Consider the following 120,368-nt stretch of genomic DNA (forward strand, 5'->3'; position numbering starts at 1 on the left):
GAGCATGAGCTTGCTCCACGGCTTCGAGGGTGTGGATGCGACCGATGAGAAACGCCTTGAGCTCCGCAAACGAGGGGGGCTCGAGTTTCTCGCTAACACTTTTCTCCCACTCTTCGAGAGATGCTGGGTCGAGCTTGCGAATCGTCATGTGCACGATGATGTGATCCCCTAATTTCTCGGGACCATCGAGAAGTTCGAGCGCGCCAAGAGCTTCGCAAGTGTTGCTGTGCAAGCTCTTTAGTTCCGATGATGATTTTTTAGTGACACGAGGAATCGCGAAAAGTGTCGCGAGATGAGAATCAGTCAGAAGCCGCTTGTTTTCGTATCGTGAGACGAGAGTTTCCCAAGCTCGAGGGAAGTTTTCTGCGGTGAGGGAAATGTTTTTGATAAGTTGTAACGGTTCATCGGTCACACTGGTTTTGAGGTAGTGCAGCTTTTCCACTTCCGAAAGTTGCGAATTTTCGCGAACCATCGACGAGAAGAGGTCGTGAAACGGCTTCCATTCTGAGTAGCTGCCCGCGAAAGTGGGCAGTTCGATACGCGGTAACCGTTTTGATGATCCTCCTGCTGGTGCGTCTTGAGGAGCTGCAGCGGCTTGCGCGGTTGCTGCAGACGCAGGCTTTAGCGATTCGAGAAGGTCAAGCATCACCCCTTCGCCGCTCAAGAAGTGCTCTTCACACAGCCCGTAATAATCTTTCGCGAAGTACGAAAGCTTTTTGATCGCGTCGAGTTGATCACCTTTTGCTGCGAACTTGATCTCGCTGATCTTTTCGTGATTCTCTTGGAACTTATTCCAACTTGAATTTAAAGCATTAAGCCGCGACTTCACCTGCCCGTAAGTGATTTTTGCCTCGCCGAGCTTGCGCAGGTTGTCGACGGCACGAGAGATGCGCCAAATGTAGTCGTTTTGACGTTCGATATGTTCTTCGATCGACATGTTGATGTACTAGAGGATTTAAACTCACGCGACGAACTGAGTTTTCACGAACGAGACACAAACACACTGATAGTAGCGCGACGCGATTCACACTTCGAGAGATCGGTGTTGTTGACGCTCAGATCTTAGTCACGGTCACTACAGAGGACACCGCACGTTTGAATTTAACGGACGCGACTGATTTTTGTTGATGGTTTTCACCGATAACGAGATTGTTCACTTTGATAACGTGAACCTTCGCAACTTGATGCACACGCGATAGTTCCGTTTCACTCACTAGCTAATTCGTTTTCCCGTAAGTCGCAACGATTTCAAAGATTCGACTCGATTCGCGACTGATCCGGCTCGAAGGACCAAAAAATGTTTGGAGAGATGGCAAAAAGATATGGATCATCGACGTGGGATCCGCGAATTAATGATGAGAACGAGTGTGAATGAAACGAAAGTGATGTTGAGATGGAGAGAGATGATGATTAATAGTAACCGAGAATTTTATTGATTCTGATGCGGCGATACAGACCGTATCGCAAGAGAACGTTACAGAGAGTGAGGATTTTACAGAGCGAGAGAACACATAGATTATACACATACATGATTTCGAGATAGTAGACAATACATGAGATACAGCTGATGGGTTTTGAGTCGCGACACGGGCAAGCGGCGAGATTTGACGCAGAGACGGCAAGTAAACATTGCACGCGAGTGTGCGTACATGTGCGAGGACGATTTTGAGTGTCGCGAGACACACATTTAACTATTCGATATCTTGCCGAAACACAGGGGCAGTGGAATAAATACATTGTAGGTATGATAGAGAACAGTAGAAGTATATTCTTTCTATAAAGGTTATAGTGTTGTTACATAGATGGACGTTGGCAAGCGTGCCGGAGGAGAGATGCTCGAGAACTGGCGCTCGGTGCGCAACACGAATGATAAAGCGAAGAGGGGAGAATCAGTGCTCCTCTCACATTCACACATACACACCTCACACACATTTACGTACAATGAGTGCTACTGAACATATTTCAATATTCCCTCCGTTCAGGAACACTCTTTTACACCAATAGCACTTCTCATTCTATGAAAGTCGTCCCTTGGCAAAACTTGGTGAAAATATCAGCGCGCTGCAATTTGCTTTTAACGTACGAAACTGTGATATTTTTCCAAATATAAAAATGATCTCTAGTAATATGAAAGTGAAGTTCAATGTGCTCGGTTTCACGATTCTGAGATGGATATTTTGCAAGCTGAATTGCTCCTTTATCATCAACTATTATTTCAGTGGGTCCAACACATCCAACTCCAATTTCCTTCAAAAATCTTTTTGCCCATATGGTTTCTCTCGTCGCGGTGCTAGCGGCAATGTATTCCGCCTCGGTCGTACTCATTGCAACGACTGACTGTCGTCTTGCATACCATAAAACTGGACCAGAGGCGAAGAACATTATGCCGCCGCTTGCGGACTTTCTCGTGTCCTTGTCACCCGCATGGTCTGCGTCGGAATACATAAATAGACCAGAATTCTCACTCATACCATTATAGCTAATTCCGTACTTTGTAGTCGCTTTTACATATCGTATAACGCGCTGAATAGCTGACCAATGTCTGCGATCATATTTGCACAAAAATCTGCTTAAATAATTGACAATAAAAGCTAAGTCGGGACGAGATACAACGACTAGAAACATCAGACTACCGATCGCTTCACGGTATGGAACATCACGTTTGAGCTTTATCTTTTCGCTTTTATTGTCAAATTTTGAGCCCGGACAAACTGGAGTGTCCACTGGATTTGCTTCATCTAGTCTACATCTTTTTACGACTCTGAGAGCATAGGCCTCTTGATGGATAAAAATTGTTTTCATGTCTCTATTTCTCTCAATTTGCATACCAATGAACACGTCCACCTGCCCGACCTTATTTATTTCACTCATTCTTTTTCCGAAAATTAAACCGTCGTCCACGAATACTGCCAAATACATAGGTTCGCGATCATTCATACATACATAGACTGACCATTCATTCTCACATCTCGAAAAACCGTGTTTGACAAGAAAATCATGAAATCTGTTATTCCAGCAGCGTGACGCCTGTTTGAGTCCGTAGATTGATCTCTTTAATTTCAAAACTTGATCGTCGGCGATGTTCGATGAGTCCAGTCCCAGTGGTGCACTGATGTGCAAATCCTCTTCCATGACTCGATACAAGAATGCAGTCTTGATGTCAAATTGCACAATTTCAAGATCGAGTTTGGCACCAACACCAAGAAGCATTCGAAGAGATTCGTACCTTATCACCGGAGCAAACGTCTCGTCGTAGTCGATGCCTTCTCGCTGTTTAAATCCTCTTGCGCATAATCGCGCTTTATACCTCTTGACCTTGTCGTTCGAGTCCTTTTGTACCTTAAAAACCCATTTGGTGTCGAGCAATTCAACGTTCTTTGGTTTACGTACGATTTCCCAAGTGCCGTTCAGTTCATGTGAACATAGTTCATCGTTGATGGCCTCTTTCCATTTTTCTCTATCGATACAGCTTACGGCATCTTGGTAGTCAACTGGCTCTTGAACCTCGGTGTCATTCGTCTCACATCTGTTTGGTTTCTTGACCAGCGATCTGTCACGCAGATTTGGTATTCCGTCTATCGTGACGTCGACTGCTTTCCTCTTGGTACACTTCTTGACTCGCTCTTTTTCTTCAATTTTTTTCTCGATCGGTTGACTAGATGCATCCAGAGTGATGTCCATTTTGTCATCGCTGAAATCGTTGTAGTCAGAAAGATCACTTGATGATGCCTCGTCCTCGAGCATATCATCATAGCTAACCTCTTTCCTTTCAACAATTGGAATGCATATTCTCGGCTCGATAACAGGCCTGAATGTTACATCGCATGCCAAAATAACGTCTCTTCTTGATGGACTATAAACTCGATAATTTTCCGATCCTTCTTGGTATCCCATGAGGTATACCTTTTCGACCTTCTTGTCGAATTTCTTCCCTTTTGCATCGGGGATGTAATGAAAACCTTCTGTTCCAAACGGTAACATATGTGCAACGTTCGGCTTCCTGCCGTGCCATTGCTCATATGGTGTGATGTGCTTACTTGTTGAATTCGTTGTTCGATTGATTGCGTAGACTGCGGTGTTTACTGCTTCGGCCCATAGGTATCTCGGTAGGGTTGTCGAGTGAATCATGCTCCTCGCTGACTAGACTATAGTCCTCATCTCTCGCTCGATTCTCCCATTCTGCTCACTGCAGTACGGCACAGAATTTGCCAGGATTATCCCATTCGCCGAAAAAAAACCATGGAATTCCTTATTAATAAACTCCCGACCATTATCACATCCTACGGTTTTAATTTTTCTATTGAACTGATTACCGATAAGATTTAAGAATCCCACAAATTTATCAAAAGCATCACTTTTCTTTTTCAAAAAATATACATATCGATAACCTGATCGTCTGTCCTTTAACATAAAGAAATATTTTGCCCTACCGAGAGATTCGGACATTTCTCCACATAAATCCATATAGATTGATTCGCCCAGCTCGAAATCCCCGTGCCGCGTCATACTCTTCTTGCAGATTTTCTTATGAGCCTTGCCAAAAGCGCAACTCTCGCAGAAAATCTGATCATTTCTCACCTTTTTGGTTCCCTCGATGCTACCGGCCTTCAGCATTTCGTTAAGTCTCTGCTTGTTTACGTGTCGCAGCGATTCATGCAGTATTTGCAGCGTGCACGTGCCTATATTTGCTTCAGCTGTACACACCATGAAAAATAAAACACATATATCCTTATAGTACTTTACTCCCTCGGCAACGGTTTCGCCCGTTTTTGTCATCATTTCGACTTTGTCTCCTTCAAACATTACTTTTAGTCCCATTCCTGTCGAAACATTTATTGAAAATAAGTTTTTCTTAAAAGACGGCACATACAATACGTTATTTACACTTCCATCGATCCATTTTCCATTTACAAGTCGCTTTATCCTTATTGATCCGACGCCCTCTACTTTTCGTGTTTCATTATTTCCCATCGTCACTTCTGCATTATCGATCGTTGTAAATGTGTCAAACCAATCACGGCGGAAGGTAATGTGCCTACTGGTGCCACTGTCGGTCAACCAAAGATCCTTAACATCGACAGTGTTGAGCTTCTCCTTGAGCTCGCAGGTGGCGTTCGCTTCCAGTCGTTCGATGCTCGCTCCAACGTCCATGGTCACGACGAACGCACCTGCAAAACCATAATTCGTGCTTGCTTGCGAATGTGTGTTTACTATTCCGGCGAAATTCGCTGACTGATGATTGCCCCCCCGATGACCTCTGCGGCTGCCTCTGCCTCGATCTCTGCCTCGTCTTTGTTGATGTTGTCGATTGTCCCCCTGCGGGCAGTTACGGGCGATGTGTCCTTTTCTCCGACAGCGATAGCACTCCCTGTCCGACGAATTTTGACGATGCGACTTTTCACTCGATGAAAACAAAGCACGAACCGACGTCCTTTCCACGTCCTCGTCTTGTTTCTTTCTTCGTTCTCCTTTGATAAGTCTCTCTTGCAGGTTATTCAAAGTTTGATTTGAGCTTGGTACGCTGTCCCAAGCAGTCACAAAGTATTCATATTCCTTCGGCAAGCCTCCGATGATTTTTGCCATCATAAATGCGTCGGACATATTCTCGTTGATTTCACGCAATTGACTCGCTATATTGAGCGTGCGCGTGATATACTGATTCATATCTTCGGATTCTTCTATCTTCACAGCGTGAAATCTTTGCAGAAGGCTCATCTTGTTAGCTTCGGATTTTTCTTCGTGTAGCGAACTTAATTTGGTCCAAATCTCTTTCGACGAGTCACAGTTCAAAATTTGCTTTATTTGACTACTTGTCATTGTCGCTAACATGGCACTAGTGGCCCTTGCGTCGTTCGTTTTCCATTCTTTTAGCGCCTCGGTTTGTGTATTGTCTGGTTTTTCTTTCTCTCCGGTCACGATTTCTTTAACTCCCATCGACACGGAAACTTGTTTCATCTGGAATTTCCATACTTGGAAATCCTTTCCGTCGAATTGCGAGATATACTTGATGCTCAGTCCGTCGGCCGTTTCACTCGCGTCAAAAGACTATTCAACAGTCACTTTCAAAAAAAACTTTTTGGCGGTCTGTCCGTCAACGCGCACTCACACACGTTTTTTAACGTTTCACAAGTTGCTTCCTCTCTTCCTTTCATACACTGTTCATCCCTGGGCCCATAACCTATTGATAGGTTGTAACCAATTTTTGCTATTGAGGGTAAAACGATAGAAACGAGATAATTGGTTACCCTACGGCGCAGTTACTAACCTGAATAATTAGATAGAGAGAGAGGTAATAAGAGAGAAAGATACGATTGTTGGGCACCAGACGCACATGCGTCAAAAATGGATAATTAGAGAAAAAGGTAAAGGTAAAGGTAAAGGTAATAGATAAAGGTAAGGTCAGGTTCTACGACGGTTTTGCACAGTTTGCTCAGATGGACCAGATAATGGTAGAGGGGCGGGGTCGAATCCAATAGATAAAATAAGAAACAGGTGAAGCCGGAATAGTATCAAATATGTTAAGTAAGAAGCGATAAGTTTAATGACAAGCTAGTAGCTGAAGAGGTTGAGATACAATTACGATAAATGCGATAATTAACAATATTTACAGCCAGAGAAAAGTTAAGCGAGAGATTTAACAAATAACGGAACGTTTTCCGAATAAGCGGGAAATATGCACAAGCTCGTGATACTATGATTCGAGGTAATAACTAATACGGTTCTATACTGAGTATGCAGAACGGAAAAGATATACGGTACTTAAATTAAGCATTAAGCAATAAACCATAAAATATGAGAAGCGATTATAAACACATGCGAAATACAACAATTGTAATAGTTATCACATTACCAGAATGATCAGAAATAGGCAGACAGGGAATTATGAATTACAAGGTAAATTCAAGCAACAGGTCAATTCGAAGATTATCATAAAATATAGGTACTAACAGATAATACGTAGTCTCTAGTTTGCGGTAAGTGCGAGAGAAAGAGAGATAACATTCGGTACGATAAAAGGTAATTCAAGATGAGGCAAACAATATTCAAGATAATTAATATGCAACGTACGGCAAACCAAAGAAACTACGGACAACTACGATCAGCGATATTAGCGAAGAAAATAATGAAAAAAATGTTATGCGATACGGCATAATGCTCCAATGTCAAATGAACGACGAGCGGGACCGCGCAGCGGTGTAAGATCGCTCCTGCGGTACACTCACTAAGATACGATAATCAACGGTAATAGGTAAAGAGACAGATATGAACTAATCAGAGAAAATATAACGAAATAGCAATGCTCAATAGCTAAGATAAAAATTGATCCTTCAACGGAACGCGCTGCTAGACAGCGATATTAGACATTCAAATATTCCAGAAGAGAAAGATAATAAAATAAAGCGATAGTCACTACAATGCGTAAGCAATAGTCAACCAGTCGCGAAGTTACTTGCAATAAGACAGAGAAAGGGACAAGATAAGAGATAAGAGAGAATAAGGTACGAGCCCAGGTGGCTCAAGCAGACCAACTGCAAGATAAAGAGAGAAAGAGATAAAGGCAAAGGTACGATATATTGCAAGTAATCTCGTGGCTTCACAAAATAGAAAAGGAACCTCACTTACGTAGAAGAAGATATAGCAGGTACTAGAGAATGCGGTACAATAACGACAGTTAAATCGGCCGATAGCGATAATGGCACTGAATATTACGATAGCACGTCGTGGTTAGTCAAAAACTGAACGTAGAGTGACGAGATGAGCGATGATCCTGATTTTCGTCGAGCTGCTGTCACATGATTCTTCCTCAAATTTGCGGTATTCTAATTGGACCAGCAGGTCGTGTAGGTTTGGTCTACCGGTAGGCGGCGATAATCCCTCGCCGCTTGTTTTTCTTCTCCCTCGAGGACAGGTACCGAGTTATCGGGACGTCGGAAGGTGGTCAGAGATGTTTTCCTTCAGCTGTGCGGTATCGTTGGTGAGAGGGGAGGTCGTACTGCTCATGTGTTGCGATATTAAGGTGTGCAGCAATATTACGTCACCGGTCTCCTGGACTTGCGACTGACTGTAACTCACTCCTTGCTTTACTGGTACTCCCCGTTGTAGCTATTTCGTCGGCACTGCATCCCGGCCCTCGCTCATTGAAGCCCTCATGCCGGAACGATCTGGTGGTGATGGCCCTCAACGCGGATCCCCACACTAGATCCACCAGATCCACGTGGTCAGCATATCATTAGCCTATTCCACGCCGCAGTCCTTCGATAGGACGGTTCGTAAAGAGAAAACCGTCCTCTATTTGATAGACAACGACTTAGTAGATTTTAGGGTCGGTACAGCTCCAGGCCGACAAGTATCGTCGACGGGAGGCTTTGTTGTGTTTTTGACGCACAGCCCTGTACGCCGCCTAACGATGCATCCGAGCGGTAGAAGCATTCATTCGTGGTTCGGCTCCTGGCCGATAAATCTTAAATAGTCGGAGGTACTGTTTGTGCATCACGCACGACCCTGTTCGACAACTAGATAGGCATCCATCGGGAGTGGTTTCAGCGGTATTCGTTTGTCTGTAGTCGGTGGGGTCCAATAGGACTCTTTCACGATTTTTCTACCGAACCGACTGACTAAGGCCCTCCAAGAAAATGAAGATTTGTTCCAGAAGATGACGACAGCCAGTAAGGAGATGCGGTTGCATCTACGCTATTTTGGCGGACCGTACGGTCAACTTGAATTCGTATACGTATAATCTGAGTATCACATTCAAATATCCAGTGTCTTGTGGAAGTCGTACGTTCAAAAAACAAAAAAAAAAGATTGAAATTATGAATATTTTTCCAGTTATCGCTAAACCATCCTGTATACCTACTTAATCCTCCTGTTAATCCAACGTACGTTTTGTACCTTGCAATTGTAACTAGAATTAAGTCTTAAAATCTAAGAAAATGCTACTTCGAACAGCACTAAGCAAGGATGGAGGGTTTCGAGCTGCGTTTGTGTCTTGTAACTGTAATGCGAACTCTACGATGAATTTTGAACGGGTTCAGTCAAGACTAGAGTACAAGGTCGACAGATAGCTGCGGTAGTATACATTCAGAGCCAAGAATCTGCGGTGTTGGGTTACTATCGCTCTAGGAATGCAAAACATAACTCGGTTTGAGTACAGTGTCACGTGCGGAGCGGTCTCGCACGCGACGACTTCAACCCTCTAAGTACTCGCAGAGGTTTATATTTATTTTCTATGTGGGTTAGGAGGTGAACGTCCTCTACAGGGCGTTCCTCGGGAATAGGGTTGGAGGATTTCAATTTATCGTACCAAATGTTTGTGATGGAAAAGCCAAATTAAAATGTTTAATAAGTCAAGTAAACCAAAAGCAGAGAATTCTTGAAACAAGGAAGCTTACAATTATCTTTGTCTCAATATTACTCACTTTCTCTCCCTCTCTTACGCTTCGCAGGTTCAGCTTCGAACTCGCCGAAGTGTACACGCCTTCACACTCACGCTTGCTTACAGACTACACAGCTCAATGGAGTTCGTGGCTTAACGTTTTGCACTTATTATTAGCTTCGTAAGACTTATACCGCGACGCGAGAAACCTTTCCGGCCGTGTGTAGGATTAGAGAACCATGCTCTAATCGTCGGTATCGAAAAAGGGCTTATAGCTCTGTCACGTGCGGAGCGGTCTCGCACGCGACGACTTCAACCCTCTTAGATCTCTCAGAGGTTTATATTTAATTTTTAGGTGGATTAGGAGGTGAACGTCCTCTACAGGGCGTTCCTTGTGAAATGGATTGGTGGATTTCAATATTAATTTAGGAATGTTTTGTATAGAATCAAAATGTTTAATGAAAAAGATAGCAAGAGAAATGGGAGACGGGGAAGCTTACAATGTTCTTTATCTTAATGTTTACTCTCTCTCTCTCTCGCACTTACTCTTCGGTGGTTCAGCTCCCAATTCGCAGAACGGCTCACGCTTTCACACTCACATTCAATTAAGACTACAGAACTTGATTAAGTTCGTGGCACAACTTCTTACACTTAAAGTCTAACTTCGAAGACTAACGTCACGACGCGAGACGCTTGGATCACCGCGTGTAGATTTAAAGGAATGCTCTCTCTAATCGTCGGAGACCCAAGACTTATAACTCTATACTCGACAGCTCTGAAGGAGCCTGTTTCCGTTGATGTTGGTTTGATCCTGTCTCTAACGGGACTGCCTTCGCTCGCTCGTCCGACATCCCTCGGAACGTCGGGCGGCGAGCGAGTTTCCGCTGAATTTACAATTCGGCGTTTTCGCTGAATCCACCATTTCGAACAAAGGCTCGCCTGGCAACAGTCATCCTCGAAGCGCGTGATTTCGCGCTCGCCTCATCCCGGTGTTGATTACACCCGGGATCTGGCGGGCGCGAAGACGCTGACGTTGCTGGTCGTCCAACTACGCCGTTGCGCTCGGTTACTCCACGAACTGGTTATAATAAAATATTTTATATAGACTAACTAATATATTTATGCTATGCTTCCTTGTTTCTAAGGATAATAATAATTGACATAATCTGTGATATATTCTGAGTAAATATGCGGCGCTCGTGACATCAGCTCGGTCAAGTATGGAAAGCAAGGTTAAACATTACATGAGCTTTGTATTGAAAGAAATTCTCTCTTAAGAGCTAAGATGAAGGTGAAGGTGTAAAATTATTTCATGAATATTCTTTAAAAAACAGTTTTATTGAGTACAATTTTTAGGGTACAGTTGACAATTACTTCACAACGATAGTACAATAATTCTATTCAACAGTATCATAACCAGGATGATATATTCGCCAGGAATGCGGGACAGTTCTTGTAGACGCTTCTGCGCAGTAACACAAATCGTACACCTTCGCTATCCGAACAGTGTGATGATTTCGTAGCCAATTTTGAATTATCAAAACGTTTTGTGCTGCACAGATTGCGTTGGGTATTGTATGCACGTGACATCTTAGAGACGCAGCTGAAGTCTTTTGCAAGGTTTGAAGCGACGGACAGTCAAAGTCCAGCATATTGATGATTTGAACTTTCAGGACAATTTTAAGCAACCAAGCTCGTTTTTCTTCTCCTTTTCAGACACGGTTTCAGCTTTGCACAGCCTGTCTTCAATAGTCTACTCAACTTCCTCAAACGGTATGGTTCCACAGCTCCTAGGTATACCGTGAAAATCGCGTTCTAACCAAGAATTTTGGCTTTTGTATTTGACGTCCAGTAGATCCCATTAGTAAGGTGGCTTGAAGAAACACATTGATGGAGATGCTTCCGAGTAGATTGAAATTACAGCCAATTATTTCAATGTGAAGGTATTGTTGAAAGGTCTACGAAAGCCTTGTATGTCAACGATAAGCTCCATCTTTGAACTGTGCGAGATGGTGGGAATGGGTCAGCTTTTAAACCAACTTTTTCACCCCACCACTGAGCGGGTTGTATTCGACAATACGATCGTGAACAATCAAGCAGTACGCCGAAGTTTCAGCGGGAAAGTTGGCTTTAGCTTCAAATTCAAAACGGATTTCGACAGGTCCCTACTTCAAAGATTCGTTTTGTTTTGAACAGTCGATAACAAATAAGGGGACGTCTCGAAGGAATTCACTCTTTGTCAGCAACGGCTCGGGGATCGTGTCGTAGTAGGTAGCGTGGAAGTTTGCGTACATCTCGTACAGGAGCGCGTACAGATTACGACTCATGTTGAGGTTCAGGTTACCGTACGGATAAGATTGAGAGTTTAATAATAGCTTGACGTCCGTGATATTGCAATGATCGAAATGACTTGCGTTCTTGCCGGTCTTGTTCTTTCTACTTGTTTGGAAACCTAAAATGACGTACCGAGGTTTTTCAAGCTGAGTGGAAGTTTTCACAGTCCAAACGTGTTTTAATGTTGTGGGAAATAAGGGATATTCATACAATTCCCAACTGCAGAAGCTCATCGAAACAGGCGGATCTCTCTTATTGAAATTTAGTAGGTCAACTATTTTCTGATCCGCGAGTTTCAAATACGGTATGAGCCATTCCACTGCATTGATCGTGATTTTGAATTCCTCCTATTGAGTCTGCATGATTGCGTTGACGTCAGTTTTTGATCTCGTCAAAATTAACTCATGTTTAGCGATGACAACGATCTTGCGGTAGTCTTCCGCGAAACCCAATATCATGCTGAGCGGTATCAGTACGTCAAAATTACCCTCGGCATCGGTCAATTTTTTCTTCTATTCTACATCGAGCCATCCAGCGTTCTCCATCAGCCAAGTCTGACCAGGGTGCAGGGAAGCGTAACCCTTCATGAGACTTGTCAAGCCAACGTTCTTGCTTCTATCCATCTCAACTGCATTAATTTCGTAGCAAATTTCTTCAAACAGATGACAGATCGCGTGGTTCACGAGCTGTGTGTTCACAGTAGCTGTACCATCAGGTTTGAGGAGTCGTCCATGGATATGTACCGAACTTTTGTTGGGTAATATGCATAAATCCTGATGCTGAACGGTGATTCGAATTTCATCGCTGTTGTTGAAAGTTGACGAGGCGTAAGGTTTGTGAGCGTGAATCTCGTAATGCGCAACGGATTCGTCAAAGACGACTGGTGTTTGAATGTTTAAGATTTCTTCCTCCATGGTGCGTAGCAGATGATAAAACAGCAAAATCGGATTTTCAGTTGTCGGAAATTCCTCTTCCAAAAGGTGTCAGTTTCAGACCCAGAGCTACCAGAACTCCACGTTTCGAGGTTTTAACGGTTCGAGAATCGATCTATGACTGACTTGATCGGGGCATGCCGACTTACTGATATACCCACTCTTTGACGGTCTGTTATATACAATTCCCAACGTTCATTGGGATTTGATATGTAGTCTCACAGTAATCACTTCTCCACGAAAATTAACCAGGTCTCCGTCTTGATCCACTAACCGGAGCTGAACGTGATCTACAATGCTGACGGTGATCGAAAGGTAAATGACGTGCGACGGTACTATCACGATTTTATATCCTGGTGGGACAGTCGGGAAAAACTCGTGAATAGTGTGTACTTTGTGTCCATTGACGTAGACGCCCGTTGTAATGCTGCACTCGACTCGCAACGCGTTGACCTTGAGTATAGTTACAGGCACGTCTGATTCGTGAGTTTTATCAACCTCCAATGCACATGGTGTGACTCCCATAAGTAAAGCAATGAAATAATTCGGCTCAAAGTTAATCGCGTGGTTGTATGTGATTTCGCTGCGTAATGTATTATTGTTGGGTTTGATGACGAGCCTGATATCTGTATTTCTTGACACGTTTTGAAGATACTTCTCTATGTCCTCGATTTCGTAGCTGCCCGTAGGTATGGTGATCACTTTATCAGCTACGTGAATTTTATTGTGACCAACATCAACGTTGGGAAAAGAATTGAAAGTGAGCAATTCTACCAAGCCAAGAGCATAACTTTTATCACGAGCAAGTTCGATCGGTGGGAAATATTGTGCCTCGAGAGTCGAAGCGGTTCCCGAAATCGTTAACAAATCATCCATGATTGCGAGTGGTAGACTGACTTTGACGAATCACGCACCATATTTATACAGCTCACCACTCAGAAATTTCAGACACAAGTGTCCGCATTCAAATGTATCATGATCCTGAAACCTTTCATGATTGTATTCAACACTACCAACGCCAAGGTATTTTATGAGGTCTGAGGGTGGTTGAAGGTTGCCGAAACTGTCAAAGTAATCGATATTATTGTCACGTTTCTTGTATGCAACCCAGTGTGTTCCCGGACCGTCTTTGTCGTCAAGGTTGATTACAGCTGACTCGTTTTTTCGTGGACCGTTTTCGGGCATTTCGTTTCGCATGAAAAAACCGCGAAAATGCGGAACCTTAAAGATTTTTGCATATTTCAACAAGTCCCAATCAGTCGACGCTCGACATGGTAGCATCGCATCTAGTTTTTTGAAAGATGGAGACCAAGACCTGTTTTGTACGGTTTCATATGAAGCCCTTTGCCCAACGCGATAGCTTCCATAGTTTTGTTGTGTCGTTTGCTCTCTCCCAGTTCTCGTTTAGCAGCACTCGCATCCTTCACAGCTTTTGCTATACTTGCCGCACCACCGGCTAACGCGCCTGTAGCACTAAGTCCAGCGAAAATAGGAATCAGAAAAGGTAGAAAACCACCGACTTTTAAAGATACTGGTAGGACGCGAAGTGTTCGCACTTTACATTTACCACCCGCTTTTTTAACGGCGTTCTCAGCTCCCTTCAGCGCAGATTCGATAGCTACTTTTGCATCGTTGCTTGGAACCATAAAACGTACTGCAGCATTTATAATTTTTCTCAAGATCACATTTTTCGATTTTCGAATTCCCATTCCGAGTTTTGATTTTACTTTTATTGTATTAGCTATTGCCCGAGCGGCTGCCTTCTCACCCAAATTTGCGTCCTTTGCGAGAACCCGTTTCCAAACTTTCTCAGCCAACACCCTAGCAGCCTCGTTTTTAACTTCAAGATTTTCACGATTCTACGAGTAAGCAATGTCGTGGTCCTTGCAAGCTTCGTCGAGAAGATTGATTCCCGGATCACTCCGCGCGAGTCTCTTTGTTAATTTTGTACCAGGCCCACAGTACTGACAACCAGGTACATGAAATTCGACTGGAAGGCTGTTGATGATTTTATTCACCAGACCCTTGCCACGATGTTGCCGCCTGCTGCTTCATTTACCTCTGTACACGATCATGTTCGTGCGTTGACTGAAGAAAAGTGCTTTAAAACGGGATATTTATAGCAAATCCGATCAGACATGTCCGAGATGCGGTTTGAGAAACAATCTACTAAGCTTCCCGTTATGGATTTTGACAAACTTTCGGAGCAAAATGGCAAAAGGCACAAACGGCACGGTGAACTACTCCCGAATAGTGTACGTACAATATTCTGTGGACCGCCGAATTGTGGTAAAATTAATGCGTTGCTCACACTTATAACCCATCCCAACGGAATCAGATTTGAAAATATCTACATCTACTCAAAATCTCTCAACCAACCTAAAAACCACTTGTTGAAGCAATTGTTGGAGCATGTTGAAAATACGGAGTATTTTGCATTTACCTAGCGTGAGCAAGTGATTACACCGGAAGAAGCACGGTCCAACTCAATAATTATATTTGATGATGTAGCGTGCGAGAGGGAGGACAATATTAGAGCCTACTTTTGCATGGGTAGACATCACGACGTTGACTGTTTCTATCTCTGTCAGACGTACGCGCGTAATCCCAAACATCTCGTGCGCGACAACGTAAACTTACTCGTGTTATTCAAACAAGACGATATGAACCTGAGACAAGTATACAACGACCATGTAAACACCGATATGTCTCACACAGAGTTTAAAAGTGTGTGCTCTGCATGCTGGAACGGTGAGAAGTACGGGTTTCTGGTGATCGACAAAGACAGAGAGCTCAACAAAGGACGATACGGGAGGGGATTCGATTCTTTTCTTAGCCTGGAAAAAAAATGAAATCAAACGTTTTCGAGCGCGACACGCAGTAGCGTTGCAGACTCAGTTGCGTCAACATGCAGAGCTCTGAAATTTCCAAGAAAAAAGATGTCCTACATCAGATCGCTCAAGCAAGTGCCGCGATCCGTCGAAAACACAGATTACTCAAGTCGGGCAAGGAATCTACGACGCAGAAATTGAGTGACGTTTTTAAACCAGTAGTGACTCCGTTGCAAGAACTGGTAAATGTTACAAAAGATACTAAACCTGTAGAACAAGAGGTGGAAGAAATTAAAGAAGAAATAAAGCAGATGAAAAATGAAACAAAAAATGAAACTGTCTCAGAAATGGACGATTCCTTTGCTTCGACAGGAGATGAAACAATCGTAGAAACACCGGTCGAGAAAATCGAGGATGAGTATTTTGCACTGATGAGAGATGCGAAGACAAAAGGTGAATTGAATTGAAACGTGTACGGTGTACGCAACCTCTCAACGGACTAATGATTGGTGATTCGTTGATATCTTTTGAGAGTGACTACATTCGTATTGGCGATACGCTTTACCTGAAAACGAAGGGTTTGCTGGAACTTTTGTTCAAAAAGAAGCCTGACGGTTCTTTTGCGAGCGCAGGAGATCGGGAAAATTTCAAAAACAATGTCCTCGCAACGAACGCGCATAAAAAGTATTACTCATCCGATGGGGCTGTTCGAAACGATAACAGTTACAAATTCAAAAATGTCATTGCCGAATTGATTGATTATTCCCCATCACCTCGTCGAAAGAGGAAAGGTCTACTTCCGCAAGCTATGATCACTCAACAAGGTGTTGAAACGGAAAACGTTGTCTGGGACGATCCAAACAAGCTAGTGGAGCGTCTTCGTTTACTCCTGGCATCTCAGGCAGCGTAAAATCCGAGTGACAATAACGAAATAATCTCCATTATCGAAGAGCTACGCGAAGCAGGAATCATTTATTAAGCAGCTCTCATAGTTTTTGCATTCATTACCGAGATGGGCGTCGACGTGTTTGGACGGCATCTGGATAAAAACAGGGCTGCGAGCACTGGCGGTCCTCCGGGTGTCGGATTTCAAATAACAGCGGACGGGCATTACGATATACGGAACAAGAGACTGTGCAATGTCGGAGATCCCGCAGAGCCGAACAATGCTGTAACTTTAAAAATCTTGAGACGAAAATTCAACGTGCTGCAAAAACAAATCGACAACCTCGATCAAATGATCAAAGCTTTGGAGCTCACCACGGAGAAAGCCTTGGATACCTTCTACACAGACTTTAAAACAGGCAGAGACCTGTCGATTCGAAACGCTGATAACATTTCTCAATTGGTCACCCGACTAAGAGCGTTGGAATATGAACAAGGAGAAGCAAGCACTGGTGACGGAACTGCATAAGCCTGCACACCGGAATTACCCCCGTCGACATGTAGACGTGCGCGGCATCGACGAGACCTGGCAAGCGGATCTTGTTGATATGACGTCATACGCTAGACAAAACAAAGGCTACAAGTACATGCTCACAGTCATTGATATTTTTTCAAAGTATGCGTGGGCTGTACCGATGAAGAGCAAGTCTGGAGATGATGTTACGAAGGCAATGGAATCTGTGCTTGTTCAAGGACGGGTGCCGAAAAATTTACACGTCGACAGAGGAACGGAATCTCACAACTCGAAATTTGAATCGCTTATGACACGTTACGGAATCAAACTTTACTCCAAGTACAGTAATTTAAAGGCTTCGATCTGTGAACGTTTCAATCGCACGCTGAAAGGTGAAATGTGGACACAGTTCAGCATGCGAGGAAGCTACAACTGGCTCGATATCTCATCTGATTTGGTTCCGGCTTACAACAAAGCCAAACACCGAAGCGTAAGAATGAAACCGTCGGATGTCACCGTTGCAAACGAAAGGCGGTTATTACGTCAGGCGTACGGAGGGCTTCGAGCGATACCCCCCATATCGGCAAAATTCACATCCGGCGACATAGTTCGAATCAGCAAATTCAAAAATGTCTTGGAGAAACGTTACACTCCCAATTGGACGACTGAAATATTCACGATAACTCGAGTGGAAAATACTCATCCTGTGACGTACAAGCTCAAAGACTACCGATATCAACCCATCGCTGGTGGTTTCTACGGACAAAAGCTCCGCAAGGTTGAACATCCGGATATCTATCTGGTGGAGAAGGTGCTCAAGAAGCGTGGAAGAAAAATATATGTTAAATGGTTAGGTTTTGACAATACACACAACAGTTGGATAAACAAATCAGACATGTAACATTTGAATAAATGAATTTTTTGTAAAAACGTATGTGTGTCTTTATTTATTACCCGACGCATAACAAGTATGCATCTTTATTTTTTAGACAATCGACAGACATATGCATCGTTGTACAATTTTTTGTATTTCGTAGCGTTCTTATTCACTACCCTACATAATAATATTTCATACATCATGGTACAGTTATAAATTACAAAGCTAAGGTGCAGGCTTGTAGCCCCACGGAAGCATGTCATTTGTGTTTTGAAACACGATTCGCTTGTCGTCATTCCAGCTCAGTGCCACTTTCTGCTGTTCTACGGTGTATACCTCGTGCTTTAGACTCAATTTCAAATGCTGATTTGTAGACAGATTTTCACGGTTCAAATCACATTCTAAATAATCGTTGAAAGTTATTTTTCTCAACGCTATTCCTCTAACACCTTTGGCACATTTATTGTCTTTCTCATCTCCCAAGACTCGGAATGCGTACAATTTCGCTCTTAATCCTACGAATTCCAGCATTATTTTTCCGTTATTCTCATCTTTCATCAAGCCGAGAACTTTTATGTTCGTTAGAGGCATTCCATAAACGTTGTCGAGCGGATAATCAGACGTATCGAATTTATGCAAGTCCTCCTTCATATGTTCGTATATGTCGAGGACGGTAAAATAGTAAATCAAACTGTCGGTATCCGTATATATTAATTTTGCTCGGTTGCCAAATTTTCGTTTGATACAATTATAATGAAAATCGTAGATATATGTTTTAGCCAGATCCATGATGGAGAAACCGGCATACAATGGTTTATTCAACTTGACTTTCGTCTTACTCATTTCGACGATAATCATCTCTTTGTCGAAAACGGTGCAGCTGTGAAAATTAAGTTTGGCTATAGTAGCTCTAGCACCGTATCTTCCATCCCATTTCGTGATCAGCCTGACATCTCTATACTTCCTATCATTTTCCATTGTTTTGCCAAAAACTACGTTGTTCATCAGTTTGTAAAAATTTTTCACGAACTCGTTGTGAGATTTTTCCCGCAAATCGGTATTTAAATCTATGTATTTTCTGAGCCACGGGATTTGTCTGAATTTGAGAACTCTGTGAATTTCAACCAACTTTAGACTTAATTGTAAGCATTGTTTCAAAACGCTGTAGTGAACAACGTAGTTTTCCTTGGAAAGTAGCGTGGGCGTCAATTTCGGTTGCTTACTATTCGTGATCGGAGGTACATAGTGCTCCGGACACAGTGGTAAATCTTTATGAATTTCATGCAGTTCCTTAGGATATTCCAAATCCACCTCCAGCATGTAACCAAACTCCGCATCGTCCGAGATGGTAAGAACGTCGCATTGTCCGAAGTCTGATAACCATTCGAAGGAACTGTATGGCAGAGCAAAGCACATAGCAGCACCGTACAAATTATTAACGTCAAAGTACATGAGATAAGATTCTTCGACCTCGGGATCGAATTCCTCTCCCATGTATCTATAGTTGGCCTTTGCGTATCTGTTCGAGCACTGTAACACACCACCTCGAATACCTTTTCCGGTAAACATGACCATATCTATGTCAGTGAGAAGCTCGAGCTCGATGTCGGTACACTTTAACATCGCATCAAACGACAGACCGGGCGCGGTGTAATAATGTAACGGATCCAGGTTGTAGATTGTCCAACAGCTCTGTCGAAAGTTTTGAAAAACGTCGGCTAGTAAAAACACGTCCGTCTGTAAATACAAGTCCGAATACTCTCCCAAAGTTTGAACGTTAAAAGTTTGCCAAACTTTACATGCATGTGCATAGTCGTCGTCTGATATATCCCAATAATTTAATTTTGAGTAAAATTGTTGTTTGGATGGTAGCCGTCTGTCCTCGAGCTTCTCCCAACTGTCTATGTATTCGTACGGGAACACTCCTTTCCTAGTCAATAACTGAAATTTATCTGAGCTACGATAAAATTTTCGTGTGATTGATTTTTGATCATCACCGAGATACGTTGCTAATTTCTCAAGATTACTGGGCATGAAACGGTACGAATCTATAAATCTAAACTTTATATCGGTCCCCTCGACATATTTTGTAAAAGAAATGTACTTTTCTTTGTTTACGGGTAGAAGTTCAATTGTGCCCTCGAATGATGTAGTCAGTGCTTTGATCAGAAAATGCGAATCGTAACCCCACAGATTGTGGAATATCACTGGGATAGTGTGCGAATTTTGGTAATTTAGATTGCAACCTCGATGAGCAGCACCACGGTACTTTCCCGTGAAATGGCAGTGATCACGATGTTTCACGTCTGTGGGTGTGAACGGTTTTTCACAAATGTGACACACTGTTGTTGAACGAAATTTGTTGATTTGATTGAAATTGAGCGGTTCCATCGGTACAACAGTTTTGAAATAAACTTCTAACGAATGTGCCAATTCCGCTGACTCAATCACAAACCATTGAACGCAAATCTCTCCACGATTAATTTTGAATTTTGAAAGCGAATCGTCAAACCCACAATGTAGATAGTAAGCCATACTATACGGGAGATGCTTCTGATAAATTGCTCTTGTACCCATCTGTTTGAGCGTAGGTTCCAGTAAACATTCCAGATCCGCGTCAATGCAGAATGGAACGGTTTCTTTGTGCTTGAAATTTTTGAATTTCAGTATCTTTTCTTCCTCTGTAGGTAGAATAACTTTGATTTTGTTTAAATTCATGCAATCTACATTGTGCTTTGTCAAACATCTTTCAGATTGAAAGTTGTGACGGGTTTTGAGTCCGCACGAATAATATGGGTGGGGAAGACAATTAGAGACGGGGCGGATATAATCGGTAAAACTTGATGTGTATATTTGTGACGGGGGGGGGTGTACAGGTGTTGCGATCGGGGGAATGAGTCGACTTAATCTACGGAAGGTACAAAAGGGTTGTAGACGTTAGCGGTGGCTGATCACGCCTCAGCCCTTAGCGTTCCTTAATACTAACTTACAGATACGCGCGCGGGGGGGGGAGGAGTGTGAGGTGCCGGGGAATGTGAGGTAGGGAGGGTTGATATTGCCAGGGGACGGGGGATGTCGTGTGACGGGGAGTGTGAGGTCGAAAGGGTTGGGATTGCGAGGGGAGGAGCAGATCGGCTGTAGAATGCAGGCTAACCTGGTGTCGTCAACGTGTGTGTGTGTGTATCGAGTGTGGTGGAGTGTAGTCGGGCCTCTCCGGTTCTCTCTCCTGGAGTCGTCGGCGTGCGTGTAGCGGGGTTGTATCGGTGTGTGTGTATTTGTGCTTCACTCTCTTCCTTTCTCTCTCTCTCTCTCTCTCTCTTTCGCTCGTATCCTTGGCTTCGACGGTGTTGCTGCGTTTACGGCCGTGATCGTACTGAATCTCGCGCTCGGCTCTGCCGAGCGTCGGGGGGCTTCGGTGATGTTCGGGTCTTTCCCGACGGGACAGGGCTCACCCGTTCGGCTCTTCCCCGCGGGTTTGGGGTTTGTTGTGACTTGCACTCTGGGTGCAACGTCACAACTCCCCCCTCCCCACGCGGGGCGAGGCCTATAGGGTGAGCCGGTTTCGGTGACGGATTTTGTGGTCCTTTCGTCTGTGTATTCTCCTTTTGTTGTTTTTGTTGTTTCTGTGTTGTCTGCTCCGATCTGTCGGGGTTAAGGGATGGAGGTTGGGTTGTATTTGCGGGGTGTGTGTTTGGTGTGGGTTGTGGGTCGTCTTATATCTACTTATTCTACTTAGTCTCGTGTGTCTTAATCAAAATCATGTTTTTTTTTTTTTTTTTTTTTTTTTTTTTTTTTTTTTTTTTTTTTTTTTTTTATATATAAACCTATTCTATTCTTATATTATTTTGTACTTGAATTTTTGGTTTTGGTACGGTGGCTCTCGCGAATCTGGTGTGTGCCCATTGGGGGGTCGGTGTGGGGGGTGGTGTGTACCGTGGTGTTGGTGTGGGTGTGGGGCGTGTGGTTGTATGGGGTGTTTGTTTCTTGGTGGGTGGGTGTGTAGTCGTGTGTGTGGCCGTGGTTCGTGTGGTGTGGATAACTGTTGGTGGGTGTGTGATAGTTTGTGGTGGGTGTGGTGTGTCTGTGTTAGTTTGTGTGCATGTTTGTATGTGTTCTGTGTATTTGGTGCCCCGGACCAGCCCGTTGCACTTCGGGCATTGCCTTGGTCCGGAGGGTGTAATTGTGTGTGTGGTCATCGTTGTGTGTGTTTGTGAGTGTCTCTGTGCGGTTGTGGGTGCAATGGTTGTTGTGTGTGTTACTGTCGTGGCGGTCTTTGTTACCTGTGTGTGTGTAGTGTGTGTCGGTAGTAGAGTTCGTCGGGTCTCTGTCCGGTGTGTGCCGTCGCGTCCGTATCTGTGTGGGTGTGGGGCCTGTCCTGGTGTTTGTAGTAGTGGTGTTCTCTCTGTGTTTGTTGTTATTGTCGTCGGTCTCGTCAGTCGTAGTGTCATTAGGGCCGGTATTCTTTGTTGTTTATTTTCCATGTTGTGTTTCTGTGGAGTGAATACACATGTTAGTTTATTTTCGGGGTGTGTTATTTGATTATGTATATAATTTTAGGTCTTCTATATGACATTTTCCTATATTTCTACCGCTCTCTGTTGTTAATTCGTATATTGTGGGTGAGATTTTTCTAGTGATTATGTATGGGCCTATGAATTTTTTATTTAACTTAGCTGTCGTTCGTTCTGGTCCGGATGAGAGTGTGTGGTTCTTTTTTAGTACCCTGTCTCCTTCCTTGAATTGAATGTCTCGTCTTCGTAGGTTGTAGTAGTGTGCTTGTTTTTCGTTTGCTTCTATCAAGTGCCTCTGTACTTCGTCTCTAAGTATTTGTAGTCGTCTTAAGTGGTCTGTCCATCTGTCTGTGTCTTGTAATTCTACTTCGTCGTGGTTCTCTAACTGATTTCTTAGACATTGTGTGGGATTTAATTCCCTTCCTAGGTTTAAAAAGGCTGGTGTGTGTTTAGTTGATGTGTGTGTACATGTATTGATTGCGAATTGTAAGTCTTGTAAGTGTATGTCCCATTCTGTGTGGTCGTTGTTTACGTAGGCTTGGATCATTGTTTTAGCGGTTCTGTTGACTCGCTCTACGGGGTTGGCTTGTGCGTGGTATGGGGGGATTGTTGCGTGTCTTATGTTGAATTTTTGTGTTAGTTCGCGTATGAGTTTGTTTATGTATGGTGTGCCGTTGTCTGTCAGTAGTATGCGTGGTGTACCCCATCGTGATATTACGTGTGAGTGGAATGTCTGTTCTACTGTTTTGGCGTTTGCTTTGCGTGTGGGTATGATTTCCACCCATTTAGTGTATAGGTCTTCGAACACTATGATGTATTGGTTTCCCTTTTTTGATCGTGGGAGTGGGCCCATGATGTCGGAGGCTACTACTGTCCATGGTTCTTCAATAATTCTCATGCCCATTAGTCCTGCTGGTCGCGCTTGTATTGTTTTTGTTCTTTGGCATGTGTTACATTTTTTTATGTAGTTTACTGTGTCTCTGTACATCCCTGGCCAATAATATGTTTTTGCTACTCGTTGGTATGTTTTTTCGATCCCTAAGTGTCCTGCTTGTGTTACGTCGTGGTTTTCGTGTAGTATGTGTGTTATTTTGTCTTTGGGTATGACTAGTTTCCATGGGTTTGTGTCTGGTAGGAGGTTTGAGTGTAGGGGGTTCGGGCGGTGGAAGTATAGTTGATTGTTTCTGATTCGCCACGACTCGTTTTTCTCTGGGCGTGTTTGTACTTGTGTTTTTTTGTATGTGTACCACTTGTCTGTCGTGTCTTCTATTGTGTCTATGTGTTCTTCGTCTTCGTGTCGTCTTGAAAGTGCGTCTGGCACGTCGTGCATTGTACCTTTTCGGTGTGTAATGTCAAAGTCGTATTCTAATAATTCTAGTGCCCATCGTGCAAGTCGGCCTGTGGGGTTTTTTAATTGTCTAAGCCACTTCAGTGCGTGGTGATCTGTAATGACTTTGAAGTGGTAACCTTCCACGTAGGGTCTGAATTTTTTGATGGACCAGAGTACCGCCAAACACTCTCTCTCAGTTGTTGAGTATTTACGTTCAGCCTCGCTTAGCGCACGGCTAGCGTAGGCTATGACATGCTCTTCGTCATCGAGAGATTGTGTTAGTACGGCACCTATCCCTGTTCCGCTAGCGTCTGTTTGTAGTGTGAATGTTTGTGTGTAGTCTGGGCATGCGAGTGTGGGTGGTGATGTGAGTGCGTGTTTGATTGTGTTCATTGCGTTTTCTTGTTCTTCCCCCCAGTGCTATTTCTGGTCTTTTTTCAGTAGTCGTGTTAGTGGTTCTGTAATGTTTGCGAAGTTAGGTATGAAGCGTCTGTACCATGATGCCATGCCAATTAGTCTCCGTAATTGTTTTATTGTTTTTGGGCTTGGGTAGTTTTCTATGGGTTGTGTTTTGTCGGGGTCTATGTGTAGTCCGTGTTTGTCTACTATGTATCCGAGATATTTTACTTGTGCGCATCCGAACTCGCACTTCTCTGGGTTTATTGTCAGTCCTGCGTCTGTAATTCTTTTTAGTATTTGCTCTAGTCTTTGTAAGTGTTCGTCGAATGTTTGTGTTACTATTATTATGTCGTCTAGGTATGCGAATGCATATGGTTCGCATTCTGGGCCTATGAGTCTGTCTAGTAGTCTTTGGAATGTCGCTGGTGCGCCTGTCAGTCCGTATGGCATTCTTTTAAATTGAAATAAGCCCATTCCCGGGACTGTAAAGGCTGTTATGTGTTTGCTGTCTTTGTCGAGTGGTATTTGGAAGTATGCTTGGCTTAAGTCGATTTTTGATATGTACTGTGCTGTCCGTAGTTTGTCTAATATTGCTGTCATGTATGGTAGTGGGTATGCGTCTTTTTTTGATACTGAGTTAACCTTCCTAAAGTCTAGACAGAAGCGATATGTGTTATTTGGTTTTCTTATCATGACAATTGGGCTCGACCATTCGCTTTCTGATGGTTCTATCACGTCTTCTCTCAGCATTTTGTGTATTTCTGTGTGGATGGCTTCTCTAATTTTTGGTGATACCATATAGTATCTTTGTTTTATGGGTGCGTGTCCTTGTGTGTCTATTTTGTGTTTAATTAGGTGTGTTAGCCCGAGTTGGCCTGGTAGTGTTGAGATTTTCTGCTGTATTGTCGTCTGTAGTTGTGTGTGTTGTGATTGTGTGAGTTCTTGTATTCCTGCGCATATCTGTGGTTCGGTTTCTTTGTCGGTTTGTGTGTCGTCTGTTGTTTGTGCGTTTGTGGGTATGATTTTTTGATTTGTGATTTGTGTGTTCTGTGGGTTGTCTTTTTGGGGGGTGTTTTCCGGTGGTGTCTTTGTGCCGGGTAGTGTTGGTGTTAGTGGTTTTTGTTTCATGGTTGTTTTTTTTGTGTTTTCGTGTCTTTCTGTTGTTTTCGGGTTCGTTTGTTGTTTCGTTGCTTCTAATTTTTCTGCTGCTTTTGCTTGTTTTGTGTGTGTTTGTGTTGATTGGTGTCGTGTTTCTCGTGTTTGATGTGTTTGTATGTATTCTTTGAGTGGTGTTGGTAGTTTTTGTGGTCTAGCTTGCATGTGGTAGTGTGTCTGTGGGTCGTCTATCAGTGACAATGTGTTTTTTCCATAATTTATTAGTATTCCAAATGTTATTAAGTCGCTGTTACCAATGATACATTGCGAGCCTAAGTTTGATATTAATCCGAACTTAATTTCTTTTGTTATGTTGCCGAGGCGTATTGGGAGTGTTACTGCTCCTTCTATCGTCACCTGTGTTCCGTTTCCCATTGTAGCTGTTCTGTCGGGTGTGTTGTTTATTTGTGTGTCTGTGTTGTGTAGTATTTGTATTACTTCTGCGCCTAGGTATGAGTGTGTTGCGCCTGTGTCTATTAGTGCGTTAAATTCGTGACCGTGTATTTCGATTCTGATGTGAAACCTACTTTCCGTTCTGCTGTTATCTGTTGTAGGTGCTACTGTCTCGGGTGTGTTTGTGTTGTTTTTGGGGTTGCCCTCCACCCTTGCTGGGTCAACCCTTACTCGTTTCCCTGGTTCTGTGTTTGTGTGCATTGCCATCTGAAGTGTCCGGGTTGGTTGCAGTTAAAGCATCTGCGTGGTGTTGTGCCTGTGTTTGGGTTCGTTTGTGTTTGTTGCTGAGTGTAGTGTGGTGAGTTATACGTGATTGCGGGGTATCGAGTCTGTTGCGTGTTTTGGTTTGTTTGGTTTCGTCGTATGTTGTATGTGAGTGCCGGTGGTATATTTGGTGTTGGGAGTATTGCTGGGCGGGGTTGTGTTTGTGTGTACTTGTATGGGATGTATTGTGTGTGGTGTGTTTGGTGTGTGTAGGTTTCTCGCGGGTGTGTGTAGTTGTTTAATATTGTTTGTCTCGTGTTTTCCCATTCGATATTTGCTTCCCATTCTTTTGCGGCCATTTCCAGTTGGTCGAAGTTCGCGAAATCGTATGGTTTTATGTATGCCTTGTATTCTATTTTCATGTTTCTGTATGCCAGGTCTAATTGCGTTCGTGGGTGGTATGGTGGTTTTAGTTGTGATAGTAGTGTTCTAAATTGTATTAGGAATTGTGTGATTTTTTGTGTTGGTCCTTGTACGTAATTTCTGATTTTTTGTTCCAGCCTGTCCCTATGTTGTATGTCTTGAAATGCGTGTGTAATGTCTCTTTCGAATTCTTCCAGTGTTCGCCATTTGCCTCTATTTAATCTGTACCAGTTTTTTGCGTCACCTTCGAGTATCGGGCTGAGGTTGTTGATTAATTGTGTATCGTGTATTTCATAACCCGTTTGGTAGTCGCGGAGATTTTGTAAAAATTCGTCTATGTCTTCGTTTGTGTCTCCTGAGTATTTTATGTTCCATGTTTATATTGTTTTCATTGCCATTGCTGGCTGATTCCAGTATGTACTGTTTGGGTTTGATGTGTGGTTTGTGTTTGTGGGATGTATTGACTGTGTGCTGTATATGTGTGGGTCTTCGTATACGTTTCTGTCGCTTGGTGATGCTCCGAGGTCTATTAGGTTTTGTATAAATCGTGTGTTACGTGTGTTGGTGGCTAAAAATGTGTCTGTTCCTGTGAAGTGTCGGTTCGTTTGATTGGTTGTTACCGTGTCAGTTTGCGTGTGTGTAGGTGTGGGGATTGTATTGTATGTTTGTGTGTGATTTGTTGGTTCTGGGCTTTCTTGGTGTTGAATTTGTGTACTGTGTAAATTGTGTGTATTCTCTATGATAGCTGCATCGATTCTATTTATTGTGTTTGGTGAATTTATCGTGCCTCGTCTATTTATTTCCTGCGGTTGGGTCGGCGTTTGTTGATCTCGTGTCGCGCGCGGCCCGCTCTGTGTCGAGTTGTTTTGGTTGCGTTCGGGTGTGTGTATGTCCATGTGTTCGCGCGCTAGGCCTTGCGGTTCCCTGTGTCCTTGGTCTGCCATTGTGTGTATCGTGTTTGGTAGTGTGTGTGTTCAACTGTCGTTATTTGAATTTTCGTGACTGTGTAGTTTTGTTTCGTGAGTCTATGTGTATTTTGTTAGCGTTTATTCCTGTGTTTTGTCTCTTAATTGTTTGGATTTGTGGTAAAAATGTGGGTAATTTACGTTGGGCGCCAATTTGTGACGGGTTTTGAGTCCGCACGAATAATATGGGTGGGGAAGACAATTAGAGACGGGGCGGATATAATCGGTAAAACTTGATGTGTATATTTGTGACGGGGGGGGGGTGTACAGGTGTTGCGATCGGGGGAATGAGTCGACTTAATCTACGGAAGGTACAAAAGGGTTGTAGACGTTAGCGGTGGCTGATCACGCCTCAGCCCTTAGCGTTCCTTAATACTAACTTACAGATACGCGCGCGGGGGGGGGAGGAGTGTGAGGTGCCGGGGAATGTGAGGTAGGGAGGGTTGATATTGCCAGGGGACGGGGGATGTCGTGTGACGGGGAGTGTGAGGTCGAAAGGGTTGGGATTGCGAGGGGAGGAGCAGATCGGCTGTAGAATGCAGGCTAACCTGGTGTCGTCAACGTGTGTGTGTGTGTATCGAGTGTGGTGGAGTGTAGTCGGGCCTCTCCGGTTCTCTCTCCTGGAGTCGTCGGCGTGCGTGTAGCGGGGTTGTATCGGTGTGTGTGTATTTGTGCTTCACTCTCTTCCTTTCTCTCTCTCTCTCTCTCTCTCTTTCGCTCGTATCCTTGGCTTCGACGGTGTTGCTGCGTTTACGGCCGTGATCGTACTGAATCTCGCGCTCGGCTCTGCCGAGCGTCGGGGGGCTTCGGTGATGTTCGGGTCTTTCCCGACGGGACAGGGCTCACCCGTTCGGCTCTTCCCCGCGGGTTTGGGGTTTGTTGTGACTTGCACTCTGGGTGCAACGTCACAAAGTGAGTCAAACATCTATCGCACAACCAAGTACGACCATTACGTTTAGAAATTTGAGAACTTGTTAATCGAGACAGATTTCGAATACAAATAAAATGAAAGATTCTATTTTTTTCATAATTTTCCATATCAACATCATCGTCATCGTCAGTGATTTCAGTTTTTATCGCTAAAAGATGAATTACAGGTTTGTCAGACTTGTTTCGGCTCAAATAAATGGGTACAATTTCACTGCGCTTTTGTTTTTCCGTACTATCTATACCATGAACGTTGATTGAAAGTTTGTTAAGTTTCTCAAATTATGGAATCTGGTCTACAGACATTGGAAATAGCAAACCTTCGTATTGTAGCACTGAGCTGAAGCACGGATATGAAGTAATTTTACTGGGATTGTTATTGTCGGCTGGGAATAGAACTGCGGTGACCGACCAAAGAAAGCAATACGAATCGCTGTTACGGATGTTGACGACAGCCTTCTTATCTTGAATACCTTTGGGTTGCGGTGTGTATGTAAAGACACCGCCTCGTAGTGACACGTACTTGTTAACATTGACGGTAAGATTTATAATTTCAAGTAACGACCAGCCTGAATCCTTTTCCTGGAAATCTTCCAGCTTTTTCAACAAACGCTCCGTCGCGTTTTCGATGACCCATTCGTTGATATCCGTTGTCTGGAGGATGATTTCATTACTCGTATTGAAAAATTTGATCTCTTCCACCGTGCGATCATCTTTTCTAACTACAAATTTACAAGCCTGGATAACATTGGCTTTCAAGCTCCTGTCTTTCTTCAAAGCGTTTTCTAGTCTTGTCACAGCTAGTACCTTTGCGTCTTCTAGAAATCTCTCCACATCTTTATGCTTCAAATTGACGATGGATCCAGTTCGAATTCTCCCCTCAAAAGTTGATTCTAAATCTTCCCAGTGAACTCGATCGCTTCTTCTTACTTTCCGCGTACCACCACCCGTTTTCTGAAGACGTTTGAATTTTTCCGCGAGCGCTTTCAAGAGTCCGATCGTTGTGATAATTCTCGTCTTTTCTCCAATCGATGAAGCCTTTCGCAAAATTTTGTTCAGAAGGCGTATATTTTGACTTCCGAATCTTATCCATTTTTGAATTTCTGCTGTTGATGATGATTTGTCCAAGATCTTGTACGCCGATTCCATAATATGGATCAATCTCAAACACTTCGCAGATTCCATCTTGAGTTTTTACCTCACGTATACTTGACAAGTTGAGACTTTACGATCGTTTGCATTGATGAGCGTCCTTTTTATAGGGCAGCTGTACGTATGTTTGTGTATGCGCGCGCACCTTCTAGCATTCTTAGAGCGATAGTAACCCAACACCGCAGATCCATGGCTCTGAATGTACCGCGGCTATCGGTCGACCTTGCACTCTGGTCTTGACTGAACCCGTTCAAAATTTATCGTTGAGTTTACTCGACAGTTAAAAGCCGTAAAAACGTCACGTGATTGATATCAAACTGGCATCCGATTAAGTGAAAAACAAGTCTCAGAACCATTAATTTTGGAATGTCGCGTGGTTGATAACGTGGGAAAGGAATGTGGGGTGGTTGATGTTACACATCAGCAGTCCTACCGTGGGAACAGAATGCGGGACGGGTAACTGACATCCAGGTCGGTAAAAAAGTTCACGCCCCTGCTGCGCCCTCTACCGTTGGCAGGCGAGCACCACATAGAGACTCTGACCTTTGGTCGGTAAAACAGCACGATTTTGACCTTCTACCGATAAGAATTGTCGGTAAGGCAGTGCGATTTTCACCGTCGACCGATACAACTGTCGGTAAGGTTGCACGTTTTGACCTCAAGTCGGCATGGCAGAGCACGTTTTATCTGACGAGAGTGGGGGTAGCTTTAAAGGGTTTGCGTCTAGGATGCGCGGAGCGGTTCGGTCGGTAAGGAAGGTGTTTGTACTCAGAACTCTCCTTGCCATACTACTGAAACTCTTGTAGGTTTGGTTAGCTTCAGTTTTGGTGATGGGCGGCTCCATTTTCCACGAATGACTGCCAATGCCCCAGGGCTCACGGTGACAACGGTTTCTCCGGAATCGTCTGAATCTTCTGATTCGACCGAGGTTCCAGCTTCTGGTTCTGTATCCTCATGTCGAGTTTGAATCTTGGCTCGGAGCGTATTGAAACGATCTTCCATCTCTAGCTTTTTCATCAGCAATTCCTCCAGCTCTAATTCGTCCTTCATGGATGTAGATGCCGGACTCAAGTTCCTTGGATCACTCATTTCGTCGAGATTGTTGACTCAGTTTTAGTCAGTAGTCAAACTCGGCTGTCAAGTTCTTGCCGAATGTTGATTTGGCTGCTAGTAATAAATTTCAACAGTTACGCAAACTTCGTCGTGGGATTTTCAGGTCGGTTACATAATATTTCCCTATGACCTCATCATTCTTATCAACTAGTTCGATAACCATTGGTCCGATTATTTGTTTCACTATGGCAGGGACAAGGTATCGAGGTGCTAGCTTGGCGGAATAACCTTCGGCTTCGTTACTTAGTTTTTTATCGGGGTAATAAACTTCGGTTCCGATTTTTAAATTAAACTGCAGTGGTTTATCTGAATTAGCTTTGGCGAGTCGCTTGTCAGTTTGTGATTTTATCCGGCTTTCGACTTCGTGTCATAACTCGTCAAACTCAGCTATTTTCTTCCCCCAATCGGCTACCAGTTCGTCTGTTGTCATTAGTCTGTCGTCAATGAGACGTCCTTGTGGTCCGATATTGGCTTCTCTCGCGTAATTCACATAGAACGGGGTGACTCTACTGCCAGAATGCGGCACGGTATTATACGCAAATTGGAGCTTTGTCAAATTTGTATCCCACTCATTTTGAATTTTGGTTATTAAAGCCGCGATCATAGGTTTTATAGTTCTATTGACGCGCTCTACCGGGTTTGCTAACGGGGTAGTGATATGTCTTATTTTATTAGCTGTCAAAAATGCTCTCATATCTTTGTTAATGTATTCCGTGCCGTTATCAGAGATGATAGATTCCGGAATAAATCCCCATCTGTCCAATATGATGTCTAGAATTTTAACTACAATTTTTCCGGTTTGATTTCGCACGGAAAACAATTCAATAAATTTGGTGGATGAATCCTGCACGACGATTATGTACACGTTGCTTTTCTTTGAACGGGGGAATGGACCTACTGTATCAATTGACAGCTGTGCCCACGGTTTAAGTAAAGGTCTCGTCATCAAAGGTCCGGTTACTCCCGTAGATTCTTTATCTAGTTTTGCAGATTCTACGTCAAGGAAACGTTTTGGTTCATCAGTTTGAGTAACGGTCAAAGTTCGTAGTTCAGTCTAGTTAATGCATCGTTGGGACATGGAATAGGCTTCATTACTCCCTTCCAATGTCCACGACTTTGTTGACATATCTATTTCGACCTTGAATGATGTCCAAAAGTCCATTCCAAGTATCAGTTCGCTTGACAAATTCGGTAGGATGCTAAACCACTGTGGTCCATATACATCACCTACATCGATTATGAAGCAAGTACCTCCTTTGGTTTTAACAACAGACTGATCTCCTAATCGCACGTCGTTCTTGGAAGTTGAGTCTAATGAGAGTTCTTTGATTTGAAATGACTTTACTCGCTCGTATGTGTTTTGACTCAAATACGATCTGTCACTCCCGCTATCTAATATGCCGTGGATTTTCTCACCGAAAATAGAGATTTCGATTGGTATTCGCATGACTTTTGTTGGTTCTGTCAAACTGGAATTCGCGCGAAAAATTCGTCGTTGTGCTAAACAGTCGGCAATGCTGGTCGAAGATTTGGACGGTCTCTAGTCTTTGAAATTTTCCGCCTCCCCCATACTGATCAGGTTGTGATCGGGACCAGTCTGCGAATTTTCACCTGCAGTCAAAGTAATTAATTGTGTGAACTCTTCGTCACGTACGCATGTCAGATTTAGGTCCAACAGTTCGGTATCATCGTCTGATACTTCCGCGTCGCTAATGAATTCAGTCATTAAACCGATTTCTAGTGACGTATTGTTTGCACAAATTTCCTCATTCATTTCCTCAATGGGTTCAACTCGGTAGTTGCAACGGGTACGTCGGTTTTATCTAATGCTTTTATTTGTTCGATATTTATTTTGATTTTCTTTACCTCATCCGTGCCCTCAGCAGCGGTAATCTGAGGTTTGATTACGGCTGGGCCTGTCCGTTTCCCGAACGCGCTGGACAGTCTTCATTTACGTGGCCTATGGTACGGCAGATATAACATACGATCTGACGCTTAGCCATGCAGATGCGTGCGGTGTGTCCAATCACACCACAGTTATAACAGAGTGTTTTAGTGGGGTCCGGAACAAATCGGGTCGGCGTGGTGCTCGGTTGGGCATCGGCGCTAGGTATCGCGGTTTGGTTTTTCTTACCAAATTGCGAGAGGTTATTTTTAAGTCTTTGTTTTGCCAGTGATTTAGAATTATTCGACGAATTATTTGTACGCGCGGGTTTCTTTTGCATAGTGCACAAGTCAGTGGGTTGTTCGTCGCTGTCCGAGCTTAGGTTTAATTGAGTATTTATATCTTCGTCGTCAGACTCGTCTCGCAGGCATTTTAATTCTGACTTAGACGACTAACCGCGTGGTTCCCTTTTCGCGTCTAACGATCGACGGTAGACGTAACTTCGCTCGTTTATGTCATGCAGAAATTGGTCATAGCTATTAATTTGTAGATTCAGAATTTCGAAGGTTAATCGCGGATTGAATTTAACGTGGATCTGTTTTAGCTGTTCCCGGAAAGATGGAGGATGTCGCATTCTTTCGAAGATAAGTCGCGCGCGGCATGCAAATTCGATTAAAGATTCACTTTTCTCGAAATTTAAATCGCGTACTTCGAGCAAAAGATCGGCATCTTCCTTCCTTACTCCCCACTGATAACGAAAGGCACGCGTAAAGTCTTTCCAACTACGCCAGTATTGTCGATTTAGTAAATACCATGCTCTATAGGGGCCTTCGAAAACATTTGACAAACAGGGGATAGACGCGTCTTTACGTAACCCACTTACGGCCAATTGATCTTTGAGAATTAACAAAAATTGCTCGGGATCCTTCTCCGTTTTAGGATATGAGATTTTCCAGTTACTGACAATTCGACCAATTTTCATCGCGAAGTCAAGGTCTCATTCATTTGCTAGCAGTGGTGAATTAATTCTGTTCCCACCGAATCTGTTAGTCGGGATAGCGTTGTACCTTTCCTGCGAACGACGGTATCGTCTGTTGTTAGTCGCGTCTTCGTCGCTGTCGCTCGACTCACCATTCGACCACGAGAGGGCCCCCCTCCTAGTTATATTTGAGAATTCTTCGTATCTTTGAGATGAAAACCTATTTTGCGTTGGTTGGCTTTCGTTTTGAAACATTCGTAAGTACTCCTCTCTAGTCACGAAAGTTTCTTCCGATAGTTCCTCACCTTCGGGTGTTCGGTGATTCACTGTTAATTTCACCCGATTATTTTGAAATTCTCTTACTTGTCGATCAAATTGGGTTATATTCGGATTTATTATACTCGATTCTCGAGTCGAATTTGACAAACGAACATTTTGATTACTCAACGAAAATGAACCCAACGAAAACCTCTATTACCGACATTTTGAATTAAATTATCGCGTTGCCTGGTGTCAGACGTCCTGGGCAGCTCAAGATTAATTAAAGTATTCAACGATCTAGCGTCTGCCATATTATCTCTTATAATTTCCCCGTTTCAGTTTAAATTTCCTCCTTGTCCGATTTCAGACGATCGGAACAATTCGGTGCCCGTTGAATGGTTCGACAAATGCGCGAAACTATTTTGATTTCTATTAACATCACTATTTTCTTCACTATCAGAAGTATGATTGATATAGGCCGCACTGATGTCGGCCGCCCCGCCCCTCCTTTCAGACGTATGGTTGAGACGTGGCGGGTTTTCAACCCTATTCAGTGCGAAAAATTTATTCCATTTTTCTTTCATATCATTTAATTCTCCCTCGAGTGTCGTGACTCGCGTATTTTCCATCTCGATTGCGTCTAATCTTTTAATTACTAAATTTAACATTTATTCTATTAGGGAATGTCGTGGTAAATCATACAGACTCGGCGTCGCTGGTCGTGACCCCCCATCCCTTCCCGGCAATTTCCGCGAAGCAGTCGTAAAGGGAACACTCAAAGATTCGTTATTTATAATAGCGCTTTGGGTAGTGAGAAGTCTCTCTGTCCCCGCACCTACAGCAAGCGTCGTGTGGACGGACTCACTCGAAATAGCTCCGCTCGCCGTATCCCCACCAAAAGGCGACATATTTTTATTTTGTACGTTCGAATTTTTTGACAAATTTTCACTTGATGTTTTTGTTTGCAACCTGGTTTTACCTTTGGGTGGTGTGATAAACATAGCCGCTAATAAATTTTAATTTGACTAATTGCACTCTTTGATCTCGCCAAAACTCATTCACAAATTTTCAATTTGAATTTTATTGTGTATGACTATCTCCAATGATTATTAATTTAAAACCTTCTATAATGGAACCAATGGCTCTGGAGTCTTAAATTAGACCGAATAAAGCTGGCGATAATATACACTGAAATAATACAATAATATGGACACAATATATATACTAGTAATATTATATAGCAGAAATAACAAAACAATATAAGCGTAATATACGAATATCGGTTACTCAGTACAGAAAGACAGAAATATAATAGAGTATAGCAAGCTATTTGACAGAGAGAGATAGACTGTCGCTGAATATAGACAATAGGCCTTTTCATCATGTGATGCGCGCAAGCGCAGCCGCCATGCTGAATTGGCGGTAATAACAAAAGTTTCGTACTGTTTTGTCCAACAATGGCTGGGAATGGAATAATATCTCCTCATTCAAATGAATTATTGGAAAAAACTATTGATGGTGCTTCACTAGTTTACAGCTCTGCGGAAGCACACAGTTGTGAACAATTAAGAAGGTGGTTGAAATGCCATGGGCGATCACAGCAAGGAAAAAAAAGTGTCCTGATTGAGAGGTTGAGTATCAATACTTGTTTACACTGTTGTAAAAAATTAATCGAAATGAATAACAATAATAATTTTCGTTATTTAATGATATCAATCAACTATTAGTATTTGCAATAACATCTCAATTAACAAATAATGACTATTATAATTAATAAAATAAATAATTAAATATTTTGATGATCAACATGACATTTTGAAATGAGTTTAAATTTTAAAGACAACATTACTTTTCAATTCTAAATAAATTAATTAATAAATAAAAAAAAGGTAATGTTGACAAAATGTATACAAAGATATTTAAATTTTGTAAATGTGTAATTTTTTTTTTATTTGTCAATATATCATTTGTTATAATTTTATTGCTTAAAGTTCTTTAATTTCTGCTAGATTTCAGTCATTAATTTTGAATCATGAACAGTAGTCTGTAGTATTATATATGACAAAAATATTATGCAATAACAGTTAATATGTATGTATACTAAAAGAAATCCATTTTTCAGGGTGAAAAATGCATTACACAATAACATACCCGTTGATCCTAATGTCGACAAGGGGAAGTGGCTGGATATTCTACAGAAATGTGATCCGAATAAAAACGTACCACAAATTCAAACAACTAATTACCCTCAAATTTGGCAACCATTTCCCACACAAGATGTGCCCAAGAATTTTAACTATGGTTCCATATATTATTATTTAGTTACGTCATGTATTGATGAAGGTAGCAATGACAGTGATAATGAAAATTTTGATAGCAACAACTGTCCTAAAGATGATTTTAGTACTTCCAAGTCACTAAAACGAGGAAAATTGTACGTTGAGAGCGGCCACGTTTTTGATATTTTTAACGGTGTTACTGCGAATAAAATGTTCTGTATGAAGTGCAAAGTCCACGCATCTTATAAAATAAAAGAAATTCATAGCGTTTCTGTGATGATAGATCCTTTGAATGCTCGAGTTATTCACGGTACTTGTGATTGTAAAGCTTCAAGTATGGGTCGCTGCTCGCATGTTGCTGCGTTATTATATATCTTATTAAATTTTGTGGATGATACTGACGAAGATAGTTTACCTTGCACGAGCAAATTATGCACCTGGAATCAAGGTCGAAAAAAAAAGAAGCACATAAGGCTGATGAAATGCAGTATAAAAATAAAATTGATATCACAAAACGTAGATCATATGATCCTGGCAGAAGTTTTTCCAAGCCGGTGGACAAGCAAAAAATTAATTGTTTATTGTCTGATTTACAATCTATAAATGCAAATCAGAAAGTTCCTTCAATGTGGCAACTGATATTACAACCACAATATGATGATTACGACCTTGATAAACCAAGAAAAAGTCACTTAAAAACATTGGTTTATAGATTAACTACTAATGTGTATAATAATAACTATGGACCTATTGACATAACATCGGGAGTTCAAGGTGAAAATGATAAATGGTGGCAATTTCGCAAAATATTAATTACAGCTTCCAAAATTAAACTATTTAGTACAGAGAAAACAAAAGATCAAATCTTTAACCTAGTCAATTCTCATTTGTGGACTAATAAAAAAATCATGACTGCAGCTATTCACTATGGCCAAGTACATGAAGAAATTGCGCGTCAGAAGTATAAGAATTTCACTTCCAAAAAATTTTCTTATATAGTTGAAGATTCTGGCCTATGGGTCAATTCCAAGTTTCCAGGCTTAGGAGCATCACCTGATGGCTTAGTAACGGATCCTTTGAAGAAAACAAAAGGCGTGTTGGAAATTAAATGTCCAAAAATATTGGAAAAATTTCAGCCAGCTGATTTACATGTACTAACGCCACAGCAACGTAATTCATTCTGTTGTACTTCAGTCAATAATACTACGATGAAGTTAGGACGAACTCACCAGTATTATTATCAAGTACAAACTCAAATGGCGATCACAGAAAGATCGTGGTGTGATTTCGTGATTTGGACTCCACAGGGTTATCACGTAGAAAAAATCTTTTACGATAAAAACTTCATTGAGCCGATACTTGAACATGTTAGTGCTTTTCATCAAAATATTTTGGCTCCTGAATATTTTGAAATGAGGATCCCACGGCGATTAATACCCTTTGACTTATCTACATGAATTACATCTTATGCCAAAGCATTTTAAAGAAGATACATATACATATATTGTTTTTATTATTTATTATCTCTTATTACATAGAAAAAAAGTACATAATTGTTACAAAATATATTAAATAAGTAAAGTATATTTTTGCAATAATATGGTTACATAATAATTACAAAGTTCTTTATAAAAATAGATTATCTATTTAGTGCACGAACGAAATAGATCAATATTGTTATTAAACTAATTAAAAAGTTTATAAAATATGAATTAATAAGTTCATAAAATTATTTCTATTTGCAATTTTTTTTTCCTTTACTTTTTACGATATAATGGTCCTACTCTTCTTCATCGAAAACTAAAGGTGTTTGAAAATTAACTAAACATGCACAGACAAATATAATTTGTGACATTAAAGTACGCATGTTTGACGGCAAAACTGTTTGAAGAAGTCGGAATTTTTTTATACGCCCAATAACATGCTCAACATATATGCGTTGTTTTGCAATTTTTTTTGTTAACATCTCCTCTTGTGGAGTCAAACGATCGCGTCCATTCAAAAATGGAGGAATATTCAAATGTGCTTGCTTTGCTTCAACTATATCGTGAACGGTGAAACCTCGATCTGCAAGTACCACATCTCCAGGTTGCAACAAGTCTGCAATTTTAGATCGCTTAAATATTTCAGGATCTGATATTGAACCCTCGAATACATCAGATACAAAACTAATGCAACCATTTGGAGTGCAGCCAATCAATACTTTAAAAGTCGTATGAGCTTTATAACTTGAATATAAATTACCTTGGTGTTCAAAATTCGTTGGCGATTGACAAAAAAACTCGGCACAATCAACAATAACTTGAATGTTTTTTATAGACTTAAATATTTTTGGTAATGTTTCAGCTTTCGTTTTTCTAGATGAAAACATAAATGGCTTTAATTCAGTAGTAAATTCATTATGCAAAAAATAAATCCAAGTTGTACATATTTTTGAGACAAACCCTGTAGAAACATCGAACTTGTAAGCTAAATCTTCTATTAAATATCCCATGCGTAATCTTAATAACACCAGAATTAACTGTTGCATTGATGTCAACTTCTATTTATTACTATTTTCGGAAGATTTATTTTTTGTCTCTCGATTACCCCAATATTCTAAGTTGTCACAAGCTGGACTCAAAAATCTATGCAAAGCTAGAATTTGCTCAAAATTCAGACTTGTATAAAATATACATTTTTTTCATCAATGCGTATAGCATTTACAAACTTTTCCACAGCTGAATTTTTTTGCAACTTCACCTGAACACTTTTATTACGCATCTTTATACTGTCGGTTTGAATTTCTATCGTTGTAAATTTGTTAGTTCCCTCACAGTTAGTTTCTTCCTTCAGTATTCTCATCTCTGCTGATTGATCTGGTAATATTTGTTGAATAAAACAAGCAGTATCATCAGGAACATTGAAAATCTCTTCATGGGCCGTAGATTCTACAATAAAAGAAAAAAGTTTTTTTATTTAAATCTATACGATTTTATTATTATAATATTTATACTCAACCTGCGCAACCGTCGAAATGTTGTTTATTTTCGTTTTTTCTGATTCATTCTCTCCTTCCATATCAGCTCTTTTATATTTTTCAAATAGGCTGGTTCTAACTTTGACTACCTATGAATTATTTTGAGGTTATAACTCCGAAAATCATATTGTTGTATAAATAATCATGCATTACCTTATCGATTGATTTATCAATTTGTTGAAATTCTTGGTAGCTTAAAGGATCAGGATTCTTCTCAGTTGGACCACTTTCTCCATGAAAATGTAGTGAATAAATATAAGTATCCTTAGTCACATCATCGATTGATCTAAAACCTCTGTCACTTCGGCCACATTTTTTTACCCACAATTCACATTTTGTACATTTTGCACATGCTTTAATATGTAATTTGCTTGAGGATTTGATAATTTTTTTGCGATACTCTAGACAAGGCTTTGGAAAATTTATAAAATAATATGTATTGCCTTTGAATGATTTATACCGTGTGTCACTTCTACATACTCCATAACAACACCGTTTTGTTATTCCTTTTCGTACAGATAACATGATTACAATCAGTTGCAAAAATTTATTTCTCAATAGTGACACTTATTACTTTAATTTTTTTTCCTGTTTTTATATTAATATACCTTAATTAATATTTATTTGCTTTTATTTTCTAGACTCGGGCACTTTAACATGCTTGTTTACAAAAAACAGTACGAAAAACATGGCTGATCTTGACGCATGCGCACAAAAAAAAATTTTTGATGAAAAGGCCCATGTAAAAGAAGAGAGAGTTTCGAGCGTAACGCAGCCTCATAGAAATTAATCCGTTTCAAGTTCACGACAGAAGGTAAACATGCGGCTGTACACTCGCTACAGTCTACGTTAGTCGAACCTTCTCGAACAGTATATACGTTATTTCAAATTTTATTTTCTATTATTTGATAATTTACTTTATGTACAATTTAACATTAATTTCCACGTGTGCCCCACATTGGGCGCCAATTGGTTTGAGGAACCAATACCTAAATTTCCTTTTATAAATTTACCATTAATAAATAAATAATTGAATGAGGAATTCGGCTAGCTCGATTATTAAAATAGAAGAGACAACCCAAGGAGGAGACGTGGAGGACCAAAAGTAATTACAAGACAATAGAAAAGCGTATAGGCGAAGATATATAAATTTATTTACTTACTACTTGTCGATATACTGGATCACGTTACCCTTCTTAAATGGCAAACTTAGTTTAGTCGACAACAGACGGTCGAAGTTCTATTACACAGAACAGTTAGATTTGACAAATCGTAGTTTACACGACCGAGACTCCTTGAGGACTGCTCACAACTGGAGTGTGTTTATTATTCGCAGCTGATCTGCGCCGATCTAGCGTCTTCGCTTTGCTGCCAGTCTGCTACAACGTGTGCAGGCAGAGGTGCTTATTTCGCGGTCAAACACAGTGTGAGTCTTTCCTCGTGGAGCGTGATACCTGGTCTAATCTATAGGTTGACAATACAGAGGACGATTAAGTTTATACTAATTTTCTACCTACAGGGTTAGTGTCGATTATCAGGGTTTGGGAGTTGATTGAGTTCTCGAGGAGTCAATTCGAGTTTTGACATCGAGGAAGAATTTTATTTTCCTGTCACACCATTTAATTCGTTCGTTGTGGGTTTACTGGGTTTAGTTTCATTCTTCTCAGATCTATCTTCATGTTTCATGAATTCATTGGATTCACTCAGGTGTACTATAGAATTATCATTTCTGATGGATTCGTCGGAATATTCATTATTATTTTTCCTGGATTCGTCGGAATTACGTTTACACTTATTGTTAGTAGATTTATTTTCATATTTCACGGATTCATTTCTATACTTTATAAGTTCATTGGATTCACTTGGATTTATAATAAATTAGTCATCTGTTTTCATGGATTCATTGGAATATTTTGTAGATTCATTATTGTTTTTCACGGATTCATTGAATTCATTTGGTATTATCGTAGGTTCGTTATTATTTTTCACGGATATCCATTGGATTCACTTGGTATCATCGTGGATTCATTAATTATTTTTCATGCGTTCATCATTATCTCTCATAGATTCATTGGATTCAATTGGATTTATCGCAGATTTGGCATTATTTTTCATGGATTTATTGGAATATTCGTCGTATCTCGCGGGGTTATTTTCGTTTTTTGTGGATTCGTTAGATTTTATCGTAGATTCAGTTTCATATTTTATGCATTCGTCGAAATATTTTTGATATTTTGTGGGTATATTCTTATACTTGATGGTTTCTTTTGCATTCTTACCCTTGATTTTAAAATTTTGAGTGCCTGATTCTAGGAATCCTCAGCCTTACTTCCGAGTCTGACGTATTAATTGCGTAAAGGTACGCTTTACTATCTCGGTTTGCCACTAACGCGTTTCCTATGTAGACGTTGTCACCTGCGTCTAACAAAGGTAGGTACCCTTCGGTTAACTCAGTTTTTTCGAGATTGACCCGGATGCCAAACCGTGTCCTCGATGGAATTACGATAACATTTTCCGGATTTTGGACCTTTTCCTTTCCTTCAAGAGATTCGGAAATTTCTGTCTTTAAATTGGATTTTGTATAACCGAGACACCCGTTAGATTCTACATCTGGGAGCGGTAAAACCTCGGTGCCTAGTTCGGTCTCCACGAGTTTGTCTCAGTTGCCAGTCTGCGCTCTATACGGAGTCGTTTTTTCCTGCTGGTTTAGAAATGAAACTCATACGTTACCGAATTCTAATATGCCTTTATCAAAATTTATTTGAGCTCGATTTTCGGTTGAAGAACTGGGATCCTATTATTCCGTCCTGTGGAATTGGTAAATTTTCCGGAACTATATGGAATTGAGCTTCGGAACTTTTGCCACGGTTTCTACGCACGCGGGAACTTTTTCGGGATTTTGAGGCGGATCTATAATTATTTGTTCCATATCGCTTGTAGGCAACGTTACTAGTTTTCTATCGGTACGCCCTGTATAATAGATAAGGTGGGGTTGGGTGTTTTGAGAGCCTCCGAGGTCACACCGTCGTTCGGTAGGCTCTCCTCGTTTCCCGAAAATGAAACACGATTTTCTCGCGGAATTTGATTTAATCTACCATTTCACTGTTTAATTGGACATTCGCTGATTGAGTGACCGTAGTTTCTACAATATCGACAGTATTCGCGTGGTTATTCTCTCTGGTATTCGTTAGGTCGGTTCAAATTGTAGGGTTGATAATGTGTTTGCGGAGTGTAACGCGTTTGTCTAATTATTTAATTATCGTCGTACCTGATTTGGACGCTGATTTCCCTGTCTGAAATTTGGTTGTGGCCTCTGCGGGCTTGGGTCCCTTGAAAAAGTTCTTTCGTGGTACGAATTATTCGTGGGATAAGTGTTTCCGCAGTATTGATTGTTCCCTTGATAGCGATTTTCGCGATATTGATTATTTCTAGGATAACCTTGTTGATTGGATACAATTCACTTAACCACTTAAACGGCCCGGCCGTTTATTATTGCTGATATGAAATACAACATATCATATTGTTAGCGAGAGAAATTTGCTAGATAAGAGAACAATTTCGAAATTTTTCGGGTGAGTTGAAAAATTAACGACTGTAGTCAGGGCGGCTAGGTGGTCCAGTGGAGTAAGTCTCCGGTAAAGCATCTCTAGATACCAGGTTCGATTCCTAGCTCCGTCCTTAATTTTTCAACTCACCTGAAAATTTCGAAATTGTTCTCTTATCTTGTTGATTAGGAGAGTTCGACCTTGGGTTACTGTAATTGTCTTAATTACTAAAATTCGGAGGTCCCTGTTGTCGATTGGGACGGTTTTCTCTTGAATTGTAATCGGGTTGCGGTTGGTAATTTATTTGACGATTTTGATGATTCGGAAATTGATTTCTTGGGTTAGTATTATTGTGCAGTTGGTAGGTGTTCGAGTTACGTCGAGGATCCGAATAGGCATCTTTCGCGTTATAATTATTCCGATAGTCTGCTCGATTACCCTGGATAACATAAGTTTGATTCCGAGGTTTACGGTGATCGTAATAGCTTTTGTCTGAATTACATTAACAATCGTATTTATCGTGGTCGTTTGCTCCACATACAACGGAATTATATCGTTGAAACATCGCGTAATTTATCGTAGCGTCTTGAATTGTACTAGGTTGATCTCCTCGTCTAAGTTGGATTTTGATTTTCTCTTTTATTTCTACTTTCATCTCCACGTTGACCAGTTCTTTTAGAGTACCGAGTACTGTGGGGATTTTTCCATCGATTTCGGGTCTTAGTCCGCGCAGAAAAGCGGCTTTGCCGTCCGTTTCAGTATTTCGCGTAAAAACTTCGAACTCGTCTTTACGTTGTTCCTGCAAAAATGCCTCTCTTAAATTTTCCATCGCTTCGCGTACCCTTGATGCGTACGTCACGACGTCTTCATTTTGCCTTTGGAAAATTTTCCTTAGTTCACCCTGACACAGATTGACGGATTTGGCTGGTCCATAAAGTTCATTTATTCGAGCGCCTAATTCGTCTACGGTATCGAACTGTTCGTTCTCGATCACACGTCGAGCTACTCCCTTGATTTTATTACGAATTATTCGCGCGAGGCTTGATTCGACTTGAGGCGGGACCATTTCGCGTGCATCCCTGCACAAAACTTCTAACCTGCGACGGATTACCGTGAAACACCGCGACTGCCTCTAGGGCATCCTCAATTGAAATATAATAAGTCGGTGCGGGTAAGGCTGTTACGCCTGCACTTACAGGGGGTTCCTTTACCATTTTAAATTCATGAGGAATTTTAATATGTGTTTGGGATTGGTTTTCCGAATCAGGGGCCGGATTCTGAACATCAAGTGAGTTCGTGTTCGTCTTTGTGGAAACGGAAATTTGGAGTGTAATGTCAAGCTCTTCGTACCTGAATAGTGTATGGCTCAGGAACTTGCGGTCTATGCCACCTAGCGGCTAATAAATCGTTCTCTATCTGCTCGTGGTAATTGCCCAACCACTAGCACCCCGTGTATTTTCTATTATTTTTTTGCCTGTGGTGCCGGTTTCTAACGTAACCTCGCGTTGAGCACGCAATATATAACAGACTTCTTATCCGAAAAATAACTCTAAAATAAGAAGTATGCAGTATACTCAACATCCAACCATTTGAGAAGGAATAAGAGGTTATGTATGGTGATTACAAATAAACGTCAGAACCATAGACTTATAAAGATAGACTGAGCGCTCTTATGAGCCGCTTGAAGCAAACATTTGAAGGACAGAAATATGCCGGGAGTACTCCTTTCTCTCTCTCTGGCGATATTTGTGGCGGGGATCGAGGTGGTAGAGGAGAATGAGGTGAAATTATGTGCCTATATCTATAGCTGTTCGACTTCCACTGTTCCGTTGTCTCCCACCATGACGGCGATTGAAGAGAGAGAGAGCAGTACTCCCGGTATATCTCTGTCCTTTATACGTAACTGTCAGTGCCTCTTATAGGAGCGCTAAATCTAACTTTATAAGTCTATGGTCAGAACTAACATCTATTTTTCTCTCCTTTCTTAGCTATCGCCCTCTATCAACAGCATGTGCCACTTCGTAATAATAATTAACATCGGTAAGCTCTGTACAGACCGTGATGTTCATTAACCATCGACTATAATAATAGTATGGAGAGCGGAAAACCGTAGAACTCACTAACTTGAACTCACTAACTCGAACTCACTTAATGTTCAGAATCCGGCCCCAGGCGTTTGAACAAGTATTTGAGTGGGTTTTTCTGTTTTTCTCGGGTTCTCCGGAGAATTTTTATTTGTTGGATTATAATTTTCATTCGAGATTTGTGATTATTTGGGGGTTAGACTTGAGTTTCCCGACGCGTTCGTCTCCTCTAAATTTTCTAATTGTCCTTTAAATAATTGGGTGCCCTGCGTACTAACTTGTGATCTGAGTCGTCAGCCTGAAGGCGGAGAATGTACTATGGCTGGGCGTTTTTTATCGATAGGAGGGTCTTCCTTTCCCATTTAATGTTGGGATCGAACAAGCAGATTTATTTGCTTATAACTGGGTTGGAATTGGAGATTAATTTTTCGGGATTTGTATAATAGCGACAATTCCGAGGACTGTTGAGACAGAAGAGAGACAGGACAGGTTTGATAGCGGGGACGTTGAGAGTAATTAAAAAAAAATATTTTTGACTCGTTTTTATGGATATAATTTTTGCCGTTTTTCTAATCTTTGCGTCTTCTTCGCTAATCGTTCTGGGTAGCGTTGGGGGCTCAAACAGCTTATCTTTTTCTTCTATTCGTTTTTCTGTATCTCCTGGGTAATAGCAAATATCTTCAGGAGTTCCGACGGTATAGTTAGAATTGTGCGGTTTCTTGAGATCAGACTCCTTCACAGAGTCCAGAATTTCGTTCAGGTCGTTGAGTACAATCGGCTTAGTATATTGTTTCCAAAGCATCACTATAGTTCCACGTTTTCCTCTGTTTATTTCATTCGATTTTGGGAGCATTCGTTATGGGAACAAAGGGTATTTGTCAGCGGTTTCGATTAAGGGTTGGAATCTCGGTTCGAAAGGGTATTTCGATGGAAACGAGGGATCTCAGTGATACAAGATTATCAATGGGTGCGATGTTGAAGAAATATTTGAATGGAAAATTTCCAGAACGGATGAGAAGATTCTTGACTGACTCATCGATTTAGAATTTTGGCGAGTTACTGGGTATTAAGATTTAGGTTTGTTGAATTATTCTATTAAATAGAGCGAGATTAGGATGATTTTCAGTTCGTATCGGTAGCGCGGAAAATTTCCGCCGTCCGTCGGTCGCTACTCGCGTCACAAGGAGTTTTTCGTGATTAACGTTTGGTTTCCCGGCCGATGCGCCAAAAATTTATCTGACGTCGGTACGGTACCCGGTGGAAATTTTCAGATGTTAGACACTGGAATCCTTTACACAGCTATAGTTAGATTCACATCAATAGTTTGGGTCACCAATTACCGATAAAATATTGAAATACACCGGACAACGGTCGTTCTATCACTCTAATCGAACGAACCGAGGAATGAGTAATTGTTGGATAAAAGATTTGATTAATTGGCTTACCTTTTGAGAATTATCTGGATATGATGAATTGTAGCGTAGATTGGTGATTTAACGGAATGACTGATTTTAATATATTTGGAAACTTTGATTAACTTGGATTTATTTTGTAAGTTCTTTATTTCAAGTCACAAACAACGGGGTTACTTAGTTGTTAGATTTAGAATTGATATGACAAAAATGGAGCTGAAAGCTCGCTCGCTGGAGTTTTGGACAGAGTAACTTCGTAAGAAAATTTTAAATGCAAAAGGCAAAAGGATTTTACCGCGAGACTGTACCGGGACAAGATAACGAATCTAGTGGTAAAAAACAAGAGGACGATCCGATGATCGGTCACCGTTTTTATGGGTATCGATCGCTGCGCCTAACGATCCCCTTCTTTAGCTCTTTGTCAACGGCCCTTTGTCTGCGCATCTTCCCCCTTTTCTAGGAATTAAAATGAGGGCGCGCATCTTCCCCCTTTTCTAGAAATTAAAATGAGGGCACGACATCTTCGCCGCATGTTCGCCCGTGCTCTTAGCTCTTTAGTTATTACTATATTGGAAGCTTTTTCATATATGGTATAACGCTGCGTTGGTGCGGTGGTGTGAGTGTAGGGTAGTTGCGCTGTCAGCTTCCTATTTGCGTGGGCTTTGGTGTACGGGCAGCAAGCCCTCTTGACTATCGTGCTTCTTCCCCCTTTTCGTGGGCGTTAGGACCTGGGCCGATTTTAGCTGCTAATTCCTAATACGGTGATCACAGTGCACGTGCGCTAGAGGTGACCCATGTTTCGTGATGTCATATGTCGAGGACGTTAGTGCTGTGTGCATTTTTCGGAGTCACGATGCGCTGAGTCCTAGTCGTAGTTTACTTCCTAAATGTTCTTACTATCCCGTTCGTTAGAAAGTCGATATATTAAGATTACCATATCGGTTGCTTGTTGTTTTGTTAGTTTTATAGCGTATAGAATTGCATGTGTATTATAATTGATTACTATGGTTATTCACCTGGAGTGCAATAGTGATTATTTATGAAACATACTTTCTAATTACTTAATATTATTAGAATTGCGCTGATGCGAATATTCTTAGGTGTTTGTGGTATAACAATCTTTACAGATTTAGAGTATTTAACAATTTGATAATTCGTAGTTTTGGAGCAGGTTTACATATGTGCCTTTGTATAATTCTCTTCTGTAATTGTTAATTCTTATATTGATATAGATCGGCTTGGAAGGTGTTGGAACGTTTTTCTTATGTTTATTGGTTGCCTGTTACTGGGCGCTGTCACGTATACATCTTTGAGTTTATTCCTTGGTGTCGTACAATACCTGTAAGGAGCTAGGTGTACGTTTTCTTACGTTTTACCTCAAAACTGGTATAAGCCTTCTCAACCTAAAAGGGTTGATTATTGCTGTATTGATACATTAATTGTAATTCTGTTTGGTTGTTTCGCTTTAAAAGATCATCCCATGAGTCGATTCATCTACAATCGTTAAGCTCCCTGATATGTTCTCCAGATGGGCTCTGTATGGCTCCACATTGGAGATCTGCATTACCTTCAAAACGCTGCACGCGTTGCCTACAATACGGCGTTACGGTGGAAAGTATAATTCATGACGGATATTTGGTATTCACGGTTTTGAATGTTTTGCAGTCTCTGGTGTTATGGATTATTGCAGCAGTGCATCCATCTTTACATCATATCGGTTATACATTTATCTATGATTTGACAGTCTTCTACTCTCCAGACTATACGGTATAGCGTAAGATGCATATAGTGTAGGTCTCAGCTCAAAATGCGCAAATGGCATTATCGAGTGTTATGTAATAATTAGATATAATGGTGTTAGTTAATCATAGTGTTAATATGATAAAGATACATAATAACGTATAATAATATTATGGCTCTTTGTAGTGCGAACTACATCTCGTAACATGGTTTTTAAGCCTTCATTAGTGAACTTCATAGTTATTTCTATCTAGGGATATTCCAAATAGTTACACATTTGTTTTAATACCTTATGGTTACAAGATTCTCGTACGTCGAGTTTGGTTGGTTGATAAAAGTGACATGCAATAATAATAGTCGATAAAATATACAGACGTTCCGGTCGGATGGTACACTACATCCAAGAATTAGCGGGAGAGAGAGAGGGAGAGAGAGAGAGAGGGTGAGGGAGAGGGAGAGGGAGAGGGAGAGGGAGAGGGAGAGAGAGAGAGAGAGGGTGAGGGAGAGGGAGAGGGAGAGGGAGAGGGAGAGGGAGAGAGAGAGAGAGAGGGTATGTTCTGATATACACTGCGAGCACCGTAAGGTGTGACGTCATTTAGTATACTGCGAAGCCGTTCCTTTATAGTTGGCTATACTGGTTACTATGGGAAATCTGCCGGGGGCGTGGCTTCTCCTTGCGGCAGAAGCAGTAACTATTCTAAAACGCATTTTTAAATCAGCTTTCGTGTTCTTATGTGAAAGCGTGTATTTATTTACAGTTATTAAACTCGAATTTTCAAAAAAAATTCAATAAAATATGAAAATTTCAGTACAAGAAATTTCTGAGTTTGCAAATACTCAGCCTAGTCAGAAAAATTTTATTGGTGGTGAAGATATACTTGATGCGGGACATCTAATGAAATGTGGCCCACAGCAATCAGATACTAGTTGTGATAATGAGTATAAAATAATTGCATTCAGTCTCAAAACTTCTCGTTTAAAAGATCCACCGCATGAAATTGTGGGTGCAATATCGCAACATTGGCTGCAATGAAAAATAAAATTTAATGTTTATTGTTTTTTATTTTTTCTGACAAATATTACACTACAAAAAATTTCATTTCATATTGATGATAAACAAATAATTATGAAATGAAATTCTATAGGTAATTACTTACATGTTGGTATGAAGTCATTTTTTGTAAAATGTAATGAAAACACTTTTTTTGACTGTGTAACCTCATTCCCAATTTTCAATGCTTTTATCCAAGCTAATCGACGATCAATTACTTCATCTTCACCAAATTTATTTTTGATTACTACAAAACTAGAATTTGCCGAAGGAAAAGTGTAAAATCGAACTGTATTGTTCTTACTAGACTTGCTATTACACCCATACACGCAGCAGAAAGTTTTATTTTTATTTTCTTGTGGTGGAAACTCCATGATTAAATTTTTTGATCAAATATTGAAATTTAAGATGTTTTTAAGTAATAACTAAGCTTATAGATAATAATTGATTACTTAATATTTAAAAAAAAGTTTAACACTTTTAAACTACATTTCTCACATATTATATTTGGTATCAGCAGTTTAAGCTTGACCTGCACAGAGTAGTTTATATTTGATCCGTCAGGTAGCGTATCTGAGTGGATGATTTCCCAATACTGTGATCGACTTTTTTTGGCGTTACTTTCATTCCATACATAATATTTGTTTCACACTGCAATAAACACAATTTCTTCAAATTTTCCATTTTTGTTTTTAACGGCCGGTATTTTTAAATGACAATATTCGATAATAATAATTATCAACAGTGGAAGCTGTTAAATTTCTGAACGCTGTTGATCACGTGATGAAAGCACTAAGAGCACCTTACCTCGAAAGCACCAGTGTTCACAGTAGAAAAATGGCGACGATTTATGACGTCATATATTTCCCCAGGATACTGCGACTGTACAGGACTGTATACTGTCAGTCAATAACGTGTGATGTCGGAACGGTACCTAGTGGAAATCTCCAGATGTTAGACACCGGAAACATTCACACGCAGCTACAGCTAGACTCACATCAGTAGTTTGGGTCACCAATTACCGATTAGGTATTGAAATACACCGGACAACGGGCATTCTGTCGCTCTAATCGAACGAACCGAAGAGGGAGAAATTGTTGGATAAAAGATTTAATTTGGCTTACCTTTTTGAGAGTATTCTGGATGCGATGACTTGTAGCGTAGATTGGTGAGAGGTTTTAGCGGAATAACTGACTCTAATATATTTGGATACTTTTATTAACTTTGGTTTATTTTACAAGTTCGATATTTAAAAGTCACAAAAACGGAGTTACACAGTGTAAGATCTTAAACTTAATATGACACAATGGAGTTTAAGCTCGCTGGACTTTTGGGCAGAGTAACGTTGTATGAAAGTCTTAATGCAAAAGGCTAAAGGATTTTACCGCGAGACTGTACCGGAACTAGATGACGAATCTGGAGGTAGAAACCAAGAGGACGATCGAGTGATCGGTCGCCGTTTTTATAGGGGTCGATCGTTGCGCAGAACGATCCCCCTCTTTAGTTTTCTGGTCGCCTCTGCGCACCTCCCTCCTTTTTCTAGGAACTAATTAGGGCACGACATCCTCGCGCATGCACCCCTGTTATCTTAGTCCATTAGCTATTACTATATTGTAGGTTTTTACGTATGGTATAATATATTATGGAGTCTTGTATGGTATAACGTTGCTCGGTGCGGTGGTGTAGGTGCGTGGACTTTGTTCCGTAGTTCTCCGAACTGCGTGAGCTTTTCGTTGAGGCGCCAGCCCCCTTTCTGGCCCCCTTCAGCCACTTAACTTCTTCCTGTCTACCTCTTAATGTTTTTGCTATCTTGCTCGTTACAAAGCCCATATTTCATTTTGGTTACCTGTCGTTTGTTAGTTTTATAGCTGTTTCTATATAGAATTACATATGTATTATAGTCGACTACTGTCGTTATTAACCTGGAGTACAATAGCGATTGTTTATAAAACATAGTTTGTTATTTGCTTAACATTATTAGAATCGCGCTGCTGCGAATATCCTTAGCTGTTTGTGTTATAACTATCTTAACAGATTTAGAGTATTTAGTAATTTGATAATTCATGGCTTTAGAGCAGGTTTACATGTGTGCTTTTTGTATATAACTCCCTTCTGTAAATGTTAATTCTTATATTGATATAAATCGGCTTGGAAGCTTCTAGAACGTTTTCGTTTCGTCGGTAAGTTCCCTAATGTATTCTTTAGGTGAAGCTCTGTATGGCTCCACATTGGAGATCTGCATTGCCTTCAAAACGTTGCGCGTGTTGCCTACAATACGGCCTTGCGGAAGAAGGTATAGTTCATGCTGGGTAATTAGCATTCACGGTTTGATGGTTTTGCAGCCTCTGGTTTTATGGGTTGCAGCAGTGCTATCTTTACATTATATTGGTTATGCATTTATCTATGGTTTTACAGTCTTCTATACTCCGGGCTATATAGTAAAGCGTATGTTGCTTATAGTATAGCTCTCACCTCCGAATGCACAAATGGCATTGTTGAGTGCTATATAATAATTGGGTATAATTATGTTAGTTAATTATAGTGTTAATATGATAGTGATATATAATAACGCATAATAGTATTATAGTTCTCTGTAGTACGAAGATCTCGTAACATGGTTTTTAAGCCTTGGCTAGTGAATTTCATAGTTATTTCCATCTAGGGATATTCCAAATAGTTAGACAGTTGTTTCAATTTCTTATGGTTACAAGATTCTCGTACTTCGAGTTTGGTTAGTTGATAAAAGTAACATGCAGTAATAATAGTCGATAAAACATACGGACGTTCCGGTCGGATGTTACAAACGGAACGAATATCTCCCCAGTAAGAGCACTGAACAGTGCTCGCAGTGTATGTAGAGGACCTTCTCACTGTATACAGTCGGATTCTACTCTTTGTACGATACTTTGGTCTGTGCCGTGGCTTGTACTTCACAGCTCAGCAGTTCATTCTTTTGCTATTTTTCGCATTTTTTCAATTCTGAAATCAACGTTTTCATTTTTATAAAGCTGGAAGTATATACCGATCAGAAAAAAAAATAAAATATGACGCAAAGAATAAGAACAGTTCTGATAGACCTCAGTGGAACACTTCACGTAGGCAATGACGTCGTGCCAGGAGCTGTGGAAGCCTTAGAAAGGTCCTCCAAGCCTATGTTTAAATTCTCGATTAATTAGCATACTTTGAGCATTTATGAGTGTGTGAACTTGGAGCTACTTGCTGCGATATTGCGTCTTGCATTGAATGTTGCTATTTGTTACTGTTGTGAGCCTGCCTGGTCTATTTCATAGAATTCTCTGGGAACATGATGTCTATTTGTTGTTAATACTGTATGCACTGGACTATTGTTAGTCATAACTTCGTTATTCTGTTACAATTACTTGCAGGCTCCGGAATACCAATGCATCCATAAAATTTGTCACCAACACATCAAAGGAGTCAATGAGATACTTGCATGCTCGTTTAAATAAAATTGGGTTTGAGATCGATAAAGATGAAATCTTCAGTTCGCTCAACGCAGTTAGACAAGTATTAATATCTCGTCAACTAAGTCCCCTGTTGTTAATTGATGATGCAGCAATGGAAGATTTTACAGACCTTGTCAAAGACAGCCGACAAAATGCCGTGGTTGTTGGATTGGCACCTTCCAAATTTCATTACCATGAATTAAACAAAGCTTTCAGGTCAGTTTCCCTAAGCCAGCATCTACAATTATTGAAGTCGACTCTTCACAACTTGCAAAGATCTTTTACTACCATATGCCTATAGCAGAATCTTAAAGCCAAGGGTGACATAAGAAACAATTTTGCGTAAGCAACTCATGAAAACACCTTAAATGTTGCAGTTTCTAAAAATATATGTTGGTGCGCGTTCAAAAAATACAGGAAAAATCAAGGAATTTGAGTTGGGGTATGGAAAAGTCAGAAAATTTCGAAAATAGGTCAAACACTTCGATTCGACTACTAAGGTTAGTTCTGAGTTTTTGGCACTTTATTTAAAACTAGATTTGTGGAAGTTTTTTTGATGCATTACAGTCATGCTACTTGAAACTGGAATGAACGAAATTCTTACAACTCATTTCACTCTGTAACTTTGTATCATGTTTTGATAATATATAAGTGATCATTTTTTAACCTTTGAGCTTTTCCAGAGAAATCTTAGATTAGCTAAATCGAATACCTTCTTATGTCGTTAGGTGCTCCTAAACGATAGAGGAACTTCCAAGTGAAATGCAATAATTCTTACCATATAAAAAGTTTTAAAGAGAATGATTAAACAATAATACATATCAATTGAACTATTTTTCGTACCTTTCAGAAGTGTTTTACTTAGTGCGAGTGGTTTTTGAGTTATTTAGAAATATGTATCAAGAAATTTTGTTTTCATGACATTTATTTGAAATCAGAAAAGAAAGTACATAATTCATTAGACATCTTATTTGTGATGATAGAATTAGGAAGATACAGGAATAAATCATAGCAGGAAAACCATTGGTAAATATCGCGGATCCCATGATGTATAGTATAGTCTTCCTAGTATCAATATGGTTGAGACTCAAAATGTATTGATCGTTTGTGTTGCTGGTTGCTTGCTTGTTTCTGAGGTATGTACATATATTAGACAATGATATCAGATAAAGTTGACTAAAACTCAAAACTATGACAAAAAAAAGGTTTATTTGCTATTGCGGAGAAGTTAGGAAAGACTGGAGCTAGGATCTTAGCTAGGAAAACTGGGAAAACTCCTGGTATTTAAAAATTAATATTGCGTAGCCAGCCGAAGGCAAGACATCACTTCGAAAGTCCTGAAGATAAAAAGTTATGGAGAGTCTACTGAATGAAAAAAAAATTTGTATGTGTATCAAAATTTATTAAATCACTTCGCGAATGCTGCAGACTTCTTTTAGAAGGTGCATCATTGATAGCTATCCATGAAGGACGATACTACAAGCATGAAGATGGCCTGGCATTAGGACCTGGACCGTTTATAAAAGGCTTGGAGTATTCCTCAAATGTGAAGGCCGAGGTAGTTGGTAAACCTACAGCTGAATTTTTCAAAGCAGCCTTAGGAACTGCAAGGCCAGAGGAAGCAGTTATGATAGGCGATGTAGGTTTTATACAGTACATGACTTTGTTCTAATATTGGTTAACAACGATGTGTCATGGATATCAATTTCAATGTAAGGATGTGAGAGACGATATCGCTGGAGCCCAAGCACTTGGCATGAGAGGAATCCTTGTGCAGACTGGAAAATACAGGGAGGAAGACGAAAACAAGATATCGCCAGGACCGTATAAAGTATGTTCGTCGTTTGTAGAAGCTGTCGAAGCTGTCATACAAGAAATAACTTAAGCATTTTGGTTTATAACTGGCGATTTAGGTAAAAAAAAAAATTCATTTAGAATTAAGTCAATAAAAAGAGCGTTAAAATAATTCACCTGCAAATTCAGATTTTCCCAAGTCATGAATTACGCTAATATAAAGGGGAGGCCATAGTTAAATCCCGACCTTAATATAATATTATAAAATATCGATTATACTTGTACGAGTGATATTCCGCTTCAATTTGCCTAAAAAAGAACTCATCGTTCCTAAAATGACAGGAACATTGCTCGAAAAAAATTAGAAATGTGGGGTAGAATAGAATCTCCCATACATACATGCATTAATTGAATTAACTGATTAAGTTGACATGATATAGCGTTGCTTACTTTATTATTATTATCATTAATATAGTTCATGGTTTTATTCGTAAAACAAAAATATGTAATAAGTTTTCAAATTAGCATAAAACTGAGGTCAGTATTTCAACGTGGACTTTTATTCCACACTGGGCATTTTACCTCTGCTTCCCATATGTTGGCACAGGTATAATAAAACTAGCAGATTGCTAAATTAACGTTGGATATAGTTGCCTTTATTATAAAGAATGCATGTTGTTATAATAAAAGCTTCAGCAAGAAGAAAAACGTTTATATAGTTACGATACAATATGGCGTCTGCCACGAATATTTGAATACATTTCTAACACCATATAATTTCATTCAGTTATTACTTCGGAATAACGAAATGACAGATTTCAAAACCCAATTTGATGATATTCAATTAATTAAAAAAAAAATAAAAAATGAAGCACTTCAGACCATGACAATGAAATTGCGTCTGTAAATTAAAAAACTACTTTCTGACGAGTATACTATTTTTGGTATCCCTCAATGTTTGTCCGGTTCTCCTTTTCCATACCCTCATCACAATATAAACTGTAAGTAATAAGTTCGAGTGGTTAATATGAATAACTTTTTAGTTTTCAACACCTTTGGTGATATAAGAAAAGGATTGGTTTCGGTCGAAAATTGCTTTTTCTTATTCCTGTTACGTCCCAGCCGATAATTACGGCTGCACCCTCTCTGTATCGTAACTTACCGGCGTGCAATTATCATAAGAGAGCACACATGCTCATACCATAGCCTTTAAAATGGTCACGGACCAACAATCGTTCATATAATATTTTCATTTCTTTATTTTATATCCTCAATTTCAACTTAGACTCGCGAACTCTCACTGACCAAACTTAAGGAACGTGAGAGAAGACAAGACGAGCAGTTCACACGGTATCATTCTTAGAATTCAAATTTGCATTCTTGCAATTAACTCTCTTGTCAGCATTGCACCGATTGGCCTCTTCAAGACCAATTGTCTTGCACTGACGTATCCAAAAACCAATCAGGAGTCTCTTCCAGACCTCTCACTATTCAAGATCCTTTTCGAACTAGACAGTTGCAAATTAGAATCACTTGAGACATCAAAAACGACAGAACCAGTTTAGACGACAGACCATTATACACCTCAAAAATAGAAAACGTTATAGATCTTTCTGTTAGAGCACTCATCTTCCGAAACTTCGAACTTTAGAACAGCTAACCAAGTGAATAACACTAAAAACCCACATCTCGAAATTCAGTTAACGAACGTATTATTTTTAATAAACGTGTATTCTGAATTAAAGTGTGTATGTAGAGCGAATTATTTCAAGTCACCCATAGTGATAGTGGGCACGACCCACAACAAGTTCCAGATCGAAACAGGCTGCTCTCGACGTTTGTCCCAGATCGTAACATTCCGACGAATCTTTACATTTTCAAACTAGTCTAGTCGATAAGCTCAAAATGGTCTAAAATAGAGATACTGCTCCTAAAATTATGTGCGATAGCTCATTGGATTCGGAATGACGCCTAGACAAAGGTGCTAAAAAAGTTTATCAGCACATAAAAAATTGCAAAAGTTATAACCAATTAAAGATGAAAAAAAAGGCATTTCGTTTTTTGCCAATATCTCATAGACTATTAATAGTTCTGAAATTTTAAAAAAAGATTCTTAAAGAAGAGGAAATTTCCAATAAAAAACTCCTAGCTCTCGGTACTCTATCTCCATTATTTATAATTTTAATTTAATGCTGAAAATGGGTCTCCGCGCTTCGTTTTTAGGTCGCGCGCGCGGCGTCAAAAGCGAGTACGACACATTGATTAATTTTTTTAGGGTATTGAATTTTTATTTAAAATTTGTTAAAATGATGGTGTGTTTTGAACACTTCAAAAAATTTATCCCCGTTGGAAATTTTACTTAAAGTTAATATTTCAACAAGTTAAACGATTGTTAAGTAACAAAATTTTCTCGAACTTCCGTCTTCATTGTAAATGAAAAAAAATGTTTAAATAATTGTCACAAAAATATTTCGCTTCGTGGAGCCTTTCTTATATACATAGTCAACAATATCACGCCATAAAAGTTGAAGAAATATTCATACTTTGTTTGTAATAATTTTTGTACTCGAACAAAAACTGAACAATCCAATACTGTTAAAAAAAATTTTTTTTTTCCTAATCATGATGTTATCGTTTTTTTATTAATACAAGATATTAATTGATTTTTTTTTTTATTTATTAATTGATTCAAAAATTTTTTTCACAACTTTATTATATTGTAAATATTATGAGTTTTGAAAAAAAATTTTTTTCCTAACAACAATTTTTACTTGTTTATAATCGTTTTTTTTTATATTTCTATTGTTTAAATAATTAGTTAAGAAGTTATTTTTTATCTAAAAATCATAATTGACAGTCCTCTATAAAGTAACAAAAAAAAATTTTTTTGATCAACAATTCCATTGCTTATTAACTTATCAATCTGTTATAAATGAATTTTCAACTTTGTTATATTTTTTTTCTCAAACTTTTAAAAATTACAAAAACAACCATATATAACAAAGTATAGAAAAAAATTTTGTTCAATTTTTTATTTTAGTTTTAAAAAACACGTGCTACAAAAGTTGCAGCGGCTGCTTCATTTGTCTACTAAAAAACTAATATAACTCTTAAACTATTACAGACACGAAAATGAACATTCCAGTCTATTTTATAAAGAATTAAACGATCTTTCAAATGAGTTATTAAAAAAATTTATTGTTATTGTTAATCTGTTTTTATGCGCATTTGTTTATAAAAACTGATGTTTTTTTCGATGTTTTGGGAACTTTTATGACTTCTAATATTTTAAATAATGCAGATACGGTTATAGACCTTCGAGGCAATTCTGTTAAGTAATAAAATATATCCACGTTACAGTTGTGTATTTATAAATAATGTCATTTTTCAATGAATTTATGCCGTTTGTCTCTAAATTTTTTTGTTATTTCATAAAAAATTAATGTCGATTACAATCTATTCTTTAAAAACATGCAAACATTCTCACAAATCATGTGAGGAGAAAATTATATTGTTGAATAAACCTGTGATTTTGATTAAAAGTCGGCAAAGAAAGCAGGTAACAGAAGGGATCAGGATCAAGGGTCGGTCAAAAGACTTAGCCTCTGAAAGAAGTAGCTGCTCATTGTAAAGTACAGAACTCAAAGTAAATGATGAATATTACAGGCAAAATAATAACTGAAGAGAGAGAACCATAAAATGTAGAGAAAAATGGCATAAATTTATTGAAAAATGACATTATTTATAAACAAACAACTGAAACGTTGATATATTTTATTACTTAACAGAATTGCCTTGAAGGTCTATGACCGTATCTGCATTATTTAAAAAGCTAGAAGTCATAAAAGTTCCCAAAACATCGAAAAAAACATCAGTTTTTATAAACAAATGCGCGTAACAACAGATTAGCAATAACATTTCATGTCTGTAATAGTTTAAGAGTTATATTAGTTTTTTAGTAGACAAATAAAGCAGCCGCTGCAACTTTTGTAGCGCGTGTTTTTTAAAACTAAAATAAAAAATTGAACAAAATTTTTTTCTATACTTTGTTATATATGGTTGTTTTTGTAATTTTTAAAAGTTTGAGAAAAAAAATATAACAAAGTTGAAAATTCATTTATAACAGATTGATAAGTTAATAAGCAATGGAATTGTTGATCAAAAAAATTTTTTTTTGTTACTTTATAGAGGACTGTCAATTATGATTTTTAGATAAAAAATAACTTCTTAACTAATTATTTAAACAATAGAAATATAAAAAAAAACGATTATAAACAAGTAAAAATTGTTGTTAGGAAAAAAATTTTTTTTCAAAACTCATAATATTTACAATATAATAAAGTTGTGAAAAAAATTTTTGAATCAATTAATAAATAAAAAAAAAAATCAATTAATATCTTGTATTAATAAAAAAACGATAACATCATGATTAGGAAAAAAAAAATTTTTTTTAACAGTATTGGATTGTTCAGTTTTTGTTCGAGTACAAAAATTATTACAAACAAAGTATGAATATTTCTTCAACTTTTATGGCGTGATATTGTTGACTATGTATATAAGAAAGGCTCCACGAAGCGAAATATTTTTGTGACAATTATTTAAACATTTTTTTTCATTTACAATGAAGACGGAAGTTCGAGAAAATTTTGTTACTTAACAATCGTTTAACTTGTTGAAATATTAACTTTAAGTAAAATTTCCAACGGGGATAAATTTTTTGAAGTGTTCAAAACACACCATCATTTTAACAAATTTTAAATAAAAATTCAATACCCTAAAAAAATTAATCAATGTGTCGTACTCGCTTTTGACGCCGCGCGCGCGACCTAAAAACGAAGCGCGGAGACCCATTTTCAGCATTAAATTAAAATTATAAATAATGGAGATAGAGTACCGAGAGCTAGGAGTTTTTTATTGGAAATTTCCTCTTCTTTAAGAATCTTTTTTTAAAATTTCAGAACTATTAATAGTCTATGAGATATTGGCAAAAAACGAAATGCCTTTTTTTTCATCTTTAATTGGTTATAACTTTTGCAATTTTTTATGTGCTGATAAACTTTTTTAGCACCTTTGTCTAGGCGTCATTCCGAATCCAATGAGCTATCGCACATAATTTTAGGAGCAGTATCTCTATTTTAGACCATTTTGAGCTTATCTACTAGCCTAAACCTCAAGAATCCGAAAAACAGGTTCTTAGGAAGTGGGCGGTCTGGTTGTCGGTTTGTCAGTCTGCCCGACAATCTTCCGCCATCATCTTGGAAAGTATCATGTCGAAACCGACTCGATGCAAAAATTTGAAACTTATAGGTTTTACAATCAAATGATAGGCATGAAAAATTGCCATGTCCCGTTTAATTTGAACTTCCGATTCTACCGGAAACAAGTCAGTTTTCAATGTTTTACCAAGAAACATACCTTTTCCTTATTACTTTTTCTAAGTACCTAATCGATTATGTTTTTCGCGGTTTATATATTTATTTTTGAAAAAAATTATAAATGTTTTGTTTATAGAATTTTTTTCCAATTATTCTTTCGGCACCTTTTCATTTAGCTGCAAAGTCCTATCATTTTCAGATTTTTCACCCGGCCGTGTTCGAGCTCATCGCGGAAGTTTGTCAGACACACCGATAGACTCTTCTCTTTCTTGGTGATGAAAAATATCGTGAAAAACTGTTTGCCGGGTTGTTAATTTCAATTTCGGAAATATTTTCAAAAATCCTAAACTTTTGACATTCTCTCATGTTATTCGTAAAGCACATGAAAATATCATACAATCTTTGCACCGAACAAAACGATTATTTCATGTAAACAAATACTTTTTGCGGGTCAACAATAGTTTCAATATTTCGCAAGTCGTTCAATTTTATTTTTCTCAAATATTCATACCTACAGTTCTTCGGGGAATGTTTTTTGCGGAAGGAAATTTGTAGTTTCTGAACAGAATTCGGGATTTAAAACAACAAGGAAACACTATTTTATCAAATTTATTTTTTACACTATACAAAATGTTGTGTTACGTCCTCCAGACTTCATATTACTCTTCCACGGTCTTATAATCTGTGGATTCGCTGTTAATGTCGAAGTATTTCAAAATTTCTGCTTCGAGACCGCGGAAATGTTCGTTCACTTGTAGTCCTAGTATTGTATGCCGACTTCGGTTCATAATATTTTGATTCACGGAGCTAAAATTGTCGTTTGGGCCCCACTTCCGATCGGGCAGTTGTCGGAAGATGCTCAGGAAGCGAAAAGCAAGGATATCATAGAATATAGAGAACATTTCTCGTAGAAATGTTTGAGAGAGAAATCGACGGAAGATGTTTTTCAACGCATGATGATTACAATCTGATCCTTACATTTCATGTATCTGGATATACATCTGGAAATCCTTGTAACTTTAAAGAACCTTTTCGTTTACACTGGTTAACCATTTCGACTCTGGGATTCTAAATTTTTACATGAAATTCGTTCTCAATGATCTCGAAAACATGAGTACACGAAGTTTTACTTAAATTCAATACAATTTTGTGCTATTGGTCGGTCACATTGGATCTGTCATTTTAAATATGAACATATTGCAAATTTGACTTCAGATTCGTGATCAGCGACCTCGATAACATTAAAACCCAAAATTTGGTTACAATTACAACCTTGGTGTACTTTTGTCGACTTTTGCGGCGACTTCACCCACTGTGCGTTGTCATGTTGAAGTATAATGTTTGTTCCAACGGATGTATAATCGAATAGGGATGGTCCAGGTGACTGTGAAACGTATGAAATAAAAAACAATCATGGCGGCATTATGTATACAATTGAATGAAACAAATACGGGATGATGATTTATTACTGCATTTCTACGCATCATGTAAGGTAAGATGATTTATTGAATATGGAAATGTATAGCATACTATTGGATTACAGGTATTGAAATTTATATCAGTCAGGTAATCATTTCAATTGACATTTATATCAGGTAAGCAGTTAGTGATGCCGAAGAATCAATAGGTTAAGTTAGTGGTTGGTAGTCTCGTTGAAGTTGGTTCATTTTGATGAGATACGTAGAGAGTTAACTTTTGGCACACCTGCGGGCCACCTTTAGTATTTCGACATCATCTTGCCTAAGTGAAACGTCTTTCTGTTCCAACGGGTTGATAATATGGTAGGAATGGTCTAAGTGACTGTGAAACATACAAAATAATAACACTAGTTTATATGGTTTTTGTTCGTAAAATGAAAAGTGATTTTTCTCAACAATTGAGGTGCACTCAGTTTCAAAAAAAATATAGAAATATCCAACACGTTGTTACGTCCGTGAACGTCGTTTATTCCCGAGCGGCAAGGAATAAACTGGTTCGGCTTCGCTTTTACATTCGGGGACAACCAGAAGTTGGGATAAGTGTCGTGTTATCAATAAATAAAACTGATCGGAAAGAAAAAAAGAAATAAGGTTTTAGACATAAACCCTTGAACTATTTATTCTTATGAAAATAGAGTGTTTCTCTCTACCTCTGGCGGAGCCCGACTAACTGCCACATGGTTCGACTCGTATTTCGGCCATATACACATATGTTACAATACATGCACTACACACATAAGTACATTACAACAGGTTGAATAACCGTTTGGATGTTTGGGATATCAACTATATATTCGTTTGAAGAATATGTGGAATAGTTTAAACGGAGAGTGTAGTTCACAATATCGGTAAGAAAAGTTATACGTGAGGTTGTTGAGTGTTGAAATAGACTTGATCGTGTCGAACGTTGGAACAGGAATGGTACCGAGGTAAAGAGCAGGGGTAGAAGAAGGTGCGCAAATTCAAAATGGTGAGGAATAGAATTGGCAGAGTCGATAAAAAGCGAATGGCGTGAGCCACAATGGAAATAGGTAGGATAGGAATGAGACGATAAGGTTACTACAAGGATGATGGGAGAGTGACGATATGAGGGTGACGTGGGGCGATACGCCGGACGTAACAACGTCACGTTTCCGAAATATTTATTGTTTTTGATTTACAAAAAAAAAAAATGCTTATAATACTTAAAAAATTAAAATTTTCAAAATCAAAAATTAAAAATGAATTGCCTTAGCTTTTTTCTTGCATTTATTTGTGTCTGTGTCCCATGAGTTATCATGAGTGATTGTTCATGAACATCAGCAAATTCATCTGAACTTGTGTCACTTTGAGTTTGAACTTCTTCGGATTCCGTGTTAGTGATCAATGTTTTGCTGCAACAACCGGGAGGTTCTGGAACTCGCTGTTTGTTTGAACAGTAAATAGATTTAGTAACCGAAGAAAAATCTCCATACATAATTTTATCTCTGCTCTTGCGATTAAAACCAAATGTCTTAGCGAGACAGAAGTAAGAGTCATTTTCGTGGCTGGATGGTTCCCTCTATATCATTGGCATATTAAAATTCAAAGACCTGTTTTCACCGGCAGCCCAGGAGCTTAGCGTTGTTCTACATCTATCACAAAATACGTGAGTAGCCCACTTTTTTGTCCTAGTTACAGACTGAAATTTTGAAATAACAAAAATATGCATCTTTCAGTGATTCCGTTATGGGATATCCTTTCTTACGACGTAATAAGTTCCCCACAAACGTAACAAAAACGGTCAGGATGCACTTTACATAACCTTTTTGACATTTTTAAAACAAATATTTATTTAACTGAACACTATACTGCATCAAAATTTTAGAATCAATTCAGAACCGACTTGTGGGTAGTCCCAAAATAAAACGTGATGAACTTTAGTCTTTGAAGTAATAAAAATAAAATAAATATATGTTTGCGTTTAGTTATTGCAACTAAGTAAAAGGATATCAGATCCACTGGAAGGACATAACTTTTTTTTTATTTTGTAAACTAGTGTAAGCAATTGAAGAAAAAATTCCATTTTATTCCTTCTCATTTTTCAAGCGTTTTTCATGTAAATCAATGTAATATAGCAGACACGGAATATAGTAGTGTATCGATGTCAACTGTGAGGTTTAGCGTAGTAGGCAGATTTCGTTTTTGACAGCATCGTTCGTTATTACCTTGAAGCTTCATGTTCCTCTTCTATCGGATTGGTAATTGAGACATATCCTAGGTGATGGTAGAGAACGTACAAATCAATAAACAGGTGAGTCATGCATTTGGTGAAAATGAAAAAGTTGAGACTCATCTACTTATCTTTCACATGTTGTGTCAATAAATGTAATCCAATGAGAATCAACGTACGTAACATACCGTGTGAATTGAGGTATCGTGACTGCTCTCCACTTATAGATGTGGTTAGCATTATATTGTCATATTCATGACGAACGAACAACATTCTCCTGGTAATTTTCTTGCTAGCCATTTGTGCGTAACACAAATGTTTCTGATTGTTATACAGGCTGTTCTGCAAATTTTTATGGATTACACAATATCGCATCTTTGTTAGTTTGATTCTTTATCAACACGTAGCTCAGGGAATCTGATTTATACAATCACAAGCGCTCGCAATGCAGGTGTCAGTGATGATTAACATCAATCGATTTTGATCGAATGCCTGTGTTTAAGACTTGAAGTCGATTGGTATATACGTCCGATCAGAATCTTCGATAATAAATTTCACGACCGAACTTGTAGCCACCTAGCGGCAACGCGACACGGGGGGATAACAAAAAAGATGGCTGGAGACATGAGCCACGCGTCAAGTGTACTCCTCTGTTATAATGATAAATAAAGCATATTATACAGTAATAAAGTGTTCATTTATTACAATAAATACGGAACCATTCAATCGATTTCGATCAGACTTCAACTCTGAGGTCGTATGAACTCGGAGTACCAGCCATGTAACTCTTATTTGAGAATATTCACTCGTTCCTGAGAATAACGCCATGCTTATACACGGTAAGATAGGGAAGTAGTTCGGCTGAGTAAATATGTAATTACTCTACCGAGAATCTTGATGCAAAAACTACGCAAATGGGCCATATATGCTATTAAATCGTAATTTTGAGCGTAGAACATCGAAAAATTATCTTGAAAAATCGTAGAAATTATTTTCATCAGGGACAGTTTTTTTTCAACTTGATAACATCATATAGCTTTCTGAGACTTCAGATTTCCTAGGACTTGTTGTTTGCATTGCGATCTATGAATATTGATATCTTTATGAAAATACATTGAAACGTTTCGTACGCGTCTGAAAATATGGTGTACCCTGAAACGTGGTTATTTATACGAATTATTGAGCGAAGAATCTCATTTGGAAAATTCAGTTTTCATTTTCAGCAGAGTGTAGCGCTAATTTCTCAGTGATACCACTGCCATCGTCTTCGATACTTCGAAATTTCGATGAAGGTAAGTTTCCGAATATTTAAAGGATATACGAATAGATATGAAAAATGTCCGTTAATACATTTAATGATATAAATAATTTCCTCACCTTAAGTCAAGTTTAATATACAACACATAAATAGATAACAAATTGTTTAGACTGTGTTTCAATGAATAATAATGGTAACAATTATGGGATGGAATGCATTTGTACATTTTAAGGGTACTGATAGTAAATTCTAATTATTCGATAAAATGAAAGACAAAATGTATATAAAAAAATATAAAATTTTTATGGGTGATTAAACCTAATGACATAAGCTTTTACGATTTTTTTTTTTCATTCGTGTGTTCTTGAGATATAAATTTTTGAAAAGTATTTTTTTCAATGTTTGTATTCAAGTATACTTTAAGAGAAAAAAAAGAAAAAAACCTCATTATTGTCATTTGCGATATGATTTTTTCATTTAACCCTCAAACTTCACAATTTCGAGAGATTGGATACGTTTTTTTTTTTTTTTTTAAATACTCATAACAAACATTGTTTTTTTAAACAAATTATGCCGTCGAATTTGTCGTGGTCACATCTCATTTCATGTTTTTTTCCAATTTCAAATTTTGTTCTGCAGAATAAAACTTCTGTATCAAATCAGACACCAGGTTTTTGTCAAATTTTGACTCCCTCTGGAACTCGTTTACTTAATTTTACTATCTTCAAGACTAGGGAGTGCTTTTAACAAAACTTTCGCGAGTTGAATCCTGCTATCAATATTAAATAATCTGTCCATGTTGCGATATTTTTTTCTACTAGGACAGCATACAATTCCTGGAAAAGTTGAATTTTTTTGTAATTAAATCTATACTGATATGAATTTTTTCTATCGTACCTAACGCTAATTTAAGAAAATGTGGAATTTTTTTTTGATTCTTTGTAGATTATTTTTTAATAAATGTCTATATAATCATGAAACACGTCTTCTTTGACCTGTCAATTCACATCAGTTTAGATTTATATATTTACAAAAAAATCCGACTTTTCCACAAATTTCATGCTTTCCTAGTAGAAAGAAACATCACAGCATGGACAGATTATTGAATATTGATAGAAGGATTTAACTCGCAAAAGTTTTGTTAAAAATACTCCCTGATCTTCAAGATAGTACACTTAGCCAAACGAGTTCCGGAGTCAAAATTTAACAAAATCTTCTTGCCTGATTTGATGATACAGAAGTCATATTCTACAGAATTAAAAAATTAAAAGAAATTTTTTTTTTAATTCATAACTCAATAACACACGAACGAAAAAAATCGAAAAAAATTGTGAAAGTTCATCTCATTAGGTGTAATCACCCATAAAAATTTTGATTGAATGAAAAATTTGAATTTTTATTCCCGTGAGTTCTGGCGGAGAAAGCCCCATACATTATTTCCTTTTGCAGTCAATAAGTCTTCCACTAATTCAAAACCTGTTTACTAGGGTGGTAAAAAAAAATTATAGTTTTGGTCATTAAAATCCACATTACGGTCATTTGAAAACTACTGATTTTTACGAAAAAAGAGAAAATCGCTAGTGTTTTAATGATGATACTCATGCTTTGTTTTGGAAATTTGGAAAATTCGAAGAGGTCAGCTTCAGGGATCTCTGCATGAATTTAACGAATATTTTAACTTTCAACGAAAAGCTACATTTTTCTATCACGAATGAATGAGAAATAAAAATTAAAAGAGCAGCCTGTTGAACTTGAGCTAGAGAGCTGACCTTGCGGGAGGATTTGTTTTTTCTATCAAACACTGACATTTGAGGGGGTAAGAGCGAAAAAAAAAACATTCTTTTTCAACCACCCTACTGTTTATACTCCAGAAATATGGTAAATGCTCTGAAAAAAATCAAGTAATGCGTATAAAAATTAAAAACGGCAAAAAATACGAGATTTATAAGTAGTTCAATTGTTTCTACATATCATGAATATCCGTATAATGATTTCACTTTATGATAAGTTTCACCAGGAATTACGAAGTTCGACAAACAGCAAAAAATTGGTTTACTGTTAAGGGCTTATCCCTCGCCCTTCGAATTAACCGATGAAAACAAAGAGAAAATATTCATGAAGCATTAGATGTGAACTTGCCGTCCATCTACAATGTACGCCAGCAAAACTAGTTTTCGTACAGTTTCACAAAATTAATTGACCTTTTGCAAACCAGCGCGACCGTTCCCATTAACAAGTAAAGGTTATTGAAAATTTTCTAAGGCACACATAACGCTGGATAATATTTAGCTTGAAACTACTGAATATCCGAATTTGAATCGGTTCGCAGGTGATCCATTACCTTAAAGTAGATATTATCATTATTATTACAAAAATGTCTTATAAAAATGACTTACTATCCTCAAATATATTTTCATGTTTGCATACAGCGTTTGATTATTTTTTACACTCCCCCCTCCTACGATAATAAACCTTTTTACTCTGTCCACCCAACTATAATTTTAGACTTTAATCAAGCAATTTTCTCGTTATCTGTTGATTACAGATAATTGTATTTTACCAAAAATGCCATGATTTGATATTCATACAATTAGTCACGATTTGATAATTGTTATAGTTTTTTCCTCGCGCCTACCTACAGAAATTTATGATACATTATAAAAAATTCGATTATTTAGGTATTGGCAAATATTCCTTTATCAAGAAAAATATCCAATATGCATTGAATATAAGCAACTATAAGCCTCATAGGCTTGTTCTGATTATGATCAATACCTTTCTTTCTTTTTTATAAAACGCGTGATGCATTTACTTCACGTTAAAACGAATAAGAAATCTGGTCAGTTGTTTGAGTTTTTCTGAGTACTTCTGCCAGAGAAGCACTAGTTCCTAAACCAAACTCATCCAACGGTTTTCTGGCCATTGTAGCTATTCTGTAATGAAAATCGAATTTTTTTGTCAACCATCAATTTACTTATAATCAATAATATCCAGTTGGTATGTTAAAACTGACGTACCTTCCTCCGGATAAATTGTGTAGGAATTTCCAGTACGAGGATCTCAAATTTTGCGGCTCAATAATCGCAGCATGAAAAAGAATCGCTGTACTAAAGCAATAAAGTACTATTATGAACCACTTGACCTCCGGTAGTTTTCCGGTGGCTACCCCACTATTCCAAAGTATCTGAAATTAAGAATATGCAAATATGTTTCGGAGGTAACAATTGTAGGTGCTTTTGAGACTGTCGAAACAATCAGATTCTAAGGATAAGAGGTGGGGCATTTTTTTCGCTTGTAAGTTGGTCACGTAGAATGCGAGATATGCTATCATGTTTCGAAACTTTATCTCATGTCAATTAATATGACGGATTACTTTCTTTCAATCAGTACCTAATATTGAACTTTGTTTAGGCAACGATTATTATATGTATAGTAGGGCGGTTCCGAAAGATGCCATTTTTCTAGATTTTGATCTCCAAGATATTTGCATTTTTTCGCTAAAAAATAGCTCACGCGATAGGGCTGGTCTGAATTTTTTTTCTTTTATTACTACCTCAACGACGTTGAAATTTAAAAAAAAAAGCTATTTTCCACAATTTTAAAATTGGGGTATCCTGAAATCCTCCATCGGCTATGTTTTATATGACGAAACAAAAGTTTTTGTAAAACCTGAGGTACGTGCAATTTTTTTAGTGCCGAAAATTTTATATTGAAATACGTAAAAACTGATTTTTTTAACGTCCAAATATTAAAATATTTCGAATAAGAAGTTTCTTCTCTTCAAGCACTGTGTATATGGAGGATTATAATGTGTAGATGTTGTGTTAATACTTTCGAATCCTTGCTTCCGATGAGAAGCCACGTAAGACAAGCAAAGCCGTCTAATGAGTGATATGAATGAATGATATGATATATCTACACATTATAGTCCTCCGTATACACAGTGCTTGAAGAGAAGAAACTTCTTATTCACTCATAAACCGGGCACCGGAAAACAAATTCGAACTCACTGGTGATGAGAGAAATTAACGACAACAGAGTCAGGGCGGCTAGGTGGTCTAGTGGAGTAAGGCTCCGGTCAAGCATCTCTAGACGCCAGGTTCGATTCCTGGCTTCGTCGTTAATTTTTCGAATTTACATTCTTTCATTAAAATATTTCACTGCTCTTCATTTCTCTTGTTACTTTACAATGAACAAGAGCTCACGCGAAACCGGATGAATGTTAGCGAATATTAAATACTGCCTCAACAAATTTTTTTTCTTTCAGGACTTTAGGAAAAGCCTTATAACGGAACGTTTATTGGGGTTTCATAAAAACTTTTGTTTCGTTATACAAATGATAGCCACTGAAGGATTTAAGGATATCCTGACTTTGAAATTCCCGAAATAGCCTTTTTTCGAAATTTCAACGTCGTTGAGGCAGTAGAAAATTTTTTTTCAGCCCAGCCCTTTCACGTGAGTTATATTTTAGTGAAGAAGTACGAAATCTGAAAAAGGCCCTTTTCTGAACCTCCCTATTATACAAGATGTATATTCTAAGTCGGGACAAACTTCTAGGGTGTATAAGGGCTATCAAGACCAGCATTTTGAGGTAAGACACGTATTGTTGATTTCATACAAGAACACTATAATGTTGTCTACGCCTGAATAAAATTTTTGATAAAAAACGATTACAACTGATTCATTATACCATGAACAAGCGCGCGGTACTAAAGCTTTCAAAGCAGACCATGGGTGTCTTAACTCAAAATGCTTTAGGCTAAGCAACCTAGAAAATAATAGGCGATTTTGTGACAAAAATCTCATCTGAAAACTAACTGTGCCACAATTTGAAGCACAGCTTGGAGATGAAAAATTCATGTTGATAACTCTCATTTCGGTAAAGGTTTATTTTATTAATGTTTAAAAGCGGAAAACCTGTTTCTTCAGTTTTTACAAAATGATGCATAGGAAAAATCAACACGTAATTGTGCCAAAACTACTGATCCAACAGCGCTCGCCTTTGCCCGCGGTAATCTGCATATTATTCGCTACTATGTCGCAGAAAGCCTACGCTACAACCTGTAAGTTGGCGGAGTTGTAAATTTTTGAAAAATGATGGTTATTTAACGGTGTTTAGAGTTCTTTTCGATTAAAAATTACCCAATCTTGTCGATCTGAAGCTCATTTTGAAAGTATTTCAATTGTCTACAACTTTTCTCATTAGATTTCAAGGATTGTTTCATTAGTTTACATCCTAGAAGTACAAACTGAGGAAAAAATAGGTTGTCCGCTTTTAAACATTGATAAAAGAAAACCTTCACTGAACTAAGAGTTACAAACGTTTTCGTCCATAAGCCGTGCTTCGAATTGTGGCACAATTAGTTTTCAGATGGGATGGTTGTCATAAAAAAACTTAGATCGATTAGTGTACTTGTCTTGGCACCCTCTAAACACCCTATAAATTTATCCCGAGTTAGACTATACAATTGAATGTTGATCGTGGTTATGGAGGTCGTGGAAAAAAAAAAATCGGATAATTGTTAACGTTTCGGCCCGAGTGGGGGCCCTCTTCAGAACGAAAATTAATTTAGTTTATTGCCCACATCTTATCTGAAGATGTGTGTTGGATGAAAAACGAGCCAAGAACGGACGAACATCACAAAATAAAGGGCGAAGCAAGATGATCCGCCAACCGTTAAAGAGTGGAAATATAACGAGATAATTTTCAAAGTAATACATATTAGTCAAATATTATTTAAAAACTTGGATTAGGTCAACTTTATAAAATGTTAATTCGAGAATTTAAAAACTTTTAAAATTATTATTGCACCAGGAATGAAGTAATTAGAGTCAGCAACTTGTGGATCATCCGAACGTGTGGGCAAGAAGGAGGTGAATGTACAAACGTTAACAATTATCCGATTGTTTTGTTTTAACGACCTCCACCAACCACGATCAACATTCATTTCAACTTCGAGGTCAAGAAAAATATATTGTTCATCATCTTAGACTATACACTGTGTATAGACATTTTTTACGTGATCAAAATCTATTATCAAAATATATCGTATAATTTCAAATAGAATTTTATCATAAGCTGATAAGTTACTGAACAAAAGTAAGAAATTTTGGGTTGGGAAAGCCTAGAAAGCGCATAACTTATGCTAATCGATTTTTGGTGAATCATACTGTTCTATCTTGATAGGTAGCTACTTTCATTTTATTTTTAGAACTATTTTGAAATAGTCCGTATTTACAATCTAACGGTGAAAGTATTTGAAATTTGTCGTGATTTTATCTACATCAATTAAGAAGCAAAATTCTGAGTAATAAATAAACATATGAGGCATTCAGTCGCAAATCAAACAATTTTGACCGTCACTATTTTTAATTGCATTGAAATTTTTTTGAGGCGATAGGCAGCATTTCTAAACCTCCAATTGACTAAAAAAATAATTGTAAATTCACCTTAGAATTACAAATATTCAAAGTTCCTCAAAGTTTCACCTTTATTCAAATTGTTCAATAAAATTCTTTGAAATATCAGTTTTCATTTCGATCATTCTAAAATTGATTCCATGGTGGAATAAAGTTTTTAAATATATTTCTGAGTATTACAAAAATTTTGAATTGACAAAACTTACAATTTTTGCTAGTATTTTTTTGGAAAATTTCAATACTATGAATTGATTGGCTTTTGGTTTTTATCCATTCAAATTTTCTTAGAGTCCGCAAAAAAAAAAAAAGGAAAAACTCGTTTTATCAAGAGACCAATCGAGAATGATTCGTGTCGAATGAAATTTATTTGGCAAAATTTTCTAAACATTGACAAAAAGCAAAACTTTAAGAAGATTCAATAATTACTTGTTGAATATTACACTATTCATTGTATTTTTCTGTGAAATAGCAAACTTCTTTTATCATAAAAAATAATGCTTTATGTTCACCTGTAACGCTTTCCACATTACGTACAAAGCGATTGTATTATCTGGATACATCGTAAAAGCAACACTCGCCGCGATACCAGCTGGTATTGCATAATAGCGTGAATCTTTTCCAAAAGCTCTCCTCAACCCGCAAGACAGCATCTGGAATGTAAAATACAAACTCAAGGATATGGATGGGTTAGTGGTGGTGATATTTAATACAGATATATCATGTTAGTAAGTGTCTTCACCAGTCATCGAGTCAAAGTGGATGCGCCAATCATTTAACAGTTTTCAAACTAAAGTTATTTACAAGGTTCTGATCATTGCAGTCCGGAATAACATTATCATAGTAAATAATAATTGAATATATAATCATAACATATTGTAAAATCATCCTATATGAATTTTATCTTCAATTTGTTGAAACCGCGTAAAACTTAGGTTTGGTCCACCCCGAATGTTTGAAAATTTTAATTACGACACTCTGATGTGTTAAATTTTATCTTCAGTAGTTTTGATTGATTGTGAGTAAGCTTGTTGATCAAGCTAGCGGAATGACCTATCTGGAAATAGATTTTATCTCTTCTGCTGATTGGACTTGTCTGAAGAATGTCAAAAAGAAAACTTTTGTCTTGTAATGAGTTTCTTATGAGAGAGCGAAAGTTTTGAAAATTTTTAGGCGAGTTTCACGGAATTGTCGAAGAATTTTAGAACTAGTCCAGAAAAAATGATTACCTCAGTAATCGGAGTATTGCAAACTTTCTCGAACAAAGTATGAAAATCTCTGAAAATGTGTCCGATTTTGCGGGTAACCTTGAATGATTTTGGGTTTTTGTAAAAAAATCGACGAGTAAATTTATTCAGGTTTTTAGGCCGTTCAAATTTCGAATTAAGTAAATCTTTACAAACAATGATGAAATCAATTATTTTTCTACGTTATTTCAAAATTTTTCCGCAGAATCTTTTGAAGAAGCTCAACATGTGTTTTAATTTTGTAAAAAATTCGATGAAATCTGAGACTTTTGTTAATACATTCTCGGCATAATTTTTCCACTAGGTAGTCACCGAAAAATATAAGTAGATAAGTTGAGTTGGAAATGCGTAATTCTCGCTTTTTCACCTCAACTAATCTTTAAACTATAATATTGAGGCAAAATTGCCGTGTAATTGAATAGTTACGCTAGTCTATCCGGTTTGTTGCCTTTAATTTGATTATACATTTTTGTATTTTGCATGCGTAAGCATTAACAGAAAAATATGAAAATTATTTCATTACATCGCAATATCTAAATATTTATATGTATACGACAAGGTATATATTTGGCATTATGAATTACCCTGGTCAACCAGAAAAACTGTTTTGTTGCCATACTTTGCAAATGCTTTTTTTGCCTCGGTATGGGGCTAGTTAAATATGTTTGTAAAGAAAAAAAGAAACACCCATTTCTTTAGAAGAATCTATTTATTTAAAAAAAATAAAAAAAGTGTTACGTCCGGTGTACCGCCACACGTCTCTCCCATCTCTTCACTCTCCCACATTCCTTGTAATAATCTTATAGTTTCTTTCCTGTTCTATTTCCATTCTGGCTCATGCCATGCGCTATTGACCTGACTCTGCTAATTCTGTTCCCCACTATTCTGGATTTTCGCACCTTTCGTCTACTCCTACTCTTTATCCCGGATTCATTCTTATTCCAACGTTCGATACGATCAATTCAAATCCAACACACAACAACCTCGCGTATAACTTTTTTCGCCAACATTGTGAACTATGCACTTCGTTTGGACTATTCCACAAATTTTTCAAACAAATATATAGTTGTTATCCCGAACATATTGACGGTTATTCAACTCTTGTCCTAACTTCCGGATGTCCTAGGACGTAAAACCGAACCAGTTCGTTCCTTACCGCTCGGGGATAAACAACGTTCACGGACGTAACAAATGTATGAACATTTTTACATTTAATTTTTCTTAAAGTATTGTGACGACCTTTAGAAGTTTTTTTTTTTTTTTTTTGTTGACCAGTGTTGTAATTACAGGTTTTATAAAAAAAAGCCAGAAATAGATATGGAAATGCAACTTACTCTATATATTCCTGTAAATCCTCCAATAAACATTCCCAGGTACAAATTTTCTCTCCTAAATATTATCTGCTTGGCAATTTTTGGTCTACCGAATATTTTTTTCCACTGTAAGACCAATTTTATTGCTAATTGGACCCCAATTCCAATTCCGAACAGTTTAGTGCCTCCCTATAAATAACTCAAGTTGAAATATGCTGTGAAGTTCATTAGTTTTTATCAGATGACGTAAGCTATGTGTTTAGGGTCATTAAATCTATTTTTCCAGTAACCGAGAAGCTTGTTGAGATTTTTCCCGATTTAAGAAACTGTAATTATTTTTACTCACCGATATAACGTAATGAGCACAACTGAAAGGATGTGGGCAAGATAGATGTTTGTGCCAAGCTTTAAGTCTCTCAATTACATGTTTATACACAGCAAGGCCACGGTGGCAAGCATTAAATATTTGATTATTAGATTTATTGGTTATTCTACGTTTTTGTAAACATTTCGGGGCTAAAGTATGTGGCTCTCTTCTGATTTCACTGCAGTTATATCTCTCATATGGCCCAATAACAAATCTGAAGCAATAAAGGAAGATCCATCAGCGGGGTGTACTTCTATAATTTTTGCAAAGCACGTTACATCTTTTAAATGGTAAATATATTTAGTGTACTAACTGAAGGATTTTGAATATGGAATCCTGTTGGTTTTTCTCACTGCGAAAATAGTACAACATCATTGCTATACTAGCAGCAAAAATGTACACTTCACCACGTGGAATCACCGAGAAGTACCCTCTCCATACACCTGCTCTGAACACCGTTTCCGTAGCCTAAAAACATTTATTAAACAGATATATATATATGTATGTATATTTGTGTATTGTCTTCGTGTTGAAATCATAATTAGTAGATTGTATACCACGGAGGTAAAGTAGGTCTTTTTGTGCCGAGCATAAGTTTACAATGTGAGTCGTATAGTCGGGGAGCTAGCGTCACGTTTTGTTGACTTGATGTGTAAACTAGTCACAACCCCTGCAAAATGGCTCTACTATAAATATAGGAAAAACAATTTTGACTAAAAGTTATAGAAAATCGATTAATTGCAAAGTTGTTATTAGTATTTTAACCCTTAGCGGCCACATGGGGTAACTCATTACCCCACGCTGAAAAACTAGTTGTACAAGACATGTATGGGTATTTCAAGACTTCTAACCAATCGTTTTTTATTTGTAGAAGAATTCTTCAACATTTCTAATGATTTTTATCACACTTGTCTACTACCGGCAGATATTACTTGTTATTTGTTACTTGTTAGACGTTACTTGTATCAATTTCAAAGGTTTTAGACCTCTAATTTCACTTTTTCTGAGCCTGGGGTAACTAGTTACCCCGTGTGGCCGCTAAGGGTTAATATCTAAACAATTATTAATGGAGTTATCGACTGAAACAGAAGAAAAAGTTCATTAAATGAACCAGAAGTCGTAAACAGTAAGTTTTATAAAAAAAAAAATCATCCAAGAAAAAAGACGGGAAACTTAATGATCTATAATAACGGTTATTATAAGTGTTGGTCTAAAGTGCATGGTTGCCGAGATATAGGCAGATAACGTTTTCTCAGGATGGCGACTTTTTCGCCGTCGGAATTTGTCCGGATCTTGTGATTTTGTGCTCGGTACGTGATACTAAATCCGATTAAAAAATAAAATAACTGTTGTAATTTAGCGCGACGCAATATTAGCCATTGGCTGGCCTAAAGTATTATGGGCATGACACGTCATTCGATTGCCGTTCATCAGGCGTATGCTCCATGAAACACATGGCACACCTTCAATTTCTTAAAGTGTAATCTGTTTACTCACAAAAAATCGAAAGTCTGTCAGTTTACAATAAATTTTAACCATTGTAAGCCATATTCTCCATGTGAGGCCCCCGACTGCCGCTGTACTAACTCCTCGTTTATTTGACTTGTCAAACTATCATAGTCCACTGAAATGCTGTCAGACCGGTAATTTTGTGAGAATAATAATATAACATAATGAACAGAAAATTCAAAGTCTGCTACTTTACACATGGACCCATTGAGTTTTTTACAAGGTGACTTTGAGTGCCGAAAGACTTGCAATACTCTGCAATAGTGGTAGCAAAATGATTATTTATTATTTGTAACACTATAAAGAACCAATATACAAAGTTTGATATGTTTACCCATGGGTATGCAAAACTTTTCATTTAACAACATTTTAACTTGTCGTTGCTCCGCCATGTTTCGTTTACGCGCTAACTGTCTATAACCATTTTTATAAACACATCATAGACTATCTAACTTACAGGGGTATTTTGTGACGATAGCTCCCCGAATAGTAGGCGAGCGCATTCGCGAGCCAAAGACGAATATTGCAAATACGCTAGGCGAACAAAGCTTGACCTCTATCGTGTGTTCGATATTTTATGTAATAAAACTCTGGTGCACAAGTTTTTTTCACAGCGCATGCAGTCGCCGACGACTCATATTGCAAACTTGATCTGCTTTTTAAACATGCACCAAACAGCTGGATGCAGCAAAAGCAACATGCTCTTATTGGCTGCTTGCTACGTACGTGGTGGTGGGGCTTCTGCTATATGCAACAATAACAACTGCTGTACGAAGTAGGTTCATGTCTACGTCCAACAGCAGCTTTCATGTACAGTAAGATGCTGAAGAAAATTCAGAATCATTGACCAATCAGAGCATTTTTGCTGCTGCTGCATCCGGCTGTTTGCTGCACGTAAAAAAGAAGCTTTATGCTTAGCGTGAAAAAACCTATTTTGCCTTCTTACAATTAGTAAATATGCCCGCAGTTATTCCCGAACGGCTAATTTGTCAGACAAGTTGATTACGATGGTAAAATGAAGTCAGCCTGCAGCGCTGCCGCCAGTCGGCCACAAACCCATTTTTTGTATTGTTGAAGTGTGTTATATATATACGAAGATTAAACCTGTTTCGCGGCCCGGCGGTGATGGCGCTGCAGGCGGATTCCGCATTGCCAACGTTGTTTATTCAGCCAAAAAATTAACCGTCCACGAATCATTGCCCACATGTGTACACGCCTATTCCAACATTATTTTATCATATGTACTTTTCAATTTCTGTAGCGGTTCTTATTTGGTGTTGGATAAAGGTGCGAACTAATATTTTGAACGTAGAACTCATAGTACAGTAATATCCAGTAATTCCTCAATCTTATGCGATAATGTTCAGGGGTTACCCCTAAATGTTTAAGCTTATGCGGAGGAGGATAGGCGGGTGAGGTGAGGTGCGTGTGTGTGTGTATGCGTGCGATGGCGGGGCAGGGGGCTTCAGCTACTATCTTGGGAAACACCTTTAGCACATACCTCGTGAACCGTGCGTCATACGATAAAAATAATAGAAAATTTTCGTGTAGATAATGAAATTCTTCACAACTTTTATAGGGTTTTTCCCAGTAGAGTGCATGGTTTTTGATTTACAATCTTTTCCGAATATGGTCATTACTAAATACAATATAGTCAACGGTTGATGAAACAGAAAAAATGGTGATAACCAAATTTTTACAATATGAAGTATATAAAATAGAATGGAGAATTTTCAATGTTTTCCAAGGGGTATGGCGATATTGACGTATGAGTGAGAATAACGTTAAAGTAAAATATCTACATATTTCAAACCTTCATGATTAGAAAATGAAAAGTTCATAATTTTTAGTGGTTTTATAGGTATCATCTTGTAGCTGGATTCACCTGAAGCGAAATCAATTAATATTATTATGTTTCTTGTATTTCCGATACAATGTCCAGTTTTTCAAAGAGATTTCTTTTTCTGCCCTCTGCTGTTGTGCAGTCATGGTGTATCAAATCGAGACCTCAAACTGGTTGACACTAATCATAAGATAATAGAGAAACTAAAGTATTTCACCGCACCCGGTTAACGTTAATCTAGTGATGGTAGGTAAAGAAGCTTTCCGTAGATGAGGCGCTGAGCTGAAGTTGCCAAAACGTGTTTGAATAGCCTCGCGATACGTGCACCGAGATGAAGCCCTAATTAGAAAAGGAAAGCAACAGCGGGATACCGACCTCTCACTCTAATCGCTGAATTGGCGGGGGACACACCTAGCTTTATACAAGTATACCTCCCTGCTTGCCTCATTGCTTTCCCTGCCTAGCGACTCTTCCCCACTCTTTCTATCGTGTAACAGTGAGATCGGTCTTCCACTGTGTCGCTTTCTCTGTCTACTTAGGGCTTCAGCTCGGTGTATGGACCGCGCAGTTTATCTCTATACCGAAAGAAATCTGTTGCGAGTATCGCATGGGATGCTATTGCTATTTTCGCATTCGAGTGTTCCATGCGAAAGAGGTACGACGAAGTTGCCATTATCGCATGATAACCATGCTATTTTAGTATGAAAGTGTCCCATGCGAGAAAGACATGCACCGATGGGATTATCGCACGAGAACAATGCGCTAAACGCACGGATACGCACATGCATATTTTCTTACGAAAAATTGCAAATTTTTTCGCGAAACGTGTGTTTCATTATTTCATTAGTAGAATGCGTCTGTAAAATTTAAGAAAAATCGGAATGATTGATTAAGATTTTTACCGAAAATCGTACGGTTTGGCGTGGAACGAGTGATATTCTCACGCAAAGGTTGAACAAAGATAGAAATATGCTCCCCGTTAGTGAAAGAGAGATGATTTCCTCCCAAACCTATCTCTTCCGCTGCCAATTAAAAACAAGTATCTGAGAAACACAGATTTCTCCCAATTTTCCATCTTTCTCGGTGACACTCTCTCGGGCAGGGAAGGCCAACTGGTCAGAAAAAATACATGAGTGCCAAAAATTATTTCATTTAATTCTGCACGAAAGGAAAGGAATTCTTGAACCAACAAAATAGATTTTGTTGGAGTCAATTCACTTCAATCTAGTATAATAATTTATTCCAAATATAATAACTTTAAATAAACAATTTCTATGTACTTAATTTGTCAAAATGATTTAGTCAACTGAATTCCTCGATTCAACAAAAACCTTTCTGGTCGCTATCGAGTGAAGTATTGATTCAAATGAACCTTCTAATGTTATTCCCAAATTAAGTTAACTAAATACCATTTCATTAGAAGTTTAAGTACTGTTCCTCCATGTCGCGTGTTCGTTAGCAGAAACAATTGGGTACTTCCAATAAAATAAGTACATGAATCTAGTCAGCAAAAAATTTACATTGATCGAATGCTATACTATGTTGATCTAACCGGAGCTTGTTTGGCGTAACTGGTTAATCAGTTACACTAATTTGTTTACGAGGTAAAAGAAACACCACATGTTTCGAAACAAGTTGAGAATATATCCAACGTAAACATTAGTACTACTATATACATCATACTAGTACATCCTACTAGTACTTTAAACGGCCACTAGGCGGTGAACTCTCTAGCTACGGAAGTAGTTTCAGAGATGGTTATAAAACCGGGTAGTCTGCTAAGGAAGCAGATATGGAGAACGGAAGATAAATTTATCATCAGACCTGTTACAAACGAAGAAAGCATAATACCAAGTTTCAAGTCATCCAAACTGATACTGACGACAAATAAGCAGAAACTAATGGTACATGGTCAATTCTTAATTCTACGTTACAGCAATAAGTTTTTGAGTTTTATCCAACCGATATCGAGTAAATCCCACACAATTTTGATTTAACAGAATTATGAATGATATCATTACTGTAACTACAAATTTCACTACCTGCTTTAACCATTGAACTCTTGACTCAACAGAATATGACAAGAATAAGCTTTACTTGTTTTGATAGAACAATTTCATGTTTTTAAAATAAAACCATTGATCAGCGTTCAATCAGTTTTAGTTATTTCAATCACACATGTTCTTAATACAAAATTCACATTATCGAAAGAAACTCACGCCGTGTTATCTTGAATAAATTGATAATCAGCATGATCGTTCAAAGTCTTCATTCATTGTATATTAAGTTGTCACAAGTATTTCATCCGACAAATTATTTTGTTGAACTAACAAGGAACATCCGCAAAGTGTCCGCCTCCGATTTTGATGAAACTTGGTAGGAATGTTAGGTACGTTAAAATAAAAGATACGTATTTTTTATTTTAAGGGGGTGAACCTCTCCCTTGAAATGCTATTTTTGACAGTTCTTAATATGTTGCATAATAGGGCCTAATGTACAGATTGCAGGGAAACTTGATTTATAGGGGTTTCTGACGTTGCTCTTTCCAAATCTGAAGTCCAAATTTGAAAGTTCAAAATGGTGGATCCACCATCCGGAGAAACAGGAGATACTCCTGCTATCATTTCATCCCGTCATTGAACCAGAAATGGGTGAATTCTGAAGTACACCAGAAACAGATATGGATACCAATTTTCGTAGAGATGGCAGATATTGTAATAATTTTCTACCGCCGTTTTGGATTCGTCGTTTCGAATTCATAGTTTTCGTGGTCAGATCCATGACCAGCGACCTCTAAAACAGCTTCCACCGACTTTCGGTGAAAATCGATCGATTTTTCGTTATTGACGTCGGCCATGTTGGACCCGCCATTTTGAACTTTCAAATTTTGAAACAGCAACGTCAAAAACCCCTAGAAATCAAGTTTCCCTGCAATCTGTACATTACGTCCTATTATGCAATATATTAGAAATTGTCAAAAATAGCATTTTAGGGGGGTAGTTCACCCCCTTAAAATTGATTTCATAAGATTTTATAAAAAAAATACGCATCTCTTATTTTAGCGTACTTAAAATCTCTACCAAGTTTCATCAACATCGGAGGAAGACACTTCGCGGATGTTCTTGTAAGTAGGTAGTGATTCGCCGCATTCGACTACAGCATTTAGTTGAATCAAACGAATATTACTTGACTCAAATAATCCTTTCCCTCCGTGTATGGCAAAGATTTGAGATTGGTAGATCGCGCTGAGTCTGGATAGTGAACCGTAGATCTCGGGTCTGATCAAGTTGGCTATCCCTGCTCACGGCCAACGCCGCGTTACGGCGAGCGTTCCAGCATTATTATATTTCAGTGATGGCTTGAAACAGGAATAGGCACATAGGTCCAGCGGCAGACAAGTACACGAAACATCAAAACGCGTTCGCCATCTAGTGGTAAGTGAGACAAAAGTCAAATCGAAAGTTTCGGCTAAATAATTAGCTGTGATAACGTATATCTGAATAGCCAATCGCGCTCAGGAACGGAATACTTGGCGTACAAGTGCGAAAAACATATGAATAAGAAACATACAAGTGAAACATCTTCACATGGCCTAATGGCAGAAATTGCCAGGACCAAGAGAATTGAACGTATGAACGAGAAGAAGGTACAAGTGAAACAGGTATAACTGAGGTCTTACTGTAGTCTGAATAACTAGTTATAATTTTTAGATATTTTTGATGATTAACAAGACATATTCCGACAAGAACATCAATTCTGTAAGAGATTGCATTATGAACGTACTTTTTTTCGCTCTGGCTCTCGGTTACTACAATTTACTGAAGGATTCATAAGTTGAAAACTTGGAAATCAATTTGTAAATAAAAAAATTCAAGTTGCAAAAATAATTTTTGGAATAATGAGGCATCAATCGAGATAGCTTAAATTATTGGAAATCATTGCGAAATCAGTTAATTATCAATCACAAGATCGTGCTGAAAAAATCGCGCGGTAAGCATCGGGAATTTTGGAAAATCGTTGTGTCTTATGGTACAGGCCAAATACGTAATTGAAATTCAATGTACTACAGCATTTCATTGAGTATCTATTGTTTTCTTGATTCTATCCAAGCCGAAAAACACTGAAAACTGCCCAGAACGCTCTAAAATCGCTGGAAATCAATGGCAATTAGTTGACACACTGGACATCAACGCAAATTACGTTATAAGGTAAAATTCAATTGAAATCACTCGACATCAATGTATCTAACACCGTCGATGAGTAAATTGTGCTTGAAATTCTACAAGGAAGTTGGAGCGACTCGAGAATTATCTGGAATTCAGTAATACATCAAAAATTGAAAGATACTAAAATTTTGCATATTGATTTCATCAAAGTTACTTTCATCATCTTAATATTACTGTAATTTCAACCTTGCCAAAACGTTATATTATACGCGTGGGATGTGTTTCATTGGTAAAATGAGACTGATATTTAAGTTTCGCAAATAGAGAATCTATCATTCGCATGTAAATGATTGATGCATATTTTTATCAACAAAAAAAAAAAAATGAAAAGACTAAATTGAGAATTCAATCAGATCGCAGTGTTTCAAGAAAATTTTTTTGTTACTCGGAAAATTATACTGTAATCAATATTGTAATGAAGTTGGCGCAAAAATTTATCCTCTCATACTCAGAGAGTGCATAATTCGGTCTTCAAAATTGCGTCATCAATTTTTCGACCTTCCTTAAAGTAACGTTAGGTGCTGAGTATCCGTGACAAACAGCCACCTTTCCTAAACAAAATTCTTTTTAGCACAAGATTTGACAATTGCAAGTGATTCAAAAGCGCATATAGAACGCAATATTTGGGTTTTTTTAAAAGTGGATTTCGACGGGGGGGGGGGGGGGGGCATTCAATTTGATGATTGAATGTTGAAACCTACGATGTTTGATACGTATAAACATAGCAGTGTACGCCGTGATGGCCTTTCTATCACAATGGCTGCGAGGTTGGACAAAAAAGATGGCAGGAACGATACTGTCAGAATGTTGAAGTTCCCAGATGCCCGTCTGTAACAGAAATATTATAATTCATACAATAGCTACAATCGGACTTTATAGTTTTCAAACAAAAGAATTCCAATGAGTATTCATTATGCGCGGGCCATTATATTAACGAGCTATGACGATTTGTCCAATTTCATCTAATTGTAAAACTGTAAATTTATCGTAACTCCATATAACTTCCGCAAATATGATTAGGAGCTGGCCTTGAAACGCTACATTGAACTGCTATTTCAAGTGTACAGTTATGTTTCCAGTGAATTTATACTACTTGAGGAACGTTCGAATAGCCCCAGGCAAAATACAAAGTCAACACAAACACGAATGTGTGAAGAATATTGAATGACAGAAAACGCGAGACTTTTATAATATTATATGTATTACGTAGTAATAATTTTGTGAATATATTAACTATTTAAGGTTCCAATGCGTCGTTTTTATTATTCCTTTTCACTTATCTCTTTGTTTGTATTTATAAACAGCATCAAAGCATCAAATTGAAAAATTTGATAATTCGATGTCTGTGCAAAGCTGCAGCCATCCACCATTAATAAATCTTTTCTTAGACATTTCACGGTAGTAAATTGAACATTATATTTTACATTTTATTAAACGTATTAAACGTAGAAATGGTGATAAGGGGGCAATAAAGATACTTTTACTCTCGACAAAGTCATTTCTTGATGGTTGAAACTTTAAAACTTGGACGATTATCTACTTCCCCTATAGTGTTTCCTGGCACTTCTCGAATCCAAGTGGAAAAATAAACTCGCTATGATCAAAATAATATTTCCTCGCAATTTTGTTTACCGATGAGGCAGTCATACGAGGAAATCGCACAATTTTCAATAATGTTGACACCTTTTTCGATAACACTCCACAGTGATACACCAAAATGAATTTTCGGATAAAACCAGAAATCTCTATGTAAATTAGTCTCGGAGATCATAAATTGTATAGGGGTTTCGTGATTCCTGATAACGTTAAAGTACTAAACTATTTTGACGATCGGTCCCGCGGAACTTAAATTATCTTCTACAGTAGTAACAGAACAAAATACTCAGTTCGCTCGTTGATGGAACATAGGTACAATAAACTGAACACTGAAAAACTTTATGTTCCCGAAAAGTCACTCAAAGGTCTCTGCTGATTTTTCTTGGGCTTGGGATGTCAAAAATTCTTCGTTTATCCGAGAAAATTCAATAATTCGTTGTTTTAAGGTGTATGGCTACAGGAGCAGGTATAAAATCATGTGCATATTCAACATTTTTTTTTAAATGAAAAAAAGTTTATTCATAAAAGTAATCACAGGTATATCTAACGCAGGTGTTGAGGTATAAAAAAAATTTTTTTTTTTATTCTTTCAAAAAGAAGATGGCCGCCCACAGCGCGTTTCCGGCGGCATATTTTTTTTTGTTTACGCTCCGCTGCATGCAAAATTACATCCATAATTTTGGACCTCGAACAAAACAAAAAAATTTCGCGAACACGAGTGTTTGTCGACTAGCGTCCTTCTCAAATGCTAGGCTGTGCCTAACTGACTGAAACAGCCGTTCCACAAGTCTAAACTTGTCTAAACTAGTCATGATTTCAATAACATCTGCCGTATACCTGCTCTAGTCCCCTAAAGTAGCTTCCCTCTAGCTCGTTGCGGACCAGGCGGCCTTGTACTAAAATTCTAAAACCGGGTATTTAGAGATTTTTCGCGGACATAATTTTTTGGGTCATCATTTTTAAAGTCCTATTGGATCATTAAAAAAAAATCGATTTTTCGAAATTTCTAGAGTGGTCTAACCCTTTAAATTGACCAAAATCTAAAAATTAACATAGAATTACTTCAAAACTTGAATAGATTCTCTACAACACAGCCTTTTAAACTGTGCAGCAGAGAGCCTGTGGTTGTGAAATTAATTTAGCGCATCTAGGAACCCTGTACCTTGTTCCATTGAAGAGTTACACCGAATTTTCGAGTTTGGGGTTGATTTACCTCCGTTGGGGGTGGAGCATTTAATTCGCACGAGCAGTACCTATACCAAGAGCCTTTAATTCTAGAATGATTTTGACGCCTTTAGGAACCCTGTAACTTGTGCCGTCAAAAAGTTACACTGATTTTTCGAGTTCCGGGGGTGGTCTCACCTAGGGGTGGTTTTCAAAAAATGTGTTAAAGATGGATTCCTGGAGCCCTCAATGAGCCTTTAAATCCGGCGTGAACAATATGTCGAAATGCCTATTCGATGCCGTGATTTTTGGCGTGACAGTTACAGGTTTATCTCGAGGTGGCACCGCCACAGGTTTATTTTATTAAGCGTGGAGCTATTAATTCAAGAATAGCGCATTTAATGAGCCTTTAATTAGCCTTTAATTCTGGCCTCAACATTTTTTCGAAGTTTCTCCCCGTTTCCGCTATTTTTGGCTTGGTGGTTTCAGGTTTATCTCGAGTTGGCACTACTACAGGTTTTTTTTTTAAACACGGAGCATTTAATACTAAAATAGAGCATTTAATTAACCTTTAATTAGCCCTCAATTATTCCTCAGGAGATTTATTGATTTTCGAATGTGGCGGTTCCAGCTTGATATAGCTACGCGGGTGCTGTAAACACGAGTCAGATGTTGCCCACCCGCACGTGTGATATGCGAGTCATACACGCTGTTTTCCAACTTCTGTGAAAAAAAAATTTAATTTGAGAAGCAGACGAATGTTACATAGTATTTCAAAATAAGTAGATCAAGAGCAATCAAGAAGCATAGGCCCAGAGGCATAGGCCTAGCTTTATTTACTTCACGATATTTATGTTATGGATATGGATATTTACTTAACGCACAAACTTGAGGTTGAATTCAACTCAACCACGCGATGGTGGTGCGTAAAATCCGCGCGTATAGTCAAGTTATCGGAAAGAGCACATGTGTCAAGAAGGCCCTAGATTGTAAAAATGAGAATGTCACAATCAGTTACAGGGTTACCCAACTGGCAATTTTGCGAAAAAAAATCCATCAACAAATAAATCGAACGGTCAATATTATCTGGCAATGAATTTTATAGCAACATTATAACAGATTTTCAGTTAAATATTTGGTATGAGGTAATTTTTCTACTGAGGACACTAGTGTGAAATTTTATACGCGTTTTTTCCGAAACTATGTTTTTCAAAACGGTGGGTACGATATCTCGAGCTGTAATCGATGAATCGTCTTCAAATTTAGAACACACACTCAAAGTGTATATATGTATTATTTTTTACTTTACTTTTTGGCAAACCAACAATTTTTTCGTTTTCGATGATAGTTTAATAGTTATCAATAATAATACAACGTATTCTTGAGCTGACAACATCAAAAAAAAAAAAACTACAAGAATTTTTTCCTCGTCCCGAAATAGGGCTTCGTCAGCCGAAAGCTAATACAATTTAATTAATGAGCATATTTTTTTTTTATGCCAGACCGCCGATAATTGCGATATTATGTAGACCGATCGGCCGCGTACGAAAACCATGAAAAAGTGCAAAAAAGACATATCATCATCAAATTGTATTTTTTTCTAATGAAACTTCTTGAACACACTCTTCAGGATGTACATGAGTTGGATATAAAAAAAAATATGAATATTGCATCAGCAGTATTTTTGAAAACAAGTTCTGAAAAATTAGACTCTTTCGGCGCTCATCACAGTACAGTGACCCCTTAATATCACTCTAGGATTTTGGAAAATTCGATTATTTATTTTTTTGTTTAAACAATATATTAGGGTCATAAAAATAATATACAGTTGGTCCTATAGTGAAAAAAAAATTCAAAAGGTTCAGCTCTTGATGTTGCACACATTGCCTCGAAGCGCGCGTTGATTGCTCGTAAAGCTTTACACGCATTTTTCTCGTAACCACTTTTTTTAAACTGGAAGGACAGATTAATTAAACACCGTTGCACATATCGATTTGAACTTTTGGCAGTAGCTACATAATTTCATTCTCTATGGGCGTACCTAGCCATTTTTTTTTTTTTTTTGTTTAACGCAAACTTTTTTTTAGGAACTATTTACCGCATAGATGATAAAATTATTTGGTTTTTTGTTCTAGGTCTTATACTTTACGAGAAATCCGTGAAGGAGTTTTAAAAATAGGGAATTTCAAAGATTGGCTCTGTCACTGCCATTTTGAATCAAAATGATAATAGAAATTTTTTGTTCATACTTCAATATGTTTTAAATCAACCCTTTGAAATGAAAACTTATTCCTTTTTCCATACTCCCAGAATAAGTCGTTAAAGATAGGCTTTTGTTCAGGCCGTTAGAGTGGTGTTACCCTCTAAAAGCATGCGGCATTTTACGCATGCTCCTTAGATTTCGAAAACTAACTTTTCTATCTTAGAGTCCTGTATAGCGACAAGGTGTCTAGCTGGCAGGGAAATCTGGAAAACTGAGAATTGTCGGGGAATTTGTACGCGCCTAGAAAAACCGGAATATGGCAGGGAATTTTTATATTTTCTTCCTCATTGGTGTACGATTCTTGAAAATGTAGAAACTTACTCCCCCAGAGACAATTGAGGGGATCAATGTGAAAAGGGTACAATTGACAGAAAATATTGTTTTCGGGGGAATTTTAAGAATTGATAAATTGATATTGAGCACTATGTAAATTTTATGGAAAACATAAACAAGTACTAAAAATAGCTAATACTCTCAGATACAGGTTTTTACCTACATATTTCGAAAAAATGGTTAATCCTAATCTTTCGTTTGTTTCTCAAAATTGGAGTGCTTATTAATATGTTTGGTAATTGAGTTTAAGTAAAATTGAACTGAATGAAAAATTGGACTATTTTAACGTACGATGGAAACGTCTGTTGGCTATTTTTTAACTGATTTTCATGAAAAAAGTGAATTTGTCAGTAAAGTTAGGTTGAAATATGTCCTGGAAAAATTTCTATTCTCATTTGCAAAACCGGGAAATGTCAGAGAGTTTGATATGACATTGACGCTATCCACCCTGAACTGGAATAGATGAAAAATAATTTGTACGAGTATCCTATCCTAAATTTTGTGGGAGAGACCGGCATCAGTAGTAACAGGGTGCCAATTGTTGTAGAGAAGATTACTCCGCCATATTGCCGATTTTATGTGAACCATTTGGACTCATTCACAGAGGTACCTGTCCTGTTTTTGTTCAGTAATGTTTCGCAGAATTTATGAAAATCCTCCCTATGCTATGTCCAATTATCTGTTCTTGCATTCGAACGTAAATATTTCCCTTCCACTATGATTTCATCGAGTATGTAAGCCATGAGTGTTGTCAATAATTGATGTAAACTTTTTAAACGAACTGAGATGCTTTGACTATAAGTGACGTAGATTTTAATTTGAAGGTTATGATTCGGAGTACAGGATTTTCACTTGTTTATATACAATTACCGTAGATGTCAATTGTAAGATGCCAATTGGTGTCAATTATAACACTGTTCAAACCCCACTGATTCTTCCATGTTTATTCCTTACACAATTCCATATCCAATTTCAAAATCACTGCGAGGAAAAGGGTAAACAAAAAACCGAGTAAATCAGTCGACCGAGAATCTTTGGACGAAGATACATTTTATCTAATCTGCTTGGAGTCGTATTCTCAGAGCAAGAACGAACGGCTCCAATGCATCAAGTGTAAGAAATGGGCAATGCGTTATTGGTATGCAACAACTGTTAGTCTGATACTTTTATATATTGTTTAATTGTTGTCATTTATCTTATAACAAAGATAGGGGAGAACGGGGCACGACGGACCCCCTTTAAAAATTTACCAAAAAAATTTATTTAGTCCGGCAAGGTGTCAATTGTAACATGTGTAGCAGCGTCTTGATTCGATTGTTAATAATAATACCGAGCGTTTTTTTTTTTTAAAATCTTCTCAATATTGTTACAACCGCCTCCGGTCTTCCTACATTATTGGAGATAAAGAATTCGCGAAAATTACGTGGTCTTTCTAGAATTCATATCGTTGGAAAAATGAAATCACTCAGAATCATTTTTAGGTAAAACTGATTTTTGGCCAGAGTTCATAAAACGAAGATTACGAATATGCTGCTCATTTTTATTTATTTTTTTCAAATCATAATCGTTCGCGTATAAGTCCTCAACGCATTCACCGGTTTGGATGATTATTTTTTTTTTTTTTATATGAAAGAGCTTGCGTCGCTGGAAGTCTCATGAAAATTTATAACTTACAGACGGCCCCAAAAGTGGTCAGTTTTAGAGTTGTAGCCCGATGCGGTCAAAATTATTCTACGTCTATTCGCGCCTAAGTCCTCAACGGATTCATCGATTCCGAGGATCTTTTTCGAACTGAAAGTGCGCACTTCGCTGGTTGCCGTATGAAATTTTTAAAATGATATTGGTCCATTAATAGCCGGTTCTAGAACATCTAAATTTTCAGTCTAACGAGCCGCATTTTTCGTTGGTCTGCCCATATTGAAATACATACATGTCTATAGATGTATACCTAAGCAAAAAAAGAAACTCAGAAGGATTGAATAAAAGATTTTTAAAGAAAAAATATGACCCAATTCAAAATAATATGTTTAATTGAACAATACAACTACGCTCTAAAAGGAAGAAAAATATTTTTTTTTTTATTTGTGATTTGATGAATCAAATTAAACTTTTCGTAGTTGGTGACAATTTTTTAATTTTGTAATTTTTTCTACCATAAATTAGATTATTGTCTATAAATCGCTATAAAGATTTGTGACAGATAATTATTTCCAATTCACGTGATTTTTTTTGCATATATCTCTTTCCAAACCTGGCCATTTAAGATATTACAAAAAAATTTCAAGGCCTCGATCAAATTTTTCAATATAAAAAAAAATTGTTGCAACAATTTTTTCACATGCTCAGGGTAGTTTCTTGGAAGATTTGTTCTGCTCTATAAATGGTATTGAATTATGAATATTCACACCATTTAGTTGCAGCAATGTTATTTAAAATATTGTTTTAGGATCAGTGTATTTTTTTTTTTTTAATACTCTCTTATTGATATAAAATATGACGACATCATCTGAGAACGAAAAATCAAAACTTTTTGACAATTTCTAAACTATAAATGGCTTGTTAGAATCCCGCGATAAAAAACTGTGATATCTTGGGAGGCGCTCGGGTTATTAATAACGCAGTATCACTAAAGGCTATTGTACATTTATTACTCCGATTCTGTTACATACATTATCGAAGCGCTTTCTTCGAGGATCGGGAGCGAACTATAACTGAGATCCCGCTCTCTTGTACTCGCGCGGTTTCCGAGCCACATGATTAACATGAATCGTAATACACCACAACTCTTCCCTCTTATTTTTTTCTTACTTCTTTAATCGTTCGGAACGACGCAATAAACGGTGCGTTATCGGCGACTGACCTGGTATCGCTCGCAGTGCTGGTGTTCGCCTCCGGGAACTTTACAATTTAATCAATCAATATGTCATTTCCAGATTTTTCCGGATACGGCTTTACCTCTATACGTTACAGGAGACAGTTTCTGTATAATTTTTCCTTCGGTATGCTTATTGCTACGCGTGCTGAAATCATCGACCATTACTTTTTCGCCGATTTGTAATTCGACATTTCGCTTACCATTTTTGTCCCTAATTTGAATTATTTGTTTATCGATAACATTCCCACCGACGTCTAGCCTGATTTGCCGCTCTTTACTATTTTGACAGTACACAAAGTAACGCATGTAGCATTGTTTAGTATAATTATTAGAGTGATCCTCAAGCGTTCATTTCTGTATTTGAACCAGCTCAGCAGCTCATAAGTCGGTTAAAAAAAAATTAGAAAATATTAATTAAAAATTTCAGCATTCTAGTTCAACCAGAAAGGGTGTCTGTAAGCATAAATTCATTTTGAGTTTCGAATTTGGGCAGGAATCGCTAATAATCACTGACGATGAAAAATCTATGTGAAAAATGAATTATTACATCAGCTATTTGAACAGTATTTCTATCATAGCGGGGAAATGAGGAAAATATCATACCTTTATACGTTGACACTCCTGAAACAATTTAAACTTTGGCAGAAAAATTCTTTGAATACCGAAGATAAAAAAATTACGAATCATTTATAATTTAATTACAAATTGATCAGTCCTTATTCCCAATTTGCACTTATTATTCATTACTTGAAGTTGGCGATCGATCATCGTCGCCGAGTGTTTTAGTTTATCTCCAATATTCGAAGAATTCTTCTAATTTCTTTTTTTGGAGACGATCTGGAGAACTTTTCCAGATAAAGTTTCTAAGGACCACTGTAATGATATATGACATTTTTGTTGAACTGTTTTTGAAAAAAGAATTTGCAAATTTTTGTAACTAATAGTAAGTGAAATAAAAAAATTGATAATTAATTATCCTGTATACTTCGATACTAACATAAATGCGTACTTGTGTTCTATTTCAAAATATTGATGAATCTATTTAGTAGTCCTATTCTTTTTAAAGACCATTGTAAGGCTAAGTTATTATGTCAAATAATGACATATCTCTGTGTAAACAAATATTACTATGAATCATCAACAAGTTTGTAATTGACTTATTCTTTTGAATTTATTATGCTGTTACATGCTTTGATGAGATGTGAAGTAGTTTTCTGTTCCGGAATATAACACAGAAATAAAATCAAAAAACTATACATCGTTACAACTGAATCAGTCTTTGATACCAGAGAATGAATGTTCTGTACATTTTCTCGTCAAAAAAACTGTCAGAAATTTGGGACCCCGAAGGCACCATAAATGATTTTGCATATACATATGTTCGCTCCTGACTGAAGAAGTTCCTACGTTGACCACCAGTGAACTCTGCCGGCAACTACAAGGATGGCGGCCACGGTGGTTCACTCTTAACCACAATCACCAGCGATGTTATAGGTACGTAAAACGAGGATGAGGTCAAAATTCGTAACAGTTTATAAAAAAAACTCTAGCTATTCCATTACTTTGAAAAGTTACTAAAATCACAAATCACCTCCGAATTGAAGCGAAGGATCCTAATAATTTTATAACTATAACCCGTGATAATAAATTCCAAGTAAAATGGTGATTTTTTTTCAATTTTATGACTTACGTTTACGTTACCAGCTTAACCTCGTGAATGAGTTTGGCATCGCTATTTAAATATTAACGCCCTATTTTGATACTAAATAACTGCACTAGTAGCGTTGCCTTCAGTGGCAAAAATTTGAGAAGACTTTTAGTGTCAATCAAAAATTCGAAGTAACCAAACAGCTGAGCCAAAAACTGCTTGACCTAGCACTAGCAAGTTGGTTGTTTCCAAATCAGTTGTTTGCAGGTTTGGTTGCTCCACTACTATGTATGTACAAACCTACTCCCAAGCCAGTCATTGCCTAATCTGGACCAAATTATTAAGCGCCTTGGTGAAAATGATTTCTAAGATTTTCTATGAATTTTTATAAACATTGGAACATTTCTTACAATTTTTAACAAAAAAATTGTTTTCCTAAAAATTGTAAATATACATAGTTTCTCAGGAAAAATTTGGTATATTTTCATGAAAATGTGTATTTTTGTAGTAAAAAATCTACAAGACACTACAATTTTTAAAGAAAATTAACAAGTCTTCATGAATAACTATGCATATTTACAATTTTGTATGAAATAATACGAATCGTTACAATTTATATAAAAATTCGCAGCAGTCGAAATTTTCACCAGAGCATACCACTCGATTAATCTTTCACATTTATTTATTTCGAAAATAAGTATTTGTAAATTTTGTTGTTTCATCCTTCATGAGGAAAAACCATCCCTCAATTACCTATTCGTGTAACAATTGGGGATAATTTTATCGGCGAGCTGATTGTGAGACTTTCATATTAAAAGTACTACTTTATTTATTTTGCATTTTTGTTTTTAAGTAAAAAATACATCATTATTATTAACCCTCTAATTTCATGTTGCAAATGAATGTAATCGATAGCCATCCAATGTCAGAGAAGAAATGAAAAAAAATGTAGAAATTATCAGCGATACATTCTTTTTTGTTTTGTTACTATTAGCGGAGTGTCCAATGTGACCATTGACGACCATAGATTATATATTGTTTGGTTGTACTGACAAGGAAACTGTAGTGGTAAATGAAGACGATTTTTCTTGACCTTGGTGAATTGTTGAATATTATTCTTGGATATGAAGGTCGGGAACATCAAAACACTTTTTTTGTGTTAACGTTTCAGCCCTGATGGGGGCCCTCCTCAGAACAATTTATTTAAAACATCTGTCACGATCAGAAATAAGAAAATAATGTACAACTCAGTTATAACAAAATTAAATATGAAAGGTTTAGGTAATAAGCAGGGATGTTTATGCAAATATAAATGAGCGGAATTACCTGGTGTGAACTGACACTATCAATTACCGAAGAAAAGGAACCACTAGTATGTAGTGAATGCGTATTAGAATAATCGAATAAGAACAAAAGTTCATTTTAAAAAAAAAACAAAAAAACATTACGACAGCGATACGAAACTCCCAAGCATTCATCCTTATTGTCAATTTAATAAAAACACATAGCGACCGTTTTAGGTTTTGAGTCTGGAGCACTTTTGAACGTGTGGAACGTCCAGTGTGTAGTGGGGGGAGACCGATTGTTAATTTTGTTAAGAAGGCAAAATCGAGAGCAAGCTCAGTCGGTAATAGATAGTTACGATGGGTATATCACAGAGGTGTAAATAGTACTCAGATGTTCAATATCTTGTCTTCGATTAACAGAATTGGGATGTGCAACAATATTGCACATTTCTAACAATAACCTATTGTAATACAATGGTTCAACGTCAATAATGCTGGCTTGAGAATAATTGAATGAATGGTCGAAATCGATGGCATGCCTCGTCAGTGCAGTGTAGTGGTAAATTTTGGTGAGCGGTCAGTAAATGCGTTACGTAAATTTCCGTTAACATTTCACTGCCAAGAACATAAATTCCATCAGTAAGACAATAAGATCAATGGATATCATAATATTAAGACTTATTATCTATTGTACATTGGAGAATATATTCAATATATCTATTAAAACTAAAAATGTATATAAACAATTAAGGAAAAGTTTACCTTGTCTAAGAAGAGAATAAAATACTGGTCAGTATTACAAAATTCAAACGGGAGAGAAATGGTTCTTCAGATTAGATGACCAAAGACCATTGACATCTTATCCAATAGATAAACGATGTAGATATATAAGATTTTGACACTTAATAAATAAATTAATGGTGAGATGTTCCACGAAGCACAAGTCATAAAATTAAAAAAGTTAAAAAAAGGGTTAAAAAAGATTAATAAGTTACAACGATGCTGACTACTGTAGTATGGGTATCCTTATCTCCCAGTTCTCCATATCAGAAACACTTTAGACAATGTGTGACATGTGGTCAGTAATAAGAGGTTTGTAAACATTGCTTAGGTGTTCGACGTCTCGTCTGAGGTTAACCGAATTTGAATGTCCTATAATATTGCACATTTCTAATAATAAGCGTTTATAATAATTAGGTTCTTCACCGAGGATGTTTACATTATCCTAATTAAAAGAATTGTTGATCTCATGTTTTGTTAGTGCCGTGTGTCAATCATCATTCTCATGCACATTACGTTGGTGTTCTTTAAGCCTGGTATCGAGATGGCGGCCAGACTGTCCGATATAAACTTGATTGCAGTCTTTGCAAGATATTTTATAGACCACATTCAATCGTTTGCCCATAGGGATCCCATCCTTTCCAAAATCAAAGACCAGTTATAAATCCTTTGAATTTTTTCCCACAAACTTGACATTATATTTTGTAAACAACCTGTTCAAAGACTCAAAGAAACCAGATACATATGCGATGGAGATAAAGGTGGTGGCAGGTCTGTCGTTGTCATCTGCAGAAGCAGAATCAACATTGTTGTCAAGCAAATTATTGATGTGATAAGGAAACTGCCTGGGGTGCCCCCCCCTCCCCCCCCCCCCGATTCCGACCATTTGAGGATATGTTATTCTTCATCGAAATCTAAGCGACATGTTTTTTTTTTATCGGCGGAAAAACGGTTTGAAGGGGTAAAATCAGCACCCAAAGTTGGGCATCCTCAGTGGTTGTTTCACGGTTTCGCATACTTCCAGTTGAGATATTTGAATGAAACCAATTAGAGAATAATTCCTATGACGAATAATGAAAAATGCATTTTGGCCGGTTACGACGTGGTTAAATAATCAAAAATTAAAGGGATTGAAAGTTAAAAAATTTTTATAAATAAAAAACTATTGTTCGGATTTTACTGAAATTGATTGCATTTGAAACAGCAGAAGAAAGTAGGGGATACATGTTGTTGCGTTTTTCGAAATAACATCACTTAGGGGGTGAACTACCCTTATACACGTGCAGTCGAAATCCCATTAGAATCGCACTATTTTGCTTCAATTCGTCATATCTAACATTACAAAGCTCTTTCCAAGCAACAATCTAGGAGCTTCTTCGTTTCAATAAATTTCGGTTGCATTTATAACAAAAACCACTCCCACAAATTGCTGAACGGCTTCTGTCATAGTTTCTTTTACGATCGTGAAATCTTCCGGAGCCCGGTATTTTAGTAGTTTGTGAGGTTACTGGAATCGATTGCGAGCTTACAATTTTGGAATCAACGTGACTAATTCTGTAAACATTTAGGACTTTCGTTATTATTCTTTTCCAAAACGTTGAAAAAAATCGGAAAGTTAACATGGAATGGCTTAGACTTCCGTTTCCGGTGACGTGGTTTACAGTAGGAAGGTAAACCAGTGCAATTTTGTTTTTAATTTTTAGAGGTTTGCGTGCAAGAATTAGGGGAGTGTTCGGGAATAGGTGAGAGAGAACAGGTAAAAGTTAAAGTGGAATAAATAAAAGAGGAGGGAGGAATAGAATTAAATTGTAGTTTTGTAGTATAAAGTAGAGGTGGTAGTTGGGAGGTTAGGTTGCGACGCGCCGGTGATGGGAGGAGAGGTAAAGGGGCAAGTGAGAGAACGACGGTAGTGCCAGGGGGCGGTGAAAGTAACTAGAGCGGTAAGTAAATGGGTAAAGTGGTAATGGCGGTGGGTAAGGTAGGTAGTGAGTGTAGATAGTAGAGTATGTCATATGGTAAAGACGTAGATCAGGTGGGAAAATGTAAATTGCAAAGGCTGGGGATAGTTAGAGCGGCTAGCATAGGTGATATAAGTGAAGCGGCGGCAAGAGGTAAGAGGAAGGAGAGAGAGGTAGAGGGGGAAGTGAAAGTAGCGGGAAACCTAGAAGAGAAAGAGGCTTTTAAAAGAAGTAAGATTGTGGTGAGGTCGAAAAGGAGAAAATGGAGGGTATTTTGAGGAAGCTAGAAGAGATAGATGGTAGGATAAAAGAGGAATGTGGAAAGGTAGGAAATAGGCTGGACATACTAAGAGAAGATTGATTGATTGATTGATTGTTCAGTTTATTATGCCTTGGTAGCACCCTGAGGCAAATTACAAAGCTATGGAATAACTGAAAATAAGTCGGTAATTAGGTTTAGAATAATAAGTAGAAAAGAAATAAAAGAGAATAAGAAAAAATAATATAAAATAAGTAACATAATAATAAAAATAAAAATGCATTAGAAATAAAGATCTGAAGATATTAATGAGAAATAGTGAGTAATTTGTACTAATAATACAAAATACTTAAATGATACTGATATTATGAGAATAACAGAATAATGATTAATCCAACATGTCTAAGTCAACATGTCAAAAATGTCTAAGCCATGATTCCGTCTAAGGAAAAGAGGTAGTTTCGTAGCCGGACTTTCAGGATCGAAAGTGAAGATGACGTTACTACTTCCTCAGGGAGGGAGTGCCAGAAATAAATAGCTGAAGAAGAAGAGGGAAAGGAAGAGAGAGAGGAGTTCAAAAAGATCTGGGAGGAGGAGAAAAAAGCGTTGAGGGATAGATTATAAAAAATTGAAAAAATGCTGGAAAAGTTAGAAATTGACGCCGCAGAAAAAAGTAGGGAAAAGGGAGATGGTGTTAGGATAGGGGTGGAAGGGGTGGATGAAGAGAATGAAAGAAGAATTAAGAAATTAGAATTAGGAATGGAAATGAAGGAGAGGGAGGAGAGAAGGAAGAATGTTATAGTTAAGGGAGTGGAAATGAAAACAGGGGTAAGGTGGGAAAATGAAATTGAAAGGATTTGGGAAAAAATAGGAGTTGTAGGGGGTAATAAAAGTATGAGAAAAATAGGAACGGTAAATGTTGGAATATTGGGTATTAAGAGAAGGCAGGGGTCTGTTGTAGTTAAGGAAGTGGTGCCACCAGTGGCATGAGGTATGGTCCACTGTTGCGACCTTTCCTTTTTTCATGTTTTTGTTTATTTTTCTTTTGTAGGCTCTTGAGAGGCAGTACTCTCAATGCCGTGTAACGGACATCATCATAACCAAAACCTCTCCTCTAACCACTATTCAAATTATTTCATTTAATCAATAAAAATACTGTTATTTGTGTTTATCCAATTAAAAACAATAGAAGTGCACCTTTATTATCCTGAATAATAAAAAATCCCAACAGTAAATAAAGAAGGGAGAGGGATGGTTTTAATTGAGTTGGAGAGACTAGAGAAGAAAGGAGAGGTGATGTTGGCGAAAAATAGGTCAAGGGGCCATCCCCTTACGTCACACGAATTTTAGAACTTTTAAACCCCTCCCCCCTCCTTGTCGCAGGTTGTCACATTTTTAGAATCCCCTCCCCTCTGATGTGACGTCACAAATTTTTCAAACTTATGGGGTATTTAAAAATAATCGAAAGAAAACAGTTATTTTAATTTTTTTCTTATTTTTTTATAGTATAAAAAAATATAATATTTTAGAGTCAAATATTTATGATAACAGAAAGAAAAAACGACTAGTTAGGAATAGAAGTTAAATGTTGTTGCGTGAGAGATAATCTCATAGCGAGAGTGCTAAATTATTAATAAAAATATCGATCAAGTTCAAAAATTTTTAAAATTTTTTATTCACATATAAATTTCGTGTTTTAGTATTTTAAATTTTAAAACGTGACGTCACAAAGCTTTTGACCCTCCCTGCCCCTTGTCACACTATGTCACATTACGGTGATACTTCCCCCCCCCCCCATCAACATGTGACGTAATTTATGGATGGCCCCTAAGAGGGGAAAGGTAAGAATTGCGGATGACCTGACGAGAGAGGAAAGGAGAATTAAGAAAGTGATTGTGGAGGCGGCAATGAAAGACAGAGGAAAGGGGAGAAGGGTAAAGGTAGGTTATATGAAGATGTGGGTAGATGAGAAAGTGAGGTTGTGGGATGAAACAGAAGGAGATTGGAGAGTACAGCAGGGAAACGAATAAGGGGGGGAAAGAAGAAAAAGGGGACGAGGAAGGATAGGAAAGAGAGAGATGAAGGGGAGTATGAGAGTAAGAGAAAATATAGGATAGGTTTTTGGAATGTAGCGGGGTTGCAGAACAAGGGAAAAGACTTCTGGGAAGGGTTGAAAGATTGGGATGTTGCAATATTAGCGGAGACATGGGTGGATAAGAAGAAATGGGAGGAGATAAGGGAGAGTTGGAAAATAAGTTTGGAAGCGATTATACCAAAAGGGAGAGGAAGGGCAAAGGGGTGATAGCACTAGGCGTGAAGGAAGATAATGAAGTAGGTAAAATAGGAAAGTGGGATATTGACGGATGGGTAGAAAGATAAGTTAAACTAGGGAAAGAATGGTGGTGGGTAGTAGGGGTATATGTAAATGAGGATATGGAGAGAAAAAAGAAGCTAATGAGGGGATGGATGGAGGAAGTTTATAAGGATAAAAACGTGTTAATAGGGGGAGATTTTAATGTTAATACAGGGACAGAAGGAGGGATAGAATATAATGAACAGGACGAAGAGGGTAGAAAGTCGAAACATAAAGTAGTGAATAAGGGAGGAAAAGAGTCATGTAAGTTCATCAATGAAAGAGGGTGGGCAATAGCGAATGGGTGTGTGAGGGAGGAGGAAGAAGGGGAATGGACATTTGTAGGGGGGAGGGGATGTTCAGTTATAGATTTAGTATTGATTGATGAAAGAATTAAAGAAAGTATAGTGGAGTTGAGAGTACAGGAAAGGACTGAATCGGATCAGATGCCAGTTGTAGTTAGGGTAGAAGTCAGGGGGTCTAAAAGTTGGTGGAGCAAGGCAGGAAGATGGGGGGGGGGGTATAGGAAGAGGAGTGTGGACGGAGGAAGGGGCACAGAAATGTAAGGAGGAATTTAGAAAGGAGGTTAGAGGAGAGTGAAATGAAGAGATGGAGTGGGAAAGTCTAAAGGAGAGGGTCAGAAAGGCTGTCGGGGAAACGGCGAAGGTGAGCGGGAGGAGTAAGCAGACATCGGGATGGTGGGATGAAGAGTGTAGGGAAGGAAGTCTGAGGGAGGCCTTGCAAAGGTTTAGAGACGGGAAAATAGACAGGAAAGTGTACTGTGAGGAAAAAAGGAAACATAGTAGACTGTGTGAAGGAAAAAAGAAAAAAGAAAAAGAAAAATGGGAAACTTGGGTAGGAAGTCTAAGGACAGAAAAACAAATCTGGGGGTGGTAAGCGAAGGGAGAAAAAAAACAAAGGGAATAAATAAGAACATAAGGATGGAAGCATGGGATTAACATATTAGAGAAGTTTTGGGAGGTGCAACAGAAAGGAGAAGTAGAGAAGGTAATAGGGGAGAGGAGGAGGGGGATATTACTTTACGGGAGGTCGAAGAAATCGTGAAAAAGTTGAAAGATAATAAAGCGATGGGGGAGGATGGGATTCCTAATGAAGCTTGGAAGTATGGTGGTGCAGAAATTACAAGGGAGTTCTGGGGAGTGTGCCAGAGGGTATGGAGAGGAGAAGAGTGGCCAGAGGACTGGAAAGAAGGGGTGGTGGTACCAATAGTAAAAAAGGGGAAAGGGAAAAGTGTAGAAGAATATAAAGGAGTTACGTTAACACAGACGGCGTATAAAATATATGTGTGAATACTGGAAAAAAGCTTAAAGGAAGAAGTGGAGAGCAAAAAGTTATTGCCGGAAAGTCAGGCGAGATTTTGAGCAGGAAGGGGAACGATAGATAACATATACGTGATAAATTATTTGATAAATAGGGAAATTGCTAAAAATAAACGGCAAATAATAATACTAATGTATGTGGATTTCAAGGCGGCTTTTGACTCGGTCGACCGCGGGAGGTTAGTGGAAGACATGAGGAAGAGGGGGGTGAGGGAAGGATTGGTAAGAAGATGTGAGGAGGTGCTAAAAGAAACGTGGGGAAGGGTAAGAGTGGGGAAACAGGTAGGGGAAAAATTTGGACGGAAAAGGGAGTAAGGCAGGGCTGCCCACTGAGTTCCTTGTTATTCGTACTGTTTGTAGCGGATTTGGAGGACGAACTAGAGAAAGGGAGGTGGGGTGGAATATATTTATCCGAGAGAAAGAAGGTATATGCATTGGCGTACGCAGATGACGTGGCGTTGTTGGCAAAGGATGAGGATGATATGAAAGGTATGATTAAGACGTTGGAAAGGTATGTTAGTAGGAAAGGGTTGGAGGTGAATACGGGGAAAACGAAAATAATGAGGTGTAGGAAGGGGGGAGGGAGAAAAAGAAAGTGTTTTGGAATTGGCAGGGGAGGGAAATAGAAAAGATGGACAAGTATAACTACCTAGGGTATGTGATGAAAGCAAATGGGGAACAAGGTGAGCACGTTAAGGAAAGGGTTAGGAAAGGAGTGAAAGTAATGGGGCAGATTTGGGGGATAGGAAAAAGAAAATTTGGGAAGGACTGGGGTAGAAGAATATGGTTGTTCGACAAGTTGGTATGGTCTGTGATTGGTTATGGAGTTGATATTTGGGGGTGGAAAACAAGAAAAGAAGTAGAGGATATGCAGGAAAGATATTTAAGATGGGTTCTTGGAGTATCCAGGAGGGTGGCAGGGTACATGGTTAGGGAGGAATTACAAAGGGATATGTTGGAACGAAGAGCAGGAATGAGAGCATGGGGTTATGAAAAGAGGTTAGAGGAAGGAAAAGGCGGGGAGTTAGCATGGAGATGTAGAATGGAAATAAGAGGGGGTGAGAGCGGAGACAGGATTAATGGGGTGAGAAGCGGAGAGAAGAGACTTCTTCGAAGATAGAGGATGGGGATTGGTCGATGTGGAGAGAAGATGGGAGATGGGTGCAATGAGAGGCGAGGATTTAGTAAAAGTAGAAAGAAGGAGGCAGGAGGAAGAGAGATGGGAAAGAATTGTAGGTTCGAGAAGCAACAAGGAATATAAGTTTGTTAAGGGAAAGGGAGTGCCAGGATATCTTAAAAAAAGGTCGATGTAAAACTTGCGACTTTGAAATTGCCGGAGTTTGAAGGAGATTATAACGATTGGCTCTTCTTCAAGGATGCATATGTATACAAACGAAAGTATTTCGGTAATCCAGAAATTTCAGTATTTGCGTAGCTCACTCAAGGGAGAAGCTTTACAGGTTATCGGCGGGTTGGAGACATCGGCAGAAAATTACGAGAGCGCTTGAGAGTTATTGGAAAATAATTATGAAAAAACCAAGTTGCTTATAAATACTCACATCAGCAATTTGCTTAACTTTCCGGCTGTAGCGAAAGACAAGCCCGCCACTATAAAGCAACTTATCGTGCACGTGCGCACACATCTTAAGGCGTTGAAAACGTTAATACTTCCCGTCGAGCATTGGGACGAGCTCCTGATACATATGACAAAATGCAAATTTGATTACGTGACTCGGAAAGACTGGGAAGAAGAGTGCAATCGAGAGAAGGAGAACCGGAAGACGTTAGAGGAATATTTAACGTTCTTAAATGAGAGATGTCGTACTCTGGAAATGATTGACAGAGGAAAAGTCAAACACGAGGCTTCAAAGCCTGCAACATCGAAGAAACAGGGCAGTTCGGTATCGTTGGCGACCGTTTCGCAACAGAACTGCGCAATTTGCAACAGTCCGCATGCAGTTTTCCAGTGTTCACAATTTTTGCTGATGCCTGTGGCCAAGCGAATCGAACAGGCAAAAACAAGGAGGTGTTGTCTAAATTGTCTGGGTAAAGGACACTTTGCTCAAGTTTGCCACGCATCCGCTTGTAAAAAATGCGGAAAGAAGCAGAACACACTCTTGTACCTCGGGCAAGAAGAAAAGCCAGCGACGACAGAAGAGTCATCGAAGAAAACGGTTATCGCACACTGTGTGAAAGGCCAAGAGAACTTCAAGGAGATTACAGATATATCATCAGTAGTCAGCTTCGTATGAAAGCCAAGCACGCAAATCGTGTTGTCAACTGCTCGAGTAGCCATTGAAGATGAAAAACGGAATTCAACAAAGTTGCCGTGTCCTTCTAGATCCCGGTTCACAGTCAAATCTCATCACAGAGGAACTCGTCCGCGTCAGCAGATGGAAGCTCCCATGTAAAAGACGAAACGAGATGATGAGCGGCGTGAATCAGACTCAAACAACTATCGGACGAATAGTTGAGGTCAAAATCAAGTCGATGCGTACCGCATATGAAGCGAAGATCGAATGTCTAGTGCTACCGCGCATTACCGAAAAACTACCGCAAGTAAGGATAGACACGAAGCTCATATTCTTGCCGGAAAAACTAAATCTCACGGATCCGAGTTTTCACGAGCCAGGAGTCATAGATCTTCTTATAGGAGCTGGATTGTTCTGGGAAATGCTGTGTGCGGATTCCATCAAACAGGAAAAAGGGCTGCCAAGATTGCAAAATACGCTTCTAGGCTGGATCGTGGGAGGAGAGCTAATCGATGCAACGAACAAAAGCTCTTCACGATTTTGCGGGCTGGTAACGAACGCAGCGTTGCAAACACAATTGGAGCGATTTTGGAATCAGGAGGAAACTCGGGAGACCCGACGTTGGACAAGAGAAGAGGCAGAATGTGAACGACAATTCTGTAAGACATTGAAACGTGATGCAAACGGGAGGTTCATTGTAGCCTTACCCTAGAAATCAGAGGCAGTACTAGGAGAATCAGAGTCACAAGCGAAAAGACAACTGTTTGCACTCGAAAAACGACTTAAGGCAAGTTCAGAGATCAAATCAAAATACATCGAATTTTTCAAAGAATACGAAGAGCAAGGACATATGTCTCTGGTGCCAGATGGTGCTCATTCTCGACCGGAAGACACATATGTGCTGCCGCATCAGCCGATAGTTCGTCCGGAGAGTATTACAACAAAGCTTCGGGTTGTGTTCAACGCCTCAGCAAAAACATCGCTCGGCACAGCCTTAAACGATCGGCTAATGATTGGGCCAAATCTTCAGAAGGATCTTTTCGATATTCTTCTACGATTCAGAGCACATGAATTCGTTTTGACCGCCGACATTGCGGCCATGTTTCGACAGGTCCTGGTGCGAGAGGAAGACCGTGACCTTCAAAGGATTCTTTGGAGATCGGATTCAACGCAACCGATTCAGTTGTACAGGATTAATACGGTTACCTACGGGACAGCGCCAGCGCCGTACTTGGCCACCCGCTGTTTCCGTCAACTAGCAGCCGAGGATGCGGAATTTCCGCAGGCAACAGAAGCACTCAATCGAGACTTCTATATGGACGACATGCTTACGGGTACGGACACAATTGAGAAAGCAATCGCATTGCAACAGCAACTGTCACAGATTTTACAGCGAGGCCAGTTCAATCTAAGAAAATGGCCCTCGAACGACGACAAAATATTAGAAAAGCTCATCGCAAAACAGAGAAGTGGACCCTCTTATGAGAATCGAGCAAGAAGGAGCAAAAAAGACGTTAGGCCTTCTATGGGATGCTAAGTTCGACGTTATGAAATATAAAGTACACATCGAGGAATTACCGAAAAGAACAAAAAGAGTGGTGTTGTCTACAATAGCACAGATTTTCCACCCGCTAGGCCTCTTGGCACCAGTACTCGTCAACGCAAAGAGCATAATGCAGCGGATGTGGCAGTTGCCAATAGGATGAGACGAAAGCCTGTTGCTGGATCTACAAGCAAGTTGGAAACAATACTACGGGTCGTTGCCAATAATTAACGACAAGCACATTTCGAGAAACATAAATCCGAAAAATTCCGAGGTAAGATTCGACCTCATCGGGTTTGGCGACGCCTCCGAAAAGGCCTACGGTGCGTGCATTTATGCAGTCTCGAGAAACTCGCAGGGTGTAATGATTTCACACCTAATCAGCTCCAAGAGTCAAGTGGCACCGCTCAAAACTATATCGCTACCTAAGCTTTAGCTGAACGCGGCACTATTACTTGCTAAACTGTGCAACACAGCGAAACCAGCTTTCGGCGACAAAATCCGGAACATAGTCCTCTGGAGCGACTCAACAATTGTATTGAGTTGGATCGCAACCTCGCCGAACATGCGCAAAACTTACGTTGCAAATTGTGTTACGCAGATTCAAGAGTTAAACCGAGAAGCATCGTGGTTGCATGTCCCGTCGAAGGACAACCCCGTGGATCTGATATCCAGAGGAATCTCGGTGGAGGAATGGATGCAAAGTAAGCTATGGTGGCACGGACCAGCGTGGCTGACCACAGGAGAATGGCCTAAGCAAAAGGCGATCGACATGGACACTTCGGAGATGAAAGTAGCAGCAGTACTCGCCGTAACGAGAGTGACATGCGATGCCCTGAAGGACTTCTCTTCATTTGACAAAATGCAACGAGTAATTGCATATTGCATTAGATTCAAGACGAACGGGTTACAAGTGAAGAGAAACGACGCGTTATTGGTGCAAGAACTCGCGCACGCGGAAACAGCAATCGCAAAGATGACGCAAGGAGAGTCGTTTTCACAAGAGCAACTCGCGTTAAAGCAGAAACAGCAAGTACCAAAAGCAAGCAAACTCGCGCCACTCAGCCCTTATCTGGATGACGACGGAGGTATGAGAGTAGGTGGAAGACTGTCTCGAGCAAATATTACGGAAACAAAGAAGCACCCGGTCATCCTGCCGGACAGACACCACGTGACAAAGATTTTATTAAAAAGAGAGCATCAACGTTTGCTTCATTGCGGATCCGAGTAATTGTTGCATACGATTAGACAACGATACTGAATTCTCAACGGCCGTCGAGAATCTCAGAAAGTGACAAGAAGTTGTGTCGAATGTTATCGTCGCAATCCAAAATCGCCAGAAGTATCAATGGTTGATTTGCCACAAGAATGCGTTCAAGGGTCACTGAAGCCCTTCACGAATACTGGAGTGGACTATGCAGGGCCTTTACAGGTACGCGAGAGTCGCAGACGTGGAAGAGTGCATTGTTCGAAGGCTTGGTTCGCGGTGTTCGTATGCTTTGCAACAAAAACAACGCATCTAGAGCTCGTCACGGAGTTGTCCACAGAAGCCTTTTTTTCTGCATTGCGAAGATTTGTGGCAAGGAGAGGAATCAGTTCACAAATAGTTTCCGACAATGGTACCAACTTTATTGGCGCAGCCCGCGAATTAAGAGAAGTTTATGATTTTTTGCAAAGGGAGCAACGAACGATCTCCGATCATTTGGCTAAGCAGCAAATTCAGTGGAAGTTCATACCACCAAGAGCGCCACATTTCGGTGGCCTTTGGGAGGCGGCGGTCAAGTCGACAAAGCGTCATCTCAATACAGTGACCAAAGGTCTTGTATCGACATTTGAGGAGTATTACACACTTTTGACTGAAATTGAATCCATCCTAAACTCCCGACCTCTCACCTCGATATCAACCGATCCCAATAGCATCAAAGCGTTAACCCCAGTCCACTTCCTGATTGGGGACTTACTCGTATTGCCAGCGGAACACGATTACCTGGCAATTCCGGACAATGGTCTTTCCAGGTGGCAACACCTGCAAAAGGTACGGCAGCACTTTTGGCAGAGATGGTCAAACGAATATCTGCAAGAGCTGCAAAAACGTCACAAGTGGTTCACTAAAGGTGACAACTTGAAAATCGGTACTTTGGTACTCTTGAAAGAAGATAACAATGCACCGCTTCATTGGATCATGAGGCGCGTAGTTGCAGTGCACCCAGGAGATGACAACGTCGTAAGGGTGGCTACTGTGCGCACCTCAGGCGAGCTCTTTAAGAGAGCTGTGAGAAAACTCTGTCCATTGCCAGAAAAAGAAGACTAAAATCGCAAAAAAGCCGGCCTCTGGCTTAATTAGTTTATTTTTTACCTACGTTCATTATAAATTTTCTATATTTCTTTATATCTTTTTCATTTAATAGAGTTCTCGTCAGAAATTTATTACTTTAATTTACTCTACTATGTTCCGACGAATGTTCAACAGTGTCTTTTACGAAATACCGTTACTATAATTAATATCCTTATTCGCTGTCACTAGGCATGTCATTTAGAAGTATGTACAATAGTTTATTGAAAGAGAGTCTTTCAAGGGAGGCGGGATGTTCTCGAGTAGAGCGCCGCTCTTGGAGAAAAAGACGAAGCTTAGCGAAAAAGAAGAGAGAGCGAGTAGTAAGCAATATGGCGGCTATCAGCAAACAACGAAAAATAAAGACTCATACATTTGTGCAATAAAAACAAGCATTTTCATTTATCGTAAACATAGGTTAAGAGTGGTTGTGTAAGCAAAACGGGGGTCCGCAGATGTACCCCTGAAATTATGGGAGCAAATAAACATCATTATAAGATGGAATGGCTTGTATACCATTGAAGAAATTAAAGTCATCTTGTGCTGTAAAACAATTACTTTTTGTTTCGGCGAAGTTTTAATTTTATCTGCCTGCTGCGACGTATCATGTGAGACATATGATAAAAATTAATCGATTTTTGTGGTTGACTGGTGCGTAAAAAACATTAGAGGTAAAAAAATTAAAATAGCTTGTCCCCACCGCTCTCGCGACTGTTTAAATTTTCACTAGAAGTTCGGACGGCCAGTTCAATAGATGCAGTCATTATGTGCAGCCGAGCATCAATTGATATTACTGATTCTGATACTGAGGATTGATAAACCACTTTCAATCATTTCAAATAGAGATAAAAGTACCTAAATTTTCTGTGGAGGATAAGACAAATCCTAGAGAATTTTTAAATGACTTAGAAAAATGTTTCGATGTGAAACACGTACCGACTGAACAAAAAATATTAGTCATTCATGGTGCATTAAATGGTAGAGCTCAAATTTGGTTTGATGAAAAAAAAAAGTAGGTTTAACGATTAGGAATGTTTTAAAACTGCATTTTTGAAAGAATTTTATTCCGTAGCTATAAGAATCAGGGGAAAAAGTCGTCGGTCGATGCGTGAATTCAAAGGGAGTGAAAATAATTTGAAAACTTATTTTTTCAAACAAACTAAAGAAGCTCAGTATTTTGAACCCAAATTGTCGGTTTACGAAATAAATTACAGTATTATCCAACAACTGCCGATTGAAGTGAGGGAATCGTTAGTTGCAATTGATTTTTCCGACAATAATAAATTTGAAGCCACATTAGCTCAGCTAGATTTAGCTTATGAAGAAAGAGAACGTGAGAAACCTCGAAATTCACAGTCTTATAGCAACAATTCGTATAATACCAGCGAAATCAATAAACCAGGTCATACTAACGCACAACCGAAATATCAACAGATTACTCAACATAACGGGATATCTACAAATCCAAATTTTCAAAATAGTGTACCAACAGCTGTTAGTGTTTGTTTACCAAACACAAGTTATCCGCCACCTACTTACTTTGGACAAAATCAAAGGTCGAATGGATATCATTTACAAACAACGAATCATAATAATAACAATAGTAATAACCAACGACAAAATTTAAACTGACTATCGGCGCGTTGAATCAAGGTCCAATAACGTGTCGTGACCCTTTTGATTGTATTACGGACCTATTTCATGATATAACTGGTACTGAAAAAAATGTCCAAAAAAATTCAAGATTAGCTGTACCAAAATGTCCACATATCTTAGTTACTGTTTTGGGGATTAAAATACATACACTTCTTGATACTGTCAAGTGACATGTATATCCGAAGAATTTTTCAATCGATTAATGACAATAATAAATTTAGATACTCTCCCGGTTAGTAGAGTAATGGTAATCCCAGCTATTGGACGAAAAACTATAACTGTTAAAAAACAAGTTTTCTTACAATTGCATTTGGCAAATCAAGTTATAGAATATTCATGTCTTGTAATTCCACATTTATCTAATCGTATAATACTTGGTAATGAATGGTTATTGAAAAACGAAGTGATAATAAATTACAAAGATCGTATGTTAGAAGTTAACGGCGCGGCGGCGTTCATATCGGTATACCAACGGTGTTGTTTGATTTGGAACCTTTAAATAAATTGGTATCCTCTACAAATAATGGAGTAACTTTAATTCAAATGATAAATATGCAAAATGTTAATTTAGATTTAAGCGATGCAAATGATAAATTTGTTATTGATGAAGAAAATTGTGGAGTTGATGTGTTGATTCATAATGAACAACCACACTGCCATTTCGAAAATGAAATTGAATTGATAATTGATGAAAATAATATTTTTAATGATAAAAATGTTGATATACAGCATCTCAATTGTGAAATGTATAAAAACAATTTACCTCGTGAAAATGATTTTATTAGGTTAGTTAAAGCAATTGAAATAAATAATAATCATGAACAAGTACAAGAAACAAATGAGGTAACAAGATCTCAAAATTTAAAGAAAGATGAAAGATTTTTAATAAATGGAGAGAATACATAATTTTTTTAAAGAGTTTTCAAACTTCGTGCATAGTCTAACGACACTAAGTAATGTACAGATTGAAACTGTTTGCGCACTTCTTAAAAAGTATCAAGTTTTGTTTTCCAATAAACCCGGATGTACTCAAGTATATCAACATGAGATCAAAGTAACTAAATCAAATCCAATTGTACGAAAAACTTATCCAATTCCTTTAGCTTTGCGAGAGTTGGTAGACAAAGAGATAAAAAATTATGAAAGCTATGGAAAGATTATTCTTGATGTGGATGATCTAGTTTTATTAAAGGTACCATTACCATCTAATGCAGCTGATAGAGTAACTCGTAATTTTTTTCACATATGAGGGATTCTCCGTCAACTCGGCCACTTTTTTTTCGACCATCTCAGATCTGCCCCATAATTGGTTATATCAAAGTACTACTAAAAGGTACTCTATGTGAATTTTTTCAGATTTTTTAATTAATTTTTTTATACCGGAACCTCGACCGAATTTGTGTGGCTTCATTTTTTTTACCCTAGAACCTCGATCCGGTCCACTCTGGCGATTTTTTGGCGATTTTGTCACACATATGGGCTATTCCGCGTCAACCGGATCAGTCATCTCTCAGGTATTTTTTTAATTTGGCATGTGGATTGTGTAGGGGGAGTTAGATTTTTGTGCCAAAGCGCGAATCTTATAATGCAAAATTCGATTTTTTATTAACAATAACAAATTAGACTTCCATTTTTTTCAAAAATTCATGACTTCGGCAAAAAATTAGATACAATATTTTTTTTTTTCAAATTACGCGGAAACCTCCATAGAATTTAAAAAAAAATATGAAATGGTAAAAAAGAGTTGTTATCAATTGTTTATTTAACAATTAATTTTTCAAATATTTTTAAAACAGTGACTGAGACGACCGAAAATTTTTTTTTAAATTCTGACATGTTCCTTAAACTGTACTACAACCTGTGAATTAATTCTAGAGGGGCGTTTTTCTTCGTTTTCGAGTAAAAAATCATTAAGGGTGGTAAGGGCGCATGAAATTGCGGCGCGCCGAGTCTCTACGTAATGGCGGGCGGCCGGTTGCCGTCCATCGCTACCCCGCGGTGGCGTCGCAGCGTTATTTTAGAGTCATTTTCACGATGTAGGACATGATTGAAGAATCTGAAAAAAATACTGTACCTTCACAAGGCCTGCTCAAAGCGATAAGTGAAGTTTCAAGAATGTGTTTTTCACTGTTTTTTTATTACAGAGATTCAAAATAACGGTTTCACACCATGATAGTGCACATAAATGATAATAATTACATAACTTGCTACTTATTTTAGTACTGATAATCACCCCCGAAGATATGTGGAAGCTGCGAAATGAACGCACTTACAATTATACATTTCATACAAATAAATCGCTTATTCTATGGATACAATCTATTAATCTTTGATCAAACTGGGCATTAAACTTAGAAATGTGAGCAAAAGTTTTCGTCATAACTTACATGGCTATCTTAGCGCATAGATTTACGGGTAAATGACTCATCAAAGGAAGAGTAAACCCTACATTCTACAGTTTTTATTGACAGAGGTAAAAATGAATGGAATCGTCGAGTGCCTTCGACCGTTATTGCTTGGTTCAATCGCGGCTTCAATAATTTTTCATGTTCTTCATGTTCGCTGTTGCTGCAGAAGTCAAACATGATATTTTTCAATGCACTCGCACTCATTCGAATAATTGCCTTGGAGTCAAAATATGATTTTCATTGGGCCGCTGTAGGCTTGCACGTGCAGCAAATCTTTTCACAGTTCCACCAATGCTATCACATGGATTTTTTCCATGTGACGTTGCAAAGAAATGCCATTCAGCCTCGACATTACAGTCGTCTAAATGATGAGTCAAATTGATGAAGTTACTTTTATTTTTATATTGTGCACTAGCACCGTCAGTAAAATAAATCATTTTCTTGATAACTTCACTACCGAAGAACTCAAAAAGCCTACTGATTAGTTTCTTCTGAAACAGATGGACCGCGACTGTATGATGTTGTAGATTTTCTGAGATAATAACGAAGCTCTTATGCTTTAAGTCCTCATTTTCAACATAATACACAACAAAAGGATGGATGATAGCTTGATTGTTATTCCAGTGGAAGCTTTGAATTTCATCTTGAACAACAAATGCATAGTTTTCAGCAAAGTCACCCAAAACTAAGAACTCCCCTGGTTGTAGACGACTTTTTCTGTCTTTCAAATATGCACTTTGCTGTTTAGCGATGAAATCATGTTTCTTGAGGGCTATTGTCTGTTCCTTTAGCGTCTCGAGGAACGTTTCCGTTTCTTGCGTGATCGTTTCTAAAACAGATCGATCCGTATGAGTCCACCGTTTGTAGCTGATACTTTTTACGAAATTATCGTCGAATAAACTTTCCATTTCACGTGTAACCATATCAAAACTTGGACAACTACTACAATCACCGACATAGCACAAAGGATTTGGAGAGTCACACGATATCTGCTTTATCAAATCGTGGTACGTTCTTTTGAATGTCTGACAAATTGAGCTAACCGCCACCAACAAAAGTTTCACATTCTGGTGTATTTTGCAAACACAAACTGTATGTGTTCACTGTTCCTGTTGGTCCAGCTAAAATACACTGCTATGGGCGGAGTTCCGCGAATTTTGTGAAACCAATTTTATCATTCGGATGCTGTTGCTTGAACGCGGCGTAAGCTTCCTTCAGATCACACAAAACAAGTCGTTTTTGGACTTGATGTTTTGAACCATCCACATCGCGAAGAGTGACAAAATCTTTCTGACCAGGCATGATCCGACTTATCTCATCAGAACAGTAAAATTCCACTACATGAGAGACAACATCATCACAAAGAGTGCGAGATGGTCTTGGATCTGGGGAGGATCCAAATCCACGCTCACTTTGCAATATTTTAGCTTTACGAGCCATTCTATATGAACAATCAAATTGTAACTCCAATTCTCTGATGGACCAACTACGAGGACTCATTGTGAGATATTTAATTTTGTCCGCGACACAATTCACGTTGATAAACAATTCTTTCATATCACACAACAATTCTCAAGAAACATTTTCACACTGCTCTGTTCACTAATTGGTGAAGGTGAATCAAGATCGTCACCACTCGCATAATTATCATTTATATCAATTACCTCGTTTTTATCAGATGGAGTAATTGTGTTGCATTTGTACAATTTTATTCGACAATCCATGCACACATATTCTCCTAGGTCCGGAAACTTTTTCCGTAATGCTGGTGTCACTGGGTTTACCAAATTTCGGACCCAATTATGACCAACCCTTTGGAAAGGATTACAGCACCGTTTCACAACTATTGTAGACATTGCTTTCAGAAATGAATTACTTGTGTGAAGAATGAGACGATATATTGCATTGATCGTTACACTGGTATTCGATTAAATGTTATGCATTTTGAAATGCTCGAAATTTATATTCGTTCAGAATAGTGCTTCACCCACCCAACAACCCTTCTGATTGGTTGAATTCCACCAATGGGGCTAACATAATGCAGGTGCAATTCTATGTACCTGATTTTAGCGAATCTATTTGCCTGAATTCTATTATTTGACATTTGGTGACGTGTCTTCAACTGATTGAAGAATAGAATGACCAAATGACCCCTTCGCGGAATCGAGGTGGTGACCCAGATTACCTGGATAATAAAGAATTTAGGTGACGCATGCACAGGTGCAGGTATTCTATATCCTGGAACAACCCTTGACCTGTGTCCGTAATTCATGCGTGAATCATAATACGTCATAACAGATTTTGAATCTCTGTAATAAAAAAACGGTGAAAAACACATTCTTGAAACTTCACTTATCGCTTTGAGCAGGCCTTGTGAAGGTACAGTATTTTTTTCAGATTCTTCAATCATGTCCTACATCGTGAAAATGACTCTAAAATAACGCTGCGACGCCACCGCGGGGTAGCGATGGACGGCAACCGGCCGCCCGCCATTACGTAGAGACTCGGCGCGCCGCAATTTCATGCGCATCGACACCCTTAATGATTTTTTACTCGAAAACGAAGAAAAACGCCCCTCTGGAATTAATTCACAGGTTGTAGTACAGTTCAAGGAACATGTCAGAATTTAAAAAAAAATTTTTGGTCGTCTCAGTCACTGTTTTAAAAATATTTGAAAAATTAATTGTTAAATAAACAATTGATAACAACTCTTTTTTAACATTTCGTATTTTTTTTTAAATTCTATGGAGCTTTCCGCGTAATTTGAAAAAAAAAAATATTTCATCTAATTTTTTGCCGAAGTTATGAATTTTTGAAAAAAATGGAAGTCTAATTTGTTATTGTTAATAAAAAATCGAACTTTGCATTATGAGATTCGCGCTTTGGCACAAAAATCTAACTCCCCCTACACAATCCACATGCCAAATTAAAAAAATATCTGAGAGATGACTGATCCGGTTGACGCGGAATAGCCCATATTGGAAGACTGTAATTTTTTCAGCAAAAACAAGGGTCATTTTTGAATAAAAAAAATAATTTCTTCCTTTTTTGGTAAAAAATCAGCGTTACTGAAACGTAAAAATTTTTTCAAAAATTCCTCTTGAAAGCTAACAAAAAATTACAACTTTTATGTAAAGTCATTTTTTTTCAGTTACTTCACGTTTCCGAGATATATTCATTTGAAAAAAACGGCAATGTCTCAAATAATGAATTAAAAAATCTGAAAAAATTCACATAGAGTACCTTTTAGTAGTACTTTGATATAACCAATTATGGGGCAGATCTGAGATGGTCAAAAAAAAAGTGGCCGAGTTGACGGAGAATCCCTCATATGTAATATGATAATATCTAAATGACCGTCTATGTATACTAGGGTGGGCCAAAAAAAATGAGTATTTTTTTTTTTACTTTATACTCTGAAAATCGATTGCTAGATACCTCTAAAGAATTCTCACCAAATATGAGCTCCTAATTTTGATAACAAGGTCCTCCGCTTTACAATTTTGCATTTTTTACTGAGTATTAGAAACAAAAATTCATATCTCTTTGACAACTGTTCGTTAAAAAATATCTCTCCTCATATTCTTGTAGGAAATCAAACGCTCTACAAAAAAGGTCTCTTACAATTTTTTCCTAAACCTTACCGTTTAAAAGATATCAAAGCTTGAAGTTTGATTATTTTAAGAGAAATTTCTGTTTTGCTTATGAATTTTTTAACTCGCTTACAAAAAATTTTGATGAATTGCGCAACTCATAGTTTTGTAGGAAATTAACTGCTCTACAAAAATGGTGTCTTATGATTTGTCGATTAAGTTAAGCGTTTAAAAGATATTCATCGTCAAACTTCAATGCATACTAATTTTAACAGTTTTTGATGAATAATTCGAAAAATTTCAATTTAATTTATAAGTTTCATGAAAATTTATTCCAATGTGAGTTCCTAAGAAAAGAGAAATGTTTTAAACTATTTTTCTTTAATTTTTTTAGTTCTATATATTATATATTTTTTAATTTTCAATTTTTAATATATATTTTTATACTATTTTTCTTTTATTTTTTTAGTTCTATATATTATACATTTTTTAATTTTTAATTTTTAATATATTTTTTTATACTATTTTTCTCTTTTCTTAGGAACTCACATTGGAATAAATTTTCATGAAGCTTATAAATTAAATTGAAATTTTTCGAATTATTCATCAAAAACTGTTAAAATTAGTATGCATTGAAGTTTGACGATGAATATCTTTTAAACGCTTAACTTAATCGACAAATCATAAGACACCATTTTTGTAGAGCAGTTAATTTCCTACAAAACTATGAGTTGCGCAATTCATCAAAATTTTTTGTAAGCGAGTTAAAAAATTCATAAGCAAAACAGAAATTTCTCTTAAAATAATCAAACTTCAAGCTTTGATATCTTTTAAACGGTAAGGTTTACGAAAAAATTGTAAGAGACCTTTTTTGTAGAGCGTTCGATTTCCTACAAGAATATGAGGAGAGATATTTTTTAACGAACAGTTGTCAAAGAGATATGAATTTTTGTTTCTATAACTCAGGAAAAAATGCAAAATTGTAAAGCGGAGGACCTTGTTATCAAAATTAAGAGCTCATATTTGGTGAGAATTCTTTAGAGGTATCTAGCAACCGATTTCCAGAGTATAAAGTAAAAAAAAAATACTCATTTTTTTTGGCCCACCCTAATGTATACTGTATACGTATATGTATAATGTATATTCTCCGTAATTAACGTATTCTACGGATATTATACGTATTTCAGACGGCCACTTAGGCTTTATCTATACGTGTGTTCTATCTGTGAACTAACTCAAAACGGATCACGTGATGCCCAACTCTGCCATGTTAAATCACGAATTGAAATAAACTTGTCACAACGACTCGTAGCATTAATCAGTCATCAGGCAGTTAGCAATAAAAGTCTGCTAACCATTCTCAAATTACTGCACCAATTATTTCATATCTGCTTGACCTGCAAAAATCACCCTTACAACTCCCATAAGCCGCGTTTAATACCTGAAACTTGAGTACTGCCAGCCTGCATGTGAGACGCCAAACCTCAATGTGCTAATTTTCACCCAAAGAGCTTTCGCCATTATTTTCGGCACATAAAACATATGAAAACGTTGAAAATCAAATCAAAAAAGTTAAAAATTTATTTAACCCGCATTGAAAATTTCATTAAAAGAAGTAAACCGTATGGTTAGGATTATTAAAAATTAAGGAGCGAGGCAACTGAAATCAGGAGGTCCGGCATTAAACTAAGGAGAACACTTCAAGCACATGAACAAAAAACATGGCAGCCACTAAAAGTAGTCAAAAAATTCTCTGATTTTTTACTGTCTTTCCCTAACCAAATTCAGATACTTTCCCTCATTAAAATGCTAAGTAATAGTCCTAATAGAAGTAACTAATTAATATGATCATGAATTGATCGAAATTTAAAAATATGGACATAACCTATTGAATGGTGACAGAAAGAAATTTACACATCCGAGCTCATGCACAGAAATATTCGTCTAAATTTATATTGTTACATAAACGTTTACAGCGACCATTTTCTAACTTATTTTCCGAAAATTTTAATACAATGTTCAGATCCTTATACAAACGTACTTATTACGCAGATAAGATATCCTTTATGGAGACTAAGACATCCTTTTATGTTATGCTAACCCCTGCTTCTTGTCCACCCTATTTATTATATCTTTATGGGTGCACAACGCTCGAAGAAATATACCCGAGAAGCAATGTTAGTTTTACGGAATTTATAAAAATGTCTCTCGTGTGAAATAAGACATTTTTCATCCAAAAAGCATTTTATTTCTCAACACGTTTTTATTAATTGGAAATGTCCAGCATTCGGTGTTTTCCAATTTTGATATTTCGTGGAAGAAGCTTAGCTTTTTCTCGTTCCGCTGGACCACCATTCATTTTCCCTGACCAACTGAGAAATTCCCTCACTTTTCTCCGGCTTCCCGGACCAATTCAAGAATTTCCTGACTTTTCCCTAATTTCCAGTGGCTGACGAGTGGCCACCATGAAAAAGAGTATTTGAAAATATCCTCGATTTTGACTAGTTCGAAGATTTCCTGTTATATTTCTTTGTAGAACGATATGGCTTGTCACATTTTCTTTCGTCCTACAAGCAATAATTTTTCATTTGTGTTGTAATTTAAAAAAGAAATCATCGTTCGTTTTCACTCTATCCTATTACGAAAGTATGGTCACGTAATGTCGCCATCGTAGTCACTCATGTATTATTATGTGACTCTCATTGTCTATACCGGGACAATCTCTTGAAACTTAAAAATCAACTGTGCATGCGCGAGTTTTATCGGCTGTTCGTGCAGATAGGCGATCTCGAGTTTCAGCTGTCAAACTCTTTTTGGCGGCAATGTAGTTGATACGAATTGTCGAGGTTAGAATCTTAAATAATTGAGGTAGTGAATTGGAAAGGTTCGGGAAGCATTTGTTATTGAGTCGGAAAGTTGATTCTTCAAAGAACGGTCGGAATTTAATGCTTATGCTCTTTGAAAATTCAAACGTACACATTTTGTGTACGCTGGCCCCCTGCATCGTAGACAAAAATATCGCTGCGGAAAGATTTCGCCGACCAATGAGATTGTATTATTTGGCGCATGCGCAATTTATTTTTAGGGCGTATAGTTGTATAGTACAGTAACAGGGAATATCCCTAGGCTGTGGCGACGCCATCTGTGCACCATATCACGCACACCGTTCCCGGCTGCATGCAGTTTTCGGGCGAGAGATTTCCTCTCCCGCGTGTGTATGTGCTTTCACCCAACCACGGACGCGCGGGCTGTACGCCCCGATAAATGTACGATTGCTTTAAATAAATACATCTTGAACTAAAACGATAGGTGCGACCAATAATTTATAATTATCTCCTACAAGAATTTGAAAAAAAAGCGGCACGGGACCTTTTCCCTTTCATTCAAACCGAAAGGTCACATTTGCGCATGAGATTTTATATTACTATACACGCGATATTTCATATTGGTATTTTTAGTATTTTTGTGACTTTCGAAGAACTATAAGTTACATCTCACTCCTGAATTCGCGTTTATCCAGTGCTTTGCCAGGAATGTAAAGACCCCGAATACATAACCTACACCTACGTGTTCAAATAATTCTGACAACACAGGATAAGACATTGATACATAATACAGCACAACAAAAAAAAAAAAAGGATTTATTGGCATCTAATCTTACTTAGACCACTCAAACGTCAAGGGCAACAAAACCACTGTTGACCAGTATAATAGATATATCTATAAAGCATAGCTGGTGAGCCTGTGAAAAAAACAAAATTGAAGTTTGCATTGTTTACGTAACAACTAATCGAGAAAAATAATCACCATTTTACAACTATAAATTCAATTTATGTGGATTGTAGTTACAACATAAGAATCTGTCGATTTAATTGCAATGTGATTTACGATTTCATTACAATATAAAGTAAAATAGAGAATACTAAAAACTGTTTCGTTACTTAATGTTACGAACGTTGACTTCAGTCAAAAGTACAGTGACTATAAGCTAAAGCACGAATAATCACGGCTTTAATCGTGTAGTTTAAAAAAAAAAAAGGGTGGACTATCAATTTTAGAGAAGTTTGCAAAAGGTTTTTTTCAAAACTAATGTATTTATATCTCTGATTATCTCAATCAGGAAACTTTTTGTGCATCATACCTTAGTAAACAGAGGAAAATGGAGTAAGAGAACGCGCTCCATGACAAAAAAGCTGTCGATTGAAGCACACCGAGCACAGTTCGCCTGATGTCATCTTTTGAAGGAATCCTTCCTTTCATCAACAAAGTTACCTGCATTGTAAACAAAACACAATAGGTAGATCAATGATCGGTGACTGTGTTTTCTATGGTGTTTTCACAACAGTTTACAAACAATTTATTGTATAGTTAGACATACATTTGAAAAAAAAACAAGTGCCATTGTTTGCTGACATGCAGATTATAGGCAAACAATGCAAGTCAGTTTATAAAAATCAGTGTTAATACTGTATATGGGACATTCCATGCCAACTCAACCTGCTATTTCTAGGGTCAAAAAAGTAACTTCTGAATTACTTCAGGTTTTTCTGACCACTGGTTAAAAATTTGTCTTATTTTCGCGCTAATTTATACCCCAACATCGAAAAATTAAGTAATACAAAAATTCTTTGCAATGATGTGAATTAGAGGGAAATATTTTTTGCTGATTTCATTGACCACTCAATGCATTTTTTTTTTTTTCGTCAAACCAATCTAAAATCGCGATTATTATAGTGTTGGCCATCTTCGATTTTCATAAAATTTCTATCATATATTCCTGGTAAAAAAATTAAACTTTTGAGACATTGTCGAAGGTGGAGAAATCTTTGATTCAGAAGTCACAATCAAATGAATGTCAAAGAAACGAAAAATATGGGAGAACCTACTTGAAATAAATGTCTGCGGAATTGAATAATATCTTATTACTGAAATTACCAAAATCAAATTCGTTATTCATTTATTTAATATACTAGTGAAATTATCAAAATCAAATTAATTATTCATTTGTTTGATAAACAAAAAAACGAGAGGTATATTTACATTTCTACCGAAATGAGTTATATCTTACAACTGAAATTATCAAAATCAAATTAACTGTTCATTTAAGTGGTAAACAAAAAAGCGAGAGGTAAAAAGGAATACTAGGTATGTATGCATTTACTTCAGGTAGGTACCTACTCCCATTTTTTCGTTTCCTTGACATTCATTTGATTGTAACTGCTGCACCAAAAATCGCTCAATTTTCCGCAAGGTATCCAAAGTTTTGTATTTTCGCAAGGAATTTATGATGGAAATTTGATAAAAAATCAAGATGACCAATACTTTAGACTGGTTTTCCAAAAAAAAAAATTGCATCAAGTTGCCGAAATATCAACAAAAATTATTTCTTTCTCCTTCACGTCGTCGCAAACAATTTTTGTATCAACGCTTTTTTCGTACAACTGACGGATGTTGGGATATAAATTAGTGCGAAAATAGGATAGTTGTTTAACAATAAAAAAAAAAATCTAAATGATTCAGGGTTTATTTTCTTTAACCCTGGAAATACTATGTTTAAGTTCGAGCCAAATCGGAAATAGTGAGGGTTGGCGGCAGGTCGAGTTGACCTGAAATGCCCCATATGCATTTGCATACAAATATGCGCACTCACTAAATAGACGGTAGTATAAATCCGTAATGATTCTTGCAAGGCGTGGAGTCCCAGACCAGCGGTCGCGCTGACACATGAATTAGTCCAGGGATGAACATAGTCAATACAAGTTGCCGAAATTGAAAACTTGCTCAACCGAGGAGGCATATTTATTTCGTACCTTCGTCTTTTTTCTCTTTCACTCTTCACCCGTGCAGCACTACATGCGAATATTTAAAATTTTGTGGAGATAACCGTCGGGATAAACATATTACCGATCGTACGACAGTGGTTAGCAAATAACGGCCCAAATAAATTCTATATATCAACCATACACTTGCGCTGATAATTCTGCTGCGTCATGCGTTTCGTGTTTGAGAAGCCTTACGTCCTACTTATTAGTAAAAGCTGTACTGAACTGATAACGCTAAACGCTTAGGACAAAACTTTTAAGAACGACCAGACGACATCCACTCTCTACGACGCTGCGACAACTGACAACAACGGGACACTGATGACTGAACTGCGAATAGCCTTATAGAGAAAGTCAACACATGTTATTAACTGGCCCCCTACCTGTCTGGATTGGTTGGAGCATAGACTTCTAGAGATAGACTGCGCGCTCTGTACACCGAGTTGGGGCCGTGACAAAACAGAGAAACAGCTGCAGGCATTCCCTTTCAGACTCTCACTTTAATGGGTGATTTGGCAGGGAAAACACTACGAAACCACGGTCGTATACCGGGACAATCTCTTGAAACTTGAAAATCAACTGCGCATGCGCCAAATAATTCAATCTCATTGGTCGGCGAAATCTTCCCGTGGCGATATTTTTGTCTGCGAAGCAGGAGGCCAGCGTACACAAAATGTGTACGTTTGAATTTTCAAAGAGCATAAGCATTAAATTCCGACCGTTCTTTGAAGAGTCAACTTTCCGACCCAATAACAAATGCTTCTCAAACCTTTCCGATTCACTACCTCAATTACTTGAGATTCTAACCTCGAAAATTCGTATCAACTACATCGCCGCCAGGAAGAGTTTGACAGCTGAAACTCATCCCGAGCCATCCCGGCCAGCCTGCACAAAGAGCCGATAAAACTCGCGCACGCGCAGTTGATTTTCAAGTTTCAAGATATTGTCCCGGTATACAGGTGTGGAAACTCCGTTGATCGGGGGGGGGGGGGGATCCCGCTTAAAGTATCATTCACAATTGACTTAGTGCTGTGGTTGGGGCAGTGGTAGTGTAATGCAGAAGTGTAAATGCGAATACCATGCAAGCGTTTATAATAATCGACTGTGAACAGTCACATGGTATTCGTGATTCTGAAATTTCGCACTGCACTATCACTGCCCCTACCACTGCACTAAGTCAATTGTGAATGATACTAAAGTGTAATACTTAAATATTATGACACTAAAGTATAATACTAAAGTATTATTTACAGTTGACTTAGTGTAGTGCTAGGGGCAGTGGTAGTGTGGTGTGATGTGACAGTGCAAAATAGCGTTCACAAATTGTCGATATTGCAGTGTAGAAAGATTTGACATTTCGAGCTTTAAGACATATTAAATGATATAACAAACTTTGTGGAGAATTATAGATAACTAGGGGCTTCGCCCCTCCCACCTTGGCGCTGCGCGCCTCGTTGTTCAGCGCTTTGCGCCTCACTATTTCCATATACATTGTCTATTAGACAGTTGAATTCTTTTATGGTGATTTGATGACAGGTCAACTATGAAGATATTTGTCAAAGACTGTCATAAACAGCCGATGACAGCTGTCAAAGGAAGTTTTGCTTACTAGATGCTTTTTGTTTTGTTTTTGGCATCTCACCCCACCGCCAACTTCATGCGTATACTATTGTTATTATAATCTTTTTTTACCTGTTGCTATTAAAGGCTTCAGGCTTCAGGCTTCTTTTTCATTTGTTCAGGACTTTTTTATTAGAGAGAAAATGAATTTCTAATCAAAATAGTC

General features: G+C 38.0%; 3 protein-coding genes across 5 annotated transcripts in view; 1 reads left to right on the forward strand and 2 right to left on the reverse strand.

Annotated features, from left to right (window-relative positions):
- Window positions 1–937, reverse strand: part of LOC124305577 (uncharacterized) — a 5,004-nt gene extending 4,067 nt beyond the window's left edge. The window contains exon 1 of the mRNA XM_046765155.1: window positions 1–937. This exon is cut by the window's left edge and continues 4,067 nt beyond it. Coding sequence (XP_046621111.1) covers window positions 1–937 — 937 coding nt within the window.
- Window positions 938–51,510: 50,573 nt separating this feature from the next.
- On the forward strand, window positions 51,511–55,089 carry LOC124305742 (haloacid dehalogenase-like hydrolase domain-containing protein 2). Its single transcript, XM_046765452.1, has 4 exons — window positions 51,511–51,775; window positions 52,023–52,319; window positions 53,532–53,742; window positions 53,821–55,089. The coding sequence occupies exons 1-4, from the start codon at window positions 51,681–51,683 to the stop codon at window positions 53,986–53,988; spliced, it is 771 nt and encodes a 256-aa protein (XP_046621408.1). The 5' UTR covers window positions 51,511–51,680; the 3' UTR covers window positions 53,989–55,089.
- A 4,778-nt stretch (window positions 55,090–59,867) lies between these two features.
- LOC124306517 (transmembrane protein 135-like) lies at window positions 59,868–118,910 on the reverse strand. 3 transcript variants are annotated; one of them, XM_046767352.1, is made up of 10 exons: window positions 118,411–118,910; window positions 116,902–117,032; window positions 81,823–81,949; window positions 73,857–74,011; window positions 73,523–73,757; window positions 73,198–73,365; window positions 71,129–71,269; window positions 67,217–67,383; window positions 66,975–67,132; window positions 59,868–60,656 (listed from the first exon to the last, which is right to left on the reverse strand). In XM_046767352.1, the coding sequence occupies exons 1-9, from the start codon at window positions 118,555–118,557 to the stop codon at window positions 67,018–67,020; spliced, it is 1,386 nt and encodes a 461-aa protein (XP_046623308.1). In that variant the 5' UTR covers window positions 118,558–118,910; the 3' UTR covers window positions 59,868–60,656; window positions 66,975–67,017. The 3 variants fall into 3 exon arrangements, with proteins under 3 accessions (XP_046623308.1, XP_046623306.1, XP_046623305.1); XM_046767350.1 differs by lacking the exon at window positions 59,868–60,656 and adding an exon at window positions 64,283–66,834; XM_046767349.1 differs by lacking the exon at window positions 59,868–60,656 and having other exon boundaries at window positions 64,283–67,132.
- Between the last annotated feature and the right edge of the window lie 1,458 nt (window positions 118,911–120,368).

This window comes from Neodiprion virginianus, chromosome 5, assembly GCF_021901495.1.
Source record: "Neodiprion virginianus isolate iyNeoVirg1 chromosome 5, iyNeoVirg1.1, whole genome shotgun sequence".
Taxonomy (NCBI): Eukaryota; Metazoa; Arthropoda; class Insecta; order Hymenoptera; family Diprionidae; genus Neodiprion; species Neodiprion virginianus.

Excerpts from the sequence above, each read along its gene's own strand:
- LOC124306517 (XM_046767352.1), bottom strand. The coding sequence starts at position 118,557 with ATGCCTCCTCGGTTGAGCAAGTTTTCAATTTCGGCAACTTGTATTGAC. Across the intron at positions 117,033-118,410 it reads TTTATACTACCGTCTATTTA|GTAACTTTGTTGATGAAAGG; the intron begins GTGAGTGCGCAT and ends TTTACAATGCAG. Across the intron at positions 73,758-73,856 it reads TCCATATTCAAAATCCTTCA|ATTTGTTATTGGGCCATATG; the intron begins GTTAGTACACTA and ends TTATTGCTTCAG.
- LOC124305742 (XM_046765452.1), top strand. The coding sequence starts at position 51,681 with ATGACGCAAAGAATAAGAACAGTTCTGATAGACCTCAGTGGAACACTT. Across the intron at positions 51,776-52,022 it reads GCTGTGGAAGCCTTAGAAAG|GCTCCGGAATACCAATGCAT; the intron begins GTCCTCCAAGCC and ends AATTACTTGCAG. Across the intron at positions 53,743-53,820 it reads AAGCAGTTATGATAGGCGAT|GATGTGAGAGACGATATCGC; the intron begins GTAGGTTTTATA and ends TTTCAATGTAAG.